Raw genomic sequence first — 143108 nt, 5'->3', positions numbered from 1 at the left:
TAGAGGGAGCGTACTGTCACAGCTAGAGCATTGCTTCTGGAGTTTATGCACGTGGGCTTCATGATCACGATCCTTAATGCCACTAATGGTCATGATACTAACTGTTTTCTCCTGATCTGTGGTTGTGATGGCTGATCTTGTGTGTCAGCTTGACTGGGCCAATGTATGCTTCAATAGCTGGTGAGATGATTTCTGAGTATGTGGAGTGTTTCACAAAGAGAAGATCATTTGAATCAGTAGCCTGCGTTGACTGAGTGAACAGCCTTCCTCCCTGACGCAGGTGCGCAGCATGTAATCTGTTGAAGACCCACACAGAACAAAAAGACAGAGAGAGGAAAGGCAAATTCTCTCTCCCTCGCCCCCTCTTTTTTTTTTTTTGAGACAGAGTCTCACTTTGTAACCCTGGGTAGAGTGCCGTGATGTCACAGCTCACAGCAACCTCAAACTCTTGGGCTCAAGCGATCCTCTTGCCTCAGCCTCCCTGGTAGCTAGGATTACAGGTGCCTGCCACAACACCTGGCTACTTTATAGAGATGGGGACTTGCTCTTGCTCAGGCTGGTGTTGAACCTGTGAGCTCAGGCAATCCAATCCACCCGCCTTGGTCTCCGAGAGTGCTAGGATTATAGGCATGAGCCACTGCACCCGGCCTTCCCACCCTTTTTGAGCAGCCACATCATCTCCTTTCTCCAGCCCTCAGACATCAGGGCTGCTGGTTCTTGGGCCTTTGAGCTTCAGAGCTCTAGGACCTACATGCCTTCTCACCCCAGTGCTCAGGCCTTCTGCCTCAGTCCTGAAGCTACAGTGTTAGCTCCCCCAGTTCTCAGGCCTTCGGACTCAGACTGAATCACACCCCCAGCTTTCCGGTTCTCCAGCTTGCAGACAGCATATTGTGGAGCTTCTTGGCCTCCACGATGGTGTGAGACAATTCCCAGAATAAATCTCCTCTTATATGTCTACACATATTCTAACAGTATCCTATTGTTTCTGTTTCTCTGGAGACCCTTGATAAATATGCACACAATGATTGAATCTCAGCTTTTCACAATATTGTCATAAGGATTCAATTCTTATAACACATGATGGCTGCTCAATAAAGTAAACATTAATTCCTTTTTCCTTGCCTTGTTGAGAGAAGGACCAACGTCAGCAATTTCTGCATGCCTTGCTCCTAACATGCGTCTTGGTACATACTAAATAGCAGAAAAATGCTTATGGAATACATAAATCTTACCCCCCCCTTTTTTTTTGAGACAGAATCTCACTCTGTCGCCCAATCTAGAGTGCCGTGGCATCAGCCTAGCTCACAGCAACCTCAACCTCCCAGGCTCAAGTGATCCTTCTGCCTCAGCCTTCTGAGTAGCCGAAGGGCCCACTGGCATCTACCACAATGCCTGGCTAATTTTTCTATTTTCAATAGAGGTGGGATCTCACTCTTGCTCAGGCTGGGGTTGAATTCCTGAGTTCAAGGGGTCCTCCTGCCTGGTCTCCCAGAGTGCTAGGATTACAGATGTGAACCTGGCCATCATGTTTTTTCTATATTAAAATCCCTTACTCTGTGTTGGCCATCTATTTGTTTCCCAAATGCTTTTTAAAAGAATGATGCTTCTTTACAAAAAAAACTCCTAAGGTTTAAGTTATTTACAAATAGAAAGTTATATCAGTTAATTACAATATATAACCTAATATATAACGATATTAATATATTAATTTAATATTAATATAATTAATACACTGATATATTGTAATATATTAATATGTAAATACATATGTATATATGTACAAATTTATTGAGCTGTCTTTTTAAAATTTAGTATTTTATTGTAAAATAAAATTTAGTATTTTATTGAAACCACCACCTACATCGAGAAACAGAACATTTCAGTTTCTCCAGAAGGTTCCTTCATGTCACCTTCCAGTTGATAGTCCCCTGGCCAGAGAAAATCATTATTCTGATTTCTCTTGTCATAGATTAGTTTTGCTGGTTCTTGAACTTTAAATCCTTTTGTGCCTGGCTTCTTTCAACAAATACTGTGAGATGTATATGTTTTTTCATTTACATCAGTGGTTGGTTCATTTTTATTACTGTATTCCATGGTACAGTATGTATGGATACTATGTCCACCTGCTGATGGACAATGAGGTTGTTTTTAACTTCTAGCCATGATGAATAAAGCTATGAATATTTCTGTACATGTTATTTGGTGTACATAAGCATTCATTTCTCTTGGATAAATTCCAGGAGTGGAATTGGTAGGTCATAGCATAGTTAAATGTTTAGCTTTTAGAATCTACTTTATAAAATAGTTGAACAAATTTTCCCTTCAACCAGCAATGTATAATGTCTTAGAGTTCTAATTGCTCTAAATCCTTACCATCATTTGATATTGTCAAGTCTCTTACATTTTCCATCCTGTGTATGTATAAAGGTATCTCAGTGTTTTAATTTGCATTTTTTTCTGATGAGTAATGATGTTGACCATATTTTCTTTTTTTTTTGTAGAGACAGAGTGTCACTGTACCGCCCTCGGGTAGACTGCCGTGGCGTCACATGGCTCACAGCAACCTCTAACTCTTGGGCTTACGCGATTCTCTTGCCTCAGCCTCCCGAGCAGCTGGGACTACAGGCGCCCGCCACAACGCCCGGCTATTTTTTTGTTGCAGTTTGGCCGGGGCTGGATTTGAACCTGCCACCCTCGGCATATGGGGCCGGCACCCTACTCACTGAGCCACAGGCGCTGCCCAATGTTGACCATATTTTCATATGCTGTGGGTATGGAACTGTACTGCTCGTATCTTCCTTCTAGGAAACCTGCTGCAAAGATCATGACTGATCTTCAGATCCAGTGAGATGCTCATCCTGAGACCATCATTTGCCCTGAGCTTCTCTCAACCAAAGTGTAAGCATGGCAGAGGTACTCCAGCTAGGCCATTCTCCCCACGTGTACTTCAATAGCTAAGTACTTCCTTCATTCAGAGACTCCCTATTGGCTTATCCAGATTACCTCAGAACTGCTGTGCAGTCTGAAGCTCTTTCTATATAATGGTTCTTCCTTCCCTGTGTTCTGCGCAGATGTCAGGTTGCCACAATCAAAGGCTTTTCCCCATTTTCAGCTCCATCCCCTTTCTGTCTTGACTGGTATTGCCTCCAATAGATCCCTTGCTTGTCTAATTCCATTTTGGTTTGTGTTTCTCAAAGCACCTGAACCGACACATATGTCTGCTGACTATTCTGATATTCATGTTCAAGTCTTTTATTATTCCTTTTTCAAACCATGTCCAAGTCTTTTGCCCATTTTTTAAATTAAGTTGTGCACTCTCCCCCCCCTCCTTTTTTTTTTTTTCTTTCAGTTTTTGGCCAGGGCTGGGTTTGAACCTGCCACCTCTGGCATATGGTTCCACCACCCTACTCCTTTGAGCCACAGGCACCGCCCTCCCCTTTTAAATTGTTTTATAGGAGTTTGGTATATTTAATCTGGATATAAGTCTCTGTCAGAGATTTTTTTTTTTTTAAGCAAAAGGACAGAATTTGTGGAAAGATAACAGATAGATAAAAGAAAGAGGGAGAACAGAACCTCCACGAATGGAGGGGGAACCCAAGTGGGCAGCCCTGTCAGATCTGTTTTGTGGATATCATTCTCCCAGCCTTTGGCTTGTACAGTTACTTTTTTAATGTTGTCTTTTGATAGAAAATTTTAATTTGAATAATGTTAAATTCGTCAATTTTTTTCTTTTGTCATATAAAATGTAAGGTAGATGTCAGGGTTCATTGTTTTTCCATATGATTATCCAAGTACTCCAGGACCATTTATTTGAAAGAGTATCCTTTCCCCCACTACAGTAGTACTGATAATGGAATTAGCTAAATGTGCTTGTATGGATGTATTTCTGGAGTCCATCATTCTGCCTCCTTGGTTTCTTTGTATATATGTGCACCTATTTCACACAGTCTTAATTATTATTGTAGTTTTATGTCTGGATAATTATTATGTCTGGAATCTGAGAGTGCAATTTCTCCAACTTCTTATTCTTTAAATATTGGTTTTTGTTGATCCTAGGTAATTTTTGTTTTAATCTGATGTTAGAATGAGCTTGCTTGAGTAGGTAAAAAAATACCTGAAATTTAAATTACGATTCCATTGAACCATGGTTTTTCAACCTGGCACAATTGAAATTTGGGGCCAGATAATTCTTTTTTGTAAGGAAGGGAGGCTGTCCTGTACTTTGTAGGATGTATAGCAGCATAGCTATTCTCTACTCACTAGATGCCAGCAGCAAGTTATGACCCCAGAACTCTCTCTTCATAAACTACCAAATGTCCTCTGAGGAGCAGAAGACATTGCCACCTCCTCCCCACTGATCACAACTGCATCGAATCTATAAATCAACTTGGAGAAAATTAGCATCTTTATGACATCAAGCCTTTCAATCCATGAAAATGAAATTTCTCTTTATTTAGTTATATCTTACCTCAGCAATATTTTATAGCTTTCAATGTAGGGTTTTTGCACATTTTTGTTAAATTTATTCGGAGGCATTTGACATTTTTAGGCAATTAAGCATGGTAATTTTCAAATTAATTTTTCAGTTGTTTATAGACAATCCCTGAGTTACAAACATCTAAGTTATGTATAAGTCACACTTACAAATGGAGGCTATTACAGGTGATAGGTAAATGTACTTATTCCAACTTACATATAAATTCAACTTTTGACAAGCCCACAGAACTGATCTATCTCATTTGTATCCTGGGGACTGCCTGGATTTTAAATATGTAAAAAATTGTTCATTTTTGATCAACATGTTGATCTTGTATCCAGCAACATTGTAGATACTTTCAGATTTTCTACAAACAAGTCATCTACAAATAAAGACGGTTTAACATCTTCTGTTCCAATCTTTTATATATATATTTTTTTATTATTTTTACATACACATGTGTTTATTAGGTTTCTATTTTTTGCCTTCACAAAATTAAAGAGGCTTAAAATTTAATAACAATAACAATGTTTAAGATAAGGTCTAGAAATAAAAACCTTGTAAAGAATGAACAAACATAAATACATTCAGAAAAGAAATCAGAGAATTGCTGCATTGAAATATTAAGCAATAATAATAATAATACTGCAAAGAAAGTAACATTCACATTGTCAAATAAGAGTATGTCTATTATAGAATGCTTTGACTCTGAGATTCAGTATGGAGTCATCAGTTAACTTCTTCTTATTATTTTTTTTAAGTCTCAAAAAACAGACAACTAATATTTATAAATAAAAGTAAAAGATAATTTCAAAAAACAGATCATGCCAAATCTTATAGACAATAGAAAAAGAAGAAATACTTCAAAAGCATTCTACTTGATCTGGGTACACCTGATATTAAAATTGGAGAGAATATATTATTCTAAAGGGGAAATTATAAACATATTTCATTTATAAATGAGGATGCAATATCCCAAACAACATATTAAAAAGTTGAATTAAAAATTAATGTTTAAGTAATGTACTTTGGTCAAAATTAAATCCAATTTATGTGAGAACTAGTCACTATTTTCTTGTCTTTTTAATTTATTTTTCTTCTTCTTTTCCTTTCCCTCACCCACTCCCTCCTTCTCTGTCTGGTCTCCCCTTCCAATCTTTTTATCTTTTATTTCTTTGTCTTCTCTTATTGCATTGGCTAGGACCCTCCAGTATAATGTTCAATAGATATAGTGATAGTTGACATCGCCTAACTACAGGAGGGAAGCCTTCAATATTCCATGATTATGATACTCTTTATCAACTTTAGAAAGTTCCCCTCTATTACTAGTTTTCTGAGAAATATTATTAGGAATAGTGTTAAACATCATTGAATTCTTTTTTCTGCATCTGCTGAGATAATTGAGTACTTTTTCTTTATTCTATTAATATAGTGATTTGCAAAGACTGAACTTTAAATATTAAACCAACTTTGCATTTCTGTAATAAATCATGATTAGTGGTAAATTGTGATTAAACCATGATTTGTTGTGATTTCATGCATTACTGAAGTCTATTAAGGGTAGGTAAAGATTTCTTTTTTTTTGAGACAGAGTCTCACTTTGTCGCCTTGGTAGAGTGCTGTGGCGTCCCAGCTTACAGTAATCTCCAGCTCTTGGGCTTAGGCGATTCTCTTGCCTCAGCCTCTGGAGTAGCTGGGATCACAGGTACTTGTCACAACACCTGGCTATTTTTTGTTGCAGTTTGCCGAGGGCTGGGTTTCAACCCGCCACCCTCGGTATATGGGGCCAGCGCCCTACTCACTGAGCCACAGGTGCAGCCCAAGGATAGGTAAAGATTTCTTAAATAGCACATAAAAACGTAACATTCATCTAATTTATGTTATAGACGCCGCTGCAGTAGTAAAAGGATTTTTTTTAAAAAAGTATGATACCGGATCAACAGGATAATCATATGGAGAAAATATACCTGACCTTTCATCTTACTTTCTTAATGTGGTAAAATGCATATAATATAAAACTTACCATTTAACTATTTTAACGTGTACATATCAGTGGTATTATGTTGAATCACACTGTTGTGCAACCATCACCACCATCCACCTCCAGAATATTTTTCATCTTATAAAATTAAAACTTCATAAGCCATTAAACAATAGTTCCCTATTTCCCCCTCTTTCTAGCCCAGCAACCACCATTCTGTTTTCTGTGTCTGTAAATCTGACTGCTCTGGGTACCACATAGAAGTGGGATCCTACAGCATTTGTCCTTTTGTGACTGGCTTGTTTCCCTTACCACAATGTCTTCCAGGTTCATCCACATTGTGGCATATGCCAGAATTGCATTCCTTTTTGAGGACGACTAAAATATTTTTGTATGCATATTCCATATTTTGTTTATCCACTCGTCCTTTGGTGAACACTGGGTTGCTTCCTCCTTTTGGCTATTCTGAATAACACTGCTTTAAACTTGGGCACACAAATATCTCTTCATGTCCCTGCTTTCAATGATTCTGGGCATATACCCAGAAATAAAATTTCTGAATCATATGGTAATTCTATTTTTAATTATTTTTTAGGGACTGCCATACTGTTTTCTATAGCAGCTTCATCATTTTACATTCCCATCAGCAGTGCACAAGAATTCTGCCTCATATTGTATATAAAAATTAACTGGTACAAAAATTAATTTGAGACGTATCATATAGATCTACTTTTGAACAGTAAAGCAATGAAGCTCCCAGAAGAACACATAGGCAAAAGCTTCATGACCTTGAGAAGGAGCCATATTCTTGAGACACTGTTTTCATGCCAGAATTTTGTATTCATTGATGACTTTAGTGTGTAACACAGGGATAACAAAGGATGGAATTCCACCCCTCAAAGTGTTTTGATTACCTTGCACAACATCTCATGTCTTATGCTGAATTTGAGTGGTTTTCACTCCGATTGCTCTAATCTTCATCCCTCCCTAAGGACTTTCCCCAGACGGATACTTTCTCTTCACTTATCTACCTGGACCCTAAAAACATCTATGTTTATGACCTCTGGTCTATAGTATTATTGTACTTAAAGAATTATTACTGATACATGTTTTGACTAGGGACGTACTGCAAATATACATAAGCATGCCATCGAAGTACATTCATTGTTATTGTCATAACATATCTCTGTTTTATTGGCTTGGAAGTTTTAATTATTACTATTATAACTAATAAAATGTTGAAAATCCCTCATACTGAAGAATGACTTATTTTGTATATAATAAAAGGTAAGGTAGTTGGCTTTAAACCTGCATTGGTGGCATAAGGCAGTTTCCACATCACTGTGTCCCCACAACCCTCCATGTGAATGCCATACATGCCATAAAGCCACAGAGAAGCACCGCCCAGCACTGTGTGCTCCTGGGAGGAAGACCCAAAAGAAGACTGGGGGGGGCTCCAAATCTTGCAGTTACCAACTACAGGGGGTAGGTGGGCTTCTGAGATTTTGGCTTGCATCACAAATCTCTCTATATGAATATAATCCAGACCAGCATATGCAAGCACAAGAGTAAGAAGAATTTTTTTCCTCTAGTATCTTATGTGGACACCTCGGCAATAAACACCCACTGAAGTCAATTCAGGGGGTATGGACAGAGTCAAAGAAAAGGAAAATACTTCCAAAATGAAAGACACAAAATTTAGGGAGAGAATTGGGAAAAAACTACCCAACAAGTAAATTGCATAGCTGGAGCACAGGGGCCGGAAAGGGCCTAGGGTGAGATAGTCAACCAAGGATCCCATTATTGGAGAAAGCAATTAAAATGGAAGCATACACCCTGCCCACTGCCTTGCCATTGTGAACTTGAAGGAGTAATACATTTAGATTTTATAACTTAAGAACATTTTCATCACTGTCCTTCTCCAATGTCTCTTGCAAAGGGTTTAATGTGATGATTACCCTTCTAGTCAAAACATCTCTATTTTGCGGTCAGATATGGTCCAGAAGCAGCCTTGGATTCAGAGGTGACATAGTAGAAACTCCAAATTTCTAACACTTAAGATAAATGTAAAAGCAAATATCAAAAAGATAAATCAAAAGCCAATTAAGATAGTGAATGATATAACTGTCTCTTATCTCCACACTTATCACTGGAAAACTAGGTTAACACGTTTATTAAACATAAGAAGAATCTCATAACGTGTCGTTGTATTTAACAAATCTATTAGCTACCTCTGTGAGGTTGGTATAATGATTGAAACTTTCCGATAATTTTGTTGTTTACTCAAAACACTCATGATATTGACATTGTCTCTATTGAATAAATTAGGAAAGTAATAATGGTTTTCCAGCTGGCTGCCCTCCCTCACCTGGGCACCACTACAGTCTCACCCCAATCCCACCATCATCTGTGCCGCTGCCTTTCTAGTCTCCTTAAAGCACAGCTGCTCCTTCCCTCTAAGTAACATCCACTGGCTCACCATTGTCTACCACATAAAGTCCAAGTTCTTATGCATGTTCAAGGTATGCCCCTGCACGCTTCTGACTACCTTTCCAAATTTACCTCCCATTGCTTCCCTCTGTAGATCTGATGCTGCATTTTTCACGGGGCTTCTTCTACCCAGATTACTGTTTACCCCAACTTCTCCTGTCAAAAATATTTGCTTCCTTTTAAAGCCCAATCCAAATTACATGTCCTCTGACTCTGATTTCTAAATGCCCATAGCATTTCACTTTAGCAGCAATAAAAATTAATAGTTAACAGAAACCCCACCTGAGCCTACAGGGATGCAGACTTCTCTGGCTCTGTCTGCTGAGTGGTGCAGCTTCCACTTAAGCACAAATGCATGACCCACTCGCAGGAGGGAAAGGGGACCTGTTTGGAAGAAGGTTAGTGCAGAGGCTCCTGGAAGGTGGGAACAGGAAATGGAGAGAACAGCATGAGGCCTGGCCCATGCTGGCTGGTATCTGGACTACGGGGAAAGGAGGTAGTGGGCAAAAGCTCCTTTCACAAGAGAATCCTTAGAGACAGAGGGGCATAAGCAATCTTGGATTTGTGTCCCTACAGTAGGGTGTAGTATAAAGAGAATGAGAGTAAGGCCCTCTTCCTTGCTGACCACTGGATACCATCTGGCTTGGCATTCCATGTGCTTCAATGTGAGTCCACAGAGCCAAATGGAGCAGCAGGGAACCAGTGGGAATGGCCTTGCCTATGAACGCATATGAATTCCCAGAATCCTGAGGGATCCCTAGAAATATTTGAAGGACCGTATATAGACGGCCAGGACTCTATGTCAAAATTCTGACCCAAAAGCCTATAGAATTTGGTTTATTGCAATTCATTTCTTTTCAATTATGTGCACAGAAAGGTAAGGCCTAGAAAAACTTGGCTTGTGCTGACATTCATTTATGACTTGAAATGGTTTAAAACTTACCTCCATATGAGTATCTGATTTGATCCCTATAATAACCATACAAGGTAAATTAATCTATAGAAAATCTATAATTTTCCCCAGAGCAATGGATGTGAACATACTGTTTATCATGGAAAGAGTTCAGGACTTGTTAGCAGACCTAAATTTGAGCTCTTACTATTTGGCCTATGGCTGGGTGGGTGATCCTAGATAAATCTCAACCTCTCTGAGCTTTAATTCCTTACCTGTAGGACAGGAACAATGATCTCGTCCATAGGAGGATGCCATGAAACTCTGAGATGATGAATAAATCCTGTATGGTTTTAATTTTAATTTTAATTATTTATTTGTTTTTGAGACAAGGTCTCACTTTGTCACCCTCAGTAAAGTGCTATGACTTCATAGCTCACAGCAACCTCAAATTCCTCCTCAAGCTATCCTCCTGCCTCAGCCTCCAGAGTAGCTGAGACTATAGGTGCCCTCTAGGACACCTATAGAAATGGGGTCTCACTCTTGCTCACGTGCATCTTAAACTCCTGAGTTCAGGTAATCCACCTGCCTCAGCCTTGCAGAGTGCTAGGGTTATGGGTGTGAGCCACCACACTCGGCCTAATCCTGTACAATTTTTAAAAATTATTAAGACAAGCAACTTTCTACAATTGCATTCTTCAGCTGTAAATCCTCCACATATCTGTCTCAATGCACTAAAATAAGGAAGGGAGCAACCATGACTTAATCATCCCTGTGTCAACTTGTCTTGCACGGAGTAGGTACTCAGTACAATGGTGTGGAACACAGCAGGGGTGACAGGACTCCCCTCTCTAGTATGAACCTGGTAGGGAGGAGGCAAACTCAGAATGGCTTGGACTAGACACCAATTCCAAGAGCCTAAGTTTATTGATTAAATTAATCATACTTACAGAATAGATTCAGATATAATCAATTCTCCCCAAAATTTAGTACATGGCTAAGAGAGATAAAACATTAACCATTAAGAGAGAGTAGGGGCTGGCAAACATTTTCTGTACAAGGCCAGATAGGAAACATTTTAGGCTTTGTGGATCATACGGTCTCTGTGGCAACTACTCAACTCTGCCATTCTATCATGAAAGCAGACGTAGATAGGATATAAGCGAACAAGAGTGACTGTATTCCAATACATTGTAATTAACCAAACAGGTAGTGGCCCCATTTGGCCCATGAGCCATATTTTGCCATCTCCTGACACAGAGGCTGGTGCTGTTGCCAAGGAGGATTTAAAACACAAAAATCTGAAAGTAAAACTAGGTGGTGACATAAAGTGGAAAAGTTAAAATCATCAAATGAAAGTAAAGCTCTCCATTAAGTTTCAAAAACGAAAATGAGCAAGTATATAAGTGGAGAGAGAAGAGGTTTCCTATAAAACATCTGCCAAGCTGGATGGAGACAAACGTGACTGTGGAAGTTCAAAAGGAATGAAAAGAGAAGACTTCGGGGGTTTTGTGCCTGAAACTCACTGTGGGACAAATGGTGCCACGTAGCTGCTGGATCCTGTGAATGAAGTCTGAGCATCCAGAACAGACAAGGTGGTGTCGGAGTTGCCACAGGACCCGCACCCTGTCCCAGTGCCTGGAGTGCACACCCGTGCTGTGCTCTGGTCTCCTCTGTGCAATCTCTGTGCTGGACTCAAATGTGAGGAAGCGGTGCTTGAGCTGAGAGCAAAAGGGAGTGCCCAGGTGAAGGGAGGGGTGAAGGCTTGGAGGGAGGTGCTCTAGGCAGAGGGACAGCAGCAGAGTCTGCTCTAGGATTCTCCAGTGGTCCACAGTTCTATTCTTAACCTTCCTTTTTTTTTTTTTTCTTTTTGAGACAGAGTCTCACTCTGTAACCCTGGGTAGAGTGCAGTGGCGTTATAGCTCGCAGCAACCTCAAACTCTTGGATTTGAGCAATCCTGCCTCAGCCACCTGAGTGGCTGGGACTATAGGCGCCTGGCTAGTTTTTCTATTTTTAATAGAGACAGGGTTGTGCTCTTGCTCAGGCTGGTCTCGAACTCCTGAGCTCAGGCAATCCACACGCCTCCACCTCCCAGAGTGCTAGGATTACAGGTGTGAGCCACCCACCGTGCCTAGCCTGTTCTTTGCATCAAATCCCAGTTAAAATACAGGTTTCTAAAAAATTGGGGGAAAAGGATCATCATACTTTCTAAGAAGACTTCATTTCAGCTTTGTTTTCTGTAAAAGTATGCTCCCTTACCTGGGAGAGAAGAAACAAATGTGTTGACATGTGCAAGGAAACATTTGGAGTGTTTCGAATGAGACTATAAAGGGACCTGAATTTGAGGAACAGGTAGGTCTACAGTGGGAGTTCTTATAGCCGGTCAATAATCCCCTTGCAAAGGAACTAATTATGTTTGGAGAGGATGGGTGTGCCTGATAAAATAATTAAAAATAAATTGCTCTCCTTGGAAATGCAAATTAATGAGTGTTAAAGCAACTCTGTTGGTCACAGAGATGATAAATACATCTGTTAGGTGGCACTAACTGATTTCCAATTCTTGCTACAATAGGGCCTGAGAAGCTTTTGAAAGAAAAGATGGGAGGCCCAGAGGCCCAGTGGGGACAGTTGCTGAAAGTCTTACGCCATTCCACATCCCCATCCCCTCTTTGTCCAGGCTAAGAACAGGGGACCCTGAGGAACCAGGCCTGGAATTGGAGGGGACAGTGGCACTGTTCACTTCTCTTCCTCCTCCAGACAGCCCCGCACCCTTTCCCACTGCCCAGTACTGTCAGGTCAAAGAAAAGAAAGCCTCTGAAGGACTGGGCACCAGATGGGCCTTTTGGTGGGGAGAGGCAGGGGATGAAAAGAGTTGCCAGATGGGGAGGGGAGTAAAGAGCTGTTAAGTGACATTTTAATAGTTTTTCCTCAGCAGTTACTTAATAAGTCTTACCAAACAAAACACAAACAAACAAAAAAACCCACCCGGCACTCAGGCTACAAAATGTTTTATAATTTTGTCAAAGAACTGATATTAATTAAGCACCTGTTATGCAGAGCCTGGCTCTGGGACGTGGGGAAGAATCGAGTTTCCACCTTGAAGGGAGTTACATTCTGTCGGGGAGGCAGATTTTAGGTACATAGAGCATGCTTCCAATTCCTTTTGCCTTGCTGGCATCAGGCCTTTTCCTACACCTCTTACCCAGAGGAGAAAGATTATCTAGAGCCGGTGGGCCAGTACAGAGGAGGGGAGGAAGGTTTTGCTGTGGGAGCTCATTTAAGCCCCCAGAGGCTGTGTGAGGGAGATTCTTCTCTCCAGGAGCTGTGGGAAAGGGAAAACGAGTCACGATGCTGGCTCCAGGGGCGATGCAAAGGGTGGGCGGGTGAGGTGCTGCCGAAAGGAGCAGCACGTGGCTGCTCATCAATGCTCCCTCTGATTCCCGGGTAGCTTGCATGGCCGCGGCAGACACGAGAGCAGAAGCAGGTTCCCTCCCACCTGGTCAGTCCGTTCAAACGTGTCCCATCTCCCAAGCTGCCCGCGGGCTGCAGGGGCCCCTCTGGACTCAGCCCTCCTCCTCCTCTTCCTTCCGGTGTGTGGTCCCACCTTCAGCGGCATTCAATTTCACCCAGGTGGGCCTATCCGTAGATAGCTGTAATCGCAGCGCTGACAGCTTCCTGGCCTGCCAGCACAAGCCGAGGAGGGAAAGGAGCAGAAGAGCGAGCAGCACAAGGGGGCAGATGAGTAGGAAGTAGATCGCAGCAGGGGCCGAGGAGCAGATCCGGGAGGGAAGCGAGGGCTCTGCAGCGCAGGGGAGAGGAAGAAAGAGGGCAATTAGTCTCCATTTACTACTAATCAATTACGAACCTGCTGGGATTTGTGTTTACAGGCAAATGTATGTAAAAATAATGGGACCAAATCACAGGAGGCCTCGGAAATCACACCCCGGCCCCCAGCTCTGAGGGAGAGAGCTCTCCCGAACCGGCTCTTTGGACTCCCCCGTACCCGGCCATTTCCAACCACCAGAGGTTCCAATGACCTACTTAAGACTAACAGCCAAAATGAAAAACAAAACAAAAAAGAAAGCCTCTCCTTTAATCTTCTTTCCTCAGAAAAGATATCTATAATTCAACCCTTGTTCTCAGCTGTGATGTTGGTCCTGAATTTTTAACGGAGTTATTCCCCTGCTTGTGTCTTCTGAGACACACACACACTCTCTCTCTCTCTCTCTCTCTCTCTCTGCCTTGCTCTGATGAAAACCACTGTACTATAGGTACAGGGAAACACCTGCCAGCCCTGACCCAAGCCTGGCCTCCACGTGGGCCTCCCTCTCCCTGGGTCCCTTTTCTGTGTCACCCTGTCACCACCACCACCCTGCGTGCTCCCTGCTTTCCGTGCCCTGGGTCCTCCTGGCCCAGCTCCATGGCATAGCCTGCTCTCCCAGGCTTCCTGCCTTGCCTCAGGCACAGTTGTCTTCCGTCCTCCCCCTTCTCCCCCATCCTTCCTTCCCATTTAATCCGTCCTTTGTTCCATTGTAGTTACTTGAGTCTGTCTGAGAGTGGTTTCCCTCTACAGCTCCTACAGTGCCCAGCACATGCGCTCCATAACTCTTGCTGATCTGAATTAAATTAGATCTATGGCAACCGCATGGGCAGAAGATACTATATAAAGGCACGCTGAAGCATATGATGGCAGCAGCTTCAGCCCACTGGGGAGCACAACAGGGGAACAGGCAGACACGCTGTCACACACCAGCAGCCCCAAAGTGGTCCCTGGCCACGTAGCCGGGGAAGCACAGGTGGAAAGGACACAGACACCACGGGCCCCATGAACAGTCTTTCCTAGCAGAAAGATGCACGCTTAACGAGACACCAGTAACTAAATACAAATACAGTCTTCCAACTACATTTATCTATGACATGATATCTGAAATCAGGGCTGTTCTACCAAATCTGGGGCTAATAGTAGCTGTGCTTTTATGGGAAAATCGTAATGACGCAAGCCCTTTTTTCTTCAAAGGGTAAGCTATAGGATCCGTGGGATTATAGATCTTAGAGATGAAAATAGGTTTAGAGGTCATTTTGACCAACCTTCTGCTAGAAGAATCCCATTTTGGGCATTGCCGATGCGCCTTACACATGGAAGAACGTCGCTGTGATGGAAGTCAGGAGAGAACTAGACAGCTGCTGACTCCGGCACCGTGAGCTCCACCAGGGCAGGGCCTGCTTGTCTATGCCTTCTATCTTCTCCGTGGAGTCTGATCAACGAATCAACTGCACACGTACCTTCCACACATAGGAACCAGGGATGCTGCCATCACGTCTCACAGTAAAGATCATTACAGAACACGAGGCTGGCAGCTCTGAACAGGGCTGCCAAGAGCTGCAGGGTTTGTGGCCTGGATTTCCTCTGGTCTCCTTTGTATTCTCCATCTTAAATTCAGTGGAGCAGTGAATCTTTTACCACTCCCTCTCCACGTCCTCTCTCCCAAATGACCCTGTGTGACTACACCTCCTCCCCAGGTCTTCTCTGAGAATGGCGCCACCGTGCCCAGGCGTTGAGAGCATAGGCTGTGGGCATGTGTGCTGGGTAGCGAATGGGGGCCTACTGCATCTCAGAGAGAGCTGGGTTCAAGCCCTTCCTCTTCTGCTATTATCAGCATTGGATAAGTCACTTATCGTCTCTAATCATTAGTTTCCTTACCAACCAAATTAGGATAATTTTAATAATTTCTAGAGTTGTGATAAGATAATGCATACTATAACATTTAACAGAGTGCGTAGCGCAATAAATATTAATCAGCTAGGATACTACTGAGAAAGCTAAAAAAATCACAGGCAACCTTCTAGGAAGAGACAGAGAAGAGGGCCAGAGCCTGCTAAGTTCTCACATAGGGAACATGAGCTTAGCCATGCTTCTCCAAAGGCTAGGGCTCTCTGCCTTTGACCTCTAACCCCTGTTTCTGCAGACCTGGGTGACATTATTAGACAGTCACATGACTACATAAGATGTTCTGGCTCCTTTTTCTAGTCATGGGGGGTAGAGGGGCAGGGAATTGTGAGGTGAGAATTCATGGCACCAAGTGTCACCATTGCTAGGATGTGGGCTTAGGATAGTGAGATAGGGCTCTGGCAACAGGAAGTGGAAAGAAATCTGGTACCGAGCTTTCTGCCACTGAGACTCTTATCTTCAGTGTGAAGGGACAGCCAGAGGGCTTGACTGTCTTACTGGGGAGAAGGCTGCTCGTTCTTAAGAGAGATCTGCTTTCAAAAATACTCTCTTCACCGCACTGAGTTGGCCAACAGCTAGCAACTGTCAGCTCCAGTGCTTCTAAATTACCTCGCCTGGGAGGACAGTGCGTGCTCTGGATCCCACCGTCGCCGTTTCCCACCATCTGCCTCTCACCCATATCTGGATTAGAATTAGTGACGTTCAGAACCATTAAGGTTTGGCATTTTGAATCAATCTAAGTAAGTGCCCTGTGCTCAAAGTACAAGGCCTGCAAACCAGAGCCAAAACCATAATGAGAACACTTCATCATGAGGTTTAGTTTATAACTTGCTTCCACCCACAGCCAAACACAGCAAGGGGACACTCCTTTATTACCTTAGAAATACTAACTTCAGAAGAAAAGAGATATAGGATAACAAGGGGGCTATCAGCTCTTCCCCGTCCTCCAATCTAAAACTTGGGAAACCTCCTATGCCACGTGAGGCCGAGAAATAACAGTAGGGTAAGGAGCCTGGTAGCAGGTGCATCCCAGAATAAGGGATCCTCAACAGGGTCTCTGTTAACCCAGCGGAAGACTCACTTTCCCCTGCTGTGTGCCAGGCCTTCTGGGGGCCGTGGGAAGCAGGTAGGCCATCTGGCCTCTCCAGAAACTTCATATGGTGGAGACACACATCTCCTTCAAGGGTCCACTTACTCACCAGATACTTACCCAAATAAAAGCTGGGAAATAGTAACAAGTGCTTTATTACTACAAATAATCCAACCCCCAGAAAGCCAATAGCATGCCTTATCAATTAATCCTAGAGAATTCTCTAGAATAAGACATTCATACCTAGGGTCTGAGGGTGAGGTGAAAAGACTGGGCCACTTGAGTCCCTGCCCTGGCTCAGTCATTGTAAGCAAGTAAGACAGGAAAGAAAAGCCCAGGTCCATTAACTTCTCTTTACTTCTCTGCCTTCACTTGGGCCTGCTGCTGTTATGTGGTCCTGAAACTGACCCCTCCTGGGATGACCAGATGGGGGTGGGAGGCCACCTGAAAAGGGGCAATTGGTAGCACGCTCCTGTTATATTTGACCCGCCAGGAGTGCAGCGTTACGGTGACACGACAACCATTCGGGCGTCCCCTCTGTGCCCTGGCTGTGCTCCTGCTGCACACAAATGCTCGCAGTCCTGGTCTCCCCAGTGGACAGTCGCACAGTGGAGACAGATGTTAACCTGGTGTACAGTCCGACACCCCAAATCACTCTTCTGTCCTTGTATCACATTGTCAAATTCAGTGGATACTTTTTTTTCTCTGAGACAGAGTCTCACTCTGTCACCCTGGGTAGAGTGCCAGGGGTCCCACTGTCACCATTGGGCAACCTCAAACTCCTGGATTGAAGTGATCCTCCTGCTGCAGCACCTGAGGAGCTGGAACTACAGGCACTGGCCAGGAGACCCAGCTAGTTTTTCAAATTTTAGTAAACACAGGGTCTCTCTCTTGCTTAGGCTGGTCTAGACTTCTGAGCTCAGGCATCCGCCTGCCTCAGCCTCACAGAGGGTTGGGATTACAGGTGTGAGTCATTGCCCCCAGTGATACTTTCTCATTCTCATCTTAATCGTTCCAATCTCCCTGCCTCTTGATGCCCTCTCTGCCTTTGGTTTCTGGGGAACCCCCAAACGCAATCCTCCTCCACCTCTCAGCTGCTCCCTTCAGTCTCTAGCACAGGTTCTGCTCCTCCAGCCCCCAGACATGGTTGTATAGCCCAGGGCTCCATCTTTGCATGTCATTATTGACTATGAATTGATAACTTCTAATCTATACCTCTGGTGCAGACCCCAGTTGGAGTTCCTAATATCTATTGGACAGGTCTTCCTTGACAACTCTCAGGTACTCTTGAGCTCAATCCCAGCCCAGCTTATTCAAAATTGAACTAACCCTCCCCTACAAACCTCAATTGCATTTTTCCTTGCTTGGCATGACCCAACTCTCCATCTAAGTCTTAATGTAAATATTAGTCTTTAATTCTTCTTACTCTCTCATTTCCCTCTACATGTATCGATATTATTGAATAGTCTCTATATCTTGGAGATCACACCTCCTCGCGCTGACTGCCCTGTGCTTTCCTTAGTCCTCTCTGCTGCTGCCTTGACTCAGGCCTTCCCCTCACCTCACCTGGCTGCTTGCCATTGCAAACAGTTCTCCCTGCTCTGTCTTCCTCTCCTCTGATTCATCCTTCATGCAAGTACTGCTCCAGTAGGGACTCCCTAAAATCCAAATCAGAAGATGTCACTCCCTTGTGTGAACTTCTTTAATGACATCGTGTAACCATGATAAAGTTCACCCTCCTTAGCTTTGTACTTTAGACACATGTGAGATCTACCTGTGCCCTTCCCCCCTCACCGGTCTTATCTCAGACCATTGGACCACATGGGACACAGTTTCTATGGTTCTCAACTTCTGGAAGTTTCCTGAATGTAACGCAAAGTTTCATGTCTTATGATCATCTTCCATTCCCTTTCCTATTCCTAAAATATGTTTCTTCCTTTCCATGGGCCCCCTACTCTGGGGAACTTTCCCAGATCTTCTCCCACCCAGCCCTTCATTCCAGCTTGCCCTTTACTTGCTCCCAAAACATCCTTTGATACTCCTGCCATATTGGTCTTGATGCCCCCCACGGGACTCTAAGCTCTGTGGGAACAGATCTGTCGTATGCATTTTTGTATTGTAGAATCTCATATTTATTGAACAAATTAATTTTGCACCTGTGTGTGTGTGTGTGTATATGGGTAGCACGGTTGGAGGCATAGAGAGAAAGGGGTTAACATTTGTTGAGCACTTATAGTATGCCAGGGACTGTACTAGCTACTTTATATACATTTATATCATGATCTTCATTTTATGAGAAAGCTGAGGCTCACAGAAGTAACTGGGGTATGATTTCATAGCTTGTGGGCGGTAGAGTGTGAGTTGCACCTAGGCTTGTTTGATTGCACACCCCCCACCACGTACTTTTCATCACCCCACACTTCCTTCCCAGATACCAGAGAGGACCAGCCAGGTGGGAGAACCCAGACACCACTTGCCAGGTGCAACTAAAGTCACGTGGAAACCCTCAGCCCATCATGGCACAAGATTTCTGAGAACACAAAGGCACTTGATTTTTACTGTTTTCTTTCCAAGTTCATCTTTTAAAAACCTTACACCTGTTTTGCCAGAATTCCACAAAGATTAAAAATATATATGTGCTATAAAGGCTCTCATCTGCCTCAGAGGGGATGTGCTTTTTAGTCACAAACGTATACTTTTTACTGTTCTTGTCTATTTATTCTACTGCAAAAACTGATGATTGTACAAGTATGAATTCCAGTGGGGAAAGATGTACAAGATGTACTCACGGGTATGGGACTTCCCGTAATTGTTAGAATGGAAGAAAGGCTGATAGAAAAAAAATATTCTACCTGGACACTCAGGACGAAGATTTTGCTGAATAACAGACAGGGCAAGATGGCAGTGCACCCCCTCAAGGAACAAATCGTATCACTTTGGCTTCCATTCTAGAAGTCTTGTGGGGGCTGGGATGCAGCTATCCCTCCATCTCAGATGTTCCCTTGGCAGCGCTCTTCCCTGCTATGGAGTGTCACCAAAGCCAAATGGTGTCTTAGGAATGTTACCTTTATTGATCATTTTTATTTACCCTTCCTGGAGTGGGGCTGCCAAGATCACACCTCTACTTCTCCGTTGGCCCTTTCCCACAGTAAGTTCAGCTTATTGTTTACCTCGCATCTTCTCCTTGAACCCCACCAGGAAGAGGTGTCTGACAGAATGAGCTGGCTACAGCAATTGCTAGCTCATCAATCGCCTGGGAAGATTTATTGGTTTAAGTGGAGAATTTTTTGCTTTCATTTAATGAGTACTCAGCTGAGTAGAATGACCTTCTCTCATTCAGAAATGTCACCCTTTGACCAAGGGTCTTTGAATAGGTGCCCTCCCTGCTGGAGCCTACAAGTTCTACAGAGCACCCTTTCTACCTTGACACCTTTTAAGACACAATTAGAAGAGGCGTCCAGAATGACAAAGGAGGTTGGCACTTATTCCTTGAGAAAGGTTTTTTGTTTGTTTTCCTTTTTTTTTTTTTTTTTTTTTTGACTGAAGGAGCATTTAGATGTACCTGATTTTGGTTCAAAATGTAAAGTCACAAAAACAAAAAACAAAACAAAGTGTAACATCATGGCCTCCCTATCTCTCATTTCCACCCCCACAGCAGATCAACATTCCAAGATTAGAGAGTCGGCCAAAAGGTAAGGACGTCTGCTTCACACATTATTTGATTATTCAAGGGGACGTAGTGTTGATGGTTTGGGGGTGGGGGTGACAGGTCAGATGCCTCTGATATTTAAATGTTTATGACAAAATTTTATGTAGACCTTGTTTGTTCAAATGAATTACTACTGGAGGAGATGGCAAAATCATCTTCTTCAGGGAATATGAAAAGTGCCTTCAGCCTGAAGAAGGAGTGAAGCACAGCTGGGAGGGAAAGCACCAGAGGAGAACCACATATTCACCCACCCCTGAGCCCTGGCAACCCCATGTACCTGAGGGCAGCACGGTGAGTGCCATCTGCTGTGACTCATCTGATGCTTGGTTGACCCACTTGCTTGGGTGTCCGTGGAGCTGCCACTCTGCTACCCTGCACCAGTACAGTCCAGCATCCTCCATCCTCACCTGGTGCAGCTGCAGGACAAAGTCTGTAGCGGATGCCCGGTGACAGTGCAGGTGCCTCCTGCGCCCCCCCGCGCCATACTCCAGCAGGCCATCATGGTGCAGGTGCACCAGCAGCTCTCTTCCGGACTCTCCTCCGTTCCAGTACCACGTCACGGAGTACAGGGAGGCGAGGCTGCCTGGACCCTCCAGGCTGCAGGGGATGCTGACCTCTCTGTGCTCGGGGACATTTCTTGTCCAGTACACTTTTGAGACACATACCTTACTTCCTAGAAAATAAAACGGCAGTAAATCAGAGAAGCATGCAGACTTCTAAGTGGGACACTTACTCTGAAAAATCTGGTCATCACTGGGGAGATATCCATTTTATATTCTGTTTTTTCTTTCTTTCTTTTCTTTCTTTTTTTTTTTGTATTTTTTTGAGACAGATTCTCACCTGTCACCCTGGGTAGAGTGCCCTGGCATCATAGCTCACAGCAACTTCAAACTCCTGGTCTCAAGTGATCCTCTTGTCTCAGCCTCGAGAGCAGCTGGAACTACACACCAACCACCACAATGCCCAGCTAGTTTTTACGGAGTCTCGCTTTTATTCAGGCTGCTCTTGACTCCTACCTCAAGCAATCCACCTGTCTCAGCCTCCCAGAGTACTAGGATTACAGGTGTGAGCCACCATGCCCAGTTCCATCTTATAATCTTCAGACATCAGATCATTCATTTTTAATACCTGTTCTTGAGCCCTTTTTTCTTTCACATTTGACAGAACATTCTCTGCTATGAAACAAACCAGCCACTTGCCTTCTTTACCACTATCTCTTCCTTGCTGGACCCTGTCCATGGAAACCACCCAGCGTGAGTGGGCCCCTCCATGCTGCTCTCGCTTCTCAGCCAAATCCTCTTCAACTTTCCAGAGGGGCTCTTCAGAACTTTTAGCACCCCCTCTCAAACTGCATATTCCACCACCACCCCTCCTTCTTAGCTCATTGCCCTCCTCCCATACACCCAGGTATTACCTTGGTATCTATGGCACAGACGCAGAGAGAGAGCAGGCTGCTTGGGAGACTGAATGCTTAGACGCAGTGTTAGGATGCCACCCAAGGGAACTGTTCAAATTATTGGATTAGACTAAGCTTTAATTCGATTTTGACATTTACTCCCCCCACACCCCAGCTAACAGGTAAAACTCAAAATGATGGCCAAAGTAGTTATAAACAAAGTAAATAAACGATAATGTGCATTAAATTTTTTGACTCCATGACAAATTCATTTATTTATCTGATCTTGGTCCTTTATTTAGTTACCATCTTTCCTCTCCCCTTTCCTTCATGGGGAAGCATGTGAAGTATTAACTTATCTGATGCTGTCCCTGTCTCCTCACCTCAAGTCACTTCCTACTTCATTGCAATCTGCTTCTAATCACTACACTTGGCCAGGGCTCAAGTCCCCAGCTCAAGGGACCCTCCAGGCTTTTTCTGTCCTCTTTGTAGTTTTTGTTACTGAAGTGCATTTTCTTCTTAAAATTCTCTCTTCCTTTGACCTCGGATAAAATATCCCTCCTATAATTCCGACTGGTCCTACTCAGTATCTTTTGGGGGGGGGCTCAAGTTTCTTAACTCATGCCCTAAATGAAGGTGTATGCCTGGACTCATGGTCACACCAGCCACCTGGCCCACAGATATGTTTTGTTCGATTCCTTCAATTTGGGAGGTGGGGGAGGACTACAGGCATCTGCCGCAACGCCCGGGTGTTTTCCTTCAGTATTTTGAAAGGATCTGAATTAGTTGCAAATGCTCTCAAATTGGAAGATGTCCACCAAAAAAGATTTTAGGCATCTCTTAAAATATAATACTAAAATTTTTTTGTTATTTTTTGAGACAGAATCTCTCTGTCACTCTGGATAGTGTGCTGTGGCGTCATCATAGCTCACAGCAACTTCAAACTCTTGGGCTTGCGCACTCCTCCAGCCACAGAGTCCCAAGCAGCTAGGATCACAACACCCAGCTAAGTTTTTTTTATTTTTTAAGGGACAGAATATCACTTTATCGCCCTCGGTACAGTGCTATGGCATCCCAGCTCACAGCAACCTCCAGCTCTGAGGGCTTAGGCAATTCTCTTGCCTCAGCCTCCTGAGTAGCTGGGACCACAGGCACCCACCACAACACCCAGCTATTTTTTTGTTGCAGTTTGGCCAGGAGCCGGGTTCAAACTGGCCACCCTTGGTATATGGGGCCAGCACCCTACCCACTGAGCCACAGGCGCTGCCCTCGTTTTTTCTTTTTGTTTGTTTTAATAGAGATGAGGGGAGTGGAGAATGTCAGCCTTGTTCAGGCTGGTCTCAAACTCCTGAAGTCAAGTCATCCCCCACCTTGGTCTTCCAGACTGCTAGAATTACAGGTGTGAGCCACTGCGCCTAACCAATACTAAAAGATCTTATAACACTGAGCCTACATTTCTGCATGGGAAGCTCCAGCTTGAGCTAAGCAGGTTCTGTCTCCTTAAAAAAGGGCATGCACGCACTGTGAACATATTGGCTGGCATGGTTGGGAGACACGAATGCCAGTCACACAGATGGGGAATGCGGAAGTGGGAGTGAGTCTTGGAGATGGTAGAGATGACACCTGCCATGTGGGGTGCACTGAGCAGGGGGGCCGCAGGGGGCATCCAAGTGGAAATGCACTTGGGTATGAAGGCTCGGGGCTCAGGAGCATGAGCTAAGCATATAGACTTTGAGTTGCCATCTTGAAGGTGGTAGTCAAAACCAGGGCAGTGTTAAGAAGTTCTGAGGAAAGCAAAGAATAAGAAACAGTGGGCCCAGGAACATCCCTGAGGATCACATATGCTTATTAGGGCGAGGAAGAGGGACCTGAAGAACACAGAGAAGGGGGGCCAGAGCGGCAGGAAGAGGCCCCATACTGAGCCCCAGTTTTGCCCCTGCTGCCCCAGCAGATGGGCGCTCATTCAGGGCCACAGCTGTGCCTTCTTTATCTAGTAGTTTCATTGCCCCATACAAAGTCACGTTCAATTATACTCTTATTTTTTGATGTTACCTTAAAAACAGTATTTTAAGCATCAAATTAGATCAACTCATCTGTGTTGTACAGTGGGCAAGATCCCAAACCTCAGCTGTGACGTTCAGTCCATTTTAATCAATACTGCAGGTGACCTAACCAACGCTGAGAGGCCTAAGTAGCCCTGCCCACATTCAGACACCAGCACTCCCAGACCAGTGCAAACGCATGGAACTTCCATTACATTTTTAAAGATCTCCTGAGGAAGAGGAGATTCCCTCAGTCAGCCATTCCAACAGTTAACTACTCTTATTTGCCTTATGTTTAGGCAGCTAAATGTTGAGAAGCAATTTCTCCACACATCCCCATAGAGTTGTACAGTTTCCGTTCACAGTAGGAGAAATATGCTTCGTATTACTCTTTCTCTGCCAAATTACAGTAGAGCCCCACTGGAATGACACAGCTTATTATTATAGAGATCTGCAGATACCATACCCTGGGTAGCTTCCTAGACAAGACAACGGCTGATAAGCAAACTGGTCAAAGGGATCTTATTCCTATCTGAGCTCCTTAAAAGCTCAGATTGAGGGTGAAGGGAGAGGAGGGAAAGAGGAGGGGAGGGGAGAAGAGGCACAGGGGAAAGGAGAGGAGGGGAAGGGAAAGAGCAGAAGAGGGGAGAGGAGAGGAGGGTGGAAGATTGGTAAGCTCTCACCTAATGGACACAATACAAGGGTACACAGCACACCCCCTGGGTGAAGGACCCAACTACAACTTGAACTTTACCTTAGAAATGCAAACAATGTAATCTAGTCATTTCTACCCTCATATTAATCTGAAATTTTAAAAAAATCTCAGATTGATTCACCTGAAATGACCTCCCTTCTTTGGTGGGCTACCAGGTCCTGCAGTCATTTGCATGTGGACTGCATTCCTATGACTCTAGGTCATACCTTTACCTCTACACAATCACTCCACAGAACTTCTTCCCAAGAGAAAATGGCAATCCTACAGGAACAGGTGTGAGAATCTCTCACCAGCTTTACCTGTGGGGGTGAGTTTCAGTTCTGTTAGTCCTGAAGTCTTTCCTCCAAGCTTGAGCCAAGTGCCATTTGTGGACAGGAGCCACTCCTCCACGGCACAGCGATATCTGCCCTGGTCGCCATCTTCCACGTTCAGAATGTGCAGCTGAAACAAGTCTTGGGAAACTTTCTCAGTGTGAAATTTTTGTTTTCTCCATGAAGTGTGAAATTCATCCCCATATTTTACAACATTGGTTTGGTCCATTTCCAGGATCTTCAGCCAGGATACACTTGTGGAAATGGGGGAAAAATACCAAATAATGGCTAATCGAAAGTTTCCAATGGACCGGGACAAGATGCTACATTCTATGTCAATGTTGGAGCTGATGGATGCTTCTCGAACTTGACTGCTTGAATTCACTTCTAGCTTGCTCTCTAAATTAAAAACATAGAAACAGTTACTTTGGTAGAAAATAGAATTTTAAAGTAGTAGAGATAATAAAGATCAACTAGGGCAGTATTTCCTCTCTCCATCATATGTGTGAACCCCCTGCAGTGGCCCCACGAACTGCTCACTCAGCTTTTGAACAACTCACTATCTGACAAAGCAGCACGTGCAATCTTTGGACAGTTCTGCCACTGGAGAATTTTTTATGACATCAAGTTGAATTTTATCTCTTCATAAGTTCCATTCTCTGGTCCTGCTTCTACCTTTGCTGGGCAGGGAATGGGGTGGCAGAGAAAGTATCCGACTGAAAAGCCCAAATTCTTTTCTGCATGATAATGTTCCAGTATTTGTTTCTTTATTTTTTTTTAGAGACAGAGTCTCACTTTATTGCCCTCGGTAGAGTGTTGTGGCGTCACAGCTCACAGCAACCTCAAACTCCTGGGCTTAGGCAATTTTCTTGCCTCAACATCCCAAGTAGCTGGGACTACTGGTGCCCGCCACAACATCCAACTAAATGTTCCAGTATTTAAACATGGCATCTCTTCTGCAGTGTTTCATGCATCAGATTGAGGAGAAGAGGCTCTATTAATGCTTTGTCTGCATGCTCAGTATCCAGAGCACTTCTGGATTCACGGTTTGCTTAATTGCATCTGCCTTTAAACACGGCTAGAGAAAAGGACATTATAGCTGGGCTATTAAAACTGTATGTGTCTTAGCAAAGGAAACAATCAACAAAGTGAAGAGACAACCTACGCAATGGGAGAAAATATTTGCATACTCCTCGTCTGATGAGGGATTTATAACTAGACTGTATAAGGAGCTCCAGCAACTCAATAGGAAAAAGTCAAATAACCCAATTAAAAAACGCAAAGGATCTGAATAGACATTTCTCAAAGGAAGACACATAAATGACCAAGGGGTACAGGAAAACAATTCTCAACATCATTAGGCATCAAAGAAACACAAATCAAAACCGCAAAGAGATATCATCTCACCCCAGTTAAAACGGTTTTTATCAAAGAGACAGGCAATAATGAACGCTGGAAAGGACGGAGAGAAAGGGGAACCCTTGGGCACTGTCGGTGGGAATGTAAATTAGTGCAACCACTACGGAGAACAGTATGGCGGATCCTCAAAAAACTAAAACCAGGACTGTCAGATGACCCAGCAATCCCACTGCTGGGTGTATATCCAAAAGAAGGAAATTCAGGACGTCAAAAAGATACCTACACTCTTGGCCCAGTGCCCGTAGCTCAGTGGTTAGGGTGCCGGCCACATACACCAGGGCTGGCGGGTTTAAACAACAATGACAAGTGCAACAAAAAACTAGGGAGGTGTTGTGGTGAGTCCCAGCTACTTGGGAGACTGAGGCAAGAGAATAGCTTGAGCCCAAGTGTTTGAGGTTACTGTGAGCTGTGATGCCATAGCACTCTACCGAGGGTGACAAAGTGAGACGTGGTCTCAAAAAAAAAAAAAAGATACCTACACTCTTAACGTTTATTACAGCGCTATTCACAACAGCTAAGATTTGGAATCAATGTGAGCGCCCACCAAAGATGAATGGATAAAGAAACTGCAGTACATATACACAATGAAATATGATATCACCACAAGAAAAGATTAAAGTCCGGCCATTTGGGACAACATGGGTGGAACTGGAAAACACGTTAAGTTAAAATTAACCATGTACAGAAGGACAAATCTCCTCTATGCTCATGCGTATGTGGGAGCTGAATGTTATAAATGATTGATCTCGTGGAGAAGGAGAATAGATGGTTACTAGAGGTTGGGAAGGGTGGGGGGGAGGTGAGGAAGTGTAGGTATGGTTAACGGGCGCAAAAATATAGTTCAATAGAATAGATAATACTTGATGGCACAACAAGGTGACTATAAGCAACAATAAGTTAAGGTGTGTTTTAAAATAACCACAGGAGCAGAATTGCAATGTTCCTAACACAAAGAAATGCTAAATGGCAGAGGTGTGATAGAGGCCCGGATTTGATTAATTCACATCGTATGCCTGTACCAAAGCATTGCTCGTACTCTATGAATATATACAATTGTTATGTACTTGTAAAAATTAAAAATAAAAAATTTAGAAAAAATAAAATGCATGAAAGCTATAACCCAATTATAGCCCAAGAATATGGGGAAAGGGGATAGGGAGGGGAGGGGAGGGGGGAAGATGGGTGGAGGGAGGGTGATTGGTGGGACCTACGGGGCATCTTACAAGGGTGCGTGTGAAATTTACTACATGTAGAATGTGAATGTCTGAACACAACAACTAAGAAAATGCGGTGAAGGCTATGTTAACCAGTTTGATGAAAATATTTCAAATTGTATATAAAACCAGCACATTGTACTCCATGATTGCATTAATGTACACAGCTATGATTTAATAAAAAATAAATAAAATGCAAAGGTCCAATAAGGCAGGGGAAAAAACCCAAACTGTATGTGTCTTTGTAGCCATTCAACTATGAGAACGTCATGTGGATAGGGAGTCAACTGTGACTGAAGCCCCTTTTCTGCTTTGTCAGAAAGTTGAGTGATAATCTTTGTTCCCAAATCTTATTCTAACTTCTTGCTGATAATCACTGATTCTACTTCTGTAATTGCTTATTGATGTTGCCAGTTAGCTCCCTTTATTCTTCCTTCAACAAACATGTTGTATAACATGCCAGACTATTCCAGGCTCTGTGGATGCCTCCCCTTAGTGCCTCAGTCTTAAGGGGGAGACAGGTAGGGGACAAAGCTTAGAGGTTACAGCTTTATGTCACCCTGGACAGAGGTATGCCTAAGTGGCTATCAGTGCACCCAGAAGGGTCACCGAACCCAAATATGAGGGTCAACTTCCCAGAGGAGGCAACCCTAGGCTAAGCCTTGAGGGTTTGTGGGTATTATTGTGATGAAGAAGTGATTAAAGAATTCTACACAGGGGCTTGGCACTTGTGGCTCAAGCGGCTATGGTGCCAGCCACGTACACCTGAGCTGGCGGGTTTGAATCCAGCCTGCCAAACAACAATGATGGCTGCAACCAAGAAATAGCCAGGTGTTGTGGTGGGCACCTGTAGTCCCAGCTACTTGGGAGTTAGAAGCAGGAGACTCACTTGAGCCCAGGAGTTGGAGGTTGCTGTGAGCTGTGATGCAATAGCACTCTACCTAGGGTGACGGCTTGAGGCTCCTGTCTCAAAAAAAAAAAAAAAAAAGGATTCTACACAGGGTGGTGGCTGTGGCTCAAAGGAGTAAGGCGCCAGGCCCATATACTGGAGGTGGTGCGTTCAAACCCAGCCCCAGCCAAAAAAACTGCAAAAAGAAAGAAAAAAAAAAAAGAATTCTGCACAAAAGAAGCAACTTGACCAAGGACTTTGAAAGTGAGTGAAAACATGTTGTATTGAGGAACTGCAAGTGATTCAATGTGGCTAGAGCTAAAATTCAAGATGGGAATTGGAAGAAGATGCTGCTGGAAAGACACCAATGTACCAGAATGTCAAGGACCTTGCCTTTCACAATGAGGTGAACACAGAGGAGCTGAGGATGGCTCAGGGTCTGACTTGGGTCACTGCCTGATGTTAAGGGGGCCATAGGGAACAATGTAGAAGGAGGTACTTTGGATAACAGTGGCAGGTTTGTGTTCGGACACACTGCAGACATATCCTAGAGACACTTGGATGCATGAGTCTGGAGCCCAGAAGAGAAATCTTTTAGGAGAATGGATCTGAGAATTATCAGTATATAAGTTGTATCCATGGGTAGGGATGAGTCTACTTCAGAAGAGCGTTAGAATGAGAAGAGAGCAAGCCAGGTTGAATTCCAAAGGAACAGTTTTCTGAAGAAAGATTCAGTGGAGGAGGAGAATTCTGTAAAAACAAAGACAAGTCAGTTATCGAAAGGAAACCAAGAAAATTTTGTGTCATAGAACCAAGGAAAAAAGACATTTCAAGAAGAAAGAATTGGGGCAGCAGTTGCAAATACCACAGATCGCACAAGTAAATTAAAGCATGAATTAATAGACAAGAATATCATCATCATTACCCAAAATATTGCTCTGTGGCAGAGAAAATATCAGTGGCAACCATGCTTGAGTGCCTGTGTGGTGTGTGAGGCACTGCCCTGGGCACATTACATATGTCACCACATTGAAATTGCACATCAGCGATTTACAAAGGAGGCAACTGAGTCCTGGATAGATGAAGTGACTTGTCCCAAGTCACGTTGCTATCCAGTGATTCTCAGTAATCATCAGATCTAAATGCCCGCCAAGTCTGTCATCCCTCTGTCCTAAGAGAATTCAAGTCGTAAGAGATATGTGACAGCAGAACTTTGCCTACGGAGGCCTTATTCTTAACCTCTACGCTCCGTGACCAGTTGATGAGTTAGATTATATTTGACCATAATTATAAATTCTCAGACTCATCTTAAGACACTAAAAATAAGGAGATAAATGTATTTTAAGGGAATTTACATTATCCCTACCCCAAGGAGAGACATTGCAAATATTTAATAACCAATAAGGCCTGGGTAGTGACCGGTTTCAGAGATCGATTTGCTCTTCATGGGGCCAGGGCCTAGAGGGCCCCCATTGTGCCACAGGGTACAGTTAGTTTCTGGGTGGGGGGAACTCATGGGAAAATGGGGCAGGGGCACAGAGCTGGAGTGATTAGCCAGTGTGGAAATAGTTCAGTGTTTTCACTACAAGTGTAGGCAGCCCAGGTATACGGACCTAATGTTAGCTTGGAAATTACACATTATGTGAGGCTTACTTATCCTAGTGCAAACATAAGGAGGAAGTATTTATATTTTATTTGTATAATTTGCCCCAAATAGGAAGAATGTGATTTTGATTTTTTTTTTTTTTGTAGAGACAGAGTCTCACTTTATGGCCCTTGGTAGAGTGCCGTGTTCTCACACAGCTCACAGCAACCTCCAACTCCTGGGCTTAGGCGATTCTCTTGCCTCAGCCTCCCGAGTAGCTGGGACTACAGGTGCCCACCACAACGCCCGGCTATTTTTTTGGTTGCAGTTTGGCCAGGGCCGGGCTTGAACCCACCACCCTCGGTATGTGGGGCCGGCGCCTTACCGACTGAGCCACAGGCGCCGCCCATGATTTTGATTTTTTGTTTGTTTGTTTAAAAAAAAAGTCAGGGATTGGGCGGCGCCTGTGGCTCAAAGAGTAGGGCGCCAGTCCCATATGCCGGAGGTGGTGGGTTCAAACCCAGCCCCGGCTAAAAATTAAAATAATAATAATAATAATAATAATAATAAAAATATATAAAAAAAATCAGGGATTAATTTCAAGTGGCGCATACCTGGTAAAGTGATGACTATCCTCAATGGGTGAGAGATGGCAGAGGCCCTGGCAGGGACACTGGTACTTAGGGAATTTCTGCCATAAACTTCCACTTTACACTGATACACTCCTGTCTCTTCTTGGGTGGCATCGTGGATTAGGAGTTGAGAACGAAATGAAGACTGTGAAACCTTCGTCTTCCTTTGGAACTGGGGTAGGGAATTCCCCCATTCGATAGAGCCATTCTGGGTGATGCAAATAAGCTGATGAAAGACTTGGGCCCCATCTGGCTGGAACTGCCACGTCACAGCGAGGGGCAGCTTGAGGTCAGAGTAGCCGGCCCCTACCACGCAGGACAGGTCAAAGGTGTGGGCTAACATCACTTTCGGTTGACGGCTCATCAGACTAACTTGTAAACTGGACTCTGCAGACAGGAAAATGAAACACAATTTCTAATACACTTAGCAAATCAACGTATAGTACTGGGAAGCTTTTCTAGGTACCCCCTTTGCACTTAGTATCATGCCTTTGTACATTTGGAATATCAGATATTTGGGGGATAGAAGTTGATTTGAGTACAGTGTGTCCTGAATTCTGACAAATTTTGCAAAGTTGCCTCTCTTCTAAGACCAGCTCAGCCACAACAACAAATAGGCAGTGTTTGTCAGTGGCTGCTCAGACAGCTGCTGCCAAGCGGGTGGGACACTCCCCAGACCTGGTCGTCTGGCCTCCTTCCTTTTCCCCCACTCCTGGCTTCAGCATCAAACCCTCTGCATGTGTGACAGGAGGCTCTGCAGGCCAGGGAGGCAGCTGTCAGAGCCGGAACGCAGACGGCTCTGCTACGCTCATCTTTAAGTCCATCCTGATTCACGGCATTTTGTTTTTAACTTTGAACAACTCACAAGTTGCACTCCAAAGCTGATCTTTATAAGGATGGATAAACTTTAAAGATTAGTTGACAGACACAGGAGCCAGAGCCTGTGCTCGGTGTCCTAGGATAGGTGCACACATAAAAGTAGGGGATTGGGATAACAACAATCAAATTCCACTGCCCTCTGCTGTAGAATGAAGTGACCTTTGTGCAAGTTCAGGAAAGGATTTCTTTGACACTTACCCAGGGATTTTACAGTAACCGAAAGCTTCTGAGTCCAGCTCAGGTCCCTGGCCTGGTCCCGGGTCCTCTCAGACACTCGGCACTTGTACGTGCCACTGTCTGCGAGGGTGGTGGAGGTGATCTCCAGTTGGAAGGTGGCCCAGTCCACTTTCTCCAGCCTTGCGTTGCCATGGTTACTGGGTCCACTATAGGAGGCACCCAGCTGCGCAATGCCATCCTGCCCCATGCCAGCCACGAACTCTGGCTGTGTCCGGTCCTGTGGGAAGTGCCACCAGCTCACAGACAGAGGACTTTCAGCTCCACCTACCTCGCAGAGAAGAGTGAGCGCCTCTCCTTCCCACACAGCTTGCTGCTTGTTCCTGGTAGACATAACCACACTTCTTGCTGTGGACAGCAGATTTTAGAAGAAAAAAATACTTTAAGTAAATGCAAATTTTTCCAAAATACAGTGAATTTTTCCAAAATACAGTATAATTAGGATTTGACTAATTTGTTGTCACTAGTTTGTTATTAAACCATGCTGTTTCCTCCTATACACCCCCCAGACATTAAACATTAAATAGTGGAAATAAGACAGTAGATGACTATCAGGAGAAACTATTTACATGTAAACAATTTATAATTTGCACTTCAAAAAAATAAGTTAGTTAAAACAGCCATTCCTGAAGAATGTCTAGTTGGGCAAATGTCTTGTAATATGTTGTTAGATTAATTAGGGTGGGTGCATGAGCCTAAAAGTAATGACGGTATGTTTATTTAACTTTTTATTTTTTTTAGAATTCAGATCCCCAGAGTTCAAAACCACTTTTCTCTACTTATCTCTCTCTAATCAATCCTAATTGGTTTAGTATGTATTTTCAATAGAGACAAAACAGTGTTAATAATATCTCTGTTCATGATATAAAATGACTTGGGGGAAAATATATGCTTATATACATAAATATATATAGACACATATATGTGTGCCTGTGTATTTACTGCATGTGTGTGTATAGACACATATATGTGTGCCTGCGTATATACTGCATGTGCGTGTATATAGACATACATGTGTGCCCGCGTCTATACTGCATGTGTGTATAGACACATATATGTGTGCCTGTGTATTTACTGCATGTGTGTATAGACACATATATGTGTGCCCATGTCTATACTGCATGTGCGTGTGTATAGACACATACATGTGTGCCCGCGTCTATACTGCATGTGCGTGTGTATAGACACATACATGTGTGCCCGCGTCTATACTGCATGTGCGTGTGTATAGACACATGTATGTGTGCCTGTGTATATACTGCATGTGTGTATAGACACATGTATGTGTGCCTGCGTATATACTGCATGTGTGTATAGACACATATGTGTGCCTGCGTATTTACTGCATGTGTGTATAGACACATATATGTGTGCCTGCGTATATACTGCATGTGTGTATAGACACATATATGTGTGCCTGCGTATATACTGCATGTGTGTATAGACACATATGTGTGCCTGCGTATTTACTGCATGTGTGTATAGACACACATATGTGTGCCTGCGTATTTACTGCATGTGTGTGTATAGACACATACATGTGTGCCTGTGTATATACTGCATGTGTGAATATATGTATATCTATATGCCGTTGGTAAAGGGAGAGCCTTCTTATGTCTAAACTATAGTGCAAACCTATAAATGTAAATCTGACTCCTCGACAGGAAATCCAAGCCATTCATTCAACAAACATTTCATTCATTCACTAACACACTGTGCAAGGACCTTGTCCTGGCTGCTTTGTGGGCCACGCAGAGCTGCCTCAGGAGCCTGCACATCCTAGGTAGTCTGATACTCTCCATTTAAGGCCAAGGCTTCTGGATTCAGAGTTACCCTGAGCAATGTATTTGATCTCTCTCTGAGCCTCAGTTTTCTTTCCTGTAAAAGTGAAGATAATAACAGCACTCACTGTATTGCGTTGTTGAGAGGACTGACCAGATGGCGCACACAAAGGGCTTAGCCTGGATGGCCAGGGAAAGCACTCAGTAGAGGTTAGCTATTAGCACTAGGACGATAGACACTTGGTAAAAGGAGGACAATTCAAAGCAAAAGAGGAAAACAAAATGAATTGATACTAGAAATCTAAACAGGATCTAAATGAATTTGCAAATTGCTCTTCCCTATTGAGAAAGGAGTTCAGTCTTGACTGTTTTATGTCTTCATACACCTAAGTTACAAAAGCAGAATAAGTATGTTGAAAAAAATCAGCAAATCTGCTTTCAAATTTAATTTCTTTCAAGTTAAAAATAGAGTCATAACTGAAGAACAGAAATCAGAGGGGAAATCATTACTCATAATCTCCCCCCTTTAACATAACCATTAAGATTGGTTTCAACTAACATCTTTTTTTTTTTTAATGAGGTTTCCTTAATTCGTTGTGGTCATTACCACCTCTTGGAAAAAAGTAATAATCTTACTAAGTAGGTGTAACTTACGCATTCACAGTGGTAATGGGTGTCCCCTTCTGTGGAAAATATTCATAGAATGATACAACTCTGCTTATATTTCAAGTAGTAGTTTGACTGACTTTCAAAACAGAATGGTAAACAGAATCCGATCCTCAATACATTTGCCAGTACTTTTCCTATTTCTACATATTAAGCTCAGTTTGGACTCCAACCTATGTGAAGAACAGTTTTCTAGTTTTGGAAGATGGCCCCATCTACAGGCTGGTAAACTAAACACCCTGAAACGCACCTTGGAGCCTCTTTGGCACCAGTTCCCACACACAGGCTTGGATTGCGTGTGTGCTCAGGGGGTGCCGAGAAGCACAGAGCAGAGACTGACCTCTGGGTAAATATGTAAACCCGCCTACATTGTTTTTCCTGAATCCTAGAAAGTTAGACCAAATGTTTTGTGTGAAAACTAACGCCAACACGTTTCCTGACTGCCACTCGGGCCAAAGCTTGGGTGTCTTCATCCCTCTCCAACGGGATGGTGGAGAAGAACATGAAGGGGAAACTTATCTATCTCTGGAGATGCCTCCCTTGAGCAAGTACGACCAGGATAGCTTTATTTTTAGTTCAGTTTTTAAACATTTTAAAACATTTAAAATTTGGTTTTGCTTTTGGGCAATTAATTTTTACAGACTTTGAATTTCCAGCTCAGAGAATCCCTATATTAGCTGTGGATTTGTCTGTTTTCTCTCCAGACAGAAAGTACTGATTATTCAACACGTTCAAGGTCAGGCAATGTTCGTAAAGTAAAGGTGGCCTGAGAGGCTTCCCGGGTGGTGCACACGTACTCAGAACCACAGGCATCTCACCACGTCACAGCAAAGTGCAAGGACTGGAGTCTGCTCACCATTCATTACCTCTTCGTTGCTTACTAAGAGTCAGAACTACGACTAAGTGCTATTTCCCATATTGGGTTAACACAGCAGGAGATTAACAGAAGGCGATTGAAAGATGAAGCCCAGTCTAATAAAGTTGTTCTCTACTTTAAGAAAAACCCAAGTATAAAAATTAGAATTAACAACAACAACAACAAAAATAGAAGCAAAGAATCAGCAACAGCAAGAAGCTACTTAAGGCCCTTCTAGCTGTGTGACATAATTTCATAGATGAGGAAGCTGAGGTTTAGAGACATGCGGTGGAGTGTGTGGTCACAGCCCAGGGCTCAGGAATACTAATGTCTCCAGCCGGTTGGATGCTTTCCTTCACGCCATTTCCCCTCCACGGTGCTCTCACTGAACCTGACTGTTCAGGAAGACCTCTGCTGTGTTCATGGAGGCATCCTCTTCTAACAAAGCAGGGGAACTGAAAGCAAGCCAGGGCAGGCCTGGGCCCAGCGTCACCTACCTGCCGGCTTCCTCAGCTGCACGTGACTGTCCGGAGACTGCTTTCTCTGCAGCACCTGCCAGGAGCCTGTCTGAGTTCTTGCCACCTCTGCCACTGCACATCTGTAGGCACCTTCATCCTCTGGGCCCACAGAGAAGATCTTAAGAGAGAAAGCCTTGGGGCCTAACTTTGAAACCTGGATCTGTCCTTGACTGGCTCTGTCTTTGTAGTTGTCCTTCAGGTCCAGGACTCCACCAGCATCAATGTGGGCAATTTCACTCCCATTGAAAAACCAAACACCCTGAAGCTGTGGGTTCCGGCCACTTCCCACAACCAGGCAGAACAGTTCTAAGGGTTTCCCTTCAGCAAACGAGCTGTCAGCTGTGATGTTGACTTGGAAATCTCTCACTGGGAAACAAAAGCAAGACAGGTATTTAGAGAGCCCATGGCATCCGTTCTTTCAGTACCAGAGAGAAATGAGATCGCATTTTATGGAGGAGTTCAGTTGTATAGAGCCAGGTAAGCCAAAAAAAGTTTCCTAGAGTAAAAAATGCTTGTGACTATTCCTTAAATCACCTAGCAAGGACACCACATATGGTTTTCTGAATGCAATCCTACTAAGCAAAATATACGCACAAATGTATGAAGTATACAGTTGTATATGCTTTATAAATTAAAAAATAAACTATTATATGCTGAATTGAATAGTACATATTATGCATATATAAAATTAAATATCTTATACTGAATTGCTGTAAATTGTGATTTCTCATTCTCCTTTTTGACTGAGAATATCCAGTGGAATTTTCCTAAAAGCACATGGGATATGGCTCCACAGGACTCACCAAGTGTAACTTACATACTCGACGTCAACAAGACAATTTTATAGAAAAACGCTCCTCTTAAAAAAGAAAGAAAACTTTAATGATCCAACATCGGATCATTGCTTTTAGCAATGAGTTTATAACACACGGTTTAGCAACTCGTTTCTCTTAGACCAAAGCCTATGTAGAGAACCCAGGAATGGCAGACAAGGTCTCTCTCTGCTTGCTTTGACAAAAAAGCCAGGGGATCATGAAAAGAGACAGCATTTCACATCGGAAAAGGGGTCAGGTGGAAGGAAATCCCAGCACTGAGGAAGACAAGGCTTCAAGTTGGAAACTGGAGCTGCTTTGAGGCCTCAGTGTCTGTGGTGAGTGGGCTTTGGAGAGACATAGGCCTGCCTTTGAACACCAGCCCCTCTGCCCCACCCGGTGAGCTTAGGTGGGGCGCCTCGCATGTCTGAGGCCCAAGCTCCTCACTTTCAAGATGAGGAGTCCACTACTTCCTTACCGGATGATCATCAGGTCTAAATTAGGTAATGTAGATAATGTGCCAACACGGAGCCTGGCAAAACTGGTAACAAAACTATTTCCCTGGCTGGTCTGTGGAATGAACTTAACCATTTAACAGATCTTATCTCACATAAAACCTATGAACACAGCCCAGACCGAGTCCTTCTTAGTTATGCTTCCCAGACGGCAAAAACAATGTTTACCCAAACTTTCTAGCCAATTTTTTAGAGGCAACGAAAGATTAGAAAAAAAAAAAATATTCTGCAAATACCCACTACCAATGCATTATAACGTATGGATGAATTTCCTGAGAAGATAATTACCTGCTGGCTGAACCCTCAGAGTGGTTTGATCTGTCTGCTTTTTCGTGATGAGCATCCAGGTTTCATCTGGATCCTGAATCCATTCTGTTGCCTCACAGAACAGCTGGCCTTCATCCAAGGGCTGGAGTCTCCCTATGGACAGCCTGAAGGTCATGGCCCCAAGCTTGCTGAGTCGCACATCACCAGCTGTAAACCTCTCTGCATACAAGGGCCCAGGGATCAGCATAAAATCTTTGGAGAGAGAAATAATCTCGGTGGCTTGGCTTCTTCCTCCATCTTGCATCAGGTACCAGGTGATGGAGAGGTGAGTATGTTGGGCTGTGGCTTTGGACGCCTGGCAGGCGAGCTCTAAAGGATCACCTTCCTCCTTACTGAGAGTCTGCGAACTCATGATGGCAGAGAGGGTATCTGGAATAACTGGAAACAAAGGAATGATACTAAACCGACTGGCCCAGTGCTTGTGCACTTGGCCTCTAGGTGAGGATGGTGCCCTGAACCACCACCTGTAAAGCGCGAGACACACGAGACCCCACCCATATGCTGTCTATTGCCAGAAGGAGCCCTGGCATCTATTTACAGTTTGTAGAATTTGGCAAAGCAGATGGCTCTCTGATGTCTGGATTCTGGTGTCGCTTCATCACATAGGCTGTAACCAATTTAGCTGCTCAGAGTACGTATTTAAAGGGAGAAAGCCGTGGGTGGCGGACGACCTAGATTTCCATCCTCAATCATCCGCATCTGACTACATCAACTTGGGCACATCACTTCACCTGCCTGAGCGTTAAAGGGTGCCTGTATAACGTTCTTGAATAACTCATTGTAATTTATCATTTAGAGTCAAAATGCCTTCCTTACCAAGGTTTTGGTTAATTATCTTAATGCCTACCCTTATATTCTTTTCTTCTTTGAATGAAATCGCATAGTCTGAGCTTGTGTGAAAGCACCACCCACATTTAGTTATCAATATATTCATGTTCATATCAGTATTACTGAGCACCTGCTCGGTGCTAGCTGTTTGCTAGAAGCTGAGAGGAACATTCTCTTCTCAAAGACCTCAGGGTGTGGCAGGAGAGAGGCATATAAACAGTCAGTCACTACATAACTGTCAGTACTAATGACAGTGATATAAACAGAGCATTGAGGGGGAACAAAAAAGTGGGAATACTGAAGTTGTGTGTGTGGGGAGATTAAAGATGGTGGCCGAGTAACACCTTCCCTGCAACTGGGAACAGCGAGTCTGGGGAGACAAGACTCCAGGCATCTCTGGCCTATAATCATCCCTTTGAGGATACAGGGAGCCAGCAAGGGACTTCTGGACCCCAAGAGGAGGACAAAAACAGTGGAAAACTGGCAAGTGGTTGCGTGTGTTCGATCGACCTAGTCACCCCAGCAACCGTAAGTACAAGCAGCAGTGAGACTGCAAACCGGAAAGGCCTTACCTGTGAACTGTTTCGGTGTTCTTGGACTTGGCACTCAGTTGAACTGCCTTGGGGAGAGCTTGAGCAGGAGTGTGGAGAACTTTGGGTATTGTCTGGGGCCCCAGACTGAGCCACTGAGCTGGGCGCAGGAAGCCATTGTGAAAGAACTGCCCCGGCAAGCTCCGCCCTCAGGGTCTCAGAGCAAGGATTGGGCTGGTCAAAGTAACCTAGTGACTGAGCAGCCTAAAGGCGGGGACTGAGCTGCCTTACAGCCTTAATCCTTACGGGCAGAGTGAGACAGCTTTGGCACACTGGAGCCTTGGGCTGTTGCCCTGGGTAGAGTGCCGTGATGTCACAGCTCATAGCAACTTCAAACTCATGGGCTTGGCGCTGCCCAGACCTCCATAAGAGCTGTGCAGCGACCCCCAACCAGTGACCCGCACCCACCGGGCCTCCACATTCCCTGACCAGGAACTGCGGGAGCCACGCAACCCTGCATCCTCCCTCCTGAGTCTTCCCAGCTTCCACACTAGCCCGCTCATCTGGACAGGGACTCTGGTAGCTGCGTGCCCTTTGGAGCCCTCCCTGCCTCTGCGCAGAGCTCTTCTCCTGGCCAGAGACTGCTGGAGCCTTGGGCTCTCTGTGCCAAAGTCACTGGGTGCCTGGCACTCCCAGAACCGTGCACACCACCCCCAGCCCTGTTGCTGGATCCGGGTGTGTCACAAACCAGAGCTGCATCCACAACCAGAACTCCCTAGCTAGAGCAGCCCCAGAGGAACTACACAGGGTCACTCCCTACAAAGATCCAGCAACAATAGAGTGATCCCGCTGGGGTCTAATCTTGGAGAGACACCTCCCCAACTCTGAGGATGGCCAGAGGCAACGGGGAAAAACAATCATGAGGTGAAATCAACAGAAAAACTCTGGCAATATGAATAATCAGAGTAGATCAACTCCCCAAAGGATCAATGGGGCAGAAATAGCACAAGACCCCATGCACAAACAAATAGCTGAGATGTCAGAAATTGAATTCAGGATCTGGATAGCAAATAAGATCGAATTAGAATTGCAAAAGTTATCTCAAGAATTCAATGGATTCAAAGACCAAATGACCAAAGATTTCGACACGTTGCGACAAGAAGTTGCATCCCTCAACGATCTGAGAAACACAGTAGAATCCCTCAGCAACAGAATGGAGCAAGCAGAAGAAAAGACATTGAAGACAAAGTTTTTGAACACTCCCAAACCCTCAAAGAAGAAGAGAAATGGAGAGCAAAAACAGACCACTCTCTCAGAGAGCTCTCAGATAATTTGAAGAAAACCAATATTCGTCTTATAGGGATCCCCGAAAGTGACGAAGTGGCTTCACAAGGCACAGAAGGAGAACTTTCCAGACATGCCAAGAAATTCCAAAATTCAGATAGCAGACAGTTTCAGAACTCTAGTACGACTCAACCCGAATAAGACATCCCCCAGACACATCATAATCAATTTCACTAAAGTTAATATGAAGGAGAAAATTCTGAAAGTAGCCAGATGAAAGAAAACCATTACCTACAAGGGGAAGAATATCAGAATAACTGCAGATCTCTCTGCTGAAACCTTTCAAGCTAGAAGAGGATGGTCATCGACTTTTAATCTCCTAAAACAAAATAACTTTCAACCCAGGATCCTGCACCCAGCTAAACTGAGTTTCATTTATGACAGAGAAATTAAATACTTCAATGACATTCACATGTTGAAGAAATTTGTGATAACTAAACCAGCTCTCCAGGATATTCTCAGATCTATCCTCCATAAAGACCAGCGTAATCCTCCACCACAAAAGTAAACTCACCCAGAAAATTTTGATCAAATTCCAACTTCCACAGTCGCAAAAGGATTAAAAATGTCCACTGGACTCACGAAAGGCTTATCAATACTCTCAATTAATGTGAATGGTTTAAACTGTCCTCTAAAGAGGCACAGGTTGGCTGACTAGATACAAAAGCTCAAGCCAGATATCTGCTGCATCCAAGAATCGCATCTTACATTAAAAGACAAATATAGACTCAAGGTGAAGGGATGGTCATCTATATTCCAGGCAAATGGAAAGCAGAAAAAAGCAGGCGTTGCAATCCTGTTCGCAGATGCAATAGGCTTTAAACCAACCAAAATAATTAAGAATAAGGATGGACACTTCATATTTGCTAAAGGTAATACTCAGTATGATGAGATCTGTATTATTAATATTTATGCACCCAACCACAACACACCTCAATTTATAAGAGAAACTCTAACAGACATGAGCAACTCAATTTCCTCCACTTCCATACTAGTTGGAGATTTTAACACCCCTTAAGCAGTGCTGGATAGATCCTCCAAAAAGAAGCTAAGCAAAGAAATTTTAGATTTAAACTCAACCATTCAACATCTGGACTTAACGAACATCTACAGAACATTTCATCCCAACAATACTGAATACACATTCTTCTCATTAGCACACAGAGCATACTCCAAAATCGACCACATCCTAGGCCACAAATCTAACCTCAGCAAATTTAAAAAAATAGAAGTTATTCCTTGCATCTTCTCAGACCATCATGGAATAAAAGTTGAACTCAATAACAACAGGAACCTGCATACCCATACAAGAACATGGAAGCTTAACAACCTTATGCTGAAGGATAGGTGGATTATAGACGAGATTAAGAAGGAAATCACCAAACTTTTGGAACTAAACAACAATCAAGACACGAATTACCAGAACCTCTGGGATACTGCAAAGGCAGTCCTAAGAGGGAAATTTATAGCACTGTAAGCCTTCCTCAAGAAAACGGAAAGAGAGGAAGTTAATAACTTAATGGGACATCTCAAGCAACTGGAGAAGGAAGAACACTCCAACCCCAAACCCAGCAGAAGAAAAGAAATAACCAAAATCAGAGCAGAGCTAAATGAAATTGAAAACAAAGAATTATACAACAGATCAATAAATCCAAAAGCTGGTTTTTTGAAAAGATCAATAAAATAGATAAACTTTTGGCCAACCTAACCAGGAAAAAAAGAGTAAAATCTCTAATTTCATCAATCAGAAATGGTAATGATGAAATAACAACAGACCCCTCAGAAATTCAAAAAATCCTTAACAAATACTACAAGAAACTCTACTCTCACAAATATGAAAATCTGAAAGAAATCGACCAATACCTGGAAGCACGCCACCTACCAAGACTTAGCCAGAACGAAGTGGAAATGTTGAACAGGCCTATATCAAGTTCTGAAATAGCATCAACTATACAAAATCTCCCTAAAAAGAAAAGCCCAGGACCAGATGGCTTTATGTCAGAATCCTCGAAACATTTAAAGAAGAACTAGTACCTATACTACTAAACCTCTTCCAAAATAGAGAGAAAAAAGAAATATTACCCAACACATTCTACGAAGCAAACATCACCTTGATCCCCAAACCAGGGAAAGACCCAACAAGAAAAGAAAATTATAGACCAATATCACTAATGAATATAGATGCTAAAATACTCAATAAGATCCTAACAAACAGAATCCAACAACACATCAAAAAAATTATATACCATGACCAAGTTGGATTTATCCCAGGGTCTCAAGGCTGGTTCAATATAGTAAATCTATAAATGTAATTCAACACATAAACAAACTTAAAAATAAAGACCGTATGATTCTTTCAATCGATGCAGAAAAAGCTTTTGATAATATCCAGCATCCTTCATGATCAGAGCACTTAAGAAAATTGGTATAGAAGGGACATTTCTTAAACTAATAGAGGTCATCTACAGCAAACCCACAGCCAATATCGTATTGAATGGAGTTAAATTGAAATCATTTCCACTTAGATCAGGAACCAGGCAAGGTTGCCCATTGTCTCCGTTGCTCTTTAACATTGTAATGGAAGTTTTAGCCATTGCAATTAGGGAAGAAAAGGCGATCAAGGGTATCCACATAGGGTCAGAAGAGATCAAAATTTCACTCTTCGCAGATGATATGATTGTATACCTGGAAAACACTAGGGATTCTACTACAAAACTTTTAGAAGTGATCAAGGAATACAGCAATGTCTCAGGCTACAAAACCAACACCCATAAATCTGTAGCCTTTATATATACCAACAATAACCAAGCTGAAAAAATAGTCAAGGACTCTCTCTATTCCTTTCACAGTAGTGCCAAAGAAGATGAAATATTTGGGAGTATACCTAACAAAGGATGTGAAAGATCTCTACAAAGAGAACTATGAAACTCTAAGAAAAGAAATAGCCGAAGATGTTAACAGATGGAAAAACATACCATGCTCATGCCTGGGAAGAATCAACATTGTTAAAATGTCCATACTGCCCAAAGCAATATATAATTTTAATACAATTCCTATTAAAGCTCCATTGTCATACTTTAAAGATCTTGAAAAAAATAATACTTCGTTTTATATGGAATCAGAAAAAACCTTGAATAGCCAAAACCTTACTGAACAATAAAAACAAAGCAGGAGGAATCACGCTACCAGACCTAAGACTGTACTATAAATCGATAGTGATCAAAACAGCATGGTACTGGCACAAAAGCAGAGAAGTAGATGTCTGGAACAGAATAGAGAACCAAGAGATGGATCCAGCTACTTACCGTTATTTGATCTTTGACAAGCCAATTAAAAACATTCAGTGGGGAAAAGATTCCCTATTTAACAAATTGTGCTGGGTAAACTGGCTGGCAACCTGTAGAAGATTGAAACTGGACCCACACCTTTCACCATTAACTAAGATAGACTCTCACTGGATAAAAGATTTAAACTTAAGACATGAAACTATAAAAATACTTGAAGAAAGTGCAGGGAAAAATCTTGAAGGAATCAGCCTGGGTGACTATTTTATGAGGAGGACTCCCCAGGCAATTGAAGCAGTATCAAAAATACATTACTGGGACCTGATCAAACTAAAAAGCTTCTGCACAGCCAAGAACATAGTGAGTAAAGCAAGCAGACAGCCCTCAGAATGGGAGAAAATATTTGCAGGTTATACCTCTGATGAAGGTCTAATAACCAGAATCCACAGAGAACTCAAACGTATTAACAAGAAAAGAACATGTGACCCCACCTCAGGGTGGGCAAGGGACTTGAAGAGAACCTTCTCTAAAGAAGACCGACACAAAATCTACAAACACATGAAAAAAAGCTCATCATCCTTAATCATCAGAGAAATGCAAATCAAAACTACTCTGAGATATCACCTAACCCAGTAAGAGTAGCCCACATAACAAAATCCCAAAACCAGAAATGTTGGCATTGATGTGGAGGAAAGGGCACACTTCTACACTGCTGGTGGGAATGCCCACTAATACGTTCCTTCTGGAAGGATGTTTGGAGAACACTTAGAGACCTAAAAGTAGACTTGCCATTCGATCCTATAATTCCTTTACTAGGTTTATACCCAGAAGACCAAAAGTCACAATACAACAAAGACATCTGTACCAGAATGTTTATTGCAGCCCAATTCATAATTGCTAGGTCATGGAAGAAGCCCAAGTGCCCATCGACCCACGAATGGACTAGCAAATTGTGGTACATGTATACCATGGAATATTATGCAGCCTTAAAGAAAGATGGAGACTTTACCTCTTTCATGTTTACATGGATGGAGCTGGAACATATTCTTCTTAGCAAAGTATCTCAGGAATGGAAGAAAAAGTATCCAATGTACTCAGCCCTACTATGAAGCTAAACTATAGCTTTCACATGAAGACTATAACCCAACTATAGAACAAGACTATGGGGAAAGGGCCAAGGAAGGGGAAGGGAGGGAGGAGGTTTTGGTGGAGGGAGGGTAATAGGTAGGGCCACATCTATGGTGCATCTTAGAATGGGTATAGGCGATTGCACTAATGTACACATCTATGATTTAACAATAAAAAAAAGAAAAGAAAAAAGAAAGTGGGAATACTGCCTGAGGCAGTTAGGATGGGTTGTACAGAGGAGGTAATTATTTTTTTGTTGTTGTTGCAGTTTGGCCAGGGCCGGGTTTGAACCCACCACCCTTGGTATATGGGGCTGGTGCCCTACTCACTGGGCCACAGGCACCACACTGGAGAGGAGGTAATCTATGTTGGGCCCTGAATAATATGTAGGAGTTCGCTAAGCTGAAAAAAGGGTGATGGATATTCCAGGCAAAGGAACAAAGTGACAATTGCAAGGACTATGACCCTTTCCTTGTGGGCAAATATGATAGAGAATGATAGCTTGAGAATAATCATTTCTAAGTTATTGCCTATGATATTGATACCAGCTCTTTCATCTAGTCACTGTCCTGCTTCTAAGCAGAGGCAACCTGGGGAGAGCTGTCATGGCTTTGCCTAACGCTGTTGCTGTTACAAAGCCCTGGACAGCTGTGAGTGAGGCCTGGGGAGACCTACACACCATATAAGTCTTTATAGCAAAGGTGATCAAGAGAAATGAATTGATGTTTTTAAAAAATATGAGATACACACTTGTGACAAATCTCCAAAATATCCAGAGAGGTACATGGACTCTTTCCCCAAAGCAAACAAAAGAAAACCACCACATCCCATTGCAAGGCACGGTGATGGTGAAGCCTCGGGCTTCTCAGGGGCTAGCGAGCGAAAGAGCACAGACAGCTCACCGATTAGATTGGTCTTTGCACTGTAGCTCCCGTAGTATTTCTCATCAGTGTTCGGCGTGTGGCACTCATACAGGCCAGCATCCTTCATTTGGAGCTTTGAGATGTGCAACAGGACCGAGTTGCCCTGGATCCTCTCCACGTAGATTTCCCTGTTTCGCACCCGCTGTGCATATGATGCGTAGGAGAAGGCGTCATCCTTGGTGCTAATGATCTGGACTTCCTGGGTCGGGGCTGCCGGCAGGTAAACAGACCACTGGAAATGCTGCTCAGAGGGTCCCTGGTGGCCAGTTACATTGCAGCCAATGCTGACAGGGTAACCCTCAGCTCTGAACAGCGGTCCTTTCTGAACTGTTACTTGTCTCTGGCCAGTGCTGAGCTTAGCTTGCAAGTAGGAGAAAGTAAAGGGGATAAAAATAGATCAGCACCAGTTCCCAACACACCCCATTATGTAGTTCCCTGTATTGCAATTCTGGTAAATGAGATCACAGGTTATTAGCAATAATCAACTCAGACGTTCAACATCTTTGGGCTGAGCAGCAGTGGAATGGTTTGAGGAGTTAATTGTAACTTTAACTTCCATAGTAATCTCCAGTCTCTTAGCTTTGTCAATGTAACCTGACTGCTTTTAAGCATCTGCTTGTCTAAGTGGCCTTATTTTAAAGCAAATTTGATGTATGATAATTCAGCATAGCTTTCCTCAAACCTGAAATTCCAGCGTTCCTGCCCCTGGGCAGCTCCCACACAAGTGGTTGCTGGAGCAGCAAAGTCTACAACTTTGCCCTTCAGGCCCTGGTGTTTCTTGCTGGTTGCTTGGACTCATTTGTTGGGTTTGGGGCAGATATGTTGCAAAACTATCTAAAATTCGCATCAGAAGAAGGCTGTGATACTTCCTTTCTAAATTGTGGATTTTTTTTTTTTTTAATGTTTTGTCATTTGTTACAGAGTCACTACAGCATTTCCAAAAGGCTTCATCATAGAAATAGAAAGTCCAGTAGATTCTGGGCTCAAAATTTATTTTATTCCTATTCTTACCAAAAGTTTTCAGTTGGGACCACTAGGGAATGTTTTCTACTGGGATAAATCTCAAATATTAGATCTGAAAAAAGAAAACATGATTAAATGGTAACCTTTTATTTGACACATTTTTTAAATCAAGCATTTTTTAAAAATCAAAAAGGGTGTGTTTCCTTATTATGAGTGGCAATTGCAGGCTAGTTCATTCTGTGTTACAGAAAAAGACATATGACAGACACGCTGCAGGGTGGGGCCAGGTCTTTCACCTGGGGACCAGGGCCCAGTGGGAGGGAAGGCAGAGTTGACCCATGTCAGAAGGACCCATCAGGGAGCGATTGCTGGTATCACCAAGTTCACAGAACAGAGTCCATAAGAAGATGGGGAAGACAAAAGCATCAGTGAATGTAGCGACTCCACGAGCACAAAGAATAAAGGAGACTAGGGTGGAAAACAATGTGGGGAAAGAAAAAATGCCATGGCAGAGATAGATGGAGATAAGGCTGACCATGGGGATTTAGCACGAAACAAAAATAATTTTAAGGGGATCTACAAAAAAATGGCAGAAAGGGTAAGTGGTCACCTGAAGGAGCAACTAAAAATTGCAGGTATATGCTCCATCCACACCAAAGCAACCAAAGCAACAGCCAACCAGCCAGTCAGCCAGCCACACATGTTTCTAGTCATAAATTACATACTTATTCATTTTTAGGTATTTATTTTTGTAAGGCAGAGTTTCAGTCACCCCGGGTAGAGTGCGGTGACACAGTCATTGCTCACAGAACCTCAAACTGTTAGACTCAAGTGATCCTCCTGCCTCAGCCTCACAAATAGCTGGGACTATACGTACCTGCCACAATGACTGGCTACTTTTTCTATTTTTTTTGTAGAGATTGGGTCTTGCTCTTGCTCAAGCTCATCTCAAACTCCAGAGCTCAAGCAGTCCCCCTCTCCTTGGCCTCCCAGAGTGCTAGGATTACAGTTTTGAGCCACCAAACCTGGCCTCCAGTAATATTTAAAATACATGAATTCATTCATAATCCTAATCAATATGATACATTTATATCATACTCTTTTTGTAGTAAGTATCTAGGAAGAGAAGTTAGACCGCCTCAACCAATTTATTACTTACAAAAAAGTTGTACTCCAGAGGCAGTTTAGAAGACTTTTCATTGATGCCATCTCAGAGAAATGTGTGTACCAGGCTGTGTGTTAAAGAATACTCATAACTACACTACTCATTAAAGCCACAGATAAGAGGCAACCCATATGAACATCAACAGTAGAATGGATAAACTGTAATATATTCATCAAATGGGATATTATATAGAAATAAAAATTAACAAGTTACAAGTATCTACAGTAACATGTGTGACTGTCCAATGAAAGATGCAAAATGCTTTTCAATCCTTTTGACTAGATACAGATATATATAAATTTATTACCAGGCAAAACCGCACTGTATTCTTTAGTGATGCATATACATAACTGGTAAAATCATTTTAAAACATGCTAGGAAGTTGTTATCGTGAAAGTCAGGAAGGTTAGTGCCTAGGGAAGCGTTTATGACTTCATGGGACACACTGCAAGGTGGTGGTGCTTCTAAGGTAGACAGTATCTTATTTCTTTTGTTTGTCTGTTATTTATTTCTTGACAGGGTCTCCCTCTGTCTCCCAGGCTAGAGTGCAGTGGCATCATGGTGTCATCATAGCTCACTATAACCTCCAACTCCTAGGCTCCAGCTATCCTCCTGCCTCAGCCTCCCAAGTAGTTGGGACTATAGGTGCATGCCACCATGCCTGGCTAATTTTTTTTTTTTTTTTGCAGTTTTTTGGCCAGGGACGGGTTTGAACCCGGCACCTCTGGTATATGGGCCCGGCGCCCTACTTCTTTGAGCCACAGGTGCCACCCTGCCTGGCTAATTTTTCTTTTTCTTCTTCTTCTTTTTTTTTTTTTTCTAGAGAACAGGTCTCTCTCTTGCTCAGGTTGGTCTTGAACTCCTGGCCTCAAACAATCCTCCCACCTTGGCTTTACAAAAGGTTAGGAGGTTTCAAAAGTATGTTTAAGGTGTGAAGGAATGACTCATAAAGATTAGCTCGAATGGCTGTGCCTTGGGGTCATATACTCAAGCATTTTGTTGTAAGTATGTTCTGTGTGGGTTGTTGAGAGCACACACTTCTCTAAAGAGTAAAATGCCTGTAAGAACTGTGCCATTGCTTTCTCTCTCTTTTTTTTTTATTTGTTTGTTTGTTTATTGAGACAGGGTCTCACCTTGTCACCCTTGAGAGACATGACTTGGTGTCACAGCTCACACCAACCTCAAACTCTTGGTCTCAAGCTATCCTCCTGCCTCAGCCTCCCATGCAGCTGAGACTATAGGCGCCCGCTCTCACTCCCGGCTGTTTTTTATTTTTTTCTATCTTTAGTAGAGACAGGGTCTGGGTCTTGCTCAGGCTGGTCTTGAACTCCTGAGCTCAGGCAATCTACCCACCTCGGCCTCCCAGAGTGTTAAGATTACAGACGTGAGCCCCTGCGCCTGGCACCAATGCTTTCTCTTTTAATGGACAGAGGGTTAGGTACCTTTGAACAGTGGCTCAAATTCTTGGCAACGGATGCAGACATGGCTTGGCACACAAGCCCTGGAATCATGCTTTCAAAACATAAACATTCCTCGATGGTATTGGCTTTTTTCGAACTATTGCTGGAATTTCAAATTTACCATCGTAGTATTATTTCAATGAAAACTATTAAGTTGAGCCACATAAAATGGCCCCTATTTGACCATTTTTGATACCAAAAGCCCAGCAATTTCAAATAATTCTACCTTATAGAAAAGCTACCTAGAAAATAGCCACCCTATCATAATAAGCAGGTTCTCTTTCTGTACAGACTCAAAAACCCTATGTGATTGGAGGATGAGATTGTTCCCATCCATTCCAAAAAGTGGCTTTTTTTCCTGATGAATATAATTGCAACAAGACAAACACTAATCCTTCTGCCAAAGCCTCATGTGTTAATGGCTCTTTTTTGCAGACACAGCTAAGTGCTAAGTCCAAGAGTTCATTCACCCCTGACATCAACCTCATCCCCAGCACCATATTCTAACAGGATTATTCTATCCTTATATTTATAGAAAAAAAATTGAGTCAAAGTCTACACTTGCTAAACAATGTAATTGATCAACCGATCATCACTTAATTGATTTCCTTCATTTCCCTCCTCTCAGGCTTCCGAAACTTTTTCGAGTTATTTTCTGATGTATTCTTCACATAAAAACTGTGATTCTATACAAAATTAGCACTTCGGATGAGTTAGAATTTAGAAGAAATAAACGTATAACCAGTTTAAGTAGCTTTTTTCTTTTTTAAATTAGGGTCTCATCCTATTGCCGAGGCTAAAGTTACAGGGGCATCACAGCTCACTGCAATCTCAGACTCTTGAGCTCAAGCCATCCTTCTCCCTCAGTCTCCTGACTGTCTGGGACTGTACCACCATGCCTGGTGTATAATTTTTCTACTTTTTGTAGAGATGAAGTCTCGCTGTGTTGCTCAGGCTGGTCTTAAACGCCTGGCCTCAAGCAATCTTCTCACCTTGGCCTCCCAAAATGCTTGGATTACAGCCATGAGCATCCACACTCAGACTGAGCAATTGGTTAAGAGGGTTAAGGAAAAGCTTTCGGCTTCCTCCTTTTCAACTGTGGTTACTTTCCTTCCCCAGGCCTTCCAGCCTACTTAAAAAAAAAAAAGAGAGAGAGACAGAGAATTTGCAATTCTCTGAATTATTACACAATGTAAACCTAGTTTCCCCATACACAAGGCAAACATGCAGACCAAATACACAAAGCACATACACTTGAGAATCACATTCAGACAATTTCACAGAACAAGGAGAAACACACCAGCCCCCAAGGGATCCCAGCTGTGTGCCTGTCCATCAGCACCTGCCCAGCCAGTCTGGCAGGGCGTCTGTCATCCAGCAAGTGGTCCTGGGACCTCCCTGTCAGGCCCCAGATCAAATCCTTACCTCACATTTTCCTACATCTCTTGAGACATGAGTTCAGTTCAACTCAACCAGTGTTTTTTAAGCAGCTTTTGTGTCCTCAGCTCTGGTCACACCAATTACAGGTTGGTTTAGTTCCCCGATCTTATCAGCTTCTTAGGTCCCTGCACTAACACTATCCAGTCTGTCTAAAGCAAGAGATTTTGTTTGTTTTGTTTTTTGTTTTTTAGACAGAGTCTTACTCTGTTGCACAGGCTAGAGTGCAGTGGCATTATCATAGCTCACTGTAGCCTCAACTCCTGGGTTAAAGCAATCCTCCTGGCTCAGCCTTCCAAGTAGCTTAGACTGTAAGTCCTTGCCACTGTACCTGCATAATTTTTTTTTTTGGAAGAGGAGAAGTCTTGGTCTTCCATGCTTGAGGTCTCCAGCGATCCTCCTGCCTTGGCCTCCCAAAGTACTAGGATTATAGGTGTGAGATGCTGTACATGGCCTAAAGAGTTCTTAACCTGGGTGTACATACACCATGAAAGAGTACATAAACCAAGGTGAAAAAAAGCTCTTACATCTTTACTTTCAACAACCTCTATAGAAATTTAGTATTTTCTTCATTCATAAATGTAGACAATAAACCACAGATATTTTCACATCATAGTACAAATGTTTCAGAAATATTGAAATATTACTCATATTTCTCAATACTTTGAAGTTAGCTGTTTTATAGACCTATACCTAGATACTGTTACTTAATGCATAAAGAAGTAAATAAATTACTTCAACACAGTTTATTAAAAATATTTCAGTAACTATTTCAACATGACTGATTTTCTCTATAACCCTGTGCATTTTGTTTTATGCACTTAAAAAATTGTTCTGACATGGGGTACCAGATGCTAACGGAATCTGTAGCTCACACACACAAAAATCTGCTTCCTTCTCTATCTGGTCCAAAGCTATTTCATTCCCTGTCCAATTCACCTGATTCTCCCTTCTACCTCCCAGTCTCTCCTTCCTCTCCCTTGCTATAACATAGATAAACGCCCCTGGGCCAGGTAAGGCCCTCCAGGTGGCCCTCAGCAGAGCCAAATGAATCTTCCTGCTCCCTTCTCAGTCTCTCAGCAGCCAATTCCCACTTCAGCTCACAGGTGAAACTCCGAACCTTCTTTCAGTTAGTCTGCTAAAACTGCTAAGTGCTCTTGTAACCTTTCCTTCCATCCAGCCACCTCCCCAAGGCACATTGATATAGTCAGACTGTAACATCGGGCAAACCTTACGGTCTCCTCTCAGTCTGCGGAGCAAAGTCTTTTATTCTGTCTTGGGATGGTCAGCCCAGGAAAGTCAGGTCAAGCCAAGGTCAAGCAAAACTAGCAGATCAGACAAATGTAAAAGCCAATAGATTCACATACAAGGAACCCAACCAAGCCTTGAACCTCCTAGAAGTCAAGGATGTTTAGTAAGCCAAGAATTGTCATCAGTAAGTCAAAAATTATTGCTAACATTAGATATACATAGCATAGCTGTTCCCGTAGAGACCAAATTGTCCTGTTCCATCACCCAGCAGGCACCTGTCAACTAACTCCTGTGACAATAGAAACAGTCAGGATTGTGAAACTTACTCAGAAACAGAAAGAAAGATGCCACATATGAGATGCCTGCCATTTGGGCCAGCACAGACCTTTCCTGTCCCAGCAGAGTCACTGATGTTGCTCAGAAGCTAAGTGACAAAATGCTGTGTTCTCACTGCAAAGGTGGAGAGGAAGCAATCGTGTGGTTTTCAGCCACTGAGAAACAGCTTGCAAAAAGCAAAACCAGCCACCCTACGCACTTCTGTGCTCATCACGCAAATTTGGGTGTAGACAAGTTATCTTCATTTTAGTTTAGGAAATGTATAAAGATAAAAATGAGAAAAGATGGGCCTTGTCCTTCCTGGCTCAGTGTGGGTCGTTTAGTACTGATGAGGGAGGTTAAGTAAACCGAATAAATAAAAAAGGAACCAGAAATTTTCTCTTCTCGGCCCTTACCTCATCTTCCATCTGGAAAGAGGAAATGACTGAGAACTGAGAGAAGGGTCCCCAGAAAACATGAACCTGGGGTGACACGAAGTGCTGGTGAAGGTGACAGGCTCTGGAGTCAGGCTGCCTGGGTTTGCACAAGTCTAGTTTTAGTAGCTGTGCAGTCTTAGGAAAGATAATTAACCTTTTCTAACCCTCATATCTAAAATAGGGTTACTAATAGTGTGTGCCCCGTATGGTTGCTGTGAGAGCTGAAGAGCTAATTCATTTAACGCACTTGGAACAGTACCTGGTACGTAGGACGTGCTCAGTAAATAGCAGCTACCATTGTCACCATCATGAGACGTGTGAGTGAATCTTCACCTGCCCAGTGAGGGGCTGGGCACCAAAGATGCCAGCAGAGAAGTGCCTAAATGCAACAGCTGGCGCTGAACCCAGGCCAATTCAGTAGTATTTTTGTCCTAGAGTTCTCAGGAAGCTTCCACTTCATCAGACATTCACAGTGCAGTGGCCACTGTCACTGAGTCCCGGAAAGGTGTTGGAGGAAGCCTGGGCAGGAAGGACAATCAGCACCAGTCAGGTTGGGTCAAGTGAGTCACCAAGTCACTGGGGGAGGAAGGAGGCCAAGGAACAGTTGGGGAGAAACAGTCTGGCATGGACAGTGAGGGTACAGAGGCTGTATCTCCTGTTGGAATAGAGTTTGAGGCTGGAGTGGAAGGAGAGCAGGGTATCCAGGTAGGCTGGGGCAGATCTTTGTGGGCTTTGCATGCCAAGCCTTAGAGTTTGGCTTTTACCCTGAAGAACAGTAGAGGTAACAGGGAAGATTTTAGCAGGCATATAGCGTGGTTACAGTTTCCTTTTAAATTGAATCCCACACTTGTATTTCACTAACAGAAGGTGTTACTGATTGATAGGTGAAGGAAAGAGAAAAGGCTAGAAGCAAGTAGGCCAGTTACAGGATTTTGTAGTTGTGTCCAAGAGCCATGATGAGGACCTTACCTAAGGCATTTAAAAAAACACAGAGGGCCAGGCACAGTATAATCCTACCACTCTGGGAGGCTGAGGAGGGTGGATTGCCTGAGCTGAAGACTTGGAGACCAGCCTGAGCAAGAGTGAGACCCCATCTCTAGTAAAAATAGAAAAACTAACCAGGAGCTGTGGTAGGCACTCATTGTCCCAGATACTTGGGAGGCAAGAGGATCGCTTGAGTGAGTCCAAGAGTTTGAGGTTCCTGTGAGCTATGATGATGCCATGGCACTCTACCTGGGGCAAGAGAGTGAGACTCTATCTCAAAATAAAATAAAATAAAATAAACATAGAGAAAGGATAGATAAAATAATTAAAGACTTAGTGAGTATGCCCTAACGATATGCATTCTACCAGGGGCTGGACATTCATACCTAAATTAAAGTCTAGCCTTGCTCTTAAGGAACTTCTGTTTGTGATGATGTGGTATGGTAGAGGTGAGCCCCAAAGAAGGAAGAACATGATTACCATGCAAGAGAAGTTAGGGGAGGCTGCCTGGAGAAATACAAGTAAAGAGATACACACACTGGAAGGAGAGAGAGGGCATGAATGTCTAATTTGGGGAGAATGGGAGGCCAGTAAAATCTTCAGAGAAAGGGTCATTTTAAAGCAAAATTTATTTTCCTATTGGGAACTACAGTTGAGTAGAGTATTATTCTACAAAGTTGGGTGTAGAGTCAACTTCATTCATTCATCCATCCATCCATTTCTCTGGTTTTATTCATTTGTAATGATACCTAACAGTGAGACCCCTCAGGCCAGTCAACCTACAAACATTAAAGTCTTAAATGAAAGACTGCACTTCTAGGTATCTTTTCAAGGTACCAAGCAAGGCTTGGGGGATAAAAGAAGTGTGAAAGAGACTCTGCAATTTAGGAACTTGGAATCTAGTTTAATAAACAAGTATAGACAAGAAGCAGTCACCATATGAGGCAACATGGGTGGGGTATCCATTTCATGGCTCAGGCAAGACACACCCTAAGAGTTAATAGACTAGACAGTCAGGGGGTGCCCACAGAAGATCATTCAGTGAAGTCGGTTTTAGGTAGATCCTTGGAGATGTGCTCTGATTCAGAGAGGCAGGGAGGAGAGGGAAGGACATTCCAGTAGGGAGAAATAAAATGTACAAAAGCAGAGCAGGGATGAGCAGATGGTATTTAAGGAACAAATAAAGGGAAGCTTGCCTGGAACGAAGTTTTCAAACTGCCTTCCCAGGCTGTTAATTATAATATCTGTAGAGCTTGAATTATAGGCATTTGTTCATCATTGCAGTTGGAGAAGTCCTGGGTCACCACCATGCACCAACATTTTAGGCAAAATGTACTCTATCAGTTAGTTACTGCTGTGTAACAAAAAATCACAAAACTTCGGTGGCTTATAGCAGTAAACATTTATTTTTGCCAACAGGCCGGTGGGTCAGCTGAGTAGTTCTGTGAATGTGGGTGGCTTTGCTTATTTATCTATTGTCAGCTGACAGGAGCTGGGCGGTCTAGGGTGGCCTTGGCTTGGACGCCTTGGTTCTCCTCCATGGCTCTCTAGCTCCGCCTAGCAGGCCAGCTTAGCACATTTTCCTGGTAAAGTTTTCCTAGTAGAAAAACACCAGCACTTTAAAAAACATCTGCTTACATCTTGACCACAAACATCCCACAAGGCAAAGTCAGTCACGTGGCCAAGTCCAAATGCCAGAGATGGGTTAATGGACTCTGCCTGTTTATGGACGGGAGCTGCAAAGTGATAGAACAGAGAGAGACTGGAAAACAACAAGAACAACACAAAACCTCAAACTAGGGCCATCACTGCAATCAATTTGCCATGTGCACTGAAAAGGGAATTACTTTAGAAATAAGATTGGCCACAGAAACAATCGCTGCCAATAGAGTACCCTGTATCCATAAAATATATACAACCAACTTCTCATTCCTGCCTGTTGCCAAAATATTTGTCTATCAGCCTTTTAGTGCTTTATTTCTGTCAGAATTTAACATCAACAGGATGATGTCGCTTCTTTTCTGAGGGGGAAAAAAGCGGCTTTCTGTTGTCAAGGAAAAAAAAAATAGAGCTGGCAAGAAACACAGTTACGTTATTACCTTGGGGATCACTACATTGCAATTGTTTCAGTCGAAAGGAATGTAAAAATGTTGTTCCTGGTTCAAATGGAGGGAGAGGGCCAATACTGGACAAAACAACCCAGAATTTACTAAAGAAAAAATTGTGTTCCAGTTTCTGGAAGGTTAATTAAAAGATTTTTTTTTTTTCAGGTTAACATTGTCCAGTATTAGTTTCATAGAATCAGAAGTTGCAGGTATTATGGCCTGCCATCATATGCATTCAGGACTGAGAAATATTTAAACAGGGACCTTGTACCCATCAGGCTCTGTGCAAGGCACTTCACATATGCAATTTTAGAGAATAACTCATATCACTATGTGGTAGGTATTACTAAACCCATTTTACAGATGAGAAAACTGAGACTCAGAGATGGGCTAACTAATGTGTTCAAAATCATATGGTTAGGAAATGGCTGCCTTAGCACTAGGCTGCCTTCTCACGTTTGGCTTGGTGCTCTTTCTAACAAACCTAACTTGCTACTCATGATTTTCTGAAAGCAGAGTATAAGACAGTGAGTGGCTGGAGGAGGAGGTAAGCTGTAAGGGCTTAGAGGGAAGCTGATAATTTTGTCCCTTTCCCCACTTGAGCTCTTAGACTTCAGATAGAATTAATCACAAATTCACAGGGCCCAGAGTGCCACCGCATGGAGGCTCCGTGGTTGAGCCTCACCTCTGTGCATCTAAAACACTGAGCAGTCAGGGCGTGAGAAGGCACCACAGTCAACTCCCCCATACAGTGAGTGGAGGAAACTGAGGCTTTGAGAGGGCCCCTGTGATGGAGAATGCATCATGTCTCAATTCTCCAGCCTCTCTGCTCTTACCCCCTTGGCCCAGTTTTACCAGGAGCTGGACATCAGTCAGCTAAGGCTGAAGAGGGTTTCAAGGTGAGTGATAACTCCAGAATGTGGGGAAAAGAATGAATTAGACTTTCATGGGTGGAGGCAAAGGTTACAGATGGGCAGGAGTGGGATCAGAAGCAGGGAACGGGGAAAAGAGTATATTAGGCTGCTGGTAGAAGGGAAAGAAACAGGCGGCGCCTGTGGCTCAAGGAATAGGGCGCCGGTCCCATATGCCAGAGGTGGCGGGTTCAAACCCAGCCCCGGCCAAAAAACCAAAAAAAAAAAAAAAAAAAAAAAAGAAGGGAAAGAAACAGATGGGATTCCTAGGCCGGCTCCTATCTTCTAAGTGAACACTTTCTTGGGAAGGGCTAGTCCTTAATTTTTTTTTTTTTTTAATCTTTTTGAGACAGAGTCTCACTTTGTCACCATGGGTAGAGTGCAATGGCATCATAGCTCACAGCAACTTCAAATTCTTTGGCTTCAGCAATCCTCCTGCCTCAGCCTCCTGAGTAGCTGGGACCATACGCATGGGCCACCATGCCCAGATAGTTTTTCTATTTTTAATAGAGACAGGGTCTCGCTGTTGCTCATGCTGGTCTTGAACTCCTGAGTGCAAACAATCCACCTACCTCGGCCTCGCAGATTTCTAGGATTATAGGCGTGAGCCACGATGCCCAGCTATACTTTAAATTTTCTAAGAAGGGTTAACAGACAAAAAGCTCTAATTTTTTTAAAAGTTTAGGTGGGGACGGGCATGGTGACTTAACTCAGGAGTGTGAGGTTGCTGTGAGCTAGGCTGCTGCCACAGAACTCTAGCCTGGGTGCCAGGCTCTGTCTCAAAAAAATTTAAATTTAAGGGGGTGGTGGTGGAGAGATCAGAATAGGCCCCAGAGGGAAGGACAAAGGAAAGTCCCTTTACCTGGACTCCACACCCCTCCTATTCCCTGAGGGACATTCATCCATAGCTTTGTCCATAAAGAAGCCCAAGTGTCCCCCGTCCTACTGAATAGCCAACTTTTTACCCTAGTTCTAAACTTTCTCCTCTTCTGTCCCCCTTCAATCTGCCAGTTTCCTGGTGTCTTTCATTTTGTTTGATTTCCTAATTCTCACTGGCATGTCAGGCTGCTGAAAAATGGGATTGAATCCACTAGAACACCAGGGTACCAGTGGTGGACACGGGGCACTTGACTTGGTCTTTCTTTGGCCTCAAGTATGGCTGTCCATCGGCAAACCTGCTTGGAATGCTTTCCTTGCTCGGATAACACTCTCTCCCCAGGAGTTTCCCCTTCTCCCTCGGAGGTTCCTTCCCTGCAGCTCACAGGGTTCTGTCTCCTCTTCTGATGCCACCTCTTGTTCTCATCTATCCATTTACAATCACAAATAGACCTTGGACCCCACTTCTCGCTTAAGCTCCAGACCAATATCCAGCTGATGTGAAATATCTCCTCTTGAAGGTCCCTCAGGAAACTCAACTTGAGTCTAAGACTGAGATCATGGTTTTCTCTTTCGCTAGTATTGTTCACCATGGCTGAATGCACCAAAATCCACTCAGACCCACGGTGGCCTCCATGCTCAACAATCAGTTATAAAGTCCTTTCAATTCTCTCTAAAATATTCTATGAATTAATTCTACCTGTTCTATCAGCATTGAGGGCCCCCATCTTTCATTTAAACTAATGAAGTCCCTTTGGTCTTCAAGCATTACCCTCTCCCTTACTCTGCTGTCAGAGTAATCTAAAATACAAACATAGCCATGAACGTCCCACATTGAAGTTTTTCAGTGACTCCACAGATATTTCTAGAGGATCAAGTCCAAACTCCTTGCTATGACCTTTACGAGCTGGCCCTGGGAACTCTCCCACCACCCTACCCTTCAACTTGCACTCTTGAGGACAGAACCACTTGCGTTTCTCTACCATTGTTTCCTCTTGAACTTTGAAAATGCTAGCCTCTCTGCTTAGAATCTTGCCCCATCCCTACCTGGCAAATGCTTATTCACTAAAAAATTTTAAAAACCTAGATCTGCATCTCCTATGTGAAACCTTTCTTGACACTTTGGGTAGAGATCACTACTCCTTAGCCCCTGGGATGTCAGTGAACTGCTATAATTTTATTGAATGATAATAAAATGAATTATTTACATGCCTCCCTATCCTTAAGGCCATTAATTTCACAAGGGCAGGGTCTAGTTCCTATTCCTCTTTCTATCTATCCAACAAATACTGGATGCCTGGAATATTTAGGTTCCAGAGCTTGTGTAGTGATTTAAAACATGGACAGACTTTGGAGTGAGAAGTATTTGGGTTCAAATCCTGAGCAAATTACTTAAGTAATTACGAACAGTTAATTACTTATTGACAATAACACTAGAAACTCTTCTTTTCTAACACATTTAGGACTGTTCATCTATCAGGAGAACATGTCAAGGAAAGCTGGAAATCATAAAAAGACTCCTACGTGTTTTAGACGTTTTATTTTCACCTAAACCATATATCCATCCATCAGTCTCCTTTAAAAGCCTTTCTTTTAAACATGAATCTGTTGCCTGAAATCTCTTACCGTTTTCTTGCACAAACCAAGCCTCTGATGCCTTCTCTACAACTTTCAGATATTATTTCTTTAAAATGTAGTAAGAACTTTGAAAACATTTGTGCAGCCAGTGACCTGTGGAATCTGGCCAAGTTTTTGTTATCACTGCCCCCACTGCAGCCTCAATCTTTTACAGTTGCTTTGCTCATACCTAAATTGTTAGCATCTTCTTGGCAAGAACCTTGCCCTTGTTTGTTCACAATTCCAGAAGCATGCTGGGTGACACTGGAGACTCCTCCGGTTTTGCCCCAGGCCTTTCTGAACAGCACCCATTCCCTCAATGTCTACAGTCTCTCTTATAGATTCACATGTGTGTGGCCAAAGGAGCAACTCCATGTTTTCCGAAAGGCCTACACAGCTTTGTTATTTTGGTGAATTACTGGAAGATAGCGTCTCCAGATGAAAAGGATAGCATTAAAAAAAAAAAAATTTGCCCCTATTGAGTCTTTTCAGAGAATTCATCTTTTTATCAGTATCTTTTATAAAAATTGAGGTTAAAAACACTCAATATTAAATTCACCATCTTAACCATTTTAAATGTATGGTTTAATGGTGTTAAGTACATTCATCTGCTGTGCTGCAGTCTAGAACTTTTTCATCTTGAAACAATGAAACTCTATACCCACTAAATACTAATTTCTCCTCCCTTTATCTCTTAGCACCACCTCTTTTGTTTCTATACTACTTTAGATCCTTTACAATGTAAGTGGAGTCCTCCATAATTGTCTTGGCCACAAGTTTATGCCCCTTGGTATAATATCCTCGAGATTCATCCAGGTTGTAGCTTGTAATGGGATTCTATTCTTTTTAAAGGCTACATGGTATTTTATTTTATGTATATACCACATTTTCTTTACCCATTCATCGGTTGACTGTAACTCCTGGCTACTGTGAACAATGTTGTAATGGACGTGGGTGTGCAGATACCTCTTTGAGACACTGCTTTGAATTCTTTCGGATGTGAATCCAGAAGCACAACTGCTGGATCATTTGGTAGTTTTGAGGAAACCTCTATACTGTTTTAGAAATGGCTGCACTGTTTTATATTCCCACCAATAGTGCATGATGGTTCCCATTTTCCCATATTGTCACCAACACTTGTGACTTTCCTTTTTTTTTTGAGACACTCTCACTTTGTCACTCCCGGTAGAGTGTCATGGTCTCATAGCTCACAGCAACCTCACACTCTTGGGCTCAAGTGATTCTCTTGCCTCAGCCTCCCAAGTAGCTGGGACTGCAGGTGCTCACCACAACTCCAGGCTATTTTTAGAGACGGGGTCTCACGTTAGCTCAGGCTGCTCTTGAACTCGTGAGCTCAGGTGATCCACCAGCCCTGGCCTCCCAGAGTACTGAGGTTACAGGTGTGACTCACTGCACCTGGCCTCACTTGTGATTTTCTGTCGAGAGCAGCCATCCTAACGCATGTCGGGTGATAGCCTACTGTGATTTTAATTTGCATTTCTCTTACACTTAGTGATGCTGAGTGCTTTTTAGCCATTTGTGTATCTTCTTTGGAGAGTTGTCTATTCAAGCCCATTTTTAATCAGGTTATTATGTTGCACAACAAAATTCCTTATATATTCTGAATATTAATCTCTTATCAGATAGATGATTTATAAATTCTTTTTCCCATTTTGTAGGTTTCCTTTTTACTCTGTGAATGTCTCCTTTAACATGCACACATTAAGTTGGTGTGGTCTCATTTGTCTGCCTTTTTTTTTTTTTGAGACAGAGTCTCACTATGTCACCCTCAATAGAATGCCATGGCGTCATACCTCATAGAAACCTCAAACTCTTGGGCTTAAGTGATTCTCTTACCTCAGTCTCCCTAGTAGCTGGGACTACAGGCACCTGCCACAACGCCCAGCTATTTTTTGTTATTGTTGCAGTTGTCATTGTTGTTTAGCTGGCCCAGGCTGGTTCAAACCCACCAGCCCCGGTGTATGTGGCCAGAGCCCTACCCACTGTGCTATGGGTGCCGAGCCATCATTTGTCTTATTTTATTTTGTTGTTTTTGCTTTTAGTGTCATCCAAAACATCATTGCCAAGTCCAATGTTCTGAAGTTTTCCTCTTACTTTTTTTCCAGGAATTTTGTAGTTTGGGGTCTTATGCTTTGGTCTTTAATCCATTCGAGGTAATTTTTGTAGATGGTATAAGGTAAGGGTCCAACTTTATTCTTTTGCATGTGGATGTTGAGTTTTACCAACAGCACCTTGACACTTCATTCTTGGCATTCCTATTTTGATTTACACACTATTCAACAAGTTTATATAATCATGTATCCAATACTATTGGGACAAACAGGACAATGCAGACACCTCTGAGCCGTGCTGAGCCACCCCAGTGTACCCCAGTAGTCTAGAAGCCCCAAGTGGTGACTGTATCAACAATACTAACCACATCATCCCAGTTTCTTTTTGATTCTTATAATCCTGGGGAGACTGCCCCTCCCAGGGCTACCTAGATTAGATTCCAAGAGCTAGTGCGGGACTCACCTGAGAGCATGCCTTTCCAACCCAGAGCCCACACTCCACTCTCCTGCCCTAACCACCCCAGGGTCAGTAGCAGACAACTAGGGATAGCCCCTATGCTCCAGAGCCTGCTGAAATTATTCACCAATCTTAAACCTGCTCACCCTGCCTCACTCATTCCTTCCTGGGAAAACCACAGTACAGGCTCTTGCCCGTTATTTCCTCCTTCTGTCTCACGACCGACCCCAGAACTTCCCCATGTGGCCTCCTGTGTGTGGTGTGGCCCCTCTTCTTGGGACTCATGAGCATAGCAAACTATCTTTTATAGTGGCAATTGCCTCCTAATCTGCTTGCCCTGACCTATCTAAATAATACAACAATATAAAATTTTAAAAGTGTGTCATACATGCCGGTTTGTAGGTTACAGGAAATAAGTGGCCATTAGTCGAATGATCCAGTTATGTGGAGAACAGGCAGGAGAGCTGGGGCAGCCCCCTCGGGGGCCTTGAAGACTGCAGTCACATCCAGCAGGTGCTTGTCCTCACACAGGGCACCTCTAAGAATCCGAGTGTGAGCTATTGTTACACTTTTGGAACTGGGGCCCCAGCAGTGAATGGTTCTTCTCCTCGTTATTTCCAGACTACCAGACCATCTGTCAGGGTATCTTCCTTCAGCCTGGAGGGGAGGAAGAAGCCCCTGGGGCCTGAAAGAGAAGCACAAGCTGGACAGGTGGAAAGAGGATTGCATGGAAAGGTTTCTAGGCAAGCGGACGGTATGTGCCCAGGCCTACAGGCTCTGAGTGGCAACCTGCCTGTGCTAGTACAGTCCTGGGGCACACGGTTTTGGTTTCATTTTTAATTTAGTTTAACTTAGTGTTATTAATTCAAATTTACATTTAAAACTTTAAATTAAGTTAAAGTTAGGCAGGCCTAGGTTCAGAAGTAGAGGATTGCTAAAGACCAGCTCTGACTGCACTGGCATCTTAACCTTATGGGATCCTCCCAGTTCACTGAGAAGTAGGAACGGTGGGTTGTTTCCTACAGCAGATCATTAACTGTGCAATGATAAAGCGAAAGTACCTTCTTTAGGCCCAGAATACTGCCAGCCATCGGGCACTGTCAGTGACTCGGATATAGACCCAGCCCTTGAATAACTCACAACATGCGGCAGTCCCTGAACAGGACACAAGTGAGGCCAACAGAGTCAATGGGAGAGACCAGCCAAGGCCAGGACCTGCCCTGGGGCCGGCAGGGAGCCCGGCGTGTTGAAGACCTGTGGCCCACGTAGGAGGACTATGTTCCTATTACAGGGGCTGGTATGTTCCAGGCAGGTGTGGCTCCAGACCACACGAGTCAGAAAAATTGCTTGGTTCCAGTCAGTATATGGTCACAGACTTGGTATTTGTTTCCTCATCTGCAGAGGAACAATGTAACTTCTCTCCTTCCAGAGGGGTTCAGCAAGGTTATGAGAATTTCCCTAAAGACCAACAGACCTTTTGTGAGCTGTGAGTAACCGGATCCTAGCTCTCACCTTTATACTTGGTGGGAATGTTAACACACATTGATCCCATTAAGTCCATTTCTTCTTTTATGGTTAGTGAAAATCCACTATGCTTTTATGGGATTCAAAGAGATCGGAAGATGCTAAAGTTGCAACTGGAATTTAGGCACAATCCCTCATGGTGAAAAGATAACAGAGGCCAAAATCAAGGTCTTCACACAACTTCCATTTAAATTAAACTTCCTTTAATGAAATAAAAAACAAATGGTGCATTGCATAATATTTGTGGTCACAGTATAAAAACAATACAATTTAGTTCATATAACATTGGATATGGACAAAAATACACAAGACCCTTCCTTTATCTACGGAAAATTTTGCAGATCCCTATGTGCCACACTAAAAAAAGAAAGTCAACGTTTTTCCTCTAGTGATCTGCACACATATTTATCACTGAGAATTTGGTCAAACAGCGGAGGAGAACTTACCCCGATCCCAGTTCCCTTTTTCCTCTGTTGTCATCAGTGAAGCTAAAAAAAGAAAAAGTTTTTTTGAAAGTAGCAAGTTGTAGAGTATTGCTTATTATTCCCGCCGAAAAGGCTCAGTCTTTGGCTCACTGATGTCAGTGACAAAATCATGGCTGTGGGCCATCTGCAAAGCTAGAAGCAAGAGCCACCAGGGAAACAGACAAAAGTCTGGGCAAGAGGGGCCTCCGTTACCAGGCTCTCGGGAGCCCCGGGGAGTTAGGTGCAGGGGCTACACAAATAAATACATTTCTAAATTAAGGTTTAACCCAGTCGGTGAGTTAGCGTTCTACTGTCACATGAAAAATCTGAAAAGTTGTTAAAAAGTCAGTTTCCATTTTTCTTTTATTTAAAGTGAAATGTGTATGTAAACATCATGAAGTAAATGATTCAGAATAATTTCGAGGCTTCTATCTGAACAAAGCTTAGGCTCTTTCTGGGGCTACTTTTAGGATCAGAAAAAAAACAAACCCCGAACTTTTATAAAGTTTCTTTTTGTTAGGAAGTGCAATTTCATCCATGGGTACTTCTTTCGTTCACACCAGGGCTGCTGGTGGGAATCTCTTCCAGAAGAGCACTTTGTGGGGAGCCCTATTTGGTACAACAAAAGAGTGCATCTCACACTTTAAAAACATTCCAGGCAAATTTATGACCCTGGAAGGAATTAGGTCCTTGGTACAATGCCCTGGGGTTTCTCCTCCTTCCTCCCGGCCTCCAGGTGACTTGCAGTCTGGCTGGCTCACTCGACACAGGGCACGTGGGTGGAGGTCGGTGCCTGAACACTCCAGCCCTGAACTGCAGCAGCAGTTTGGAAAGGAGAGGTATGCGTGAGCACATGTGACCCAACACCGCTGAGTGTCTGCTGTGACCTAGCCCCTGCTGTTATGTACACCTGGGGCCACCTGGTCACACCCAGAGCTAAGTACCTGTTCCTCCTCCTAAGAAGGGCCTATGCTACGACAACCCCAAATCTTCTTTTAATGACTGTGAGGGCTCGGGGGGGGGGGGGGCACTGACTGTTACTAATACAGCACCTGTTATATTTGTTCTGTCTTTAAGTCCCATTTACACAATCACCTGTGACCCACCTCCTCTGAAATAGCAGTTATGAAATGACATGTAGAAAATACTCAATCTGGTGTTGTCAAGGCCTCATCGTCTGCTGGTCACTCGGGTTCCGGCGGGGCACGCCTGCTGCCAATCTCCCTGCCCTGGGCTCTGGGCCTGGCCACCAGCTGTGCTGCTCCCAATGGGGCAGAATCTACAGTTCCTATCACATGAGTGGTCCCCTGGGGAGGAAAAACTCAGTGGGAATCTGCCTCCAGAGGCGACTCAGTGATAAGGGCAGAACCCTTGTGAGCAGCAGGGACAGGGGAGCTGGCGGCTGGGCTGGGAGGAGCATGGCTCACCCTGCCCAAGGTGACGAAGAGCTGCACATGAATGGCCATCATTTTATATTACTTTATTGCTCAAAACAAATGCATCTTTTTTCCCCTTTGGAGGACAGAGCAGCGTTAGATCCTTCACAGCCAGGATAAAAGCACAGAAGATTGCAATTAGGGTCCAAGTCGCCAGTGAGCCTCAGAAAAACCCACTGGGATGCTTCAGAAAGGCCAGTGCCACATGGGGTGAGGGGCTCTGAGGGGAGCACTTTTAATACAGCAGCAGAAGCTACGGACATGGTCGATCCCTTTCGGCCCACCGTCCCATTCTTGATGGGAGCAGTCTCGGGAAGCAGACCGCGCTTAGCTTTACTCTACAGGCTGTTCACGTGACAGTAAATTGCTGGGTTTCCTTCATGTCCTAATAGGAAGGCAAACATAGCACAGAGGATACTCTCGCACGCGCCCCCTGCAGTGGATCTTAAAAAGGCCTGAAGGACTGAAAAGGTCATGGAAAATACACGGTTCTTCCAGGCAATTTGATTCCTTGAAGTCAGTCTTGCAAGTAGCCATCTGCCTTCACGGTAAGGAGCCCAAGCAGCACGTGAAGGACGTGGCCTTTCTGTGGCCACCAGCAAGCCCCTTGGTGGCCAATGCCTCTGTCTCCCGCCAAGGGCAGGAAAGGGGAATGGTGGTGGCCTCTGCCCCCTAATTCGCAGCTGACACAATGGACCCTCCTGGCTGAAGCTGCACAAACCTAACTTCCCAGAGTCTTTCCTCGGCTGTCCCTGGGGTCCCTGAGGCACAGTGGCCTCAGAACTATTGGAGTGAGTGTCTGTTCCTTTCCTTGTCCCCAACCTCCTCTTCCTTGCAGATCTTCTTGCTGCCCTAGACAGAGGTGGTTGTTTTATTTTTCTTTATCTTCATTCTTAAGGCTAAGGTGGCAAGATAAGGTGCTCGGTGGAGAGCCAAATTCTAGATTCCAGGGCTGCCACTTCAGCACTGTCACATAAAACAAATACAAAAGAAATGGAAAAAAGGCAGAGGAGCCAAAAAAAAAAGGAAAGAAAAAAAGCATTTGGGCTCAATAGAAGTTATATGCTCTAAGTTTAGATTTCAAATGTAGTCTAAACCCCTGAAAATAGGGGTGGGGTAGAAAAGTAAAAGCCACAAATCAGCCTTGGCATAGGCCCGTGTTGTCTCCCGGCGGGGGTGGAGGGTGGCTGTTAGCAGCAGTCTCTTACACACGCCTCTGCCCTGGAAGCCGGCTCTCACCGGTCAGGCCCATCCTCACCCAAGACACAGAACCCCGAACGCCATCACCCCCTTCCTCACCACAACTCCTCGAAACAAAGCTATAAACACACACACGTCAGAGAATCTATAAACTGGCAGGAGAAAAAAATTAGACAAAGGTTAACCATTAAAAAGCTGCAGTTGGGAAAACACACACTCGATTGTTACAGAAAGTGCCGTGGGAAGAAGAGCTGTGTGCTGGTAAATGTGTCCGCGCTCAGAACTTGACATGCAGAAAGGGGAGCGCGCCAAGTCCCACCTGAGATTAGAGAGGACTGGTTTTTAGTGTAACACACTTTGCTTTAAAAGATCACTGTCCTCTTCTCGCCCCAATTGTTGCTGGAACGTTCCTCGGTCACTCTGTCACTCCCTTCCTGGGCCAGCCTAGTCCATCTCCATTGACATGAGCCGGCGGCGCTCACGCCTGGTCTCCTGAACCTCCTTCTTACAGCACCAGTGGGAGCTGCAGTACCCAATGAGGCAGGACAACAGCCCAATGACAGTGGACAGACCAACGCCGATCAAGAGGGGGTACTTGAAGGCGTCCAGCACTGGGAGGGAGAGATCAAAAGGGAAGTGGTTAGTGCTTCACAGGGAGCTGCCTTGGGGACACCACTGCCGCCCTCCCTCCACCCACAGCAGGATTCACTGAGGGGTCAGCCCTCTCCCATCCTGTACCCAGCACCAACCACAGCACTGGAGACAAGAGCCGTTCAGCCCTATCTGTCAAAAAAATAAAAAAATAATAAAAAGAGCAAACACCTCTCCACCCAGTTCTGTAAGAGAGAATAAAAACCATAAAAAAGATTTCACTTGATGCCTTTGAATGTCAACTTGCTTTTTAGGGTTTTGGCAGGAGATTGATTTTTAAAAGTCAGTATAAGGGCACTGCACATTCAGCAGCAGATGCATCCTTAAAAAAACTGCATAAATCAATTCTATGCATCAAATAACTGAAGTGTACTAAGGGAGCTATTTTAAGTAACACTATAGTAAATTATCTAGCAAAGTGAATAATCACTCCCTTACTTATTTGGTAAATCTGGGTTTTCACATGCAGTTACTTTAAGCAAGGAATTTCCAAAACACAAATAGCTTATAGATGATTTAAGTTTCAGAAATGCACAAACACCATTAGATTCTTCTACCCTGGAAATCCCATCTTCCCTTCCCCAAAGTATCAGTGCTCCTTGGGTGACCCTGCCACACTGCTAGGTGCCTTACATTTAACATGGTTTAATTTTCAAAACAGCCTTACGAGATGGGAAATGAGCAGAAAGGCTAAGTGATCTGTGGAAGCTGGGGCTCCAATTTCCATCTCCCCCAAACTGACGTATCATTAGGGAAACACATTCAAAAGGCTTCTACAGACCCCAGAGGCTCTGGAGTTCTCTCCACAGAGGTTTTTCAATTAACATTTACTTTCCAAAGGAGACACATATCTTGTGAACATGTTTCTTTGTTCTCTGAGCACTCTGGGCTGCTTGGGGAATACAGCTGACTGTCTGGCTAGGTTGACCTAGTGGTCAGCATGGGCCAATGAGGGCAGGAGCTCCCACCTTGGGACTCCACAAAGTATCCACTCTGTGGCAGAGACTCCAGGAGGCACCCCCCTTCTCCAAAAAGCAAAGCCAGCAGGAGAGTAAGAGAGCCAGGTAACCAAGCCACAGCCACACCTGCTGACTGAGCCCTTCCTCTCCAGGCTGTCCTCTGCCTGCCAGAATCCCTATCAACCCCAACCCTAGCATAGAGTAAAGTGGGTTTCTAGAAAATTTATCAAATAGGCAAAGGCTCCAAAATTTTCTTAGTAGACCAGGAGCAGTGGCTAACACCTGTAATCTTAGAACTTTGGGAGGCTGAGGTGGATAAATTGCCTAAACTTGGAAGTTCCAGACAAGCCTGAGCAAGAGTGAGACCCTGTCTCTAAAAAATAGCCAGGCATTGTGGCAGGCACTTGGAGAGCCAGCTACTTGGGAGGCTGAGGCAAGAGGATCGCTTGAGCCCAAGAGTTTGAGGTTGCTGTGAGCTTCGATGCCACAGCACTCTACCCAGTACGACGGCTTGATACTGTGTCTCAAAAAAAAAAAAAAATTTTTTTTTTCTAGTAAATCTTTTGTTTTTTTTTTTTTTTTGAGACAGTCTCTCTCTGTTGCCTAAGGTTAGAGTGTCATGGCTTCATAGCTCTTGCAACCTCGAACTCCTGGGTTCAAGTGATCTTTCTTGCCTCAACCTCCCAGAGTGCTAGGATTACAGGCATGAGCCACTATGACCAGCCAATTTTTCTAGTAAGTCTTAAAAATCATTTCCTGATGGTGTCACCAGTCTATGACAGCGAGTCTGGGAAAATAGCAAGGGCTGCCTGTGCTCTCTGTGGTGCGGGCCCAGGACAGGTCTAGAAAGAAGGCAGCATGGGCTGTGGCAAAATGGCGCACACCTGGACCTGTCAGCTGCAGCCTGGGCAGAGAGAGACTAGTGTGGCATTCTTACCATCCATCTTCACAGTTATAAAGATGGGCTTGGAGTGGATCTCTGCCTCCTTCTGCCAGGAACCTGTTGGTGACTTCACCCAGGGAGTCACAGAACAGTAGTAGTTGCCAAAGTCCTGGTCCTCGGAGCCATGCACTTGCAGCAGGAACTCCAATGCACTCACACGCTCCAGGCTGAGGCTGCTCTTCCAGTCCCTCTGGGCCGTGGTCACGATCCCCTTCCGATCCAGCGAAGACAGGAGGACAGGAGCCTTGTCCAGGCCGAAGGAATGCACAGCAAACCAGGACACATCGAAGGCCATGTCGTCTACAGATTACCAAGTCAAAACCCTGGGGTCAGTGCCATGGGCAGAAGTAACACACACAGCAGCCGAGTGTGCAACCCTGACTACGACAGCGTGTGGGCCCTGGGTCTCACTGCGTCCCCACAGCAGCCCTGTGATGAAGGCACTGTCATACTGCCCCCCTGTTCAAGGTCATGCACCCAGCGGGTAGTCCAGCTCCAGAGTTCCTCTTAACCCCTCTGCTGTCACCACTCAACCTAAGGAGTCAAGGGAAGAAAAGTCAGGGCCCCAAACTGCCTCTCACGGAGAATACGGTACAGAAAACTGGTACGCAGTCACGTCACTTGCTCTCTCCCCCAGAGAGAATAGGTCATTTGACATCTCAGGCAGAAAACCCAACACAGAAGGACACTAAATACAGTTGTATTGAAAAAAGGTACGTAAAACAAATTGTACAAAATTTAGAGTTGTAAACAGTTTACATTTTATTGCTCACTGTGGTTTTTTTTTTTCCCTTGCACAAGTGCCCAAGTTCAAAACAAAAGGAAAAAAATGTCAAGCTGAGAAAACTGAACACAGTTTAACAGTCCCAGAGAGTAACACTGCTGAATCGTAAAGTACTCTGCGAAATTAAGGTTCTAACAGCCTCAAAAAAATTAATGTGGGCATAAGAGAAAGAAGCCTTTGGCACAAGTGGCAATTCTCATGGAATGTGAAAAGAGAACAGACACCAGAAGCCCTTGACCTCTTCCATCGACTGCGACCCACCAATGTCAGCTGTGCCGACTGAGGTTCCCCCAGCACGCAACAAAGGACTGTAGACACAATAATTATCCACAATCTACTTGAGAAGGTTTTTTATACTAATGATAAATACCATATTTTTGTTGAACAAAAGGTAACATTTATTCATTTAGTAAAAATACACTAATAACCTCAAAGAGCACATTATAAAGCAAATAAATTACTTTTAGATGCCTACATGTTAAGAAAGAATATAAGCAAAGCCAAAAGCAACAATTTCTATAAAATTATCCAAAGGAGAACTCCTTTTCAGCTCACCCTAACAATGTAGTGTCTTTAATTTTTCTCCCTTACTGACCCACTATGGCCCTTGAGCATAAAATTTTCTTGTTCCCAGCATCTCTCCAAGAAGACCAGCTCCCTGGAGGCACAGGGAGGGCTGTAAACTTCCTCACACCCTCATGGCGCCGGGGCAGAGTGGGCACCAGGGTCATTCTCGCATACTCAGGAAAACGCTTAATTCAGAGCTGCCATCACCTGCAGGTGCCAGATGGTTACTGAAGGCCAAGAGTCACAACTGTCTTCCCGCTACTTGCCACCTTACTAGGTGGGAGCCAGCCTCCAAGGCCAGGATGCCGGGCTAGAATCTCAGCACCGTCACTTATCTACTCTGTGACCTCTGGGAACCACTTAAGCTCACTGAGACTTAGTTTCCTCATTAGTAAAGAAAAATGACACGCTGGCCTCATGGCTATTATCCTAATTCTCAGGGAGACCAAGACGGATGGATTCCTTGAGCTCAGCAGGTTAAGACCAGCCTGACCAAGACCAAAACCCTGTCTCCACAAAAAAACTATAGAAAAATTAGCCAGGTGTGATAGAGGGCGCCTGTAATCCCAGCTGCTCTGGAGGCTGAGGTTTGCCTGACCTCAAAGGCCTGAGGTTGCTGTGACCTATGATGACACAATGGCACTCTACCCAGGGTGACAGAGTCAGACTGTCTCTAAATAAATAAATAAAATAAACTTTAAAAAAGGCTCGGCCCTCGTAGCACAGTGGTTATGGCACCAGCCACATACACCAAGGGTGGCGGGTTTGCCCCCGAAACAACAATGACAACTGCAACAAAAGATACGTCGGGCGTTGTGGCGGGCGCCTGTAGTCCCAGCTACTTGGGAGGCTGAGGCAAGAGAATTGCTTAAGCTGAAGAGTTCGAGGTTGCTGTGAGCTGTGATGCCATGAGGGTGACATAGTGAGACACTGTCTCAAAAAAAAAAAAAAAAAAAAATGCTTTAAAAAATAAAAATGACATAGCACCCATGGTTAAATTAATTACACTTCTAAAAATGCTCAGAACAGTAGCTAGAGCACAGTTAAGTGTTCAGTAACAGCCGGTCACCACGATAACATCAGCAACAGAGTTTAACCGCAGGGTCCTGCAAACAGACGCTGTGCACAGGAAGGGCTCTGCCACCCGCAGCTCATCCTACTGAAGCCCTGTCCAGACTGGCTGGCGCCCTATGGCCCCAGCGGCTGCAGGTGCTGGCTGCTAACATCCCCGCACTACCTACCTATGCCCTTATCCACAGGCTTGGCTCCACTAAAGGAAGCCACCTCTTGGAGGCTGGGAAATACCTCACTCCTTGGCCACACAGGACAGCCACTCAGGACCCCCTTACCTCAAGCTGGGCAGCACTCTGGCTCAGCTCGTGCTCCATGAGGAGTTAGACTTGCTCTCGAGTCACAGCTCCGCCTTCCCCTTCTCCGCTCTGCCTCACAGTTCTGGGGGTGCTCCTTCAACCCGCCACGTGCACACTCGCCCCTGTCTCTGCTCAGGCTGCTGCCCTCACCCCACTCACACGACACGTCCCTCACCAGAGAGAATGCCCATCACAGCCCGTGGGGGTGTGGGGACCACTGAATTGTAACTTGTGTTTAATTTTTCAGAATCTTCTACACATACAGTCCAAGAATACAAAGTTCTGGAAAACTGTGATCTGAAAGATAATAGCCACGTATAGCTTTTGCAACTATGCTTGGGTGAAAGACTTATTAAGGGCACAAAAGCAACAGCGAGCCCGGGTCTCTACTAAAAACAGAAAAAGCTAGCCAGGCGTTGTGGAGCACACCCGTAGTCCCAGCTACTCAGGAAGCTGGGGCAAGAGGGTCACTTGAGCCCAAGAGTATGAGATTGCTGTGAGCTATGACACTACAGCACTCTATTTAGGGTGACAAAGTGAGACTCTGTCTCAAAAAGGGGGAAGGGGCAACTGGTATCACATTCATTTACGGAGAAATAGCATTTAAAGGATTTACCTTTGTATATATTATAAATTAGTTTTAAGGGCAAAAATAATATTACAATGTAGAAAACGGATGCCCCCTTTTTCCTGGTGGTCTCTTCCACTTTCACCTTCATTTCCACCTCTGAGTCCCACTCTGCATTCTCGGTCCCCCACATCTCAAGTACAGTGATGGTGCCTCATTCCTTCACCCCCATGAACACATCGAACCACCTCTGCTTGTTTGGATGGGTTTCTGTCTTTTCCCTTTTTGGTAATTTCCACAAACTCCCCTCCTTTTTCCTATTTTTAAAGATCAGCCATGTTCAGCTTCTCTAAGAGAGCCAAATTTGCTATCAATCAACTAGCCCAGGGCTCAGTAGACCACAGCCTGCAGGCTGAGTCCAGCCTACCACCTGTTTCTATAAATAAAATTTCTCCGAATACAACTATACCCATTTGATTAGACCATGGCAGTGTTGGGTAGTAGCCAGAGATCATTTGGCCCACAGAACCAAATATGTTTCCTACCTGGGTCCTGTACAGAAAATATTTGCTGACCTAAACCTTTAACTGGAAGTCCTGCAGGGGCCAGCCCTAGACAGGGGTCCCTAAGCCTCTGCCCAGTCCCTGCTTAGTTGCTATCTCTGGATTCACTACAGGCCACCCTGCCTTTGCTTAGATTTCCCAGTACACAGAATGAACACCTGTTTTTGCTTTCTTCTCCAGGACTGCACTCCCAGTGGCCTTCGCACAGGAACCATGAGCCCTGTACATTCTGGCCTAAGGAAGCGTGTGGGGACAGTCTACTGAGCAACAGAGACACCCTAAGTGCATTCAGTGTTTTTTTTTTTTTTTTTTGAGACAGAGCCTCAAACTGTTACCCTGGGTAGAGTGCCTTGGCATCACAGCTCACAGCAACGTCAAACTCCTGGGCTCAAGCGATTCTCTTGCCTCAGCCTCCCAAGTAGCTGGGACTACAGGAGCTCGCCACAACGCCCAGCTATTTTTTGGTTGTAGTTGTCATTGTTGTTTGGCAAGCCCAGGCTGGATTTGAACCCGCCAGTTCTGATGTATGTGGCTGGCACCTTAGCCGCTTGAGCTATAGGTGCTGAGCCAACATTCAGTGTTTTTGCAAGCCCTTAGAGTTGATGAATGAGAGAGGGACATCAACCGGTCACTGAATGGGGCCAAGCAGAAAAGGAGTAAGACTGATAGGTCCCACGACTCTGAGGCATCCTGTTGGCAATGCTAATATTTTCTGCAAAGAAAAGATTTACAAGATTTCCTAAGAACTCTAACTACAATACTGCTCCCCTGGCCATCTGCTACTCCCTTTCTCCATATTTCTTCACAGCATCAATCACTACCTGCTATTACATGAGGTCTGACAATAGAGTTCAGGAACTTGCCACTGTGCTCTTACATTGGCGGCACTATACAAACAACTCAGTGGGGTTTCGTGACCTTGGTATACCAGTGTCTCACAGCTGTGTCCGTGTCGATGTGTGGTGCTGTCTTGCTGAGTGGCGTTCATTACTGTTGTTACATGTTTGCGTGTGTCTCAGAGTGTCAGAGCTGGAATTAGGGCAATGAACAAACATTTGTAAATTTCTTGTTAGAGTCAGCAAGAGTGAAAGTAAAATCAGGGATATGTTAGTACAAATTTATGGGGATAGTGCCAAGAAGAAAATGGATGTGTACAAGTGGATTAAAACATTTTTCTGAGGGAAAGAAAGGGTCACTGATGAAAGTCAGGACAGTAAGTAAGAAGCAGAATTGATATAAAGATTGCAAAAATTCATCCAATTGTGCATCAAAATTGTCAGCCGACTATGAAAAGCATAGCAGACTGAGTAAACATTGATACAGAAACAGAAAACTCTGAACTGAAAATCTTCACCAACAACCCAGGGCTCTTGCATCGCGATAATGCACCAGCTCACACAGCACTGTGTGAGGGAGTTTTTAGCCAGTAAACAAATCACCGTGTTGGAACACCCTCCCTCCTCACCTGATCGGGCCCTCGATGACATTTTTTCTTTGCCTGAAGATAAATGTCAAAAGGAAGACATTTTGATGACATTCAGGACATGAAGGATGATACAAGGACAGCTTTGATAACCACTCCAAAAAAAAAAAAAAAAAGAATTCCTAAATTGCTTTAAAGAGTAGACTAGGCAGTGTCATTGGTGCATAGCTTTGGAAGAGGAGCACTTCTAAGGTGACTGTTGTAACATTTAGCAATGAGGTATGTAGCACGTTTTCTAGGATGAGTTCTAGAACTTAACTGTCAGACCTCGTATGGCACTTTACTTCTTGCCTGTGTCCTTAAATACTTTGCAAGCTCCATGAGGGTAGACTTGGAGCCTTTTGCTCACTCCCCTGGTCTTTGCATCTAGAGCAGAACTTGCACATCAAAGGATCACAATAAACATCTGAGTGAACATATGACTGAAAGATACAGGAGAGGGAGCTGGCCCCTGCCAGTGGGCTTCGAACCAGCCAGATCACCTTGAAAACGCACACTCACAGTCTGGATGTATTTCCAACTCATCTTGCAGATAGATGCATTCATTCAATGTGTAATTATTAAATACCCAATAAGTGTAAGTGCTGAGCCAGGTAGTCAGGGAGACACAACCTCTGACACCCACATCTGTGTAACACTGTGGGATGACGTGAGAAACATTTACAAAAAGCAATGTGGGGAGGGCGAAGGGGAGGAGAGACTGGTACCTGGATCCAGAGCTGCTCCTTCAACAGTGATGATGCAGAACAACTTGATCAGATCTCCCCGGATGACTGACGGTGTGTCTGAGTGCACAGAGGCATTGAATAGAGGACCTGGAAGAAAGTAACGCTGGCCTCATTATTCTCTTTCACACTTTTGTCAAACTCCATCCTTGGCCCCCCAACCGGTGTCTAAATGTGGTTCCCTTTTCTGGGAACTGGTCTAGAAACTTACAAAATAGGTGTTCTGAGGTCGCCTCTCTCATGTTCAGAAACATGTGCATTCGGCGCATCCAAAAGAGCCTCTTCATCTCAGGATCACAGCCCAAAGGGAACTATGCCTAAAGAGATGCTTCACTCAGGCTTTTCTTTTACCTTTTCTGTGATGACCACCCCCACTTCCCACCCAGGTGTATCCTAGGCTGTTCACTTCTAGGCTGAGGTGGCCTGGCAGTCAGAGGGACAGGGACCGAACCAGGGATGTCCTTGGACTCAGTGGAGTGAGTGGGCTCCCTGCGCTGTGCGTGGGGCCCTGCTGTTAAGAGGCTGAAACACAGACATCCAACATCGATGTTTCTATGAAGTTTGGTGGGAATGCTGAAGGCACGGCTCCGGTTCACCAGGGGAAACCGAGGCAGCCTGCATATTCCTTTAAAAGAAGAGGCTACGCGTGTGTGGGGCAAGGAGTATATGGAAACTCTCAGGATTGTCTGATCGATTTTGCTGTGAACCTTAAAACTGCCCTAAAAAACAAAAGTCTAGCAAACACACACACAAACAACAAAAACAAAGAACCCTATCCAGGCGGGATCTGTATTGCATGCCTCCCTAAGAACACTGTAGGGGTAATTATTATTTTTCACTTATCTCTATATCATTCTTGGTGACAATATTTCCTAACTTTAAGCCAAGCTGATGTGAAGAGTTCAATGTTTATTCCAACTCTGAAAATCTTGGAACAGGCAAACCTGAAAGAAGTGTCTAGAACATAAATGCTATGGGATCCCTCTGGGTGCAGATTCTAAATTCATTAGGAGTTAAGATTACAGGGATCACTCAGGAGGCTGAGGCAGCAGGTAGCCTGAGTCCAGGAGCCCAGGAGCTTGGGGTTTGCAGTGAGCCATGATGCTGCTGCCTGGGCCAGAATGCGACCCTGGGAGGGGAGGAGGGGGGAGAATAAAAAGGAATACAGGTGTCGCTACTTTCTTGATCAGAATACAAGAAAAGAAAAGGAAACAGAAAAGGGAGGATGAAGGAAAAAGAAAACAGGTATCATTACTTTCTTGTTCAGATTATAAGAAAGGAAAAAAGCACCTCTGTCAAACTTTCAGAAGAAATGATCGTGACTGAGTAACTGTCCTGCCATCCAGCGAGGCAGTTAACAGAAAGGGCTACATTTGCATTCCAACACGATGACTATAAGAGGATGTCATCAGATTGCTTTGCTACTTAAGTACGTGAACACTCTGGTTTTCCTGGGAGAAAGGTGAAGGATGATTGGAGAATACGGAGCCCTGAAAGGGTGGGCACTGTCAGAGTTCTGGTTATCCAGGGAGCAGCACGAGGGCTTAACGCTGGGGGAGAGAGAACACGATGAAAGGGCAGTTCCAGGGAGTTGGGAACAGGATGACAGCAAAGCTGACAAGGGAACTCAACCTACTTCTGGAGTTCATCTCCTCCAATTAACTCAGCGGGTCAGCCCTGCTCCCTCGGGTCCTTAGACCCTGAACCTGTTCTGCCCACAGCAGTGAGGGGGGCAGGATCAGTGGAGTGCTCCATGTCGGCTCTGTGGGGACGGGCAGACTTATGCCACCACCTGTGAGCCAGGACAGGTGAGTAGTGGCCCTGGGGAGAAACGTCATGGAAGGGAACAGAACCACACCAAGGGGGGCCTTTCTCCCTTCAAAGAGAACACGAAAGGATAAAACATGAAGAAATCCTCAGGATGGATGATGTTTCTATATGCTTCATCTGAAATATAAAAGATTGATTTACCTAATTTGGCCAAAATTTGACTTCTTCTTTATGTTTACTATTTCCAGAGAAAACCCCAAAAGCCTCTTCTAGGTCACAGGTCATAGTTCTCACTTCCCCTGTTGGCTCTGGCTATCAGCAGAGCGTCTGTGCTACCCACGGGGACTGCAGGGAAAGGCCTGTGCCGTGGTGAGCTAGTCACAGAGGTGGATTTCCTTCTAATGAAATCAACAGCTCACTATTAATATGGGTCATTATCCCAGGCTTAGCAATATTTTCATTATGGTCAATTTCTGTACTAATGCTGTTTCTGTGAGAGGATTTATCTAGATAAATTCACAGACGGAGGACCACGGCATAGAGAATTCATGTGAATGACCAGAGTCACTAGGAGTCCCCCGATTCCTGGTCTGCAGAGAGCATAAGAGCCACTTAGATTTTAAACACAGACATCAACATAAACCAACTTCCAACTCTGGCCTTTAAAAACGGCTTTTAATGGCAGTATTTTTGTGAAAGCGAAAATTGCTGACCATCTGCACATCATCAATAGGTTAATGGCTAAGCAAATTCTAGTATGTGTAGAATTAAAGTTGGTATTTACCTAGAATTTGTTATAATATGGAAAGCGCTTATAACATTAAAGGGGAGAAAAAAGGTGATAGAATATACAGCCTGACCTTGAAGTCATGAAGAAAACATCCAAGGGAAAAATTCTAGAAATATGAACCACACAAATTAACAGCCTATAATAGTCTGCACAGGATTATAGAGATGATTCTTTTCCTTCTTTCTCCTTCAATATCATTTAAAGTTTTCTATATTAAAAAGAAAAATGTTTTTTGTTATTCTTTTAAAAGGCCAAAGTCTATACCAACACATTCAAATCCCGTTTTCCCTATCTATGCTTCCTGTCAGTGAAAGCCATGACTTAGTAGGACCACTTGGTCCTTAATACCAAGAGGCCCTGAAATCAGGTCACAGGAAGATGAACACTGCAGGGACCCTTGTTGTGTGTCTGGAGGTAAGCCGCTGATCTCTAGATGACCACTGAGGGGACCCTTGTTGTGTGTCTGGAGGGAAGCTGCTGAGCTCTAGATGACCACTGTGGGGACCCTTGTTGTGTGTCCGGAGGTAAGCCGCTGCTCTCTAGATGACCACTGCGGGAACCCTTGTTGTGTGTCCGGAGGTAAGCCGCTGATCTCTAGATGACCACTGCGGGGACCCTTGTTGTGTGTCTGGAGGTAAGCCGCTGATCTCTAGATGACCACTGCAGGGACCCTTGTGTGTCTGGGGGTAAGCCACTGATCTCTAGATGACCACTGCAGGGACCCTTGTGTGTCTGGAGGTAAGCCACTGATGTCTAGATGAACACTGTGGGGACCTCTGTTGTGTGTTGGGAGGTAAGCCGCTGATCTCTAGATGAACACTGCAGGGACCCTTGTTGTGTGTCTGGAGGTAAGCCGCTGATCTCTAGATGAATACTGCAGGGACCTCTGTTGTGTGTCTGGAGGTAAGCCGCTGATCTCTAGATGAACACTGCAGGGACCCTTGTTGTGTGTCTGGAGGTAAGCCGCTGATCTCTAGATGAACACTGCAGGGACCCTTGTTGTGTGTCTGGAGGTAAGCCGCTGATCTCTAGATGAACACTGCAGGGACCCTTGTGTGTCTGGGGGCAAGCTGCTGATGTCTAGATGACCACTGTGGGGACCCTTGTGTGTCTGGAGCTATGCCGCTGATGTCTAGATGACCACTGCGGGGACCCTTGTTGTGTGTCTGGAGGTAAGCCGCTGATCTCTAGATGACCACTGCGGGGACCCATGTTGTGTGTCTGAAGGTAAGCCGCTGATGTCTAGATGACCACTGCGGGGACCCTTGTTGTGTGTCTGGAGGTAAGCCACTGATGTCTAGATGACCACTGCGGGGACCCATGCTGTGTGTCTGAAGGTAAGCCGCTGATCTCTAGATGAACACTGCTGTGACCCTTGTTGTGTGTCTGGAGGTAAGCCGCTGATGTCTAGATGACCACTGAGGGGACCCTTGTTGTGTGTCTGGAGGTAAGCCGCTGATGTCTAGATGACCACTGCTGTGACCCTTGTTGTGTGTCTGGAGGCAAGCCGCTGATGTCTAGATGACCACTGCGGGGACCCATGTTGTGTTTCTGGAGGTAAGCCGCTGATTCTAGGAAGCAAACGCTTTTCAGTTTCATATCAACGTCCGTTGAGGGGATTTGGGGGAATAGCATTATGCTGGGTGTTGACTTGAAAAGCTGACGGCAGCTTTTCCTAACTAAAATGTGAACTGGCCCTGACGATTCTGTGGATTAAATAATAATAAAAACCTCAGGCAATCTATTCAACCTGGAAGCTAGACTGATTTTTATCTGTTATGGTGAGATTTAAAGAATTGAGAAATAAATTCAATACTCATTCCTCACCCAGAAATAGATACAAAAGGTTTTATGTCTCCCCTCTTCCACATAACAGTTTAAAAGAAAGATCAAATAACAAATGTAAAACAAGATGGAATGGACTCCTACAGACAGCAGAACAGGTTATGGAACAGAATCCATATAACCATCTCATCTCAACAGACACAGAAAAAGCATCTGACAACACTCAATACCTCTATGATAAAAAAAGAAAACAACACTCAACAAAGTGAGAATACAAGGAGAATTCCTCAAAAAATAAAGGGCATCTATGAAAAAACCCACAGCTAACATAATACTTAGTAGCAAACAAGATTGAACACTTTCCCGCTAAGATCAGGAAAAAGACAAGAATGTTTATTTGTGGTACTTCTATTCAATACCATATTAGAAATTTTAGCCAGGGCAATTAGGTAAGAAAAAGAAATACAAGATATTAAGCTTGAAAATGGAGAAATAAAACTATCTCTATTCCTACATAATATAATCTTGTATTTTGAAAATTGTAATGTAAGCGGTTTCAACAAAATATTAGAACTAATAAACAAGTTCAGCAAGGTTATAGGATATAAGATCAATATAAAATAAAAAGATTGTGGTGGCGCCTATAGCCCAGTGGGTAGGGTGCCGGCCACATACACCCAGGGTGGCGGGTTCAAACCCAGCCTGGGCCAGCTAGGGCAACAATGACAATTGCAACAACAACAACAAAATAGCCAGTATTGTGGTGGGCACCTGTAGTTCCAGCTACTTGGGAGGCTGAGGCAAGAGAATCGCTTAAGTCCAGAAGTTTGAGGTTGCTGTGAGCTGTGATGCCACAGTACTCTACTGAGGGTGACACAGTGAAACTCTCAAAAAAAAAAAAAAAAATTGTGTTTCTGTAATATAACTGAAATGAACAAGCTGAAAATTAAGAAAGCAATTCCAAAAAAAGGAAAACAGAAATAAAGAAAGCAATTCCATTTGTAATCGCATCAAAAACAATGAAAATAGGTTAAGTTTAACAAAAGCAGTTCAAAATTTGTACATTGGAAACTAGAAAACATTACAGAAAGAAATTAAAAGACCTGGGCGGCGCCTGTGGCTCAGTGAGCAGGGCGCCGGCCCCATATACCGAGGGTGGCGGGTTCATACCCGGCCCCGGCCAAACTGCAACAAAAAAATAGCCAGGCATTGTGGCGGGCGCCTGTGGTCCCAGCTACTCGGGAGGCTGAGGCAGGAGAATCGCCTAAGCCCATAAGTTGGAGGTTGCTGTGAGCTGTGTGACGCCACGGCACTCTACCGAGGGCAATAAAGTGAAACTCTGTCTCTACAAAAAAATATATATATAAAAAAAAAAAAAGAAATTAAAAGACCTAAATGAATGGGAAGACATTCCATGCTTATGCATTGAAAACCAGTATTGTCAAATGGTAACACTCTCCAAACTGGTGTACAGACTCAACACAATCCCTAGGAGTCCCACCTGTCTTTTTTATAGAAATTAACAGGCTGATCCTAAAAGTCATATGGAAATACAAGGGACTCAGAATAGCTGAAGCAATCTTGAAAAAGATCAAAGGTAGAAAGTCTTTCCAACATCTTGATTTTAAAACTAACCATAAAGCTACAGTAATCAGACAATGTGATGATACTTGTATAAAGGCAGAAATGTAGATCACTGGAATAGAATTGAGAGTCTAAAAATAAACCCTTACATTTATGATTAAATGATTTTTGACAAGGGTGCCAAGACAAGTCCATGGGGGAAAAAACAGACTTTCCCACAAATGGTGCCAGGACAACCACATATCCCCATGCAAAATATATAAAGCTGGATCCCGTCTGTATACCAGAAACGAAAATTAACTCAAAATGAATCACAGCCCAAAATAGTTAGTTTTAGCTAAAACTAAAACTGTGAGGACAAAACATAGGCATAAATCTTCACGACCTTTGATTAGACAATGATTTCTCAGATAAGACATCAAAAATACAAGCAACAAAGGGAAAAGACAGAGAAATTGAACTTCATCAAAATTTAAAATTTTGGTGATTCAAGGGGCGTCACCAAGAAAGTGAAAAGATGACCCACGGAATGGGACATTATTTTCAAATAATAATTTTTTATGGCAGCATTATGCATAATAGCCAAAACACGAAAATAATCTAAATGTCCATCAACAGACGCATGGATAAACTAAATGTGGTACACAATGGAATATTATTTAACCATAAAAATGGATGAAGTACTGATACATGCTACGATGTGGGTGGACCTTCAAAATACTATGCTACATGGAAGAAGTCAGTCATGAAAGTCCACAAGTAATTCAATTCACATGAAAGAGATGAATTTATAGTGACGCCAAGTAAACGGGTGGTTGCCAGGGTCAAAGACATGGGGTGACTTCTAATGAGAACAGGGTTTCATTTTGGGGTGATTAAAATGTTCTGAAATAAAATAGTGGTGATGGTTACACAACTCCGGATATAGTGAAAAACCACTGAATTACTACCATAAATGGAAGAATTTTATGGCCTATGAATTGTATCTTGATCTACCAGTTATTAAAAGCAAATAGACAGTAAGAGAGCCTAAGCTTTCTCTGCTCTTTCCAGTTCTAAGGACCTAAATCAATACTTATCCTTTATGAATTTAAAGGTTAAAAGATATACTAGGTGATTATTTCACTGTGTACTATAAATGGTTATAATAATACAAAATAATATTAATAAAACCCAAACTTTTTAGAGTCTAGCTTACCTTTAATATAAATGCTAATGATTCAAATTAATTCAACAAATATCTTGCGTTTGATATACTGATTCAATTAATATCTGAATTTTTACAGATGAATTTCTAACTGGAACCCAAAGCACATTTAATCTGAAACTCACAGATGATAATCCTTCACACTGATATTCTAAATAAGATTGGGGTTTAAAAACTTTTAAATCATCTTCCTGCTAAAATACACACACACACACACATACACGAAAACAAATGTGTCAGATGACATTAATGAATTACATAGATGAGTAAGCTGTATCTCTCTTTGAGAATATGCTCACCTTGTATCTATGCTATTTTAAAAAGTGGATCTTTCTGCTTCATAGCTTAAAACAGTCTACTTACCAAAGGAAAACATCATTTCAGAATAGACATAAAGAGATCCTTAATTAACTTTCTCATAAACTCTGATAACAAACCAGGCTGAGAGATAACATTCATCCACACCACAGCAGTTCTGGTGACTCAACTTATTTATAGGATCTCTTGGCCCAGTCCCAAAGCAGGTGAGGAGTAAGAGTGGGATACTTATCGCCTGTATGGAAATCATGTTCTGATTAGGTGGGTGAAGAATAGGGGTCACCATCTTCAATCCCAGAAGCTTCCTGGGCCTGGGGTCTTAGCTCTGAATCTCCCACTGTACCCCTCGGGAGGCTCAGGGCCCACCTCTCCTTTCGTATACACCACCATGTTCCCTAAAGATCTGAAATAGCTGAGTTTCAGTTTTTTGTTTTTTTTTTTTTTTTTAATGAGAGCAGGGCCAGCATGGTGGCTCACGCGTGTAATTACTAGCACTCTGGGAGGCTGAGGTGGGTGGACTGCTTGAGCTCAGGAGTTTGAGACTAGCCTGATTAAGAGCAAGACCCCATCTCTACTAAAAATAGAAAGATGAGTCAGGCATAGTGGTGGGCACCTCTAGTCTCAGCTACCTGGGAGGCTGAGGCAAGAGGATTGCTAGAGCCAAAGAGTGTGAGGTTGCTGTGAGCTATGGTGACGCCACAGCACTCTACCCAGGGCACAGGGTGAGACTCTGTCTCAAAAGAAAATAAATAAATGAATAAATAAATAAGAGGGCAGAAATGAAAACACACAGTCACACAAAAATTTATGCATGAATGTGTTCATAGCAGCATTATTTATAATAGTCAAAAACCAGAAACAATTAAATGTCCATCAATTGATGAACAGACCCACAAAACGTGGTGTTAACTGTACAACAGAATACTATTCAGTCATAAAAATACAGTACTGCGTATGCTACATCATGGATGAGTCTTCAAACATTATGCTCAGTAGTAGAAGCCAGACATGAAGACCACCCACCACATTCTACTTAGGTAAAATGCCCACCACAGGTAAATCTATAGGGACAGGAATCAAGACAGTGGGTGCTACAGAAGGGTAGGCAGGAGAGGTGGGGGTAGATACAGTTGGAGAATGCTGGCTCAGGGGCTCAGGGTATCTTTTGGATGAAATAAAAATGTCCTAAAACTGACTGTAGAGATGGCTGAACACCTCTGTGGAGTATATGAAAAACCACTGAATTATGTACCGTAAATGGGTAAACTGCACAGCATGTGAATTACAGCTTACAAAAGTTGTTTTAAAAAATAAGGGCATCTGACCCAAACCCTCCTGTTCTCCTCTGGCCTCCTCTGTGCCTCACCTGAGGTTGGGAAGTCTATCTCGATGGGATTGGAGAGGCTGGTTGCCGCTTCTCGCCAAAGGCTGCCCCTGACAGGCGACCACGCCGTCACCATGCAGCGGTACAGCCCCGCATCTGACACCTGAGTCTGGTACATTCGGTAGCGAAATTCATCCTCCTGCACTTTTTCTAACACGACACCATCCACCCGTGACGCGTCTGTCCAATTCTCCAGTTTCACCACAGAATCCTGGTCCAGGGAGATGATGTACTTGGTTTCATTGGGACTGGAGAGGTCCCCAACAGGCTTCTCGGCCGTGATGAGAACAGAGTAGCGTGGTGATTTAATATTCTTGGAAGACACTTTGCAAGTCATCTCAAATGTATTTCCTGCAGCAAAGAAGGGCTTTGGCTGCCTCGCTTTCACCACGAGCACGGAATCTGCAATGAAGCACCAGAAGGAGGTGAATTCCAACAGGATCGGTTAAAATGACTATGCTACAAACAGCAAAATGTCAAGGAAATAGGAATTTATTTGCAAACTGCCACATAATAGCACTTAGGAGAAGCTGGAAACTTGGAAAGAAAATCATGTGTTATCTGCAAGCAGGCTGAAAGCCACCATGCTGAAATGATTTAATGGTTGTGAGAAGAGAAGGAATCAATGGTGAGAATTTGGTTTTAAGGGTTTTCAGAGTCCTCGAGAAGTCTCACCAAGAAAACATTAGGGGCTCTAAGGATGTGCACTCTTGGTGAGCTGGGAAAGACAAGCTTGCAATCGACAGCGAGCCCAGGCTCTTGGCCTCACCATTTGCCTCTCGTGTGTGCTGAGCAGGGGGCAAGGCAGAAATGAGTTATCTTCGTGTAATTGTGTGATGGTAACGTTACCCAGCAGATGTATTACTAAAATGACTAAAGCATGTGTATTTATAGATCTAATCGTTTCCACTTGGTTTACACTTTAATTTCAGAAATGCTTTAACATTTTGAGAAATGTCTATGGCTACACTAACTTTAGGTTTAAGTGTATTACTCCCTGCTTCTCTGTCAAAACAATTATTCCTATACACAGACACATTAGATTCACCTTTTATAATGGCACCACATCAGGCACTTGGAAAGTTCTTAAATTCTTGTTGAATGGATGAATAAATTAATGAGACAGTCTTTTCTTATAAGATGATTAATCCTATAGTCTGTCCAGTTGTTAAGATTTTTATGTTAGGTTTCTTAGAACATTTGTGCCTTCAAACCTATTGGTGGGGTTTGGCACCTATAGCTCGAGCGGCTAAGGCACCAGCCACATACACCAGAGCTGGTGGGTTCAAATCCGGCCTGGGCCTGCCAAACAATGACAACTACAACCAAAAAATAGCCAGGCGTTGTGGTGGGCAACTGTAGTCCCAGCCACTTGGGAGGTGGAGGCAGGAGAATCGCTTAAGCCCAGGAGTTGGGAGGTTGCTGTGAGCTGTGATGCCACAGCACTCTACCCAGGGCGACAGACTGAGGTTCTATCTCAAAAAAAAAAAAAAAGCCCTATGAGCAGAACATGCACATTATACTCTCTCCAGAATCACTGATTTCTGAGGTGCCACTGAGCCATCACATTCTTTCTTGATTCTCCCATGAGTTTGATTCTGTTTGTTAACTAGGCATGTACTTGTTGAGAGCCTTCCACATTTCAGGTGCTGGGAATAGGATGGTAGACAAACATGTATAGACACACACTCTTCATATGCTAGTGGAAGAAGATAAACCAAATAAATAAGTAAAACATACAGTATGGCTAGATGGTGATCAATGTTTAAGAGAAAGTAAGTCAGGCAAGGAAGAAACAAAGTTTGGGTTTGTATGGGGGAGGGGTATCATAATTGTGGATAGAGTGGCCAGGGATGTCCTCACTGAGAAGGCAATATTTAAAAAAGAATTGAAAGGCTGGTGTGGGGGCTCACGCCTGTAATCACTCTAGGAGGCTGAGGCGGGTGGATTACTTTAGCTCAGGAGTGCAAGACTAGCCTGATCAAATTCAAAATCCTGTCTCTAAAAAGTAACCAGGCACTGTGGCAGGTACTTATAATCCTAGCTACCAGGGAGGCCAAGTCAAGAGAATAGCTTTGAGCTTGGGCTCAAACTGAGCCTCACTCAGCATCACTCAATTTGAGGCTGAGTGAGCTATGACACCACAGGACTCTACAGAGGGCGACACAGTAAGAGTCTGTCTCAAAAAAAAACAAAAAAACTGAAGGAGGGGCGGTGTCTGCGCTCAGTGGGTAGGGCACTGGCCCCATATACCGGGGGTGGTGGGTTCAAACCCGGTCCCAGGCAAACTGCAACAAAAAAAAAGCCAGGTGTCGTGGCGGGCGCCTATAGCCCCAGCTACTCGGGAGGCTGAAGCAAGAGAATTGCCTAAGCCCAGGAGTTGGAGGTTGCTGTGAACTGTGACGCCACAGCAGTCTACTGAGGGCCATAAAGTGAGATTCTGTCTCTAAAAAAATAAAATAAAAAAACTGAAGGAGGTGAGGGAGCAGGGGCTGACCATCTCTGGAAAGGCACTCTGGGCAGAGGGGATAGCAGGCGGAAGGGAAGTTACAAGGCAGCAGCAGGGCTGGCACATGTGAGGAACCATGGGGAGGGCAGTGGGTTCCAGGAAGAGCAGCAGGCGAGGTCAGACGGTAACGGGCCAGTCAGCACAGGACATCCAAGGCCACCGAAAGGACGCTAGGCTTTGCTCTGAGTGAGATGGGCAAGCTTCCATCATGTGACCTACATTTTAACAGAATGATTGCATCTGCTGTGTGCAAAAGCAGATGTGAAGGAGGAGGGGGACACTGGTAAAGAGGCTAGCACTATGATCCAGGCAAGGGACAATGGCAGCTCGGGAAGGGTGGGGTGGGAGAAGTGGCTAGAAATAATGAGGAGTCAGGGACAAAGGTTTTGATCTGAGCAACTAGAACATGGTGTCAGAGGGAGCTGAGAGAAGAGAGCTGGTGGGGAAGCCGGAAGCACCCTTCTGAACAGAAGTTTGAGATGCCTTTTAGACAAGCAGAGGAGTCAGGAAGGCAGCCCACTATTGAGCCTGGAATTCTGGAAAGAAGTCTGCAGTAGGCGTGTAAACTTGGGAGTCACTGGTATATAAATGGTACTTAAATTCATGAGAGCAGAGATTACCAAGGGAATGAGGGTATGGGTGATAAACATTTATCACCATTTAGAAAAGACGTCCCAGGACTACATCCTGAAGTCCTGAAGCAGTCTCACATCTGAGGGTCAGGGAAATGGACAGGAACCAGTAAAGGAAGCTGAGAAGCAGCAGCCAGTAAGGCTGGAAGCAAGTCCTGGGACGACGGTGCTGCAAGAGGCACAGGGAGAAGCAAAGCAACCCAGGAGGAGGGACAGTCACCTGTGCTAAATCCCGCTGAGTCAAGCAAAATAACTGGATTTGCAATATGTTGACCATTGTAACCTTAACACAAGCAGCAGGAGATAGATGGGCTAGGCCCTAGATTCGAGTTGGTACCATAAGAATAAGAGGGAAAAAATTGGAGACCTCAAGTACAGATAAATCAAATATTGTTGCTGTAAAAGAAGAGAGCGTTAACAGGTGGGCTAGTGGGTATGGGAAACAGAAAGATGGAGGGGAAGCAACACAAACGTTAGTTTAGCTTTTAAAAAACATATGAGATCTAGGCTTGGCGCCAGTGGCTCAAGCAGCTAAGGCGCCAGCCACATACACCTGAGCTGGAGGGTTCGAATCCAGCCCGGGCCTGCCAAACAACAACGATGGCTGCAGCCAAAACATATCCGGGCGTTGTGGCAGGCGCCTGTAGTCCCAGCTACTTGGGAGGCTGAGGCAAGAGAATCGCTTGAGCCCAGGAGTTGGAGGTTTCTGTGAGCTGTTATGCCATGGCACTCTACCCAGGGTGACAGCTTGAGGCTCTGTCTCAAAATAAAAATAAAAATATATGTGTGTGTGTGTGTGTGTGTATATATGTGATCTAACAGCTTATTGATAGGCTAGTGGGAAAGGCCCAGAAGGGAGAGAAATATGCTTAACATTAGAGAGAGGAGCCATGCATATGAGCAGTGAGGGTCTGGCCTCTGCTTAGACAAAAGGATGTGGGCTCAGCACCAGGGTGGAGGGAATGGGATGCACCTGACAGTTTCTATTTTGTTTGTTTGTTTTTATTTTTAGGGAAATAGGAAGCAGGACCAGTCACTGAGAGAGGAGGAGGAGGTGGCTTTGCAGAGAAGGCGGTGTGGAGAGTTGGAAGTAAACAGATTAAGGAGACATAACAGGATTCCCAGGCAGTACTGCGAGCCCACTTAACGTAAGTGATCATGACTTTAAAGTCAAAATGCTTCAGTGTTTTTCTCCAACCAGAGATAAGGCGATGGCTTTGAACTGGGTTGTGGCTTAGCCAGAGTATAAGGCAAAGCAAGAGAGAGGCAAGAGAGTGAAGGGTGCTGGAAGGGGGTGACTGGGACCGACTGGGAGTTGAGGCTGGGTATCAGTGGGCGACCATGGAATTTGCCCCTAACTCCAACCCCTGCACACATCTCTGGAAAAAAGAGGGAGTCGTAACCATCGCAACAGGACAACAGGTGTTAAGTTGGATTATCCTGAGCAACTGGTCACCTCAGGTAAGAGAGAATTGAAGACACAATGGGAGTGATGGACAATGTTGGGGGGCAGGATGAATTAACAGATGGCCAGTCCTAGTTGGGTCAGAGGGCTGTTGGTGGAAAAATGGGAAGAGTGATCTAAAAAGACAGAGGTGTGTTTAGAGAATAGGATGCTTTCCATTGAGGTTAGGGAGGGGCTCACATTACTTGAAGCCTAAAGTAGGGTATCGGCATGGGAATAAAGGACCAAGACAGGACAGGGACATGGCGACTAGAGGAAGGAGGACAAGGGACGGAGAGCAAAGGAGTACATATTTAGGGCTCTGAATCTCTGCTGAGCAGGAGATTCCCCGTGGCAGCACTTAAATTCTCTAGTCCTAGGCTGTCTATACTTTAGACCAGAGATTTTTAACTGGTGTGCTGTGAGAGGATCTTAGGTGTGCTGCAAAATTGTTAAAGATCATTAGCTAGATTATTTCTGAAAGAGTTCAGAGCACTGTAAGAATATTCCCTTTTTTTATTCTTTTTTTTTTTAATCAACATAATTTAAGTGTGCCTCGGAAGTTGGACTATAGGTACAAGTGTGCCACGAGATGAAGAAGTTTGAAAAACACTGCTCTAGACCAACTAAAGTAGAATTTCTGGTGAACTCAAGCATTGGCTTTTCTTTTTTTCTTTTAAAGCTCCTACAGGGGGAACTGGGCGTTGTGACGTGCGCCTGTAGTCCCAGCTGCTCGGGAGGCTAAGGCAAGAGAATCGTGTAAGCCCAAGAGTTAGAGGTTGCTGTGAGCCGTGTGACGCCACGGCACTCTACCCGAGGGCGGTACAGTGAGACTCTGTCTCTACAAAAAAAAAAAAAAGCTCTTACAGGGGGTTCCAACTGTGACCCAGAGCTTTATATGGCTTATGAATTTAGCAAGACAGGAGTCTTAGTAGATGGTGGCCATGAAACAAAAGCTAACACCCTCAAAGGGTGAATGGGGGACCTCAGAGTCAGCAGGCAGTGGCCAGGAGAGCTGGTCTGACCACATGAGAATTGAGGCTGGACACTTTTAGGGGTGAAGGAAAACGGTCTGGTAGCTCCAGTGGAAAACAAGCGGGACACCGGCCTCACCTCCAGGCCCAGTTACACGAGACATATGGGAGGGAGGTGCCACCACTTAGGAGGGCTCCAGGGGAACCAGTGTCCCTAGAGCAGTAAGACTGAGTACAAGCTAGAGAGAAGGAACGGTCAGAGATAAAGTTCAGCAGCAGCAGCAGATCTGGCTGATGGCAGTGAGCTCGAGAGCACTCTTTTTGGCATTTGGGGATACTGTGAGGGGTGGGGGCTGTGAGTACAAAGAAGGTGTAGAGGGCCGTACTGTGACTAATGTCCAGGCCCTGGATCCTGGTGTGAGTGGTAACCCACGGGGACAACTGAGCACCTGAGAGCACACAGTGGGACGACACAAGCAAAAACAAAACAAAATGGACGAGGAACAAGACCGCAGCTCCTACCTTCTGATGCCCAAAATATGTTGACAGGCTTGGAGAAGACGTCCTTGCTCTTTGCCCAGCTGCTGTTGCGCTGTTTGGTCCAGGCAGACACCACACAGTAGTAACTGCCTCTGTCTTCCTCTGTAGTCCTTTGGATCCGGAAATTGAATGTGTCTCTGTGCTCCTTCGAAAAAAGAAACTCTCCATCCTGGGCCCGCTGCTTGCTCCTCTCCCCGTATTTCAGCATCCAGTCCCCATCCATGACTGCAAGAAGCTCGCTGGTCACCACGTCGTCACTGCGCCGGTTCATCCTGTAGTACCAGGAAACAGTGAAGCGGACACCTGCCTCCGCACCCTTGGCGTCCACCACCCGGCATTCCAGCTCCGTGGGGTCATCTGCAGACCCAGGGACCTTGGAAGCGTCCAGGTACACCTGGTAGTCTGGTTCTGAGCAAGACAGAGAGAAAGGCCGGGATGAAAACGCAATGAGTCAGCAACATACCAAGAATTAGCAAAAGGAACCAGACAAGTGCTGCTCGTGTTCTGACGACTACAACCTGCCCTTCCAGCCCACAGAGCGAGCTGTCGGTCTCTGTTGGATGGGCTCTCGCAGGAGTGTTTTTACAAGCCCCGCAGAACACTGCCCCACGTATTCTCAAGAAAACCTCCAATGCCAGAAGGCAAATGTCCTCAGCCAGTCTGTATCTTTTGGTGGGGCTGGAGTTTGCTGTCAGTGCCTCCAAAGGGTAAAGTGCTCTGAGAAGGATCTCTGAAGCTCAGTGTCCACGTTCTACCAAGATTATCTCTGGAATGCCAAGCAAGCCCAGCCCACAGATCTCCAAGGCTCCCACCAGAAAACCCCACCTCAGAGGCTGGTCCATCAAGCCTCCCATGGTTTGGGCTCCTGGCATCCTTGGCCATGCCCCAAAGGCAAGGCCCTCAGGCCATCATTCCCCCTCCACGCTCTTATCTTTCCCTTACTGCTCTTCTGACTTTTTCTGCCAGATCTATGTTCAGTGATCAGTAAACACTCTCCAAGGGATATTCCTTTCACTGCCACATGTGACTCACCCCTTGTTCCGTGAGCACACCACCTCCCAAATTTTGATGGGAGTGGGAGGAAAGCTCTCCCGGCATCCCCCCACCTCTGCTGCAGTCCTGTTGTTTCTCACTTGTATGAAAACCCCTCTTTCTCTGGGGTTCTCTGCCTCAATTTACTCCAGCTAGGCACCTCCACATATCTGTCTTCAAGGCCCCAGGGCTTCCTCTGCTCCTCCCCTTTGCCGCCTCCGTCACCCATTCATCTCAGGTTCTCCAGGCCCCGCAGTCTCACGCCACCCTGGTGACCTGACTGGGATACTCTGCAAACAGCCACTCATTCTCCAACCTCACCTGGGCCCTTACCCAGAGGTGACACTCCATCCCTGTGCACCCACAGTCAACAATCTCCTTTTGCACACCAGTCACCCTGCTCCATCCTTACTTTGTGCTAAGGTCTCATCCCTTAGTTATAAATACAGGCCTTATATGCAGTAGGCATTTAATAAATGCTCAGCTCCTTAACACTAAGGCTTTTAGAAAAGGCTACAGAACTTTGCCTTCTAGGAGAAAAATAATTCTACATAAACAGAACTTTACACTTATCGATACTATCATTATTTGCATCACCTTGATCAGACAGTTTAGTTTTGTTTATTGTTTGTTTATAACTCATACAGATTATGAACAGTTCTTTTGTGATTTACACATCTGATGGAATTCATAACATCATGACTTCTCTCCGAATGAGTCCATAGGCCAGGAAATGGAAAGAACTCAAAATCCTAATTCCCTAAAATGTCATCCTGACAACCACTTAATTGCCTCTGCCCGTCTGGGGGAGCACATCCTGCTGTGACACCGACGCTGCAGAAAAACAGCACAGGCCTCTGGATGCCGGATGGGAAAGAGCCCCCACCACCACCCCGACTCCTTGGTTTACAGGGGAGCAAGTCACCCAGCTGGGGGCTGCCTGCCTCAGGCACGGTGCCAACACACCACAGGCCCCTGGGGAACGCTGTCATGTACAGAAGACAAGAAACACTCAAATTACTCTACATCCAAGGTTCAGGCCCTTTCTCATGTTGAATTTTGGATGCAGTCCCAAAAGCAACTTGGGTACAGACCAGAACAACGAGGTATCTAGAGCAGAAAGGACAGATGTGACTGGCCCTGCACACGGCAAGACGCCCCTGGACGTGGAGCATCAACTGTGTGCAGACAGCGGCTGTCACTTGTGAAGCCTCAACTTTACTTCAAGCACAGTAAGTCAGACCCTCCTGCGTGTCACATTAACCTGCACAGCAAATTATGAGGTGGTGAAGAGCAGGGATCTGGAGCCAGACTGTTCAAATCCTGGCTCTGCCATTTACTTGCCAGGAGCCTCGGGTGCACTACTGAGATCTCATGTGCCTCACCTGCAAAGTGGGGACAGTAACAGTTACCCCTCGTAATGTTACTGTTGGATTAAGAGTTAAGAGAATCGCGTAAGCCCAGGAGTTAGAGGTTGCTGTGAGCCGTGTGATGCCACAGCACTCTACCAAGGGCGGTACAGTGAGACTCTGTCTCTACAAAAAAAAAAAAAAAAAGAGTTAAAGTGTGCCCGGGCTTAAAGCGCTTAGACCCGAGGTTCTCAGCCAGTGCACCCTGAGAGGATCTTAGGTGTGACGCAAACTTTTTTTTTTTAAGACAGTCTCACTTTGTTGCCCTTGGTAGAGTGCTGTGGTATCACAACTCACAGCAACCTCAAACTCTTGGGCTTAAGTTATTCTCTTGCCTCAGCCTCCCAAATAGCTGGGACTATAGGCACCTGCTACAATGTCTGGCTACTTTTAGAGATGAGGTCTCATTCTGGCTCAGGCTGGTCTCGAACCTGTGAGCTCAGGCAATCCATCCTCCTTGGCCTCCCGGAGTGCTGGGATTACAGACATGTGACACTGTACCTGGCCCAAGCCACAAACATTTTTAAAGCGCATTCATTAAATTATTTTGGAAAGAAGTTCAAAGGACAATAAGTATATTCGTTAATTTTTTTTTTTATCAACATAATTTAGTGTGCTGTGGAAGTATAACTATAGGTTCAAGTGTGTCATGAGATTAAAATGGTTGAAAAACACTGGCTTAGACTGCTGCCTGGTGTGTGTTTACCTGTGTACATACGTACACACACACATATACACATATTCATATATTCGTGAATTACTATTCATGGTTCTCATTTCTGAGGATATGGAGTTTTAAAGAAGTTGATAACTTGTCCATTCATCTCAAAAGTGGCAGATTTGAACCCAGAGCTGTGTACTTTCTACCATCTTTCAAGTACATCCTGATTTCAGAGGAACCAAACTTATTATCTTCTAAACTTCCTATTTTCAGTCTGGGCACGGTGGCTCATGCCTGTAGTCCTAGCACTCTGGGAGGCTACGGCAGGTGGATTGGGCTCATGCCTGTAATCCTAGCACTCTGAGAGGCCGAGGCAGGTGGATTGGGCTCATGACTATAATCCTAGCACGCTGGGAGGCCAAGGCACGAGTTCCAGGTCAGCGTGAGCAAGAGTGAGATCCGTGGCTTGGCACCTGACAGGGCACTGACCACATACTCTGGAGCTGGCAGGTTCAAGCCTGGGCCTGCCAAGCAAAAATAACAGGTACAACAAAAAAATAGCCAGGGATTGTGGCAGGCGCCTGTAGTCCCAGCTACTTGGGAGGCTGAGGCAAGAGAATCGCTTGAGCCCAAGAGTTTGAGGTTGCTGTGAGTTATGACGCCACGGCACTGTACCAAGGGCGACAAAGTGAGACTTGGTCTCAAAAGAAATAAATGAAGGGCGTTGCCTATGGCTCAATGGGTAGGGCGCCGGCGCCATATACCGAGGGTGGCAGTTTTGAACCAAGCCCTGGCCAAACTGCAACAAAAAATAGCCAGGCATTGTAGTGGGTCCTGTGGTCCCAGCTACTCAGGAGGCTGAGGCAAGAGAATCACCTAAGTCCAGGAGTTGGAGGTTGTGGTGCCAGGGCACTCTACCAAGGGTGACAAAGTGAGACTCTGTCTCTAAAAAAAAATAAATAAATAAAATAAAATAATGAATTAAAAAAAAAAAAAAAAGGGTAGCACCTGTGGCTCAAGGAGTAGGGAACCGGCCACATATACAGGGGTGGTATGTTCAAACCCAGCCCTGGCCAAAAACTGCAAAAACAAAAACCTTCCTATTTCCTAAGTACCACCAACAGATACAATGATTTTCAGGAACACTGAATGCCATGCTGGCAATGACACCATTAAGTTACTGCCACAGGGAATCTGACCCCAGAAGACAGCAACTTACAGGCCTTCACCTCAGTCTGACCAGTGCAATTGAAAACATAAAGAAAGGCTGGGCATGGTGGCTCACGCCTGTAATCCTAGAACTCTGGGAGGCCTGGCTTGCGCTCACAAATTCGAGACCAGCCTGAGCAAAAGAGAGACCTTGTCTCTACTAAAAAATAGAAAAACTGAGGCAAGAGGATCGCTTGAGCCCGAGTTGGAGGTTCCTGTGAGCTATGATGCGCAGGGTGACAGCTTGAAACTCTGTCTCAAATAAATAAATAAATAAATAAATAAAAGAAAAGAAAGAAAACACCACGAAGCTGCCTGTGAGGACGTCTATTCTGTCCCTAACAGATATCAGCCCCTTCAATCCGTCATGGTTTACTTCCACCTCACAAGATATTCCTCCAAAGTGGTACCTCCTAAAAGGCTGTGAAAATTATGATGAGAGCTGGCAGATGTGTGTTGAGGAATTATTGACAACAGCCAAGATGCGGAACCAACCTAAGTGTTCAGTGGGTGAATGGATAAAGAAAATGAGGTTGATCCTAGCACTCTGGGAGTGCTAAACAATAGCCAGGTGTTGTAGTGGGCACCTGTAGTCTCAGCTACTTGGGAGGTTGAAGCAAGAGGATCACTTGAGCCTAAGAGTTTGAGGTTGCTGTGAGCTATGACACCACAGCACTCTACCCAGGTGACAAAGTGAGACTTCGTCTCAAAAAAAAAAAAAAAAAGAAAGAAAGAAAGAAAAAGAAAATGTAGTACATTTTGTATATATGAATATATAGATTTTGTATATATAAACATACATAAAGGAATACTACACAGCCTTAAAAAGGAACTAAATCCTGACATCTGTGACAACATGGATAAACTTGGAGCACACTGTTAAGTAAAAGAAGGTAGACACAGAAAGATAAATACTGCTTGGCCTCATTTAAGGTTCCTCATGTAACCTAAAAAAGTCAAATTCACAGAGGCACAGAGTGAAATGGTGGTTACTTGGGGATGGGGATGGATGAATGTTAGTCAAAGGACACAAAATTTCAGTTAGACAAGAGGAATAAGACCTACTGACCCACATGGTAATGATTGTTAATAACAATGTGCTGTATACTTGAAAATTGCTAGGAGAGTAAATCTTGAATGTTCACACCACAAGAAAGTAAGTGTGTGAGGTAATGGTTATATTAATTAGCTTCATTTAGCCATTCCACAAGGTACACGTGTATCAAAACTTCACACTGTAATGTACACCATAAACATACAATTTTAACTTATCAATTAAAAAAACATGGTAGAGAAGCAGTGACTTGACGGACCAGTTAGTGGTCAGACCACAGAACGCCAGGAAAAGGAGATCAAAACTAGTTCCAGTGCCAAGCACCAGAGCAGCTCTCCGCCCTCCTCCTCTTCCTGCCCTGGCCACACCCCGGCTCTCGCTGCCCCAGACACAAACCCTCTGGCCCCTTGCTCTGGTCCAGCTCTTCCTTACACTCCAGAACCCCACACGCCAGGCGTCCCAACTGGGAGTGTCCCCAGCACCTCAGGCGTAGTCCACTCCACCCACCCCCTGTCCACCTCTGGGGGAGCACGCATGCACACACACAGACACACACCCCTAAGCCTCCCTCCATCACAGTCAGCTCCTGCTCCCACCTTTCCAGTGACTGTTCCTGCTCCCACATTCCTGCCATTTGCCCTCCTGGGGAGCTCAGCATGAAATGGGCACCATCTCCAACTGTCTCCCCTCCTGCCTCTCCACTCTGAGGGCTTCTGAGCCCTGCACATTCTGCTTCCCCACTGTCTCTTCCACTTCTCCACCCCCAGCCTGATGCATAGTAGACACTCTATAAATATTTGTGACTAAGAGTGAAAACCCCATGAGTACTACCCTCATCCTGGCCTGCACCACCTCCAGCCAAGACTATAGCAATGACCTTGCAGCACCACCTCCAGGCTGACACAGCTGTGGGTGCATCTACTGTTCCATACACCTTCCATGGCTTTGCCTTCACCTAATGGTTAAGAACACTTCCCTAGCCTGGCACTCAAGGCCCTCTGCTGTGTGTACCGGGCCCTGCCACCTGCTACCCTCCTGCTCCGTTGAGGTGGCACCTCTCAGCACTCCTTGCTCACGCCGCTTCCCATGTCTCTGTGCACCTTCCCTCTACCGCAGCACCTGGGGCACCTGCTCAGTGAGTTGTTGGAAAAATAACTGAACAGACTCTCCCTTTCTACTCCATCCTCAATAAAATGGATCTGTTTAAATCCTACATACCCAAACACAGCAAAATGAGAGTACAGAGTTACTTCAGAAGGTGCGCACAAGTTTGCAGGAATTCCAGCTTAAAGGGAAGAAATATCTTTTCAATGATTTCAACCATCTCCTCATTCTCTGTTAAAACTCACCTTACTTTGGCCCCAGAAAAGGAAGCCTCAGCTGTAATACCAAGACAAAGATAGGTGGATTCTTGGCTTGCGAACTTACAAGGTGCCGGTTTATGTGAACTATCCCCCAGCCTTGTGGGGATTCCACTTAGGCCTTGGAGAAGGTATGATTCCTGTGTGCCAGAACAGTAAGAGTGCGTGTAGGTTCTTACTTCTTTTTTGTTTTGGTGCATGTAAAGAAATTGTCCTTCAATGCTGTTTTACAATTTCAAAAATCGTTTCCAGAGATTGAGCCCGTCCTCGAGGCCGTGTGCACACACCTCTTCTGTGTAGCCTCTCCAATGTGCCTCCTTTGAACCGGCTCAGCATGTCACATCTCTACTTTTTAGTCAACAAATCCTACCACCTGCCAGGCTCCCTGCTCCCTAAGGATTTTCTTTGAATGCTGCCTTGAACTTTGGTCATTTGTACATATATCTTATATACCTTCCATAGGACTCTTCCCAGGGCCAGGGGCTACCTACCTTACATATCTGTGCGTGTTAGACGTGCAGGGCCTTGGACATACAAGATATCAACATACTCGCTGAATTGAAGCAAATTTAATATTTTGCATAAAATGCTCATTTTTGGCACAAACACTTCACCACTGATTACTGCTATGTTCTGCTTGATCTCATCAAGAAATCAGCTACGGAAGCAACGGTGGTTAGGCTGAAAAAAATACTTATTGGTTAAAGATGCATACAAGGTATTTAACAGTAAAATGACATGACATCTGGGATAGGCTTTATACTATTCCAGAAGAAAAAAAGTATGTGTGTGTGTCCAGTGGAGGGAAAAGAGTGAAATAAGATCAGCAAAATATTGATAACTGTTGAAACTGGTGGTTATTTCTTCTGTGAATATTCATAAATCCTTATTTTTAACACCTAAATTCTTTCACAGAACACTGAGGCCAGTCCAAGTGCAGAATCACTAACATTCCAAGAGGCAGGGAATCTGCTCCCAGCAGGACTCCAAGATGGCATCTGCTCATATCCACACTATGGCCAAAGGTCCAAACTCCCAAGCGTGACCTTCCCCAAAAGGAAGTTGTGACAATTCCTTCCTTATAACTCTCTGAAATAGTTCGCGCCTCCTGTGCACAGGCCTTCTCTAGAGGTTTTCACATAAAAGACCTTCTTGCACTCCTACAACAGTTCTAGGAAGGCATTATTATCCCCATTTGATAATAATGATAACGACCGCATCACTGAGGGCCTTCTATATGCCAGGCACCATGTTATCTGCCCTCTTTGTACTTTTGCTTACTCTTCATAACAACCTTACTAGATTGGCACTATTTTCATGTACATTTCCAAATGAAAAATAAACTAATAAAAGCAAAAATGTAGCCCAGAGGAACTAAGTTTTAGAACACTTTGGTCTTATGTGGTATCTGTGAGCAGAATTACAGGAGATTTGCTTTCCACTACAAGCAAATCACACATCTGCCTTATTTTATTTATTTATTTATTTATTTATTTATTTATTTATTTATTCATTCATTCATTCATTCATTCATTTATTTAGAGACAGAGTCTCATTCTGTTGCCTTGGCATCATAACAACCTCAAAGTCTTAGGCTCAAGTGATCCTCCTCCCTCAGCCTCCTGAGTAGCCGGAACTATAGGTGCCTGCCACAACACCAGGCTAGTTTTTCTAATTTTAGTACAGACGGGGTTTCGCTCTTGCTCAGGCTGGTCTCAAACTCTTGAGCTCAGGCAATCCATCTGCTTTGGCCTCTCAGAGTGCTAGGAGTATGGATGTGAGCCACCCACTGCCCCCACCCCACACAACTTCCTTACACAACTTCCCCACACAAAATCCTTTCTCAAACCCCAAAACGTCTCAGAAGACGAGAGTGATGACGACAGCTGAAGCACTAATCCTGAAGTATGGACAGCAGGGCTGTGTTCTGACGCCCCCCTGAAGCACACTGAACTTGGCACAGCTAATTCAACAAATGGGCTGTAGGTACCAGTTAGAGCAAACAGGAGGAGGAATGCCCTGTCTGCAGGGCAGAGTCGCATGGTTTGACTATCTTGAACTGGGCAAGGTCCTGTAGAGGCAGGTGAGCCTGCTGACTAATTATCAAAGAGTTGCCATAATTACTGGTTGTGTAACAATTCAATATCCTAGGCTGGGTGTGGTGGCTCACGCCTATAATCCTAGCACTCTCGGAGCCCGAGGCAGGTGGTGGATCACCTAAAGCCAGGAGTTCAAGACCATCCTAAGCAACATGGTGAGAACCCAACTTTACAAAAAAATAGAGAGGTAAGCTATGTGTAGTCCCAGCTACTCAGCAGGCTGAGGCAGGAGACTGTTTGAACCCAGGAATTTGAGGTTGCAGTTGAGTTCATGATGAAGCCACTGTATTCTAACCCAGAAAACAGAGTGAGACCCTATCTCAAAAAACAAACAAAAAACGAACCCAAAACACTAATAAATCATCAATAATCACCACCAAGGAAATGTATTGAGCACTTAAGTATCAGGCAATACACTTTATATGCATTGTTCATCGTATAAAACCAAGAAAACCAAAGCTTACTTATAAACATTAAACACCCCCCCCAAGACAACATACCTGGGGGGAGGGACTCAACACAGGTCTGTCCTCCTGACTGCAATGCTCGCCCACACACTCTTCTGCCTTCCAGGGTAACCTGGACAGACAGCTGATAATAGTTACCCTTAAAAAACCTACATGTCTGAATCTTATTTCCTATAGATGGCCCAGAACTCTGAAGTTTTTACCAAGTACTTAGCAGATTAACGGCTTTCTTAAGAAAAATAATTACCTTCCTTGCTGGCACACTGCTGGCAGAAGGGACCATGCCCTAGTGGGGAAGAATGCAAATCAGGCTCTTAAGACTGGGCTGCAGAACTCAGCTCTGCTTCCCTCGGCCCCCGTATCTGAAACCCGGGGAACCGTCTCCAATTAACACCGTACTGCCGCCAGAGAGCTCGACCATGAACTGATTAGTATCCAGCTCTTGCCAAAGGCTCATTTAAGACATCTGATAGCAGAAGGAGATGGCTTAATGTGCAGATTAACTAGCCATTCTTCGAGATACTCTAAATTTTAGACATATACTAAATTGGATCAACACAAAGCAACATTTGTCCCTCGCAGTAATTCAGCTTCTCACAGAAACTCCTTCACACACTTAAGATTTATGCCCTCAGCTCTTACAGAGGGTGGATATAAGAAACATCCATTTTAACAATCGTTTAGGCCTTTTGTAAAAGAACAGTTGAAAGCCCTGTCCATTACGTTATTTATCCAATGCCCCTGAAATGAAAAAGCATATGATAAATTCAGTGCCAAGAAAAAGTTTGTCTCTGAAAGAGTTTATGTTTTCCTTCCTCGGAGGAGAACTGTATAATCACATCTTTTTGCCTTAGCTCTTCAAAACTTCAGAGGCAGACTCAGTGCTCAAACGCGGTAACAAATTCATCTCGACCACCCTTGCAATATTTATTCTTTAATTTTCCTTTACCCCTTTTGATTTTATTTTTATGTCTCCTGCTTTACACTGTGCTTCATTTTGCCAATTTAAATTTTTTCTCCTTCAAAGTAGGACATAAAAATTCTAAGTGAAAGAGGCTTTTTCTCACCCTCTAAAAATTCACTGTGACCCTCCTAACGGCTGTACATGCTCTTGGACCAGCCACACCCGTTCCCATCATGGCTCTGCTGTCCTCCTGGTGAACACACGAAAACTCCAGAAAATTCCAATCACTTTCAAACCATCATGCGCCTCAGTGCATTGGCCCCAGCAAATAAGGACAAGAACTGCCCCATGATAGGACTCTACACACTGGAGTTTCAGGAGTGAAGCTGATGCCCAAGACCAAAAATGATCCCACGTAAGATTAAATATTTAAGGCATATGACATCCTTAGCCCAGTTTCTGGCTTGCAGTAGGTTCTCAATAAATGGTAATTATTACTCTTAATCTATCAGGTAGCAAAACTGAGCTTTGCGTCACACCTGCATGGGAACCAGCTTTCTCAAGAACTCTTCCATGACGACATCCCACACTCTCACAACCTAAGATGATCTACAGAATAGAGTACTTGGCAGGTCATTTTTTTTTGTTTGTTTGTTTGTTTTTGGTCCTCTTCCCAGTTACCTTGTACACACCCCAAGTTGCATGTGGGCCAGCGCTCTACTCAAGCCACAGGTGCCACCTAAGAATAGAGTACTTGGCAAGTCATTTTTCTTTTGGTCCACCTCCCAGTTACCTCGTACAGACACCAAGCTGCATGTGGTATGGTGTCCAGATGCATATACCTACATGTTACATATCTAGACACAACCATTTAGAGTCAGCCCAGGCTCATCAGTTCCTGGGCAGAGGATCCAGTGGGAAGTCTGGAAGGAAGGTCTGCTGCTGGACTCACGCCCTACTTGCCTCCTGACAAGCGTCCAAGCAGCTGTAATGGTGTGAGTCACAGGCACAGGGAAGGAGAAGACTTAAGAGGAACAAAAAGAAGAATGCAGTCATTTTTCATACCACTCACACTCTTGGTAGGTTTACTCAGGTGCAATCATCTCCGGATACTCCAGGAGTTAAACATTATTCCTTTCTTTGCAATTCTGATGTTCCTCTGCACATATTTTAACCTGACCCTGTGTTGGTACTGGTTTATTTACCCACTCAGTCAATCCTGGCTATTATGTGCAAAGCACTGGGGAAGGTGCCAGGTTCTGTGTGTATTAACACCAGTCAGAGGAAGGTGCGCTGATGACTTTCATGACAATGGTGCTGGCACTCCACAAGAAAACAGATGACAGGATCCTCGTGATAATAACCAAGCCTTTCCCACAATTTAGTCTGTTTCTTCTCACTCTCTGGAGAACACAGCTACCGACAAATCCCTTCCAGTTAAACAAGCCCTCTCCTTCCAGGGCACCCCCTCTGTTGTCTGACAGTCCCTGCGTCTCCCCCCCGGGGACACCAGGATCAATGCATGAGCCGTTCAAAGATGCCCTCAAATTGGAGTACAGGCAGCACTTTCAATAAAAACAAAATCCTTGAGCTGGGATTCAGAGGTGGGAGGGGATTGGGGGTGCTATGGGGCCTGAGAGCCAGTGCTGGGATTGGACAGCACCACATAATGTGCTGGGGATCAGAGCGGGGAGGCAAATTCAGCTCCAGAGATGAAAAATCTTCTTTCGGTGCTGACAACATCTGTTTTATTTTGAAGGTTGCTAAGGAGAGTTCTAGCTGGGCCAACATTGTTCCAGTTCAGTACTTCATAGTGCGTTTCTCACACAGGGTTCAGATGGCGGGAATAAAAGCTTGCCAGATAAACCCTGTTCCTTTTACTTTTCAGATATCAAAGGATCGTTTTGCTAACAGGGATGACTAACAGCCTGTCTCAGCCCCACTCCATTGGACTGTCCCTTCTGCTTACTCTTATTACTCTTCTCCCTGCCCTCTCTGTCCCCACTTGTCACCTCCCCATCTTTGCCAAATAAAGGCTTGTTAGGGAGAAAAAGACAGTGAATCCACACCACTGAGCCAAAAGAAGATTTTGATGTAGAGGTAAGAAAGACTTTGTATGAATGGGGGGGTCATGGCAGAAGGATCAGACAGAGGAGGAAATGATTTCCTGGCCTTTAGAGATCTGTTTCCCCTCATAATAGTAAGAGCAATGCCAAATGCCTTCGCTAGGGCTCATGGGATAGGAGAGAGATCAAGGTCAAAGCCAGGGAAGAAGCTGACTGGCAGCCCCATCCCATCTTTGTAACAATGGAGGCAGGAAGAGACGCTCTCTACACTTCACTCAACCCCATCCCCCTACACAAAAATTAGGAATAGTTAGTATAAATTTTATCCAGAGGGCAAACATTTAGGAAAAAAAAGAAACACAGGAAGACGATCACAGCAGAAAGCAAGAAGACATGCCCGTGACCTTCACATACATGTCTAATTGTTATGTAACAGGTGCAAAGGTGATCACTAGGCCCCTCTGCTGGGGGGATGACATGCAGGGTGAGAAAACCGACAAAAAGAGCCCGGGAAGCAGGGAGACCCCTACATGTAACTGGTGTCTGCAAATAAAATCATTTGGGCTTCCAGGGTATGACGTGAAAAACACACTTTCCATTAACTGAAGGAATTCTCTTTCTGCACTGGACTTGGGAAAAGCGTCAGCTCCTGCCAGGGAACACCTATGAGTCTAGGAAACAGAAAGGCAGAAGGGCAGCAGTCTCCTTCAATAAAGACCCATTTCAAAGAGCTATTCGGTAGTGCCCTAACCCTTAAATCTCGACAACAAAATGAAACCATATCATCTCAATGAGGAGGGTACTCAGGCAATTGAGGCCACATTTTCTAAACATTTACCTTGCCTGCCAGATTGTATTTCAGCCAGTTTTGCCTTCAACCCCCCAGCTTAGGATCTATCCAGGCCGAAATACGCTAGAACTGATGTAAAGAATGTTAAAGAACACAAAACATAGAGCACCCTGCCTCCTCCAGAAATCTCCCAGGAGGGATTACGTGGGGAGGCTAAGAGCCATTCTCCAAACCACTCACCTAGCCAGGTCACGCCCACACTGGCTGGGGCAGACATGGCCTCTGCTACTTTGTGCCAGCTCCTGTTGTATCCGGGTGCCCAGAGTGACACGTGGCAGAAATAGAAGCCGGAGTTTTCTTTGCTAACATCTCGAACCAGTAAATGGTAGGAGCGTGCATCCATGTGACTCAGAGCAACGTGAGGCGAGCTGTGCACCAGGGAGTCACGGTCCAGCCGTGCCAACACGTGGGAGCCGGGCAATGTGCTATCAGGCATCCTGCTGAAGTACCAGGTCACCTCGGGGCGGATGTCATCTGTCCGGTCTGTTGTGATGTTGCAAGTCAGGTCCAGTTCCTTTCCTTCCACCACAGAGACATTCCTGGGCACAGCTGCTCGCAGAACTTGAAAATTAAAACCAAATACATCTAAATAATACAGATTATGTTCGTCCCTTCCACCCCCACAGCCTCCCTTCAGGTCAACTCCTTTTAAGTTCCCAGTTCTCATTTATGGAATTAAAGTTACAAGGCTTTGTACAGTTGTAAGTGCTTGAGAAATGTTTAAGGAAAACATGAATAAAATATGCCACACTTGCTTTTATTTTATAAAAACAGTAATAGCAGCAAACATTTATAGACACCTACTATATGTCAAGTAGTGTTTTGAGAGCTTTATAATACTAATCCTCAAAACAACTCTAGGAGGTCGGTAGATGCTATTACTATTCTGACTTTACTGATGAGAAAATAGAAGACCAGAGAAGTTAAGTAACTTGCCCCAGGTCACACAGCTAATATGTAGCAGAGCTGGGATTGAAATTTAGACTATCTGCCTTTAGGAACTCTACTATTCTGTTATATAACCCTTTGATCAGAAATGTGCTGAAGCTTGCAAAGACAAAAATGACACTTTCTCCATGTGCATGTTAAAACTTGGTTTTACCAAGTAATTTATAGATAAAGGACAACGTCGTTCTGATTGGTACATACTGTCAGTTGGGGGATGGGAAATGAAGGGTCAGAGGTAGGGTGAAGCCATCTTCTGGATAAAAGGGAAAAATCAGAAGCAGAATGGCCAAGAAAGTGAAACCGGACAATATTCCTTATGAGTCAAGTCTTCAAAACATAACATCCTTATAGAGTATCACTTATTTCGTACCTACCTAAAAGTCAATCATAAAACACATATTCTAAACCCTACACACAATGATTTTTGGATGACGCACACTACTGCCCTTTCTTATCAGTGTGGTTAATTAGACTATCTACTGAGATGACACGGTGTTTAGGGCCACAGGCTCAAGGCTGCTCTAATTTCAGCATTCCCCCATCACAGATTTTAGATGTAAACATTTTACTCTATACAGGATTGCTTTTTTTTTTTTTTTTTTTGAGACAGAGCCTCAAGCTGTCACCCTAGGTAGAGTGCCGTGGCTTCATAGCTCACAGCAACCTCCAAATCCTGGGCTTAAGCGATTCTCTTGCCTCAGCCTCCCAAATAGCTGGGACTACAGGCGCCTGTCATAACACTGGCTATTTTTTTTTTTTTGTAGTTGTCATTGTTGGTCAGCAGGCCCGGGCTGGATGCAAACCCACCAGCTCTGGTATATGTGGGCTGGTGCTCTAGCTGCTTGAGCTACAGGCACCAAGCCCTATTCAGGGGATTTTTAAATACTACTATAATCAGAGTAGAAAAGAATGAACTCAGGGTACATGAATCCTCTGGGAACACTCACTTAGAGGATAAACAGCCAACGCCTCCCAGGGGATTCAGGTGAGGCACAGCCCTGGCCTTCTCCATGGCTCAGCATCAACTGCTGTCCCCAGTAAGCTCAGGGCTAAAGGCTGAGGCCCGATTCCGAAAAGACCCAATTTCAAAGCCCATGCCTTTTGGCATACATTACTTTCACTATTTCCAAGGCCTGTGTTTCACTATTTCAAGCAAGTGTTTCAAGTCAAGTTCAAAATGCCCCTTGACATAAAAAACAGAAAATGAGGTGGGCATAGCACTAGAAAAAGAAATTTGAAAGTCTAATTTCTCCCTCCACCCATCTTCCAAACTTTTTCTCTTCCCTCACCACTGTAAAGGGGCTAAAAGGAATCGAGGGTATCTTTTGAGAGGATTCAATAAAGAAACTGGTTCCCTGAGCTGGATTTTGTAGTTACAACCACACCACATGGAACGCTGTGGCTAGAGCCCCTGGGATCCTGCTGAAGCCGCCTCTGCAGGGCTGTCAGATACTGGAAGGAAAAGATGACTCTGAAGGGGGCTGGGTCAGCAGAGACACACTCAACCCACAGCTGTGGGCACTACTTATGGAGAAAACACATTCTTAGGCTCTAAAAATATCAGCAGGAATGTCTCTTTAACAGTGTAGTTCACTTGTAATTTTCTCCAAGCAAGTGGCTATCTTGTAACATAACTAACCATAGACCCTACACATTCTGGATATGGGGGTGTAAAGAACTTTATTATTTAAATGGCTCTGTGCTACTTATCATAACAATATGATAGGAATATGTAAGTTGCCAGCTGTAGACAGAGCAGGTGTTAACACAGAGAGAAAGACCATCTCTCTAGTGTGGTGGGATTTTTAACCTGGGGTCCACAAAGATAATTTAGGGAGTGTGAACTTGAACGGGAAAAAAGTTCCATCTTTGTATTAACTTATACTTAAAATACAGCATCTCCTCCCCTTGTGAAAGTAAGCATCAAACCAGTATGGTGTTACCTGCTCCTGAGACTTTGATGCCAGGAGAAATAACACATATTTTCACATCACATTCTAGTTATTACAGACATCCTGAAATACTATTTACATTCATTGCTATATAGAAATTATAGCTGGCTCTGCACCCGTAGCACAGTGGTTACAGCACTAGCCACATACACCGAGGCTGGCAGGTTCGAACCCTGCCCAGGCCAGCTAAACAACAATGACAACTGCAACAAAAAATGGCCGAGTGTTGTGTTGGGCCCCTGTAGTCCCAACTACTTGGGAGGCTGGGGCAAGCGAATCTCAAGAGAAACGCAAGCCCAAGAGTTTGAGGTCACTATGAGCTGTGATGCCACAGCACTCTACCAACGGAGGGAGACATAGTGAGACTGTCTCAACAAACAAACAAACAAAAACAACAATAAAAAAGAAATTATAGTTGTTAGGCCTGCCACTATATATATATATTTTTTTTATTGTTGGGGATTCATTGAGGGTACAATAAGCCAGGTTACACCGATTGCATTTGTTAGGTACAGTCCCTCTTGCAATCATGTCTTGCAGGCCTGCCACTATATCTTATTATCAATGTGTTTAAAGAAGCATAATATTAGTACAAATTTGTTTTAAAAATATTTTGGTAACCATTTCAATATAATTATTTTTCTTTCTCATCTCCTACATTGTACTTTATGATTTAAAACATGTTAATTCTGAGTAAGGATCTGTGGGCTTCAAAAGATCATTAAAGAGTCCCATGGCACAAAAATGATTACGAACCCCCCGTCTCAGGTGAAAGCCGGACTTTATTTCCTGCCTAATAGGTTTGGAGTGTTTAAGTCTTTCAACTAGATATTATGGGTTCTGGGGTATTTCTGGGGGAAAAAATAGTTTTACAATTGAAATTCCTCCATAAAAATGGAACTTGCTACAAAGCTAACTCTTAACACTTCCGTCTCAATAAAATATATTGTATTGTTGGAGGCAAGCTGTCTATCAGGGTTTTTTTTGTTTTTTTGGATTTTTTTTTAAGGCAGGGTCTCATTCTGTCACCCAGGCTGGGGTGCAGTGGCATGATCAAGATCACGCTCACAGTTCACGGCAACCTCAAAATCTCAAGTTCAAGCACTCCTCCTATCTCAGCCTCCCAAGTAACTGGGACTGCAGGTGTATGCCATCACATTAGGCTAATTTTTTTTTTTTTTTTTAAAGTATTTGTAGAGACAGAATCTTGCTTTGTTGCCCAGGCTGGTTTCAAACTCCTTGCCTCAGTGATCCTTCCAGCTTGACCTCCCAAAGCACTGAGATTGCAGAGCGAGCCACTGCACCCACCCTTGAGTTTTCTTAGGGCAGATTTCAGATACTCTGCTCACTTCTGATACGGAAGGTGACCTGAGTTAATCCGGAAAGCTATGGTTCTAGCCACTGAGACCACACTGAAATACTGGGCAGCTCTTCTTGCTGATGGCCACAGTCACTCAAGAGCCTCAGCTCTGCTTCCACCACTCACTTTCACCAGACCCAGCTCCTGTGCGGTGGTATAAATGTAGGGTGAAGTGCTCAGGGCAATGCACCTTGCACAGACAAAACACTCCTCCTGTGTATTATCTCCTGCCTTCCTCGCCATCTGAGCAGCAGAGTGGTCACCCGTTCACGTTTGTGGTCAGGAAATGAGGCCAGCCAAGGCCTTCCCAGACAGTAGCAGTGGCAGCGGCAGCAGCAGCAAGTACTTGAGATCTGAAGACGACAGACTTCCAGAAAGCCAAGGACACCCATCCATCATCCCCAGCAGGGACCCTGCCCTGCCCTGGTCTTTTCACTTTGTCTCTGCTGAAGCCCAGAGCCCCACGAGGCCTGGCTGTGAGCCTCAAACACCACTGACCCCAGGGCCCGGCACGGCGCTGAACACACTCAGCCTCTCCAAGCACATTAGAATCTCTATTGATGCTGCCGACAGTGAGTCCACAGTAGCCTGTTTTCCTTTTATTCTTAGGTGCTTTAAAATGCAGTTTGTATTTTCTTAATTACTTCTGTAGTTAGAGTAAGGGGGGGTTAAAAAAATCTGATCCACAGGGCGGCACCTGTGGCTCAAAGGGGTAGGGCGCTGGCCCCATATGCCGTAAGTGGTGGGTTCAAACCCAGCCCCGGCCAAAAACTGCAAAAAAAAAATCTGATCCACGATGACAGAACAAAGGACGTCTTGTACATACCCTAGGCTGGATGCTCCCAGGGTATATATGACAGAGGAAAGTGAGAAGCCCAGTCCCACAGAGCTCCTCACCCTGGCAGGGATAACATGTCTGAGAGGCTCTGGAAGGCAGACCTAGAGGGCCTACGTCAGACACGAGGGACATGGGGTGTCCAACCTTTGGGCTACATCAGACACGAGGGACATGGGGTGTCCAACCTTTGGGCTTCCCTGTCCACACTGAAAGAGGAAAAGTTGTCTTGGGCCACATATTAAATACAAAAACACTTACAGCAACTGATGAGCCAAAAGAAAAAAGGTCCATGCACAACTTCTGTGATACCTGCCACCACAGATGATCAAACCCAGCTCTCACATAATCCACAAGCAGGCAGCAGGCCACGCCTGGACACCTCTGTTAGAGGGAGCCAGATACACACCCCAAAAGCTATGGAGAAAGGCACATCCAGGGACTCGCGACACAGCAAACAAGACAAAGCTGAACAAGCCCCTTTGACCACCCGGCCTGACCTCCTCCTGGCTGAGGGGCTGCTGCACTCAGTCTCTGGGGGAAAGAACCGCCTGGGTGTAAGACGACGCGAGCGCTTCCCACCCCCACCAACTCGGATGGAAAGCGGCTGCAAAGCCAGACTATGGGCATGCCCCAAATCCTCACCGCCACCACTCCCTTCGCCCGCACAGGTCAGGCCCACACGGAAAGCAGAAACAGTTCCTGACAGAGGGGACGGAGCAACCGGGCTTAGCTCTCGACCCACCATGGTTCAGCAAGTGACAGGGTCTGACACCGTTTCCAGAAGCTCACCTGTTGGCTGGATCACCAGGGTGGCGACTTCCACGGCCTTTTCTTGGATTTCCTGCCAGCTGCCCTGCTCTGCAATCCATTCGCTGACGATGCACCGGTAGGAGCCCTGGTCGGCGGACAGGGCCCGGGACACGGAGAGGCGGTAGGCGTCGCTTCCCACGGTGTCGAGGCGAACGTCCCCGCTGTGGTAGCGCTGCTCATACCCGGGGCCCGGGTGGAACCTGCCCTCGTGCGTCAGGGTGAGGACACTGCGATGCGCCGGGCCACGGTGCAGCTCCCACTGCAGCGCCAGGTGCGTGTGCGACAGTGACGCGGAGGCCGCGTGGCAGCGCAGCTCGAAGGGCTCCCCCTCTCGCAGGCTCAGGCTGGGCGGGGGCTGCGCGCTGGGGCCCACGTGCAGGGCGTCGGCCAGCACTGCGGGGACAGAGGACAGCGCGTTAGAACCCCGGCCACGGCGGACCCCCTCGGCAGGGCCCGCACGTCCCAGAGCCCTCCACGGCAGTCACGAGTGACCAGAGACAATTTCCTCCTCCCTTCTCTTGTTCTAAGGTCCATATGGACACGTTTTTCCATTGTCTTTTTAGTTTGTTGTTCTTTTCTTTTTTTTTCCGGGGGACGCGGGGTGGTGGTGGGAGCGGGGCCAGGCAGAGTCTCACTTTGTTGCCCTGGGTAAAGTGCTGTCTCCTCATAGCTCACAGCAACCTCAAACTCTTGGGCTCAACTGACTGATCCTCTTGCTCAGCCTCCCATGTAACTGGGACTACAGGCTCCGTCACAACCTCTGGCTATATTTAGAGACGAGCTCAGGCTCTTGCTCAGGCTGGTTTTGAACTTCTGAGCTCAGGCAACCCACCCACCTCAACCTCCCAGAGTGCTAGGCTTACAGGTGTGAGCCACCTCCCTGGGCACATTTTCCCATTTTCATTCATCTGAAATCTCAACTGACCTTCTAACTTGAAAAAGAGGGGGCAGCCCTTTTAGAACTGGGTGGAGAAAGCAGCCTTTGGGAGTTGCCTTGGAAATGTGCTTCTGTCACCCTTAGGCACTGTATTTTAGCCTTCTGTGCCTCAGTTTCCTAAAAGGGAGATGCCAAATGGACCTTCCTCCTACAGTTGACACATGAATTAAAGAGGGCAAGTCCCAGGAATGCACCTGGCACTCAGCAGTCATGATAAAATAACTGGGTATCATTGCTTAGGGCACAGGGCTAGAGTGGGAGCCTGCAGACTCAAAGATAAGGTGACCTACTACAAGTTAGAACTCTAGGAGGGGAGAAAGGATGGCAGTAGCTTCTCCAATCTTTGGAAGGTGAGAGACACAAGAGGATGTCTCTCTCAGGTCAGGAATGCCCAAGAAGGACAGGGTGAGCACAGTCGAGCCACACAATAGGAACAGACCAAGAAAAGCTGAGGCCTCAGTTATTCACTCTCCTAGGGCCTTCAACAGAGTCTAGAAAAACAGAGCCAGAGGTCAAGGAAGTATCAGTGAAGTATGCTGTTTAGGAAAAGAAATAAAAAGCAGTGGATACTGTTACTCTGGTAAGCAGAGGGGGCTCTACCAAGAGCAGGGAACATCTATCAGGCTTGTTTATAAGCTTGACAAGAGAATCCCAAACTACTACTCTTCAGAAACTAATCTGTGTCTTTGAAAAGGGACTACTCCAGATAACATTAAAAAATGCTACCTCTTTATAAGAATGCATCCCAAAGACCCATCCCCACTGTCAATTGAATGTACTGATTTTCCCGTATGTATACCAGTCTGTGAATCTGGCTAATGTGACTCATTTCTCACGGCCAGTTCTTTTCTTAGCACATAGATAAACATCTTTAAGACCCACGAAGCAGCTGGGCATGGTGGCTCACGCCTGTAATCCCAATACTTTGGGAGGCCGAGGTGGGTGGATTGCCTGAGCTCACAAGTTTAAGACCAGCCTAAGCTAGAGTGAGGCCCCGTCTCTAAAAACAGCTGGATGTTTTGGTGGGCGCCTGTAGCCCCAGTTACTTGGGAGGCTGAGGCATGAGAATTGCTTGAGCCCAAGAATTTGAGGTTGCTGTGAGCTCTGAGGGCATGGCACTCTACTGGGGATGACAAAGTGAGATTCTGCCTCAAAAAAAAAGAAAGATAAAGAAAAAAGACCCATGAAGCTGGAGGTCAGACCCTGAACCACCCATGCACCTGCCAGAGGCTCCCCCTGGGCAGTAGTCAGTCTCTCTTATGGTCATGCACCCGTCTTCCTAACCTAGAAAAACACCCTCTTGCTTCTCTTATCTTCCAAAGATTGAGAAAGGTGCTGGGGGGCATTCTCCTTCTGTCCTCCCTCCCACTCAAGATGAGACTCCAAGGGGAGGCAAGGGTGTCTAGAGGTATGACATGTTGCATTATTTAGTTCCAAGGTGAGAAGGATTTGTGGAATTTTTTCTAAAAATTACGGGGTGGCCATAAAGTCCAGGTGCAACTACACACAAAATAAATTGCACCCGGACTTTATGGCCACCCTGTCTATTTAGGATTTTGTATAGGAATAAGGAAGAGGTAATAGAAAGGCAGCTTTCATGTTTAATGTTTTAATACTACTTAATGGACATGGCTGTCGTATCCCCTCATCTAGCTATGGAAGTTCTACAGCTGACCAGTGGTAGAGGCAGCAATTGCACTAGCTGGGCACAGGCACCCTGGCTCCAGAGCAGGGCTCCCCACTATACCATGCTGTCTGCAACTCACTGGCCATGGGATGGTTCAACACCATAGTGGAGTGAAGAGAAAGGGCCTCAGACGTTACCTGGCCCATCCTCTACCTTTAATCAGGGAAGATGCTACCCCTCCACTGGACAGAGGAGAAAGCAAAGCTCCAGAGAATTTAGCCTCTTGACACAGTCACCCACTGCCAAGTGGTAGAGGAAGGTCTCCCCCGGCCTGACTATGCCACATGCAGATCATACCTTTAACCTGCACTGTATCCTCATAGTTGCCCTGGACAGTGGCATCCGTGCTGGGGGTTGAACATTTGTAGTAGCCTTGGTCCGAGGGCTGGACGTTCTTTATGAGGAGCTCCACGGCGTCATTGGCGGTTCGCCTTAGCAGGATGTCGCCCCTGTGCAGCCGCTCCCGGTACAGCTGTGCTGGGAACCCCACCTCCCAGGTACTTGCGAGCTCCACAAAGCTGCTCCCCAAAGATGAGAAGCTCCAATCAAAGTTTTGCTCACTGGGGCCGTCATAGTCGCTGACGTTGCAGGGTATGGCCAGCTCGGTGCCCACCACCCGGACCAGGGTCCCCGCTGGAACTCTCACCACGCGTCCTCGACACAGAGCTGCAATGACAAGAAGGGAAGTACAGGTCTTGGGTCACTCGCTGTCTTCCCAATGTTAACGTGGCAAACCTGTGGATGCTCCTGATCACAGACGCATGGCAGAGATGTGATGCGCAAACTGCTGGCAAAAACGTGTCTGTGTAGAAGGAGGTTAAGCCCATCCCTTAACTCACAAGCTGGAAATACAACCGTAATAAGTATCTCTCACACAACCAGTTTCCCAGGACCAACAGGGAGGAAGATCGGTATTAAAAGTAGGCTAACCATCAACCTGAACAGCCTCTGCCTTCCCATTACTATGCAACATACCATCACTACTCAAATTAATGCGGGAATAGTTTAGGTTTGGGGTGAGAGAAAAGGGCACAGCTAATCAAGTATTTACATTTCTGCCCACCCTATAACAACCCTCATCTCTAGAGACCATTCCCTGGGGCTCCTGAGACCTGATTTACAATGACAGATGCCAATTTTTAAATCCTAGAGCAGCCTGCTGATAAAATGATTTAACTCCTGTTATCTGACATTGCCTATAAATTATTTTTAAAATATGATGATTCTACCCAGTATTAATTTTCTATTTTCTGGCTCATTTCCTTCTTTCTACTCCTTACCCTGATCTAAATTCAGAACGAGGGTGGGAAGCACACAGGGAGGGTGTCTGGCTGGTTGTTGGGCATTATTAGGAGCACGGTGGCTTCCTGCAGGGGATGAGTCCAGTAGACACGCCGAGTTACCCGGCATTCCCGTCCCGGAGCGACAGAACTCACAGGCCTCTCGGTAGGGCCCTCAGGCATTGGCACTGACGCGTCCTCTCAGATTCTCCGTTGCAATGAAGTTCGGCACCATCTCATAGCATATTCACTACCTGTGTTTAGGATTTCAATTTGGACCCAATACATGTGCGTGTCTCCTTCTAGAAGCTCTATGAACGGCAGCGCAGGAAGGCACACAGAAGCACGAGCTCTGAGATCAGGCAGCCTCGCTGAGCTTTGGCCTCTTAACTATAAAACAGGGCAAAAAGGCTTCAGAGACTTACTGAAATAAAATGCCCAGTGACAGGCTGCCAGATAATAAGGGCTCCATACAATGGAGACTTCTATGGTTTATTTTCAATTTTGTGTTTTTATCGTGTGTTATGGGTTGGACTGTGTCCACCACCCAAATTCATATGTTGAAGTCCTGGCCCACCGTACCTCAGAATGTGACCTGACTTGGGAAGAGGGTTGCTATAGTTAGCTGTGATGAGGTGACACTGGAACAAGAGCCCCTCAGGTCATATGACTGGGGCCCTCAGAAAGGGGACAGGGTGGATGCAGACATGCACACAGGGAGAGCGCCATGTGAAGATGAGAGCGGAAACGGAGGTGACCTGCCTGCAAGTCAGGGAATGCCAAACCTGCTGCAAGTGACCAGGAACAAGGCAGGCAGCGTGGACCATGTTCTTTCTCTCAGTGGTTAAAGGAACCGACTCGGCTGACACCTTCATCTTGGACTTGCAGCCTCCCGAATCCCAAGAGCAGAACTTTCTAACGTTTCAGCTGCCCACTGTGTCGGGCTCTGCTGCAGCAGGGCCAGCAGATGAACTTTCACCGGTTTCACTCATGTTTTTCAAACCCAGGTCACCAACCTTTCATTTTGTGAAATGCGTTTATAGTGGCTATGACTGGCACATGTCCTTTTAAAAATGAAATTAAACAGAGTAGAAAACATTATGAGGGCACTGGATTTGGTATGGGTTACCCCAGTAACACTGTCTCATGATATTTTGTTAGGTAAATAAAAGTATGTGTGCACCAGATTATATACCTTAATTTGGTTCAGGAATAGAGCAGAAAAGTTAAGAGACACTGTTATAATGCTGTCTCTTATCTTCTCTACCCATTATCACTGACTTTGGATGGGAAGAAGGATATCTCCGCGTAAGAGTAGCAGTGATGGGGAACAGTGTGGCCCCCTGAGCAGGGCTGCCTCCCTCCCCTCCCAGCCCATCTGGGGATGGGTCCAGAAAAAATTCCAGTTTAAAAAGAAGTTGCTGACCCTTAAACTACATCACGCTCCCTAAAAATAAAACAAAGTTATTGGTACTAGTAACAGAAAAACCACGGGTCACATGTATGTCCATAGAGAATGGTGGCACCAACCCTAAACGCTGAGGAATAGTGCTGGAAGGTGCTACTTTCCTTCTAAGGCAACTTGTGCCCACAGGGTGATACCCGTGACCTCAAACCTACTACTTCTGGCTAACAGGCAGTAGACTCATGGTGGCTGGCCAGCTTTCCTTAACTGCCCCCCAGCTGGGGCTGATGTGCAAGTTCACTTCTGGTGATGGGTGCTGGCAGTAAAACCAGGTAAATCTGAATTCTCCTGGCTCTTTTATGGAAAGACACTTTTGCTTCCAGTGGAGTCAAGGTATTAACAAAGATAAGGTACTATGATGCTGAGCGTGGGCAGTCCTCTAAACCTTACGAGGAAGCCATTCCACAAAAGACCCAGACCAACAGCTGAACCAGAGGTGAGAGAGGGTGCACCCCAGTGATTCCATCCAGCCGTGCCTCCAGAGCCACCCTCATGTGCATGCGCTCCACACACACATATATCCCTCTCCCCGGACATTTCAATTTCTTAAAATTCCACTCACCCACACTTATGTTTCTTGAGCTAATTTCTGTCACTGGAAACTAAAAGAGCATTGAAATACTATACAACTACCCAGCAGGGACCAACTCTCTGAAGCCATCACCACCACAAGTTAACAAAGAGATTAGGTGATCACTTTTTTACATTTGATTTTCGAGATGAAATAATTCCAAATCACTGAAAACTTTCAGAACTTTCTCCATTGTGTGGAGAACCCCCCATAGGCAACACAGGTTAGTGACTTACCTCCTTGTGCCCAAGTTTTCTCATTATGAAATGGAGGTCACCACGCCCCGAGGGCTGTGGTAAGGATTAAAGGAGCTAATATACTTACAGCATTTGAGGCGGGGCTGGCTGGTGGTAAGGGTCTGTGGTTATCTGCAGGGCAGGCTGCCTCTAGAATAAACTTGATCATAATCATCCACCTTGCTTCCTTGGCAAGGTTTACAAAAGAATTACTTAATGTGTAAAGCTTTTCAATTCCTTTCTCTGGCCAAGAAGGTAGCCAGTGTTGACAACGTGCCCACGGGGTATGAGGCTGCATCTGTTGTAAGGTCTCCATCTTTATCCTTAGCAATGGGAGCTTTGGAAACGGATGCAGCTCTTTGTTTCAACTCTACAATCTTTCTTCCACATGGCTATTAAAAAAAATTATCTTTTTAACACAAAAACCCAATGTCACTTCACTGATCAAAAGTGTTTAATGGCTCCTTATCCGTCTTTAGAACAAAATATACCCTTTAGCTATCCTTACCCATTGCCCTGGTTCAAGCCACTATCCCTCTCACCTGCATTACTGCAAAGGCCCTAAATGGTCTCCTGGCTTCCATTCTTGCTCTCTATTCTCAAAAAAAGCAAAAGAATCCCTCCACCCCCACCCCTTTTTTTTTTGTAGAGACAGAGTCTCACTGTACCGCCCTCAGGTAGAGTGCCGTGGCGTCACACGGCTCACAGCAACCTCTAACTCTTGGGCTTACGCGATTCTCTTGCCTCAGCCTCCCGAGCAGCTGAGACTACAGGCGTCCGTCACAACGCCCGGCTATTCTGTTGCAGTTTGGCCGGGGCTGGGTCCGAACCCGCCACCCTCGGCATAGGGGGCCGGCGCCCTACTCACTGAGCCACAGGCGCCGCCCCCCCCCCTTTTTTTTTTTGAGACAGAGTCTCACTTTGTCGCCCATGGTAGAATGCTGTGGCATCATAGTTCATAGCAACCTCAAACTCTTGGACTCAAGAGATTCTCTTGCCTCAGCCTCCCAAGTAGCTGGGACTTGCCACAACGCCTGGCTATTTTTATAGAGACAGGGTCTCGCTCTTGCTCAGGCTGGTCTCCAGCCCATGAGCTCAGGCAATCCACCCACCTCGGCCTCCCAGAGCGCTAGGATTACAGGAGTGAGCCACAGCACCCGGCCTCAAAAGAATCTCTTAAAAAATTAAGTTGCATCATATCTTACTCTGCTTAAAACTCTCTAATCACTTCCCATCTCATGCAGATAAAAGCCCAAATCCTTACAGAGGCCATCAAGACCTCACAGGATCCGGCCCTCGTTGTTCCTTGGACCTCACATCTGCTGTTCTCTCTCTAGTATACTCCAGCCATGCTTTCCTCCCAAGGGTCTGCCCACTGCAACCTCAGGGCCTTTGCATATCCCCTCAAACCATAACACTCTCAGATATTCACCCCACTGGCTTTTTATAGCAACGTGACCTTCTTAATGAGGCCTTTTCCAGCCACCCTAAAGTGGCACCCCTTCCATTCTTGCTCCTGCCAAATTTTCATCAGTTATCACGATGTATATATGTCACGTGAGTTTATATATTTTTACTATGACTTGTTGTCTATCTCTTCCCACTAGAATGTAAGCTTCTGGTTTGTTCACTGCTGAATTCCCGTGCCTAGAACAGAGGCTGGTATGTAGCAGTCCTTCAATAAATATTTGTTAAATGGAAGAATAAATAAAAGACATACACAACCACTCACGATCTTGCTCATGGCTACCTCTCCAGCTTCATCTCCTACCATTCTCCCATCTTCTAATGCTTGTATCAAATAAAACAAACAACCATTCACTTTCTGGAAATGTCATGCTCTCTTGTGCTCCACAGCCTCTGCTTCTGTGCCTCCTTCCCCAGGAATACCATCCCAGCAATCTCTTCGTCCTCCTGCAAGAGGCAGCTGTAGCCCCAGCTCCACTGCAAAGCCTTCCCCATCTCCCAAGGGATCACTTAGGTACTCCTTCCTCCGTGTTCCACTCAACCTGCAAAAGTACCTTCACTATCAGCTCTGTTATAGTGCCGCTGGGAGAAGTAAAGCAGATATGAACAGATGCTAGAAAGATCAAATTCTAATCTGAAAAGATCCAAACCCGAGCAGCAGTCTTGCAAGCAGAATGGAGATGTCCCCTCATCCATGCAAATCAAGATTTTAAATTTTGGTAACAAAATTTCAACTTGCCACTGGCAACAATCTGGTATTTAGCACAGATTTCCTTTTAATATTGTTAAATAACAGCTAATGATATTTAAAAATAAATAAAACTTGCAGAAAATAAAGCATATGGCTCTTTTCACATTAAAAGGAATATCTACAGAGCCATATGTTGCCAATTTTTGTCAAAACCTTTTGTAACAGTTGATAACTGAGGGAAAATTTTCTAATTTCTATCAGTGTTTCAAATTAAGAATCACACACTCTTCTATATTTGAACTGCATTAGTTAACGTCCCGAAAAATGTCTTTACCAAATGACAATTCATAATTATGACTTCATTTGTTTCCAAGAAGAAAAATTCAAACAAAAACCATTTTCATCCTTAAAAGTACTATTAAGGACACTAGTGTTTTGTTCAATGATGCAAAAATCTACATGATGAAATTCCATTAAAATTTAGTGCCAGAAAAAAATACCTGTTGATGGACCATAGTACATTCTTTTCCCAGAAAACAAAAAACGTATAGATTTCTGGGCCCAATTACCACAGGCTCACAGTAGCTTTGATACTTAAGACAAAGTAAGGGCACTTTAATACACATAACCTTTGTGCAGCAGGCTTCTAAGTTAACTCATTAGTAATCACAATTACAAGTGGCCTGCATCAGGTAGCAATGCCCTGGTTAGATTAGACCCACCTAGGTAAGTCTCAGAAACCCAGACATTCCCTGAATAACCTGCTGAAGTTCCAGAACAGCTACAGAGGGACTCAAACCCAGGTTTATCTGGCCAATGCACTGTACCATCAAGCCAAAGGGGGACTAGGTTGGTTTGCCTTTAAATGCATTGTATGTTATCCCCTTCTGTTTATATTTATTGTCTTTGATCTGAATAGGAAGAAGAAATAGCATAAAATTCCACATAAAATATTTCAAATTCTCCAAGAGCAATGTGAACCAGATAGGCAGCAAGGTAACACAGAAATGGGCAACTGGGAGAAGAAATATTACATATTCTCAAATGTGAAGTAGATAGATAGATGGGAGAAATAGAGAAATGGGATTGTTAAAAATAATTTCCAATTTCTTAAGTTTCTTTTTTCCTGATACGCCACAGTCATTAAGTGATGCCAACTCTAACATCACACATACCTTGTATTCACACCAAAAAAGGTAGAGGATTTTATTCCAAAATCACATGGGGAGACTTTTGGAAGGCCTGTGCTCTGACTTCTCAGCAATAGGTAATTAACAACTAAGAGTTAATTATTTCCAGATTACCATTTCCCTTGGAATACTCAAGAAACTAATCAAATGCCTTCAAATTTTCTCTTATCATGTGGAATAGATAGGGATAGGCAGAAAAAGCCAGGCAAGTTTTTCAAGGTAAACAATTACACAATGTTTATTTCTGCAAGTGTGCTTGGCAACTGTGAGTCACTAAAGAGACAAGCCAGCAAACATTATTTATCTGCCCTTCCCAAGTCTTCCTGATATCCATAGGAAACAGATTTTATGTCCCAGTTTATCATTAACATTCTTCTAAATCAAGACCTTCAAAGCAGAGCATATCTGCAAAGAATTCTTGTAATTGTCTCTATTATTGCTCAAATGTTATCATTTCACTGAGCTGCAAACAATCTGACTTTCCAATCTGAACCATTTGTAAGATAAGCATCAGCAGTTATCGAATCCAGGGGTCCAGGTAAAGCTAAAATACTGAAACTAAAGAGCTTAAGGTGTTTCGGTTTGCCTTGTAAATAGATGCTGAAATCCCACTTTCTGAGTCCCTACAAGGCCTTTAAGAGAGACTAGGGGCCTATGGGTTTCCCTATGGAGTTCCCACTCCACACGTAAGCCAGAAGTGAACATATAGAAAGTCAAACTTGTAAAACCTTGTAGAATTGGAGGATCTGGCTCAACAAAAGAAAGACCTTTGTCTCCTCAAGTCTGCCGCTGAGAGGCATCACGCCAACCTGCATCTAGGCGGCCCCTGAGTGATGGAAACGCAGCCGTGTACACTGAACACGTTACAGGCAGCAGAGCATGTGCAAGGAAGTCACATATGGCAAGATTCCAAAACCCCAGCCAGAAGCTCACGAGGTTCTACTGGAGTAGCATGTGTAGTCATTAAAAAAAGAAAAAGTTCAGCTAAAACCTCAGTGCGATATGCTAGACAAATATAATATCACCCATTCAACAAACAACTACTGAGCAAAAAGCTCCTGTACTAGGTGATAAGTGAGGCTGAAGGATCTTCTTTTCAGGCACCTACAGTATGCTAAGGGTCACGAGGTGTACATGGAAACTTCTATACAAGGGTTGAGTGTCCCTTGTCTGAAATACTTGGGACCAGAAACGTTTCAGATTTCGGATTGTGGAATATTTGCATTTTACTGGCTGAGCATTCCAAATCCAACAATCCAAACTCTGAAATATTCCAATGAGCATTTCCTTTGAGTATCACGTCAGCACTCAAAAAAGCTTTGGATTGGCCAGGTGCAGTGACTCACTGCTATAATCCTAGCACTCTGGGAGGCCAAGGCGGGTAGATTGCTTGAGCTCAGGAGTTTGAGACCAGCCAGAAAAAGAGTAAGACCCTGTCTCTACTAAAAATAGAAAAAATGAGCTGGATGTTGTGGAGAGCACCTATAGTCCCAGCTACTCAGGAGCCTAAGGCAAGAAGATCAGCGTGCCCAACCTCAACCTGTGAGGTTGCTGTGAGCTATGATGACACCAGGGCACTCTACCCAGGGCAAAAGAGTGTGATTCTGTCTGGAAAAAAAAAAAAAAAGTTCTGGATTTTGGGGCATTTCAGATTTTGGATTGCCACATTAGGGTTGCTCAACCTGTGTAAGGAAGGGTCTAAGTAACCGGAGAGAGGCAGGAACAAGTGCCACAGAGTCCAAAAGAGAGTGAGGGCATTTCTATTCAAAGGGATTAGTGAAAAGCTTCAGGCAATGTCAATATTGGGCCTTTGAAACATGGCTGAGTGACGGGCAGGTTGAACAGAGGACACTGAGGAGGAAAGTGACCAGATATGAGGAGTAACATAAATAAAGACCTGGAAGGGAACATGAGGGGACATGTGGAGAGGGGTGAAGACAGGGCATTAACGCAGTGTATCGGGAGCAGACTGGAGTGGCGACATGGAGGCCGGAGATGATTCGGGAGCCCTCTAGCAGATGACCGGGGACAGGTAACAAGAACCCAAGCCAGGGCCGTGTGGGAAGGAGAGGCAGGCGCTAGAGAGCCGGGCAGAGGAGAGCTACTGGCCGACCTGCGAGGTGAGAGGGAAGCCAAAGGGAAGCTCACAGCTGGTGAAACAGCTTTCTAAAGGAACACAGTGGAGAAAATAGCAAGATTTCTGCCATGTTGAAATAGCCACCAGGCAAATGGAACGGAAACCCCTAAAAGGTATTTCAGCCTGACATGAACGTGGAGTCACAGGCACGCAGGGAGGGGGCAGAGAGGAGAGCTGACCGCAGTGAAGGTGTGGGAGCCGATGGGGTCACCAAGAGACGGAGATGAGCGCAAGGGACAAAACCAGTGAGCTCCCACATTTAAGACACAAGCACAAGGAAGAGTCTGCAAAGGAACAGCAGCCAGTTGGGAAGAAAACCAGGAAAGGCTTACGTCCTAGCAGTCAAGAGACGCAAGAATTTCAGGAAGAAGTGTTACAGCTCCTTTAGGATATGTCAGGCAGGTTTTCTGGTCTCTACCAGAAGACCCTCCTACCCCACCCCCAAAAAAAGAATTTCAAGAAGAAAGGGGCTGAGAGCGTCACTGACTTGTACGCACGGACATGCCCACCCACTTGTTCCTGGTGGCCTGCGTGCTGCTCTGAGAGTTAAGGCAGGAGCTGTCTCCCGCCCACGTCTGCGCCCTGCACAGTACCTACAGCAGACTCCTAGTACGTATGTCTCTGCTTGGGGAAAATAGCAACAGCAAGCAGTGCCAAAAATGCAGAAAAGTCTAGGAAGATGGTACTGAGAAAAGACACCTGAACTGGCGACTAAGTAGTCACTGGCAGCCTCCACAGAAGTGCGCTTTCAGTGACGGGTGTGGGATTTGGAGACTAAGAGCCAGGGGAGAGAGAATGACCGGAAATGCAGGGAAGAAAGGGTACAGCCCCGAAAAAGGCACTGAAGCAGAGAAGAAATGGGGCACAAGCCAGCCAGCAGCCGCCACCACACCTTCCAGGCACGGGATGCACGGCCAAGAGGCCCTGCCTGCGAGCAGCCCGTGTCCTGGTAAGGAGGGAGTGAGGAAATAAACTGCACATGCTCTCATGTCAGGGGAAGGACTGAGGGTGAGGTGTGGTCGGGAAAGGCCTCTCTGAGAGGTCAGATTAGAGTGAAGAGGGAGAGGGACTGTGTTCTGGGGCAGGACTGCTACAGACAGAGCAGCGAATAGAAAGACACGATGATGGGCAAGTCTGGGGCATCCAAGTGACAGAAAGGAGATCAGCATGGCTGGGTTACAATGAAGGAGGGGCCAGGGCCTTGCATTCTTGTTGAAACAGGAAGCACACAGACAAGCAACTTTGTGGTAGGCAAAGCCAGAGTCCTCTTCTGGCCATTGAAAGTCTGAGATCATTGGACACCAAGTGGCGATGCGATGGAGTGGGCAGCTGGATAAATAAGTCTGGAACCAGCGGGGTGTCCAAGCTGGAGTAATTCACTGAGGAGTCACCAGCACATAGACAGTATACAAAGCCACAGACTGCACGGGATGACAGAGGACAGAGCATGCACAGAGGGGCAAAGAGAGCCAAGGATACAGCCCTCACTTCCTTCAGGTTAGAAGAAAAGGATGTATACAAATACAGAAAAGTTCTGAGGCAAAAGGTTTGAGGTACCCTTGCTATGTCTCTACTGCCTCAGTAAGGTAGTAGAAAGAGGTTCAGATGCTAATGATGAGAAGGTTTGTCACGGCTGTAATCCCAGCACCCTGGGAGGCCCAGGCAGGTGGATAGCCTGAGCTCACAAGTTCAAGACCAGCCTGAGCAAGTGCAAGACTCCCGTCTCTAAAAATAGCCAGGTGTTGTGGTGGGTGCCTATAGTCCCAGCTACTCTGGAGCTGAGACAAGAGAATCACTTGAGCCCAAGAGTTTGAGGTTGCTGGGAGCTATGATGCCATGGCACTCTACCGAGGGCAACAAAATGAGACTGTCTCAAAAAATAAAAAAAAAAAAGGTGAAAGAATTCTGAGTGATAACAAGGCCAGGTGTGGCCCTTAAGTCTCACAATCTGCTCTTAATCCCAGGAGCTGAGATCACCCTTGAAAGTCTGAGTCCTTGCAAGTCTATGCTGGGCTACAGGAACACCAGGAAGGGTGACTAAGACCAGTGTGACTGACAGGCTAAAAGGGTAAGAAAGGGTGATCCGGAGACTTAAACCTTGCTGTCACTTAACATTCACATGACAGTTTCAGGCTCGGGTGGTATCTGGAGTGATTTATATCTAGAAATTTTCTGGCTTTCACACATGTGTTCCCCTAGGGCGAAGGAGATTAGAAAGGAGCTGATACAAGGGAGACTGTACACGGCATCCGATGGATGGGCTCCTCACAGCCGATGCAACTTTTCTTCCTTTTGATGCCAAGATAACCATCACCTCCTACATTACAGACAAGAATGGCACGGAAGGCAGGAAGAGACGCCACGCTACCAACAACTGAGAAACAAAACTGCCAGTCACTTTGTAAAGATGGGCTCATTAACTAACTGAACTCCCTCTCGCTAGCGAAGCGCTGGATCATGACGACAAGGCTTCCAGTTCTGTGGCCTCTGAGATCCTGGGAGGCCAGAACCAAGCTGACTCTTCAATGCCACATTATGAACGTGGGGTTTTGTTCTGTGTCACCTCGGCCAAGCCAGAACTACCTTCCCCGGGGTCCTCTCCTCTGAGCAGCTCCATGCTGGAGGTGTGCAAAATAGAATTTCATGTGAGGTTTGGGAGGTGGAAGTAGACCGGAAGCCCCTGCACTCCCCCTGGGGGTCCTTGTGGTCAAAGACAGTGAGAAGGGCACAGGTGCTAGTGGGCACCAGCTTGTCCTTGCTCTTTCTGCTCCTATTTTCTTCCCAAATGCCATTCTTACGGAGCCACATGATCCCAATGCCACCAGACACTTGGCTGCAATCTCATAGCAAAGACCCCTGAACCAGCCCACACTCCCTGGCTTCCAGCTACCTCTGTAAGCTTCTACCACCATCACCCCCAGCTTGACTGTTCATCTGCGTCCCTCGCTGGTCTGCGACCCTGGAGGGGCTGCTCACCACAGGCCAGGTGCAGTGGCTCATGCCTGTAATCCTAGCACTATGGGAGGCCAAGGAGGGTGGATTGCTTGAGCTCAGACCAGCCTGAGCAAATGGGAGACCCTGTCTCTACTAAAAATAGAAAAATTGAGGCAAGAGGATTGCTTGAGCCCAAGAGTTGGAGGCTGCTGTGAGCTATGATGTCACAGCACTCTACCAAGGGCGACAGCTTGAGACTCTGTCTCAAAAAAAAGAAAAGAAAAAAATTGTCCACCCTGCCGGTGCTTCAGGATGGTGACCAGTGACTTTTCCCCGAAACTCTAACTCTCCAGATCTTCACTCCCCCAGTTCCCTCCATAACTGTGTAAAGTACAGTTCCTCTAATAAATGCCTATCCCATAATATTTAGAGTGGCCCTGCTTCCCTGATGGAACCCTCACTAACATAGTAAACCACATACTGAGTAGACAGCTTTGCCTTTAAGGACTCAGTAATTGTCCAAAACCACCTTTCATTTATAGAATTGCTTTAGTTTGCAAACCCCAATCACATGATTTAATACTCAAGCTTGAGAGGATTAAATAAGGAAACTGAGGTTCCGAGAAGTTGTGTGACCAAACAATAATAAAAAAAATAATAAGATGCAAAAACCACTTAGAGGCAATCTGTACCAATGAGTAACAAAAAAAACCCTCCATAAACATGAAATGATTTAAACAATTCTCCATCCAAAGACCAGAGATAGAAAAGGCTGAGATAAGATCTATCCACAAGGATTATTTTAGAGCATTCTACAAAATTAACAGCTGCTAGAGGCCCAAGCACTGCCCAGCATCCCTCACTACTCAGCCATTTTTAATCCTCTCCATGTTCACACTGGCCAACATTGTCTGCCAAGTTCTGTGTGAACACCTGGTCCTGCTTTCAGCCTCCAGTTTAAGAGAACGGGGGATTCTTACTGGGCTTAAGCTTGCATATGAGCATGAAGGACACCGAGATAACTGGTAAACTTCTCCCCCACTCCCTACTTTGGGCAGCTTTGTCCTCTCTCCCCTTATCTGACCAATTCCTATAACCATTTTCTTTTTTCTTTCTTATTTTTGAGACAGAGTCTCACTCTGTTGCCCTGGGTTCAGTGCTGTGGCATCATAGCTCACAGCAATCTCAAACTCTTGGGCCTGAGCAGTCCTCTTGCCTCAGCCTCCTGAGTAGCTAAGACTATGGGCTTCTGCCACAACACTCAGCCAGATTTTCTATTTTTAGTAGAGATGGGGTCTCCATCCTAAGGCTGGTCTGGAACTCCTGAGCTCAGGCAAGCCACCCACCTTGGCCTCCCAGAGTGCTAGAATTATAGGTCTGAACCACTGTGCCCAGCCCCTAAATCCATTTCTGTTCTTTTGCCTTGTTTTTTTTTTTTTTTTTTTTTTTTTGTGGAGACAGAGTCTCACTTTATGGCCCTCGGTAGAGTGCTGTGGCCTCACAGCAACCTCCAACTCCTGGGCTTAAGCGATTCTCTTGCCTCAGCCTCCCGAGTAGCTGGGACTACAGGCACCAGCCACAATGCCCGGCTAATGACTATGTTTTTCATTCATACATCTTTTGCGTCTGCCCCAAGTGCTTTCAGGAAACTTTCCTGCCTTTTTTTTTTTTGAGATAGAGTCTCACTATGTCCCCCTTGGTAGAGTGCCATGGTGTCATAGCTCACTGCAACTTCCAACTCTTGCCTCAGCCTCCTGAGTAGCTGGGACTACAAGCACCCGCCACAATGCCCGGCTATTTTTTTTTGGTTGCAGTTCAGCTGGGGCTGGGTTTGAACCCGCCACCCTCGGTATATGGGCCCGGCGCCTTACCGACTGAGCCACAGGCGCAGCCCCTCCCCAGCAACCCTTAAGCCTGCCCTCGACCTTTACAGATGTGCAGCCAGATGCTATGGGTGATGAAGGGTCCCTGCCCAACTTCCTTGATGAGGCTCAGTAGTGACCATTTGGCTTGCAAAGAACTGAGAAGAAAACTACTAAGGAAAACACTTTAACTACATCAAGCTTGTATTTCGTTCCTTCGTTGGGCAATCCTTTGCCGCATACCTGTGTGCAGAACCACATCATCAAAGACACTGATGAGTTGACACCCAGCCAAATGTCAGATGATGATGGAACAGCATGTCCGCCTCATAGAAAAGCTGGGAGGGAAGGAGTCCTCCAACAAGATGAGGCTCTTTTAAAACATCAAGTAAATAATGAAAATGAGACCACTTTAGGGAAGGCAGAACCAGAAAAAAAATAGACAAATTCACCCACACTGTCAAGCTTACACCCCTTCAAGTGGCATGCAAGCCTCTTCAGTCTGACAACTTTCCCTCTAAAGAACCTACAACTCAAGCCTCCACTCCAGCTGCAAAAAACTGCTTTCTTCGTTCATTACAAATGAACACACTCTTACAAATGGGTGTATTTTTCCCCCGTGCTCTGTCCTCTGCCTTAAACAAATTACCCACCGATTCTCTGACAGAAAAAAACCTTCTGATCCTCAAGACTTAACAAGCTTAAGTGAGTCTAGCTTCCTAAAGCCTTTTCTGATGCCCAGGCGGTGTTCAGAAGGTGCTCACATACCACCACCATCACCCCCAGCTTGACTGCTCATCTGCCTCCCTCGCTGGTCTGTGACCCTTAGGGCCCTCTCACCACAGCCCTCACCCAGCAACATGCCAGGTGATGCCATGACAATGGTCACTCCTATCTCAAAAAGCTTCTGGAACTTTAGAGCCAGAACTGATATCTGGATCATCAACCAGGTGGGTTAAGAGGAGCTACTTAATGTTGTTAGTTTCAGAAACAACCTGTCATCAGTGAACTTTCAAAAAGCTCTTCGTGGGCTAGGCAAGGTGGTTCACACTTGCAGTCCCAGAGGCAGATGGATGACGTGAGCTCAGGAGTTCAAGGCCAGCTCTGACCAAGAGTGAGACCCTTGTCTCTAAAAAAAAGCTGGGCATTTGTGCTGGGCACCTGTAGTCCCAGCTACTCAGGAGGCTGAGGCAAGACGATCACTTGAGCCCAAGATTTGAGGTTGCTGTGAGCTATGACACCATGGCACTCTACTGAGGGCAAAAGAATGAGACTCTGTCTCAAAAAAGAAAAAAAGCTCTTAACCAAGCTCATCCCAGGAAGTGAGAAGCATGTGGCTGGAGCCGCCGTGACACACAGCATTAGCTGAAAGTAGTTCTGACACCTCAGGAAAGGGACACAGTGTCAGTACCACAAACCCCACGTTGCCCCCACATCGATTGTATTCCACTCTAACCTGGGACTGCTCTGGGTCCTTACAAAAGGTTCCCATGCAGACGTGGCACTAAAGCCTTTGAAAATGCACAGGTGGAGGAGACATGTGATGACAGGAACGTGCACAGCACCAGGTCTGGTTTCTTACCTTATCTGCAAAAGCCTCTTCCTAAAGTGCCCGGATAACTCCTCTTCTCTCTAAACATCTGGCATTTGGTGGGGGGTGGGAGTGGGGGGTGTCTCTAAGCACCCTCAAATACTTCTTCCACAGCACTTCTCTTCCTGAGTATATGTCACACCTCCACCTTTAGAGTGGCAGCTACAGGAGTAGAGGGACTGTGTCTGCGCCTTTATGGGCCCCAAGCTCTAGAATATGCCTGGCTCGGGGAAGACAACAGTGAACCAGGCAGTGAGAAGAGGCACATGCCGTAGGCAGCTGCACCCCTGCCCCTTCCTTCAGACATGGCTCAACACGGGCGGTTTGCTAGAACCCTGATGACACGCAGGCAGTCTGTGGTTGAAGAAACCCAGCCACAAGGCGTTTGAAGCATGCCCTGGGACTGAACAGGTCCGCTTCTCTAGACTGTGCACGACCAGGACGAAGCCAGGAAGGGAGCAGATGTCAGAGGTCGTATCAACCCCACGAAGGGAGGAAGGGGTGGAGGGAGTGGGAGACAATAGTGAGAACCCACGAGCCATCTCTCTTCCACCCGAGCTGCCAAGGAAAGAACTGAGAAAACCCACAAGAGGAAGAATGCAGACTTTGTCCCCCCTCCTTTTTCATGTGTGGGCTCCGTTCTCTTCTTCTCTACCACAAAAACCTCTTAGAAATGAAGTTGCAAGCAATTCTTTCCAAAATAGAAACAAAAACAGATAATAAGCACATGGGTGAAAGACAGTAAGGTGCACAGATAACTTCTGCTCCCTTCATGACTTAAGGCCACAATGTTAGATATTTATTTCATATAGATATTGTATGTATCATTCATACATACATGCGAATCATGTGTGTATAGTACATACGTGTATAGTATGCATATCATCTATATTACAGGTGTTTTCCAAACCCATAAATTAATTCAGTTATTCAAAGACTCAAGTTCCTACTCACTTAACTTGGCAAAAATAGACCTGGTCCTGCTTCCGAGGTGCTTGCAGCCTGGGGTCAGACAGACAAAACACTCATCCTAATAAACGGACCGTCGTGAACCCTGTGCTCTGGGGAGTGTGTCTCTGGGGAAGATGGCAGGGAGCTGGCAGAGGCTGGCCTTTGCCACTGGCAGCAGATGGGTGTCCTCGTCCCTCTGGGGAAGTCAGGACTCACTTGAAATCCAAAGAATCAAACAACTAGAAGTAATTTTAAGGCAAATATATAAACCAAAGAAAGGCAATGTGGGCTCGGCGCCTGTAGCTCTGTGGCTAGGACGTCAGCCACATATACCCAGGCTGGTGGGTTCAAAACCAGCCCAGGCCTGCCAAACAACAGTGACAACTACAACAAAAAAATAGCTGGGCATTGTGGCAGGTGCCTGTAGTTCGAGAAAGAGAGAGAGAGAAAGGTGCACATCTATCTTCTAGCCATTCCTAAGGGCATAAATCAGGCGTCCTCAAACTTTTTAAACAGGGGGCCAATTCACTGTCCCTCAGACCGATGGAGGGCCAGACTATAGTTTAAAACAAAAAACTATGAACAAATTCCTATGCACACTGCACGTATCTTATTTTGAAGTAAAAAACAAAATGGGAACAAATACAATTCACGCCACTTCATGTGGTCTGCAGGCTGCAGTTTGAGGACGCCTGGCATAAAGGGAGGGATATTTGGGAAGCCTTTAAGAGGAGGCATCAAAACGTGAACAGGTGCTCCGTGCCCACACTCTGAGGCCTTAAACACAGTGGAAAGAGAACAGAACTCGCCTTGTTTGCATTTTCTTAAGACATCACATCCTGGCTGCAGAACTACCTCCGAGCCTGTGGTGTGAGCTAACTCAGTGCTGGAATGTACTGCTGAGCAGCGTATACCACCTGGTCACCTTGGTGACCCTCCAGAGATGTGCTAACAGAAGGACCATCCCTAGTTATTTTATGAGCCAGGTACAACACTAGGCTTCCCGGGATTCATACTGATGTTTTGGATGAGATTTGTTTGTGCAATAAATTGTTATGAAAGTGGGACTCTGATGAATAGACCACATGACTGCATAAACCTTGTTTCCACAGAAAACTAGCTAAAATTCCCCATCCTTCCTCTAAAACTTATCTATGTCTCTTATCAGGTGATAGTCCTTTGAAGAAATGCTCTGATAAACTACCTAAGGGGAACATCAGTAATTGTTTTGTGAGCTGTTTTCCTTATAGGAAACAACCAAAAATAAGATTATGGTCTGACTTATCACCTTAATTTAGCAGCTAGCTTCCTGTAAGCCACAGCAGACCTCACCAGCCTCACCCACGGCAGCTCTTAGCTGCTCTGTGGGTGCTGACAATGCTGCCAACACCTTCCAGGGTGACTTTGCTCACATTCTTCCTCTCCACCAAGCTCCCCCCACCCCCAGAGTTTAATATCCACAAACCCAAGGTCTCTCTTACTTTTCCAGCTTAAGTCAGCTAATCCCCAAATGGGACAGCAACCTGCATGCATTTAGCGACTTCCACCTGAGAAACTGAACTGGCCATTTTCATACCCGAAGTGCCTTTCCTGCTCCTGGCTCTCTACTCTCCAACCCTTCCTGCTTCAGGGAGCTTTTCCATAATAACAGCCCCTGGCCTCCGTTTCATCCCTAGTTCTGACAGCCCATATGCAAAGCAATCTAACAACTCACTCACTGGGACCTTTGAAAAGCACCTACAATCCATTCCACTGTTTAGTTAATAACTGGTTCTCTTCCACTTTGGATTCCATTTCCTAAGTCTTTTGTAATCTTGCAGGGTCAGTAACGTGGTAAGTATTCCCTAAATGCTGCAGACGTGCTAAAAAATAAGACCACAAGGAAGAGGAAGAAGGTGCTTTATTGCAAGGTAGAGCTGGACACAGCTTACTCCCACAGGGGTCACAGCTGTGCTCACCTCCACAGATATGACGACTTGCCCACTCTTGTGCCAGGATCTGGGCTAGGCCTTTTTCCCCCTAATATCTAGGTATCCTTAGAAAAGACATATGGTCTTCACTTGGAACTTGATGGGAACTTACTGTAACGATTTCTCAATCAAAGATGATGGACTATAACATCTTCTAATACATAAGAAAATATTTGGATGTGCCAGCTTTCAGAAAATGGAAAAATGAATAGCTGCGCCAAAAGCAGTTTGTTTTACCCCCTGATTGCAACATAGCTAAGTGACAAGCACACAGACAGACATCAAATCCACTAACATGTCTCACTCTTAGCATATCCCACAGGGGCAGGGCATTTACAAAACACTATCTACCCCTTCACCTCTGGAATGGCACAAGATAGCAAGCTACATCAAGTACGCCCCAGAATTCTCTCCTAGAGGGTTCTTGGTAAGCCTTAGAAATATCTGCACCCAAGGCAAGTGCAATAACATCATCGGACTTTGCAGCAGCAGCAGCAGCAGCAGCGCTACGGGCACCTCAGAGCAGCCAGGGAGGGCTGGGCAGCAGCCCAGACAGGGAGGACTGAGGTCAAACCTGAGTTCTCCCAGTGAGAAGCATGTTCTAGAACATACCCTTTCCATCAGTGGTATTTTTCCCCCCAGTGGTATTTTTTATCCAGCATCATTAAACCCTCCCCTTTTAGACAAAGCAATGAAAAGGAAGAAAATTCCCAAATACTAGGAACACATTTTTTTAGCCAATTAAGTGTGCTGATTGGCAATGTCAGAATTTCAAATCTTCTACCCTCCAGGGAGGGCATCAAATCTAAAGCAGTGTCAATATTTGGATGCATCCAGGGATGTTTGTGTCTATGCTCTATGATCTGGGAGTATTAGGAAAAGGACCACCCGTGGAAAGAAACCGTCTACCATACTCTTCCCTAGACGTAAGGTTAAATGTCACATTTCTGAAGTTCAAGCCTTGCTTACTCAGTTCCAACTTACGGCTAATATCCTCAATCAAAACTTGCACACACAAAAACCAGTAATAATAAAAAAGTCTGTCTTCTAGAAATGGTTTTAGCATTTCTGTGACTTTTGTCAGATGTCTGTCGGAAAGCCCCATTAGCCTGGTAGTGGGGACACCTCTGTTCCCTAAAGAAGCGCTAGGAAAGATCCCTCCTTTCACAGCACAGGAAACGGGCTGGGATGAGGAAGTAGTTGCTGATACAAGGATAGGACAGCAAACAATTCCTAGAGTCCTCTGGAGTTGGTGCCAGGCAGGTGAGAGACAACAGGCACAGGCCGCAGACGTCACAGGGAGTGATCAGAAGACAGGCAAGGAAGCCAGGGAAGCCAGGGCTGGACCAAGAGGCCCATATGGCCAACAGAAGGGGTCTCAGAGTTCTGGAGCTGGAAGGGGAGACTCCGGGATCAGCCAGCCCAACCTTTATTTTGTAGGGGCTAAGAGCTATTCAGCAACTTGTCCAAGGTCACAAAACAGACAAGTAGAAGGACAAGGGAAGACAGAATCCAAGCTGGCTGTTTTAAAAGACAAGGAAACAAGGCCGGTGCAGTGGCTCACACCTGTAATCCCAGCACTCTGGGAGGCCAAGGCGGGCAGATTGCCTGAGCTCGGGAGTTTGAGATCAGATAGAAAAACTAGCCAAGTGTTGTGGTGGGCGCCTGTAGTCCCAGCTACTAGGGAGGCTGAGGCAAGAGGATCGCTTGAGCCCAAGAGTTTGAGGTTGCTGTGAGCTGTGATGCCATCTCTACCCAGGGCTACATAAAGAGAGATTCTGTCTCAGATAAAAAAAAAAAAAAAAAAAAAAAAAGACAAGGAAACAAATGTTGTCACATTTAGCTAATTATATCAATTCCTTCCCTTATTTTCAAAGATATATTTTGACTCTGAATGATTTAGCTAACACAGGAAGATAGAGCACTGTGGTTACGAGCCCAGACTGGAGCCCGACCATCTGGGTTTCATCCTGGCAGCTCCGGCACTGACAGTGCTACCTTGAGCAAGTTGCTTCACCTCTCTGTAACTCAGTTTCCTCCTCTGTCAGATGGGGGTGATGACAGCAGCTACCTGCTAAATGAGCTGGCGCACGGGAAGTGCCTGGCCCGGCACACAGTGAATGCTGCAGAAAAGGCAGGCGGGGTTTCCTGGGGAGGAAACAGTCCTCACAGCACTTCCTCCCCAGCACACCTGCTCCCCCACCCAGTACACCTTAGTCACAGGTTATGCCTTTCCCCCACACCTGGGCTAATGCTTCTAAAAAGTCAAGCTCCTGTCTCCTAATCTATTCAGGTCCAACCCAATCAGATAGTAGAGCCAAAGTGCCTGAAATGGCAGAAGGGGCAAAAACTCTGTGGAAGTGCTTTGCTTATTTGCCTACAGGTCACCCACCCTATCACCCAGTGGCCATTTACTTCCAAGACTCGGAACTCAGACGTTACCACTCCTGACTCCCATATCCTACCTTTCTAGATCACCCACTCCCATGCACCTCTAAAACGGCCTTTTACCCTCAGCAGGTCCTCCAGCCCCTCACACCTTCTGCAGATGCATCAGGCCTTAAAGCCCCACTCACCTGCCTATCCCACCTGGATTCCTTGGCCAACCTTTCCTGTGATGTTCTCACCAGCTCCCTTGATCTCTCACCCCATGGACAGACCACATGATGTCATCCCTCCTAGACTGAAAAACTTGGTGGGATAAAGCCAGGAAACCATACCCACTGCTTCCACTACAGACTTGCTTGGTCCCCCATCCCTGTCACTAACAGAACACCTGCCATATTCTCAGAACACCCAGCACTACCCACTCTCTCCAGCTCTGACTCTGACCATGGCTTTGCCTGACTCTCATGGAGAAAGCCCAGGCTACCAAATAATGTGAGCCCAGCACTCTTCCAGACTAGGGCATCTCAAACTTCAGCATGCATTTGAATTCCCTGTGGAACTTGTTCAAATACAGACTCTGATTCAGCAGGTTGCACCCCAGCTCCCCTGAGTGCCGCTAGGCCACGCTTGGAGTGGCAGAGTTCTAGGAATTGACACACTTTCATGTTTGCATTTTTTTGAGATACGTTATTGTTAATCTTCATGACAGACCCACACAAGAACCATTTCAGGAAGATAGAAAGTGAGGTTCGAAAAGGTTAAGAAACTTGTTAGTCTTCACAGTTGCAAGATGTGGACTCAATCTAAGTGTCCAATGAATGATCAGATAGAGAAAATGTGGTATAAATACACAATGGAATAGTATTCAGCCGTAAAAAGCAATGAAATCATGTCTTCTGCAGCAACATGGATGGAAGTGGAGAACATTATCTTAGTGAACCAAGGCAGACCACACAATGTAAAATGTTGCATGTTCTCAGTATGTAAGCAAGCACTTAAAAATGTGTACAGATAAACAGAAAGTTCAACAATAAGCAATGGAGATGTAGAAGGGTGGATGATGGGAAATTACTTAATGGGTACACGTGCATTATTTTGGTGACGGATACCCTAAAAGCCCTGACATGACACCATACAACCTATGCACGCACCTGCATCTCATATTTATACAAAGGAAAAAAAAAAAGCACCTTGTCCAAAGCCCATGGTAGGATTCGAATGAAGGGCTAATTCCCAAGCCTCAACCCTGTTTTTTCTCTTCTAACTAGGGTGGTGGAGTGAGGGACGGGAAGGGTATAAAGAGCAGTAGTTTTTAAAAACACATGGAATGGTTTATTTGTAATGAAAACTATTAAAATCTTCTTAACTGATGTGAATGGGAGGAAGATGGGTTATAAAATGGCAATGCTGGAGATTCTACCTAACAGCCAAAGACCTAACGCAGCCATCAGAGAGCGAGTTAATTCCCTCCATCCGCACGGAGGACAACATCCAGAGGGCACTTGGGAAACTGTAACGGTGCGGGGAGAGGGAAAGGGAACACGCAGATAACCTGTAACGAGCATGTCTGCGGGCACTCTGGGGGCTGCAGGGCTGAGATCACGGCAGAGACGGCATTTCACACCACATTCCACTTCCCCTCCTCCCTGACTCCCCGACTCCAGGGCTCTATCTGCACCCCACCTCACCATTCTTCCTTCTTTGCGGCCCAGGTCCAGCAGCAGAGCCTGCTCACCTCCTTGCAGCCTGCCCCTGCTCCGGGGTCTCCCAGCTGGCCTGTGGATGCACTGAGTCGGTCTGGTCCTGCCAGGGCCTGAGCTGCCACCCTCCTGGAGGGCTTTCACTTGGTACCATCTAAAAAGTGGGCGATCGTCTCTGACTCAAGAGTCCTTCCCCACTCACTCCTCGACTTCCATGATTTTCCTTCCTTATTTGCTGTTGGGTCAGACTTCACAGTGTCCAAATCCAAGGGCTTCTTTTTGTCTTTTTCCTTCTGGTTTTCCAGCAGCATCTGACCAATCCCTCTTCAACAAGCCCACTCACATCCACCTCTGCTTGGCTTCTGCCAGGGCACTCTCCTGGTTCTTCTCCCACCCCTCTGGCCACCCCTTCTAAAACTCTCCCTCCCACTTCCTGTGCCCTAACTGCAGGCATTCCCAGGAACCTACCCTCCACCCTCTTCTCAATCATCCACCTTATAGGGATAGCTTCGACCCTCATCTAGAACGTCCTGTCCTACCCTTTGATGGCAGATCAGAGTCTGCTCTGTACTCTCTGGAACCCCCAGCGCTCAGAACAATGCCCGGTGTGTAGTAGCTGGCACTTGCTTGATATTTGCAGAATAAAAAAATGGGCCGCTACGTTACCTAGCTTCTCACTTTGCCTCTGCAAACAGCTCACCCCAAGGCTGGGCTATAGGACTGTGGTTCAGAAGTGAAAGAGAAAACGGCCAACCTTTGTCATATGATAGCACACCCAGGAAAGTATACACAATCACAACTGTATAGCTCTCTGGGTAAACAGCCCTTGGGCTTAAAGAGGCAGCCTCTGACCCATGGGCATCAATATCATGATGTGCCTGCAAGCCACCTGAAGACCATGAGGGTCCCTTACCATGACCCGCATGCTGGGAAGTTCTGCCCGGTCCAGCTCTAAGTAAGAGCAAGGAAGAGCTGCTATCAGGAATTCTTGGCTCGGTGTCACTTATAAGGTATAAAAAGTAATCCATCTGTCTGCACTCTGACTCTGTTTCATTAAGATTCCAAGCTAGCACCCATTCTGAAATGTGCCCTGAACCCTTAAGCACAATTTCGTTCTCCATCACTCTCAGCCAAATTCATCCCAGACAGAGCCACACTGGCCATACAGTATTTCTCCACTGCCCTGAAATATCCTGAGTGATGTAAATGCTTTCACGTTCCAGCTGCCTATAAAGGTGTGAAACAGGATGCAATTAAGGTCCCAAAACATCATACTTAAACTTGAATCATGCTGCTTAGCGACCCCATAATCTAGCGCAAACACTTAGCGAGTATTGTGAAGAAATCAGCATTCGAAGAACACAAATGTATACACAGTGCCACGACCACTAGTCTCCTGGAAATCACATTGCTGGGACATGACAGTGTTAACTACTGGGTCTAATTCTGCCTCCCAAAGACTACAGTTGGTGTGGGGGGAAATATTCCAAGATCTAAAAAACCACTCACTGTGCCAACTGCAGCACTTCGCCTTTTCCAGAAGATAAATTATGAAGAATTTTTGCCAGTTTAAGTTATTTTCCCAAAGCAGAGTCAAATGACCCTGCAACCCTGGCTTTAGAAACCAATGCAACTAAACTGTATATAAACTGCCCTGACAGCTTCCCCCCAACTTCCATTCGACCCAGTGAGACAGACACACACCAACAGACAAGCACACACCTTATTTAACTGCCAGACACATTGCCAATGTGAACATGTACATTCAATCTACAGGGGGGAAAAATCAGCTCAGCAGCTCATCACTAAAACAAAATAGCCATATAAATGCCGACTAGCCTGACTGCCTTGTAAGGAATATCACTGACAACTAGAGTTTCTATTCAGCAGGCTAATAAGAATAATTATAGCCAGGGCAGGCATTAATCAGCTTGGCAGATACAGGAATTCTGTTAACAAGGCTAAAATGAGTGCCAAGGAATCTCTGAAGGCCAAAACACTTCAAAGACTGTTAAAGCTGGATGGATTCACCAGGGCTCCTCCTGCGGAGCCCTCGCCTCCTTCATTGCTTTCTGGAGGTGGCTCCATTTCCACCCTCTCCTCAAAGCAGGTGTGCTGACTTGCTGGGGGGCTACAGAGCCGCCATGCCTTCCAGGTGCACACTGGCACTGCCCTTCCCTTCAGAAGTTGTCCCTTGGCTGCCTTCACCCTGGATCCCCTATTGTTAACCCCACTTTTGCTTTTAAACCACTACCATCCTTTCTCTGCCTAAACCAATCTTAAGCAATGCGTAGCACATCGGTCCACTTTTCCTCAGCAGAGGCAGAATGGAGTCCTGAGATTAAATCCTGGCTCTGCCATGGAATTTCTGTCTGACTCCAGACAAGTTGTTTAACTTTTCCTCCATTTCCTCATCTAGAAGAAGAAGAAAATAAAAGTGAACGGTGACTTTCTCCAAGTGTTGCTATGAAGAATAACTAACAGAATGTAGGTAAGAGCCTGACACTTGCTATGCGCTCTAAGTAGTCCCTATTCTCTGTACCTCTCAGATACAGGGCCATGTTCGGGAGCTATGAGAAAGGAACAGATAGGGCAGTCAGTATGCACACGCACACACAATATTCAGGTCTGACTATGCCTGGGCAGGAGGGTGGACACATTTTTCTTTAGATCTTATATCCTTTATAACTAACAGACTGCTAGCCTCACATCTGTTCCTCCATTCTTCCCTAGTAGTTGGCACATGGCTCCCCAGCCTCCCTTGCAGCTAGTGTGGTGTGGGCCTTCTCTCCCGTACCACGGATGCAGAAGTGATGTGTGCCACTTCCAACCTTGGCCCATGAAGCTTCCGTGTATGCTCTTTCCCTTTTCATGAGGGCTGGAATGGTGATGGTGCCACCCAAAGTGATCTTAGAAATCATGGGTTGAAGACAGTGGAATCACCACTAGCCTGGGAACCAGAATAACAAGTGTAGAGCAGGGGTCCCACCCAACCTTTCTTTCTGAAGCATCCTCTTGGCACTGTTATGAAAGACACTTCTATTGTTTGAACTGCTATGCTTTGAATCGGTTTGTTAGAGCAGTTTAGCCTACTTAATTAATACAAGACCCTTCTATATTATTTGAATTTTAAATAAAGATGTAATGCTTGTGACATTTAAAAACTACAGTATTTCAATGGAGTTGCAAAAATAAAACATAAAGAGAATGTTAATCTCTCTCCACAATCTCTAGGCCTTTCTCTGCCCAATTCTGGTTGCACACTAGTTAGAGATTTATCCTCCTCAAACACAGCACCCTATTGGGTCAGTTTCACCCTGCAAACTTTTTTTTTTTTTTTAAATTAAATCATAGCTGTATACATTAATGCAATTGTGGGGTACAATGTGCTGGATTTATATACAATTTGAAATATTTTCATCAAACTGAAACTGTTCATCATTAACATAGCCTTCACAGCATTTTCTTAGTTATTGTAAGACATTTATATTAACCCTGGAAACTTTTAATGACCATCCATGTCCCACAGAAAAAAAGGACACATACAGTCAGTATTTATCAAACATCCACTCTGTGCTATTACTCTTAGTAATAAGGACACTATAGTGAGCAAAACCAACATGATCCCTATCCCCGAGGGATATAATCAAGGGAGGGGCCAGACAATTCTATACAAAGAAATAAATAAATGCTATGATGAAAGCAGCACAGGCTGCCTAGCACCCAAAGAGTCAAGCGAAGCCCCCTTCACAGTCCAGATTTTTCAGCACAGCACACAAAACCTGCAGGATCTACTCCAAACCTACCTCTCAGATTGTGCCCCTACTATTTCCTCCAGTTAAATGGAACTTATTTGGTATTTCTGAATGAGCCATGTACTTTCACTCATCCATGCTTTACACTTTTCCCCAGAGCTTAGAATCCTCTTCTACCCTTTTCCCTACAAAATTCTAATTGTCCTCAAGACTCAGCTCAAATGTCACCTCATTGGCAAAACCTCCCCCAACCCCAAAGTCAAAGTCAATCATTCTGTTCTTTTTCTTTTCTTTTTTGAGACAGTATCACTCTATTGCCCTCTGTAGAGTGCTGCAGTGTCACAGGTCACAGCAACCTCAAACTCAGGCTCAGGCAATCCTCTTGCCTTAGCCTCCCAAGTAGCTGGGACTACAGGCACCCACCACAATACCGGCTACATATATATATATATATATATATATATATTTTTTTTTTTTTTTTTTTTTTTTTAAGAGATGGAGTCTTGCTTTTGCTCAGGCTGGTCTTGAACTCCTGAGCTTAGGCAATCCACCTGCCTTGGCCTCCAAATGTGCTGGGATTACAGGCATGAGCCACTGTGCCTGGCTTCTGTTCTTTACCTTCTACCAGCACTTGGTGTCCAAGTCAGGTAGTTCATTCTGCCCCACAGTTAGCTTTTTTATTATCTGTCCACCCACTCAGTGGTGAGCGGCTGCTGTGGTCATGTCCTTGGGACTCCCAGTTTTGGACACTGTTATGGGCAGAGTGGTTGCTTGAGAAATGCTATTTTGAATAGATGGACAGGCTAGGTCAGGTACAAGCAATAAATGTGAAACCTGCTCTGTGAAGGTGAGTGAGTTCTGGTAGGTAAACTTAACTAGGAAGGCTTCCTGGAGGAAATCAGTTTTAGGGAAAAAAGGAAATACACAGGCAAGAGGTGAGAAGTAGGAGGGGCCCAAGGCTTAATATATCTGTGAAAAGAAGAGCAAACAGGTGCCTTAGAAGGGTCTGCACAGGAGAAGACCGGGGGTGGGGGAGGGAGAACACAGGAAGCAACACCCCCCTTGGACGACAGCCCCGGGGCCCAACGAGCAAAGGTGGGAGCCCCAAAGTGGAGGAAACTGTCAACAGGGATGCCATCAGAAGTTATCTGTGTGGGGAACCATCAGGACCTGGACTGAAACAGTAGCTGTAGAAATAAGAAGAACAAGAAGAAGCTGGAGTCTGTGCGATAGGAAAAGCCAGAGAATTGAGTGGCCGTGAACGTGCAGGTTAAAGAGATCAGTGATACCAAGATTATCCCCAGGATGCAACACAGGAGGAAAGATGATCTTACTTATCAACATATTAAGTTTCAGGAATCAGTATAGTAGAACATGGGGAGGCCTTTCCAAAGGTCAAGTTGAAGCCATCCCAAGTGAGACCCTGTGGGGGCAGGGCTACTGGGTACCATCCACAGCTCAGAGAACTGCTGGGCAAAAAGACATTTGCTGGTGACACCACCAACTCCCTGTGTAGTTAATGAGATGTCCAGCTGGGGCAGGATGCGCTAGTGTGCAGCTGGTCTCTCTTTGCCCCATCTCCCTTTCCACTCCTTACCGCTGTTACTCCAGGGCATTCTTTTTGAATTCTACCTTACCTCACCCTCTTCACTGGTGCACAGGTTGTGAGCTGCACAACTCTAGGGGGAGCCATTCACACAGAATGCAAACTGAACAGCAGCTCCTAGAGTTGTGCAGTGCACGGCCTGTGCAACCGCAGGCCATGGCCCTCCCTGACCAAAATGCACAAGCCAATTCATGGGTAAGGATTATCACTAGCAGCTTGCAACAAACACAGAACGTATAAGGGTCCCAGAGTGAAAGGGAAAGATTAAAAGCACTAGGATCAGAGACCATAGAAGAGTTGCTATCAAACTAAATGGAAGCTCTGGAAGCTTTCTGCACATGGGTAACAACTGAAGAAATGGGGCTAGACAAGCTCTCTTAGGGAGTGAGTTCAAGAAAATCCCTTAGAGATGAAGAAAATACAGCAGCATCTAGAAAAGCTACCAGCAGCAGGAGTCATGAGGTTAGGACAGTGTGGGCCCTGGAGCCAGCAGGAGGGGGGAGGCTGTGGAAGGCCTCCACTGGGACCCTGGGGTCCTAAGTGCAGAGTCCTCATTTACCCTGTGTGCAGCTGGGCCCTGGCTGGGGCAGACACCACACACCACGTGCTGTATAAAAGATTCAGACGGGCCTTCTCTAGGGACTTGGATGAGAACCCGTGGACAGGTCAGAGGATTCAGCTTGTCCTGGTTGACACTGACCATAGGGATCTAAGAAAATCAGAGCATTTAAGGGTCAGCCTCACCACCCATGGTGGGCACTTAATAAACATATTCCACAGCTGGTTAAGATAACCATGTGTATCTTCGTGAAGATGGTGTCTGTGTATGGAGGGAATGGAAAATGGAGAGGGGGAAAAACAAACACCCACTAAAGATTCCGTGGGTGGGGGCAGGGCGCTGGGCCAAATCAGGAGGCACGAGGGTGTCCGAGGGTGGGAGCCAGGGGACAGCAAGGGAGGAAAAGTAACAGGTAGAAAAAGTTGGAGGAGCCTGGCTCTTAGGTCTTTGTGTATGAATATGAGACAGCGCCAAGAAAAGCTAAAAAAAAAAAAAAAAAAAAAAAGACTGAGGCAGAAGATCTCGCCACGACCAACATGACGGAAGGACCGGCACGCCGACTTCCATTGTACTGTCTGGGCCACCCTATGACCTTCGCAGAAGGAAGTTGGTGGATCCTCTCGCTTCCCAGGAAAGGCACCACCGCGTGGGCTCGCGCGCGTGGGGAGCGATCCAGCCGGTCGGGCCATGGCGGGGCGTATCAAAGGCTCAGATTTCCGCTCTCGAGCTGGGCACCCAGGCCAGGACCGCAGGCACCTTCCGGGCCGGGAGTTCAAGGTGAGCCGGGCGCCCGGCGGCCAACAGGTAGGGAGGGCTGGGGGGAAGCCGGCCACGGGCCACTCCCCCGGCACATGTCGGGGTGAGGCTCGGCCTGGCGGAACGGGGGCTTGTTCCCCGCGCGCCGGGCTCAGGGCGGTCCCGCGACCGCTCCCCGCCCGGCCGGGCCGCCCGTGCAGCCCGGCGGGTCTCCCGGGAGCGGACCGGCCCCGCGGGAGCCCCAGGCCGCGCGCCGCAGCCGCGCCCCGCCGACGCCTCCCGGGTCCCCGGCGTCCCCGCGCCCCACCGAGCCCCGCGCGCACTCACCCAGCCCCAGGAGAGCCAGCAGCAGCGGCCTGGGCGCCAGGCGCCCCATTCTGGCCCGGCGGGAGCGCCGCTCCCCCGCCTCCTCCTTCCCGCCGCCGCTCCTCCTCCTCCTCCTCCAGCTCCGGCTGCTCCAGAGTCAGCGCTCCTCCGCTGGGCCGCGCGCCTGCTCCGCTCTCCTCGCGAGCCGATCAATCCCAGCGCCGGGGCGTACGTGCGCCCCTGCTCCGCTCGCGCCCGCCCGCCCGCTGCGCTCCCGCCCGCCTCCCAACGGCCGGGCCCGGGAGCCGGCCCGCCGCGCCGTGTGCAGCCCCGACCGCTTCCCGAAAGCCAAAGGGAAGAACCGCAGCGCCCGCCCGCGCCTCCCATCCGGCGCTTTGCCAGCAACAAACACAAACTTTCCCAAGCCCCTCCCCGCTCCAGGTAACGGAGGAGGCGCCGGGGCCACCCGCTTAAAGGGGAGGTGGCGTCGGCGCCCACCCAGCCCTACCCGCGGGGCCTCCACCCCACGAGAAACTTTCCTCCGACCTTTAAAAGTTGGCCTGGGAAAGCCTTGTCTGGAAATCCCTCGCTTTAGCCCTGTCCCGGGACACCCCGCGTCCCACCACTCTGGAGTCACCCACGCGTGTCTTCTAGTCCCTCAGACAGCTCCCCGCACTTTCACCCTCTCGTGCTGAGCTAAGCACCCCACCAAGCAACATGGCCCTTGCAAAAAATTATTCAGATAGGTCAGAAAGATCTGGAGGGACTAAAGGTCCTGGATACACTGCAGCCTCTTTAGTGTACAGAGGCGTGACGTGTTGAGGTGACTTGCCCAAGGATGACAGCAAAGGGACAAGACCAGGCCCAGCTCTCCTGACTCTGCCCACATCCTGTCCTTCCCACCGCCTCCCTCCATCTCCAAGGTACCTATGGCACTGATTAGAACAACTTCCCCAAAAGATACACGTTAAAAAGAAAATTTTTAAGCGAGTATTTTAATAACTACAGTACTTCATAGGACAACTTAATACTTATTGCTCTAAGGGACATGGTTGCCAATAAAGACTCTCCCCCCACCACAGTAGTTTTGTGCTTTTGATTTGAATACAAAAGGCCCCACATTATTGAGGGAAAATTTAGTGCTCCTCCTTTAAAACTTCACACGGGTAATTTAAACATACAAGGAGCAGTGCTGGCACCAACACCCCCCCCCGCCCCCACACACACACACAGCCTTTCCTTATTGTACACAAAACAAACCACAGATGTTCCTGGGGGAAACTGCCCAAACTAGGGACAAGGCTGCTTTCACTCAGATACTGTATTATTTCCACCAACAAGTGTTTCTTATTTCCACTATCAAATGTGTGATTAGCCAGGTAGGAGCCGTCCATAGACAAATTCATTCCTGGTGGTGCACCAATGTTACTGTACTTAATGCCCCTGACTGATACATTTAAAAATGGTGGTTAAAATAAGGCTTGGCAGGGAGGCTCACAGCTGTGATCCTAACCCTCTGGGAGGCGAGGTGGTAGGATTGCTTGAGCTCAGGAGTTCCAGAGCAGCCCGAGCAAGAGCGAGACCTGCCTCTATTAAAAATAGAAAAACCAGTCAGGTGTGGTACATGCCTGTAGTCCCAGCTACTTGGGACGCTGAGGCAAGAGGATCCTGAGCCCAGGAGTTTGGGGTTGCTGTGAGCTATGACACCATGGCACTGTACCCCAGGGTGACAGTAAGACTCTTGTCTACAAAAAAAAAGGTTAAATTGATGTATATATATATACCACAAACATTTTTAAACAATATTTTGGGAAAAAACGTTAAAGGCTTGCCACTAAGCCTTTCCTGGTGCTGTCCACTCTCTTCAATTCCCTTCCCTTTCCTATCCCAATCCTTCGCTAGAATTTCTTGGGGATGGCGGGCACTGAGAGAGGGACCAGGAGAGCTACGTCCTGAGACTACAGCGATGAATCAGGCTGTGCCTACCTTTGAGGTGCTTCTGGTCTGTGCAGTGTGACTCAATAGGCGTGACGCAAGGTGCCCGTTGTGCTACCACAGGGGAGTGGTCACTCCTGGGGAAGGGCCAGAAGAAACTCCAGAGGGGAAGACCGTGTCATGAGTCTTGAAAGATTAGGAAGTCTTTAGCTTTGAGGTATAGGGAGGGGCTTACAACAGATGTTGTATATTTAATGGGTAGGGAATTTTCCCTCTTCCCATCCCCACCCTGAGGTATTATTAAGTAAATGGTGCATCTCATGGTCATGGAAATTACAGGGCTAATGGGTTGAAATAAGAATAAATATGACCATCCAGGCAAGACGAGCAGGATGAGGACTGAAGGACCAGCCTGCTGGTGGCCAGCAGTCTGCTTGTGTCATGAGAGTCAACCAAAAAGCCATTTCTGTGGTAACAAATAAGCATAAATTAATAACTCCAGACGGTCTGTCATAACCACCACACTCTTTGCATAGCCCTGAATACCAAAGGGTAAAAAATCTGTTTCTAACTAAAGAAACACAGCACCCGCAGCAGACTAGCCCAATTTGTTAATTCATGACTCTGGAATTTGATGATGCTTTTATTATGAAAGATATTTATTTGCCAGAGGGAGTAACCCTCTATAAAGGTA

General features: G+C 45.3%; 3 protein-coding genes and 1 non-coding gene across 4 annotated transcripts; 2 read left to right on the top strand and 2 right to left on the bottom strand.

Annotated features, from left to right (window-relative positions):
- Nucleotides 1-12283: 12283 nt before the first annotated feature.
- On the bottom strand, nt 12284-51913 carry CD101 (CD101 molecule). Its single transcript, XM_053592746.1, has 9 exons — nt 51799-51913; nt 45176-45556; nt 37121-37537; nt 35485-35871; nt 31649-32032; nt 30554-30958; nt 24821-25231; nt 20646-21041; nt 12284-13640 (listed from the first exon to the last, which is right to left on the bottom strand). The coding sequence occupies exons 1-9, from the start codon at nt 51839-51841 to the stop codon at nt 13405-13407; spliced, it is 3060 nt and encodes a 1019-aa protein (XP_053448721.1). The 5' UTR covers nt 51842-51913; the 3' UTR covers nt 12284-13404.
- Nucleotides 51914-62956: 11043 nt separating this feature from the next.
- PTGFRN (prostaglandin F2 receptor inhibitor) lies at nt 62957-140633 on the bottom strand. Its single transcript, XM_053591239.1, has 9 exons — nt 140501-140633; nt 111362-111730; nt 108420-108833; nt 102713-103093; nt 89403-89828; nt 83304-83723; nt 74466-74573; nt 68418-68723; nt 62957-66481 (listed from the first exon to the last, which is right to left on the bottom strand). Exons 1-9 carry the CDS (start codon nt 140547-140549, stop codon nt 66315-66317), a joined length of 2640 nt encoding a protein of 879 aa, XP_053447214.1. The 5' UTR covers nt 140550-140633; the 3' UTR covers nt 62957-66314.
- Nucleotides 120470-120531, top strand: LOC128586999 (U7 small nuclear RNA). The gene has a single exon (XR_008380437.1). It is a non-coding gene; the product is annotated as a U7 small nuclear RNA (small nuclear RNA).
- On the top strand, nt 139820-141174 carry LOC128585865 (translation initiation factor IF-2-like). The gene is made up of 2 exons (XM_053591240.1): nt 139820-140221; nt 140620-141174. Exons 1-2 carry the CDS (start codon nt 140105-140107, stop codon nt 141172-141174), a joined length of 672 nt encoding a protein of 223 aa, XP_053447215.1. The 5' UTR covers nt 139820-140104.
- The last annotated feature ends 1934 nt before the right edge of the window (nt 141175-143108 follow it).

Source organism: Nycticebus coucang, chromosome 5 (assembly GCF_027406575.1).
Source record: "Nycticebus coucang isolate mNycCou1 chromosome 5, mNycCou1.pri, whole genome shotgun sequence".
Taxonomy (NCBI): Eukaryota; Metazoa; Chordata; class Mammalia; order Primates; family Lorisidae; genus Nycticebus; species Nycticebus coucang.
The sequence above is the reverse complement of the archived record's forward strand: the minus strand, read 5'-3'. Positions and strand labels throughout refer to the sequence as shown.

What these genes read in the sequence shown, in the direction of transcription:
- PTGFRN (XM_053591239.1), bottom strand. Translation starts at nt 140,549, where the DNA reads ATGGGGCGCCTGGCGCCCAGGCCGCTGCTGCTGGCTCTCCTGGGGCTG. An exon ending in TGTGGGCGTGACCTGGCTAG is followed by an intron (nt 89,829 to 102,712) that starts GTGAGTGGTTTG and finishes TGTCTTGCTCAG; the next exon opens with AACCAGACTACCAGGTGTAC. An exon ending in TATAACTGTGAAGATGGATG is followed by an intron (nt 66,482 to 68,417) that starts GTAAGAATGCCA and finishes TCTCCCTCCCAG; the next exon opens with TGCTGGACGCCTTCAAGTAC.
- LOC128585865 (XM_053591240.1), top strand. Translation starts at nt 140,105, where the DNA reads ATGGCGGGGCGTATCAAAGGCTCAGATTTCCGCTCTCGAGCTGGGCAC. An exon ending in GGGCGCCCGGCGGCCAACAG is followed by an intron (nt 140,222 to 140,619) that starts GTAGGGAGGGCT and finishes CTCCTCCTCCAG; the next exon opens with CTCCGGCTGCTCCAGAGTCA.
- CD101 (XM_053592746.1), bottom strand. Translation starts at nt 51,841, where the DNA reads ATGGCAGGCATCTCATATGTGGCATCTTTCTTTCTGTTTCTGA. An exon ending in ATCTTTCTTTCTGTTTCTGA is followed by an intron (nt 45,557 to 51,798) that starts GTAAGTTTCACA and finishes CCTACTTGCAAG; the next exon opens with CTAAGCTCAGCACTGGCCAG. An exon ending in GGTTACTGTAAAATCCCTGG is followed by an intron (nt 30,959 to 31,648) that starts GTAAGTGTCAAA and finishes TCCTGTCTGCAG; the next exon opens with AGTCCAGTTTACAAGTTAGT.